At 44.6% G+C, this 144,179-nt stretch overlaps 2 protein-coding genes across 7 annotated transcripts; one reads left to right on the forward strand and one right to left on the reverse strand.

Annotated features, from left to right (window-relative positions):
• The first annotated feature begins 17,256 nt into the window (after nt 1–17,256).
• On the forward strand, nt 17,257–45,655 carry CCKAR (cholecystokinin A receptor). Its single transcript, XM_083458388.1, has 5 exons — nt 17,257–17,608; nt 20,846–21,091; nt 36,420–36,681; nt 41,037–41,164; nt 45,012–45,655. Exons 1-5 carry the CDS (start codon nt 17,500–17,502, stop codon nt 45,536–45,538), a joined length of 1,272 nt encoding a protein of 423 aa, XP_083314514.1. The 5' UTR covers nt 17,257–17,499; the 3' UTR covers nt 45,539–45,655.
• A 22,656-nt stretch (nt 45,656–68,311) lies between these two features.
• On the reverse strand, nt 68,312–112,808 carry RBPJ (recombination signal binding protein for immunoglobulin kappa J region). 6 transcript variants are annotated; one of them, XR_014515377.1, is made up of 12 exons: nt 105,649–105,765; nt 87,440–87,478; nt 84,583–84,678; nt 82,016–82,181; nt 80,723–80,897; nt 79,722–79,859; nt 79,503–79,615; nt 78,241–78,381; nt 76,619–76,774; nt 76,061–76,164; nt 70,711–74,134; nt 68,312–70,588 (listed from the first exon to the last, which is right to left on the reverse strand). XR_014515377.1 is itself a non-coding variant. In XM_083458372.1 (12 exons), the coding sequence occupies exons 4-12, from the start codon at nt 84,669–84,671 to the stop codon at nt 73,819–73,821; spliced, it is 1,398 nt and encodes a 465-aa protein (XP_083314498.1). In that variant the 5' UTR covers nt 84,672–84,678; nt 87,440–87,478; nt 101,309–101,351; nt 105,649–105,690; the 3' UTR covers nt 68,312–73,818. The 6 variants fall into 6 exon arrangements, 5 of the variants coding, with proteins under 5 accessions (XP_083314498.1, XP_083314499.1, XP_083314497.1 ...); XM_083458372.1 differs by adding an exon at nt 101,309–101,351 and having other exon boundaries at nt 68,312–74,134; nt 105,649–105,690; XM_083458373.1 differs by lacking the exon at nt 105,649–105,765 and adding exons at nt 101,309–101,351; nt 102,033–102,989 and having other exon boundaries at nt 68,312–74,134.
• Between the last annotated feature and the right edge of the window lie 31,371 nt (nt 112,809–144,179).

Genomic DNA, 144,179 nt, shown 5'->3' on the forward strand with positions numbered 1-144,179 from the left:
ACATTTCGTTCAAAGATTACCATAATAAAGGACAAAAGTGGTAAGGACCTAACAGAAGCAGAAGACATCAAGAAGAGGTGGCAAGAATACACAGAGGAATTATACCAGAAAGATATGGATGGCTCGTACACCCCAGGTAGTGTGGTTGCTGACCTTGAGCCAGACATCCTGGAGAGTGAAGTCAAATGGGCCTTAGAAAGCACTGCAAATAACAAGGCCAGTGGAAGTGATGGTATTCCAGCTGAGCTATTTAAAATTTTAAAAGATGGTGCTGTTAAGGTGCTACACTCAATATGCCAGCAAGTTTGGAAAACTCAGCAGTGGCCAGAGGATTGGAGAAGATCAGTCTACACCCCAATCCCAAAGAAGGGCAGTGGCAAAGAATGCTCCAACTACCGCACAATTGCACTCATTTCACACGCTAGCGAGGTTATGCTTAAAATTCTACAAGGAAGGCTCAAGCAGTATGTGGACCAAGAACCCCCAGAAGTGCAAGCTGGATTTAGAAGAGGCAGAGAACCAGAGACCAAATTGCAAACATGTGCTGGATTATGGAGAAAGCTAGAGAGTTCCAGAAAGACATCTACTTCTGCTTCCTTGACTATGCAAAGGCCTTTGACTGTGTCGACCACAGCAAACTATGGCAAGTTCTTAAAGAAATGGGAGTGCCTGATCACTTCATCTGTCTCCTAAGAAATCTCTACATGGGACGAGAAGCTACAGTTAGAACTGGATATGGAACAACTGATTGGTTCAAAATTGAGAAAGGAATACGGCAGGGGCTGTATATTGTCTCCCTGCTTATTTAACTTGTATGCAGAATTTATCATGCAAAAGGCTGTGCTGGATGAATCCCTAGCCGGAATTAAGATTGCCGGAAGAAATATCAACAACCTCAGATATGCAGATGACACAACCTTGATGGCAGAAAGTGAGGAGGAATTAAAGAACCTTTTATTGAGGGTGAAAGAGGAGAGCGCAAAATATGGTCTGAAGCTCAACATCAAAAAACTGAAGATCATGGCCACTGGTCCCATCACCTCCTGGCAAATAGAGGGCGAAGAAATGGAGGCAGTGAGAGACTTTCTTGGGCTCCATGATCACTGCAGATGGAGACAGCAGCCATGAAAGTAAAAGACACCTGCTTCTTGGGAGAAAAGCAATGACAAACCTAGACAGCATTTTAAAAGGTAGAGACATCACCTTGACAACAAAGGTCCGTATAGTAAAAGCTATGGTTTTCCCTGTAGTGATGTATGGAAGTGAGAGCTGGACCGTAAAGAAGGCTGATCGCCGAAGAATTGATGCTTTTGAATTATGGTGCTGGAGGAGACTCTTGAGAGTCCCATGGACTGCAAGAAGATCAAACCTCTCCATTCTGAAGGAAATCAGCCCTGAGTGCTCATTGGAAGTACAGATCCTGAGGCTCTAATACTTTGGCAACCTCATGAGAAGAGAAGACTCCCTGGAAAAGGCCCTGATGTTGAGAAAGATGGAGGGCACAAGGAGAAGGGGACGACAGAGGACGAGATGGTTGGATAGTGTTCTCGAAGCTACCAGCATGAGTTTGACCAAACTGCAGGAGGCAGTGGAAGACAGGAGTGCCTGGCGTGCTCTGGTCCATGGGGTCATGAAGAGTCGGACACGTCTAAACGACTAAACAACAACAACAACAAATCATATGTGGTGGACATGTAGGAAGATCAAAGTGTTCTGGGGCTTAATTTACAAGGAGTTGAAAAAATATACAATAATAAGAGTACATTCATTTGTAAAAAAGGAATATACAACGGGAGAGAAAGGAAGTCGAGTGTGTTGGTATGTATATGATTTGGGGGGGGGATTCGTTTTTGTTTTTTCTTTGTTCTTTCTTTTTTTCCATTTTCTTTCTAGGTATATAAAATTTGTATATAATTTTTGTATACATGTTGGAAATTATATTATAGTAAGTCCTGTAATGTAATATGAGAATGATTACTGATGTAATATAAGACTAGACTTGGGAGTCCTCTACTGCATTTCAAGGGATGTTGGGATTGTCTCCCTTTGGAAATGGGGCTGAATGAAGAAAGATCCGGTATAGAAACATGAGCTCCAAAAGAGAAGATTCACCTGCAGACGGAACAGCAGCTGCTTCCAAGTTCTGAAGAAACAATGGGGGGGGGGGAGTTGGGCCCAGGGTCAAGGTGGGTGGGTTGCCATGGTAACAATGGCCTGCCCTCCTTTGTGACATCACCTGCTTCTCCCTTAAAAGCCACCAACGACAGTTGTCCATTGTGGGTTTGTGAGGAGAGGCGGAGAGAGGTGTGTAGGTGCGGTTGGTGGTAAGAGTGAAAGCAGAGGATTTGGATTTTCTTCTGGTTTTGACTGCTTAAAGAGGAGGCGGAGCCAGCAGCAAGCATGCAGTCTGTTCCAGACCTTCAGGAAGAAGGAAAGTTCAGCAGATTAGTCCTTCGTGGAACAGAGTGGCTCAGGAGACTGAGAAGCCTAATGAAGCTTAAAAAGAACAACAAAGTGGCCCCGCTCCAGCCCAAGGACCAGTCTCCTCTGGCACCAGTTGTGCCAAAACTCTTCAAGTGCTATCGAGAGCTTGCGAAGGCAAAAGCCCGAAACCGGGCCCGTATTAGGCCAGCACCTGAAGAAGTGGACATAATTGTGGAAGATCTGGAATGAGTTGCCGGCGTGACGGGTCAAGACAAGGTGCTCTGCTTTGGAAGAGTTAAAAGGGAGTAAGAGAAGAACGAGGGCAATGAGATCAAGGTAACCCTCCAGCCTCTCCTGAGCTGCAGAGGCTCAGGGCAGAGAGGCGGAGGGAACTAAGTTCCCGCAGGATGAGTGCTTGCTTCCAGACCAGGAGAGGCGAGTCACCAGAGGATCGTGGCCCCCTATGCCTCGGGGCAGATAAAAGCCGGCCAGCCCCAGCCCCAAGTTGCGGGAGCAACATTGTTGGTTGCTAGTTCCTGCCTGAACCCTGTCCTGCTTTCCTGCCTGAGCTCCTGACCCGCCTGGTTCCCTGCTTGCAAGCCTGTTCCTGACTTCACCCGACTCCCTGCCCTGCACCCAGCTTCAGCTACTACGGACTGCCTCCACTTTGCACCTTTGGCCACGGACCGAACTTGGACCTCGCCTCTCGGGTAACCCACGGCACCAGCAAAACAAGGAAGGAGGGAGTGTTATGCACTGAAGTTCTCACCCTGAATAAAGAAGAGCTGTTTAAAGAAGAGCTGTGTCGTCTGACATGTTCGCCCACAACTTAACACTGGCGACGAAGGTGGGATCGATGGACATCAGAGCACAGCCAGATGCAGCCACCCTCTGAGCAGAGCTGAATCACTGAGCGAAATCACTGAACAGAACCATTTCAGAGCTGACTGTTCTGGCTAGAGCACGGTGTTCCATCCATCGCCCTCCACGCCGGCATCGGAATCATGGCTTCACTTCTGCCTCTACCGCCGTTTGCGCCAGCCTCTGAATCATGGGACTCCTACCTCGCTCGGTTCAACTGCTACCTCCAAGCCAACGAGCCGACAGAAGTATCAAAGGAGCGGAAGCGGGGCCTATACCTCAGCCTCTGTGGGCCTGAGGTGTTTGAGATGGCCCGAGCATTGGTTGCGCCTGAAGCAGTCCAGGCAACACCGTGGGACATGATCCAAGAGAAGCTCCGCAACCACTACGCACCAAAGCCATCCAAGATTGCTGCCCGCCATGCGTTTTACCACAGGAACCAGGCAGAGGGGGAGTCAATCAACAACTACACTACCGCCCTGCGACAGGCTGCAATGCACTGCGAGTTCCGAGACTTAGACGATGCCCTGATGGATCGAATTGTCTTCGGGGTCCGGGACATCCATCTGCAACGGCGTCTCCTCGCCAAGCCAGACCTCACGCTGCAGAAAGCCATTGAGGAGGCTGTGGCCTCGGAAGCTGCTGAATGCTCCGCCCAGGAGATCCGCAAGGCCAGCAGCCCGCGTCTTGCTAGGGAGCCAGTTCCAGTGCATCACGAAGAGGCCAGCAGTGATGAGGCATCCTCCAGTGAAGACGATGACGTGCACCAGACAAAGCGGGAGCGCAGGAATTTCCAAACGGAATGCGCAGACTGTGGAGGCAGCCATTCCCGTGCCAAGTGTCTATTCAGAGACGCCATCTGTCGGACGTGTTCCAGAAGGGGCCACATCGCTAAGGTCTGCCGATCGGCTCCGTCTGACACCCCCCCTTCACCGACTCGCAAGTCCAAGTCTTCACTCCAGTCTGCCAAGGAAAGCTGTTTCGCTCTCATCAACTGCTGCTGCCCGTCTGGAACCACGATTGGCCAAACCGACTCGCCTATGCGACGCAAGCTGAACCTCACGGTGCTCATTGAAGGAGCTCCATGTGACATGGAGATCGACACCGGGTCTGCCCTGTCCATCGTGTCTTGGAGCACCATCAAAAGACTGGTACCCAGAGTGTCCAAAAGGCAACTCGACTCTCACCGCGTACACCTGAGAGACTACCAGGGAAACGACATTCCCGTGGTAGGCGTTGGCCGGTTCCGGATCGCCTTCAAGGATTTTTCGGGCCTGCTCCGACTGGTGGTGGTCGAAGGTCAGCGGCCAAGCCTCCCAGGGCTAGACTGGTTTGATGCCCTCGGCCTGGAAGTCACCGACATCAACTGCATCTCTAATGCAGAGACTGAGAGTCTGGTCAAAGACTTTGCCGCGGTTTTTGACGGCACTTTGGGGCAATATACAGGTACGCCCATCTCCTTTAGCCTTGATCCACAAGTCGCCCCCATCAAGCTAAAGCCACACTGGGTTCCCTTTGCTCTCAAGACTAAGGTGGACGAACAACTGGACAAGCTGATCGCCCAAGGAGTTTTGGAGCCGGTTGACCACGCCAAGTGGGAAACCCCCATCGTCATGCCTGTCAAGCCAGACGGGTCGGTGAGAATCTGCTCTGACTACAAGTGCACGATCAACAAGGCACTTCAGCAGCACGCTTATCCAGTTCCTGTTGTCCAACACCTGCTGCATTCCCTGGGTGAGGGTAAGGTCTTTGCTAAGCTGGACCTTGCCCAGGCCTATCAACAACTGCCCGTCAATGATGCCACTGCTGAAGCCCAGACGATCGTCACCCACCCCACCGAGGGGCATTCCGTTGCCGCCGGTTGCAGTTTGGGTTGAGTGTGGCTCCTGGCATCTTCCACAGCCTTATGGAGCGTCTCCTGCAAGGGCTTCCGGGCATGGTACCATATTTTGATGACGTCTTGGTGTCCACAGACTCACACCAGCAGCTGTTCGAGCGCCTCTGTGCCGTGCTGACCAGGTTCCAAGAGGCCGGGCTCATGGTAAAGAGGGACAAGTGCCAGATCGCTGTTCCACAGGTGGAGTTCCTGGGCTATCTTATCGACGCCTCCGGCCTTCACCCGACCACATCCAAGATCCGCACTATCCAGCAGGCCCCCATCCCAAAGAACAAGACGGAGTTGCAGGCGTTCCTGGGGCTGCTGAACTTTTATAACATGTTCCTGCCCCACAAAGCCACGGTGGCTGAGCCACTTCACCGACTCCTCAGCACAAAGACGCCTTGGTCCTGGGGTCATCGGGAGACGGCGGCCTTCAATGCAGTCAAGGCTCTCCTTTCATCGGACAGTGTGCTGGTACAGTAAAGTGAAGCCAGGCCTCTGGTCCTTGCCTGCGACGCCTCACCTTTTGGCATCGGCGCTGTCCTTAGTCACCATTTTCCAGATGGAAGAGAAGCACCGCTCGCCTACTTTTCCAGGACGCTATCTCTGACTGAACGGAATTACAGCCAGCTCGACAAGGAGGCACTGGCACTTGTGGCTGGAGTGAAGAGGTTCCATGAATACCTCTATGGCAGGACTTTTGACCTCATCACTGACCACAAGCCGCTCCTGGGCCTCCTCGCCGGTGATCGTCCAACTCCACCGGTCCTCTCGCCGAGCATGCTGCGATGGACTGTTTTCCTGGCTGCGTACCACTACCGGCTCGTCCATTGCCCGGGGAAATCGATGGGCCATGCCGACGCCCTCAGCCGTTGCCCTCTTCCAGCGTTTGTGGAATACCCGGGTCCAGCTTCATCGCTCCTCCTGATTGAGGATCTTCTGGCAGTGCCTGTATCGGCTACCACTGTGGCCTCTGCATCTGCCCAGGATTGCACCATCAGCTGTGTGCTCAACTGGGTGTGGAGGGGGTGGCCACAAGGGCTTTTTGCATCGGAGTGCCAACCGTTCACAACTCTCGGCTCATCGCGGCTGTCTGCTGTGGGGAGACCGCGTCGTGATTCCCCAAAGACTCCGTCAACGCGTCCTGGAGGCTCTGCACGTTGGCCACCCGAGAATCGTCAAAATGAAGGCGTTGGCTCTGTGTTACGTCTGGTGGCCTAACATGGACGATGCAATCACTGCCTGGGTGTCCGCCTGTCAAGCGTGCCAAGAATCAAGGCCTGCACCACCGGCAGCTAAGGGACACACCTGGGAGATGCCAAAGACACCCTGGTCGAAGGTGCACATCGATCTGGCCGGCCCCTTTCACGGTCGGACCTTTATGGTGGTGGTGGATGCCTATTCCAAATGGCTGGAGGTGGCCCTGATGCCCTCCACCACTACCAAGGCCGCCATCCGGGTGCTGCAAGACCTGTTTGCGACGCATGGGTGTCCTGATGTCCTTGTCTCCGACAACGGACCGCAGTTCACGTCAGGCACTTTTGAGCAGTATCTTTTGGGACTGGGCATCCGCCATGCCCTAACGGCCCCATTTCATCCATCCCACAACGGGCAAGCGGAGAGAATGGTGCGCTCGGCAAAAGAGGCACTGGCGCGCCTGGATCGGGGAGACTGGCATGAGAGGGTCACCGAATACTTGTTCGTGCAACACATCACCCCTCATGCGGCCACAGGGCAGAGTCCTGCTGAACTACTTATAGGCCGCCGCCTCAGGTCACCGCTCGACCGGCTGCACCCGGACTTTGCCGTGGCCGGTCTTTGCCTGGAACTATGTGGGGGACATTCCTTGGGTGCCAGCCACAGTAGTGGGAGTCACTGGACCTCGCTCGTACCAGGTGGCACTCGAAGACGGACGCTTGTGGCGCCGGCACATAGACCAGCTTAGGCGCAGGGTTGGGGACTTGGACACTACCGTGGTGCCCCCAACTGCGCTCGTGGCTCCAGAAGAGACACTTACAGATGGCGAGGCTCCACCTACACCTCCCTCGCAAACTGCCAGCGTGGAGCCGAACCAAGCCACTTCAGAGGGTCTGCCAGACTTACCACAGGCTCAGACCACTCCACTTGCGGAGGCTCCACCCACAGCAGCGGATCCAGGGGATTTGGTTTCAACGCCACCTAGGGTCGCACCACAGCCTCAGCAAAAATTGTGTGCCCCCCCCCCGGACTTGGCTACCAGTCCCCGGCGGTCTGGCAGAGTTTCCAAGCGCCCAACTTATTTAAAGGACTATGTTGTTGGACATGTATCACTGTTGGTCTAAGTATGTGAAATGTAACCAATATGCTTTTGTGCCTAATTGAACCATTACGTGTAGTACTGTATATAAGGAAACGATTACGGTTGTAACTAACACCTTATCTTGGTGGGGAGGGGTGTTATGTACTGAAGTTCTCACCCTGGGCCAGCAGGGGGATACTGTAGATAGTTATGCAAATGAAGAATCGAAAAGTGACGTTCAGTGATTGGATAGTTTTGTATGCAAATGAAGGATCGAAAAGTGACGTTCAGTGATTGGATAGTTTAGAAAATGGCAACAGTTGCATTGTTCTGGAGCTCTATATAAGCAGGCTGACTGAGCTCCTCAGCCTAGTTCTGTTCTGGCATCTGAATAAAGAAGAGCTGTTAAAAGAATCGCTGTGTCGTCTGACATGTTCGCCCACAACTTAACAGTAGGTTTAAGTTAAGTCTGCTGCAACTGGATTTCTTATGGACAGTGCCAGTGCTTTTTTTTCTGGGGGGACGCATACCCCTAAACATTTTGTGAATCTAAATTTGGCCTCATTGAGGGGCAGTATTTCAATATGAGTAGGAAAATGAAAGTACCCCTAAACATTTCTTAAGATAAAAAAATCACTGGACAGTGTCAATCCTGATTGTATTGGATTTGTGACCATAATGCTGATTTGCCTTCAGTAGCAGTAAAGCTCTGCTGGATGAAATGCAATTGCCTCTGGTCTATTTTTGGGGAATCCTGCAAAGCGTGTTCTCCTTCATGGAGAGCACGTGTTGCGGTGGGTACCGCCAGGACACTCCAAAGTTGGGGGTGGGCTAATTGTTTGTTGGCCACTGATGCGATTGGGCTTCCCTTGTTGTTGGGAAGAAGTTAATGTTGCCATTTGTTGATTGACAGCCAGAAATACTAAAACTCCTTGGACGAGACTAGGGCTTCCTCTTTTCGACCGTGCATCGGATTGCCTGTCCCCCCCCCCATCCCTAGAATTAGGGTTGTTCGCTTTGACCTTGCTATGCCTGTCATGGGGTCGTCTGCTCTTGGAGCAGGGGCCCGGTAGGAATTTTGTCCATCTGGCTGATTGGCTGGGGCCATTTGGTTTTTTGCCTACTGCGTAGCAAATCGTCACAACTTGTAAGGTTGCGGTTAGGCATTGGTTTATGGTTTGGTTGGTTGAGGGGAAGTGGTTGAGTGCCTGCCCCTCTAATGCTGCTGCTGCAAGGGATTCCGTTAAAGGAATCAGGGGCTAACTATTGTTTGTCCACTCTGTCAAGGGGGCTCGGGCCACTGCAAGAGCTCCTGGCTGCATTTGGGGAGGACTGAGGGCAGGTTCCCTGCTCTGTCGCTAGCCCCAAGTGTTTTCCCCTTTTCTGACTTTTGCAGGCCTAAGCAACCACTCACATTTTTGTATTTTAATAAAGTTGTGGCCAAAATTATGCCAAAAACCTTAAACAAAAATCCTGTGTGATGTGAGTTATTGGGGTGGCCCTGGGGACCTCGACTTGCAACATGTTTAAGTTTTTACTCTGCTAACTATACATTGGAATCGCTCTGGATCAATATCAATGGTGAGGAAGAGAACCAAGTACGTCTCCTTGAGATCCTTGGAAGATAAATGGAATAAGTGAGTAAGTGAATAACCAGCCTTTAGCTGCAGTGTTCTGGGACGAGCTGCCGTTTCTGGATTGCCTTCAATGGCAGATCCACATCAACCTCTTTGCAGATCTGCAACTTAGAAACACCAGGACATAGATAACTGTGGCCAGACTAGCTCTGCCCAGGTCAGGGTTGTAGTCAGCATGTAAGTCAGCATGTAACTCTTGACAGACTGAAGATCCTTTGTGCCACCAAGACTAAAGGGACCCCTGACCATTAGGTCCAGTTGTGACCGACTCTGGGGTTGCGGCACTCATCTCGCTTTATTGGCCGAGGGAGCCGGCGTACAGCTTCCGGGTCATGTGGCCAGCATGACTAAGCCGCTTCTTTTTTTTTTTTTTTTTAAATAATATTTTATTGAGTTTTACAACAGAAACTTGAAACAACATTAAACCAACAACCTCAGAAAAACAACATAAAGAAAAAGAAAAGGAAAAAACAGAAAAGATAAGTATTACAACACACAAACACAAAACAGCAAAATACAACATAGAAAATAAAACATATTAAAAACAATTTTTGTCTCCTTGTATTCTTTACATTAACTTATTTCTCCGACTTCCCCAGGCCTTCCTTCTCTGTATTCCAAATCATATATTCTGTCTGCAAATTCTTGTCCTCTATCGTACTTTGATTTTCTAATACTCTTAAAGACTAATAGATAATTGCATTTCCTTAGTCTGACAAAATATTAAATCTTTCTCTGATCACTTTTTCCCAAATACCCATTCATCCTCAATCCGATGTCATCAAATGTTCGTTATCTTATAATGTTTCTGTAAATAATCCTTGAATTTCCTCCAATCTTCCTTCACCGTCTCTTCTCCCTGGTCTCTGATTCTGCCGGTCATTTCTGCCAATTGACTAAGCCGCTTCTGGCGAACCAGAGCAGCACACGGAAACGCCGTTTACCTTCCCACCGGAGTGGTACCTATTTATCTACTTGCACTTGGACGTGCTTTCGAACTGCTAGGGTGGCAGGAGCAGGGACCGAGCAACAGGAGCTCACCCTGTCGCAGGGATTCGAACCGCCGACCTTCTGATCAGCAAGTCCTAAGCTCTGTGGTTTAACCCACAACACCACCCGTGAGTTTTAATTCATAGTGATTAACCAAAATGCAGTCTCAGAATGAATACCCAGTCCTTTAGGGAAGTGCAGTGATCTCTGAAGCTGATTGCTCAAGCCTATTAGGACTCTCCAGGACCACTTCCACACTTCTTCTGCCTCACCTGACTTCGCTGGAAAGGACAGATAAGAGTGTTGACATTTCCAGTCCACCTTAAGGAGCAGACATGTGGAATTGTTGCGTGTCACATGTCTGTTTACATTCCAGCACAGCTTGTTGGGAACTTCCGCTGTGTATAGCTTTTGTTGTTGCTGTTCTCTCTGAGATGACATGAGAGCGATACGACATGTTTCTTTGTTCTGATTTATGTTTAATAAATCTGTAGCTGTAGCATGACTTCACAAGCCTCAGGCCTATTCTGTGTGCTGCTCAGTACACTCTGCTAATAGCGTGCCCTGGCTTTTGAAGTCCAGGTCACTGATTTACGTTGGAGCACGGGCCGATGGATGGAGACGGCACAGCTGGGGCTTGCCAGCTGGCCTCCTGGCCCTCTGCATGTCGACAACAAACAGTCATCATCATCATCAGTGTCATCTTCAGTGTATCAGCAGCAGTTTTTTAAACTAGCGTGAGTCTACAAAATGCGGCAGCGGCATGTCACTCTACCTGGAGGCACCAGTGTGCTAAACACCTCCATATCATCCAACATTTCTCTGATGAAAATAGGGACGTCCTATTTAATAATGGAACATGGGTGGCACTGTGGCCATGCTGGCCACATGACCCGGAAGCTGTACGCCGGCTCCCTCAGCCAATAAAGCAAGATGAGCGCCGCAACCCCAGAGTTGGGCACGACTGGACCTAATGGTCAGGGGTTACCTTTACCTTTTACCCTCTACCTCATTACCTCATTACCAAGTTCTTAATGAACCCGCCATGGTGATGGGGCAGTGGAAGGAGAGAGTGAGAAGAAAATGGGAGGTAATAGGGGCTATGGGGGGAGGGATGTGTGGTAAAGTTAGTTGAGGTTGGGGCAAATGTTTACCTGCCCCCTCAGCTTCAGTCTTACCTTCATGGCTCGATATTCAGGATGGAATTTTTCACTATTTCCAGGCCACCTCAGTGCATGTTCCCATGGATTGGGGGTGGGGGGAGAGAGAAATAAAATAAATCAGGCTAAATTATTTCCACGTAACATCATAATAGAATTTGATCCACCAGCTGTCAAGAACAAAAGTTTCCAGAGTCTCGCTATGGATTAATTTTGTAGATTACACTATCGGCCTCCACAGTAATGCTTTTGTCTATATTATTCTTAAGAAAATGCAGCCCTAGGTAATCTGGACTGTGCTCTGTGTTTATACAGTATTATATTGTGCAGGCAATAAGTAGGACCAGGAGGATGTAAATGTTATATTTGTTCCCATTAGCAAGCCTTCATTTATGTTTCGGCATTTTTTAAATAGCAGCCAAAGTGAGATGGACATTGGTCAGTGACAAGAGAAAAGCAGGGCTTAAGAACAAAGCAGACATTCTGCAGGGGACGACCCAAAGGATTGTTATAAATGGATCTTCCGTGTTTTGCTAGCCCAACAATGGAAAACGAGTGAGGTCCCAACCAAAGAAGAATGGCAACTTAAACCTATGGAATACGCACAGTTTGCAGATTTAACATATAGAATAAAAGAACAGGAAGAATACCGGTATATATTTAAAGAAGACCAGAAAATGTTTACTGATTATTTGGGTGAACATTGTGTAGATTTAAAAACGCTGGCGGCATTAAGCTAAATTCAACAGTGTAAATAAGTTTTGATGGGTGTAATAATGGAATGCTGAATGGTTTAGTTCATGTAAAATACACAGGAATGTACGGTATGCAAAATGAACCGCAGAAAGAGAAGAAGGGAAGTCACTGATTTAAGGTTGTCTAAATGAATATCTTGAAATGTAAATCAGAAAAAAATTATGAAAACTATAAAAAAGAACTTCTTGGGGACAACTGTTACAGAAGACAGAACTGTGTTTTGAAAGGCTTAGTCTTGCATTTGGAGGCATTTGATTTTAATAGAATTCTGGATGAAACCACAAAACAGACAAGAAGGGGTCTTCAAACTATCTATACATTGCCATTGTCATGTAAATTTGTGTCCTCATTTGTCCTGCTTTCTGGCGGCATGTTTCCTCTTTCTTGACGATGCGTAAGTGACCACCCTAAGAGCCAATTAATACATTTCTAAGGCTGTCCCAAAGTCTTTTAGTTGATTAGTCATCTGAATGAATTAAATTCAAATGTCCTTGCATGTTGCCAAATCTTTGATACAAGCGCTTTTTATCGACACCGAAGAATATGGGTGATAACATTTTGCATCACGAACAAAGACCTGTATCTCCTTGTTAGAAGAAAACACTGTCTGGTATTTTCTGTTAAAGCAAAATTAACATTTGACATAACAAACAAAGATCTGTATCTCCTTGTCAGACGCAAACACTGTCTAGCATTTTCATTTAGAGCAAAATGAACCATCTAGTTTTTTCCTCCAGTCTCAGCCACCCTAATTGCAATTTGCCTCCACGAAAGTTTTACAAGCTTAATCCACCAATTAAATTGATTAAAGCATTTGCAGCTTTGATCCAGTACAGACTTTACAGTTTTCTGCCCAGATGAAGATGGAGGAGCCACTTGCTGACTTAAACACTTGCCTTACAATCAGGTGATTTTAAATGAATGGTTTTTGGGTTATTATTACAAAAGAATAATAATCCTTATACACATAGCTCCCACTTTCTGAATACAATGTGTTCTCAGGGAATCATTCGTTAGGGGAGCCTGTTGCATAATGAGTTTGACGAATTTCATTGATTCCTGTAGGGAGATTCTAATGGATAGGCAAACTAAGACCCAGGGGTCGGATCCAGCCCAATCGCCTTCTAAATCCGGCCCGTGGATGGTCCAGGAATCAGCGTGTTTTTACATGAGTAGAATGTGTCCTTTTATTTAAAATGCATCTCTGGGTTATTTGTGGGGCCTGCCTGGTGTTTTTACATGAGTAGAATGTGTGCTTTTATTTAAAATGCATCTCTGGGTTATTTGTGGGGCATAGGAATTCATTCATATATTTTTTTCAAAATATAGTCCGGCCCCCCGCAAGGTCTGAGGGATAGTGGACCGGCCCCCTGCTGAAAAAGTTTGCTGACCCCTGTTCTAATGCATTCCTGATCATGAAATTTTGCCCCCAAAATGACACTCACACACACACAAAAGGAAGAAGCAACAAGACCTACTAAAACCTTACAAAAGGCAAACGAGAAAGGAAAACTATTATTATTCGTCCAGTCTCTCTCAGTACTACACACAGGTCTTGCAGTCTGGATATCTGAATTGGTGGTGGGTATAACAATGTTTGGATACTAATTCCTCATGTTTGGATAAGTGACTATTTCGTATGCCAAAAGTGTTAGGATAGTGGGACTGACATGTACTGTATGTGGTAAATTAATACACCCAGCAGAAAGACTGCATGCGGAACAGTGCAGTTCAGTATCTCATAAAGGTAACATTCTACATGTGACAGCATACAAACATATGATCAATGCTTTTGTGATTTTGTGAATCTTTGTACTTTTGTCCATTTACTGTATTTATTTCCCCCGATTTGGTGATTGTCTTGAGTCAAAATGAGAGTATCCCTGAACCAGTGGCGTAGCATGGGGGGTGCAGGGGGGGGGGGCGGCCGCACCGGGCGCAACATCTGGGGGGGGGGGCGCTCGCACTCGCAGCTCTCTGCCCCTACCTGGCTCACTCATTCTCTCTCACTGCAGTGCTGGCTGTGCAAATCCGATCCGAGTCGCCGGGTCGCCGCCCACTGTGGAGGGGAGGGTGCCAGGCGTGCGGTGCAGTGCAGAGAGAGAGAGAGGGACTATCTGGGGGAGGGACAGTGCAGCGGGGGGGGGGGCGCAAATTACTTGCCTTGCCCCGGGTGCTGACAACCCACGCTATGCCACTGCCCTGAACATATTTTTAGGAAAAAAGCACTGCATATGATCAACCCTCACCTGTAATCTGAAGTGATACAGTCCAATACTGGACATCAGTTTACCACCTTAGTTCTGTGTTTAATGTGAAGAACAGTTCTAAGAGTCAACTTGAATGTAATGCAGCAACAGTCTCCCTCCCTCTCTCTCTGAAAAGCAGGTAAAAAGGTGGGATAACTTCAACAGGTGAGAAGGAGGAACCACTTAATCCTATTTCACCAAATTCAAATGTTCCTTTGCTTTCTGCAGCAGACAAATGATAAAGGTAAAGGGACCCCTGACCATTAGGTCCAGTAGTGACCAACTCTGGGGTCGCGGCGCTCATCTCACTTTATTGGCTGAGGGAGCCAGCATACAGCTTCTGGGTCATGTGGCCAGCATGACTAAGCAGCTTCTGGCAAACCAGAGCAGCGCACAGAAACGCCGTTTACCTTCCCGCCGGAGCGGTACCTATTGATCTACTTGCACTTTGACGTGCTTTTGAACTGCTGGGTTGGCAGGAGCAGGGACCGAGCAACGGGAGCTCACCCCGTCACGGGGATTTGAACCGCCGACCTTCTGATTGGCAGGTCCTAGGCTCTGTGGTTTAACCCACAGCGCCACCCGTGTCCCTAGACAAATGATATATTTCCCTCTACAGGTGAGGAAGTGGCTTCTGGGTGGTGATTCTGAGCCGAAAACGACAGGAAAGGAGAGAATCACACAACTCTCCCTCCACCCGTGTCCTTTTACCTCCAACTGAAGCTTCCCACATTTGCTTTTGTTTAAAAGGAAAAAAAATACGATGGGAGCTTGTTAATGTGTATGATCCATAACATTTACTTTGGTGCTACGTCTCCATGGGATCAGAGCGAATCCTGAGGATGAAAAATGCTAGACTTAATGTACCTAGCACTCTCAGCCAGATTCCAACAGAGTATTAGGTGTTCCTAGGCTCTGTGTTTTAAAATTCTGGATTTAAACTGCCTCCGTAGCCTTTTTCCTAACCTCCTATCTAAGAGAAATACAGAAGTTATATGTGATTTAATAAGGGACTATACTTTAAAAAAAATATACTTTTCAAGTTTACACGTTTCACTATTATGAATTTCACTAATTTTACATTCATTTTGATATTTCAAAACTTGACTTCCCTCCCGCTCTTTCTGCTGTTCCTTAAATTTATTTTTAACATCTTCTGCATATCCAAATTAACTTAATTTACTCATTTATTCATCTTCTTTAATTATATACTCTTATGAAACTGCAGGTTATTACAATAATCCTGCCGACGTTTTTATCTGTTTATAGTTTATCTGTAAATATTCAATAAACCATTTCCATTATTTTATAAAAGGTTTGTTATCTTGATTTCTTATTCTTCTGGTAAGTTTTGCCATTTCTGCATATTCCATATTTTTTTTTGTATCCATTCTTCCTTTCCTGGGACTTCTGCTTCTTTCCATTTTGAGGCAAGTAATATTCTTGCCGCTGTAGTTGCATACATAAATAAGTTTCTATATAGTTTACGTAGTCTATCCCTATAATTAGGGGGACGCGGGTGGCGCTGTGGGTAAAAGCCTCAGCGCCTAGGGCTTGCTTCGAAAGGTCGGCGGTTCGAATTCCCGCAGCGGGGTGCGCTCCCGTTGTTCGGTCCCAGCGCCTGCCAACCTAGCAGTTCGAAAGCACTCCCGGGTGCAAGTAGATAAATAGGGACCGCTTACTAGCGGGAAGGTAAACGGCGTTTCCGTGTGCGGCTCTGGCTCGCCAGAGCAGCAATGTCACGCTGGCCACGTGACCCGAAAGTGTCTCCAGATAGCGCTGGCCCCCGGCCTCTTGAGTGAGATGGGCGCACAACCCTAGAGTCTGTCAAGACTGGCCCGTACGGGCAGGGGTACCTTTACCTTTACCTTTATCCCTATAATTCCCAAAAGAAAAGATTCTGGGGGTTTTTTGGGGGGGGGGGTTACAAAGGATGTTTTAAATATCCTTTTCATTTCAGTATATATCGTTTCCCAGTAAGCTTTAACCTTACTACAAGACCACCACCTCCTCCTCCTCCTCCTCCTCCTCCTCCTCCTCCTCCTCTTCTTCTTTGACGATCACTCGTAGCCAAGTAAGATGGTCTTTCATAAAAGCTGTTCACCAGTTGGAGAGCTCGCAGGCCAGTGTTTCCCATTTGTTAGTGTTTATACTACATTTTAACATTATACTACATGTTAGTGTTTATGATACGCGGGTGGTGCTGTGGGTTAAACCATGGAGCCTAAGACTTGCCGATCAGAAGGTTGCCGGTTCGAATCCCTGTGACGGGGTGAGCTCCCGTTGCTCGGTCCCTGCTCCTGCCAACCTAGCAGTTTGAAAGCACAGTGCAAGTAGATAAATAGGTACCGCTCTGGCGGGAAGGTAAACGGCGTTTCCGTGTGCTGCTCTGGTTCACCAGAAGCGGCTTAGTCATGCTGGCCACATGACCCGGAAGCTGTACACCGGCTCCCTCGGCCAATAAAGCAAGATGAGCGCCGCAGCCCCAGAGTCAGCCACGACTGGACCTAATGGTCAGGGGTCCCTTTACCTTTGTACTACTTTTTTTTTTAATTTGCCTTGAGGCAGTCTTTAAACCTCCTTTGTTGACCACCAGCATTATGCTTTCCATTTTTAAGTTCGGAATGGAGTAGTTGCTTTGGAAGACGATAATCAGGCATCCACACAAAGAACCCTCTTTCTATTCCCATTTCCAACACTTGGGACTGTCCTTTTTTTAACTAAGTGTAAAGCACTGTGGCCTTAGACTGCCATCCCATGCACAGTTTGGATCAAGTCCCGTTGAACTGAGTGGATCTATGCCTGAGCAAAGGTGCATAAGATAAGGCTGCGCAAATCTCATGTATTGACTCAAGTTTATAAATAACTGTGACCGGAGAAGTCTTGAGCATCTGCTGGCTGAGAGCAGTTGGGCAAGGGGTTAATTTTGCAATCATTCCACGGCATGGTTATATCCCAAAGCCACCTCCGTCCGTAAAAGAAAGGGGTGGATCCAGAAGGGAGGAATCGAGAGTGTTTGTGTGCATGCCTGCATTTCTCTCTGCGGCATTTAAGCTGCCTCACGCCGTCCTCAGAGCAAGCGTCCCCAATCTTCTTTGAATTGCACGGACTAAGCATTCCCGATGGGTGGCTGAAGAAGAATAACTCTGGACAGCGACTCTTGTCAAAGCCCACCGCTACAGGTTTCTTTTAGGCCTGAAATAATGGACTGGTAGTCCCCAAACTATGCTTGCTGCCTTAGAAACTAAACTCTGAAGAGTGAAGGATGGATCTAAGTAATGACAGCCTACTTGACAGCAATATTCCTGCTTTCCTGTGCGAGCTTGGCTTGGAAAATTACACCATTTTCTGCCCGAATCACTCTCAGCCTAAAGGTAGGGTACAGTTTATTTATATATCTGTAGCAATACATATGCATTTTTAACACCATCAGCTTCACCTGCAACTAGTTTAGGGTAAGCAGCTGATAAAGGGTTTTAAAGCAAAGCTCTGTGAAAACATTTGCTGATAATAATTAGTCATTTATATACCACATTTCACTTCCAAATGAATACCAAGGTAGTAAGACAACAGCAAAAAAAAGGCAGTAAGACAACAGCAAAATACAACAATTAAAACCATGACCATGAAACGAGAATAAAGCATCAGTATCAAATACATCACCCAGAACCTCCAAAAGCTGCTAATAATGGCCAGGGATTTTTTTTTTAATGAGAGTGGAAAGTCAAAATAAATGGTTTTACTTGGTAACTACGCCTACAAAGCAACATATATGTTTGCTGGAAAATTGAACAATTGCAACACAGGGCAGAAAATAATGCAAAGAGTAAGCTGAAACACTGGTGCAATTTTAAAAGTTTTTTTAATAAAACACACACACACACACACACACACACACACACACACACACCACTGCAGTTATTATGAACTGCATATAGAAGGACTTAGAACATTTGTGTGTGTGTTTTATACCAAAGGTGTCAAAACACAGTCATATATTATACTACCTGTTGTCTGATATATTCCTAAGTGGGTAAAAATAGGGATTTGCAAGCTGCATAATTTAGAAGGGTTATATTGTAAGAAGTACCAGATGCTGAATATGTTACGCTTTTGAGAAAAGGCATGAGATGTGTTCCGGATAGACCAGAACTGAGCTGCTTAGAGCTAAGCTTGAGAGCGCAGCAGAAGGAACGAGACCAACACAACCAGATCCCTGGTTTACACCAGCCTATCTAGAAGGGCTGGTTGCCACCCTTCTCACAGCAGTCAATATAGCACTGCCTCACATTTTAATTTATAGCTTCCGTCACATTTTAGGGCAGAACTACATGTCCTTCGGCAGCTGATACAGAAATCCAGCCCCATCTCCGTCTCTGATGTGCAAATCGGAGGCAGGGGAGGTATTTACAGGGGAGAAGCAACAGGCAGCAACTGTCTCCGCACAGTTGCTTTCACCCTGTAACTTTCCTGTATGTACCTGCCCTGCTCTCGCTGCGTTGACAGGCAAACACAGTCTCAGGACTCCGGCTGGGAGGAGAGCAACCAGAGATAGGGCTTGCTAGGGAGGCAGGTCCGTAGAGTAAAAGCCATGGTTTTCCTAGTAGTGATGTATGGAAGTGAGAGCTGGACCATAAAGAAAGCTGATCACCGAAGAATCGATGCTTTTGAATTATGGTGCTGGAGGAGACTCTTGAGAGTCCCATGGACGGCAAGAAGATCAAACCTATCCATTCTGAAGGAAATCAGCTCACTGGAAGGACAGATCGTGAAGCTGAGGCTCCAGTACTTTGGCCCCCTCATGAGAAGAGAAGACTCCCTGGAAAAGACCCTGATGTTGGGAAAGATGGAGGGCACAAGGAGAAGGGGACGACAGAGGACGAGATGGTTGGACAGTGTTCTCGAAGCTACCAGCATGAGTTTGACCAAGCTATGGGAGGCAGTGGAAGACAGGAGTGCCTGGCATGCTCTGGTCCATGGGGTCATGAAGAGTCAGACATGACTAAACGAGTAAACAACAACAACATCAACAATTTACTTGAGAGACCACTGTAAGTTGTAATGTAGAAGATATTGTGGACAAAATGGAGAGACATAAATTTTGGATGATGAAATAATAATAAGCAGTTGAAAAGGTTTATAATAGGACCCAAGGAGGGGAAGGTGGGAAGTCTAGAGATTCGGAGAAATCTCCAAATATGGATATGTATTTTGTATTGTTGTAACTCTATACTTGTAAAATCAAATAAAAACCCTGATGTTGGGAAAGATTGAGGGGAAGATAGAGGACGAGATGGTGGGACAGAGTTTGACCAAACTGTGGGAGACAGTGGAAGACAGGAGTGCCTGATGTGCTCTTGTCCATGGGGTCACGAAGAGTCGGACACGACTAAACAACTAAACAACAACAACAAGGGAGGCATAGACCCCTTGCACCCTATCCTCCCTCCTGCCTGACACTTGTCCCTTGCAAGCGCCTACTACATGCACACACACACCCCTTTGCATATCTGGGTGAACAGCTGCAAAGAAGAACAGGGCTCTTGGGCCTGCAAATGTCGTTTAGAAGAGGGCATTTGGGAAGTGGCAGCAGAAAGAAAGAGCAAGGTCTGAAAAATGCCAACCCTCCAAACTACCCCTAGGGGTTCGGCAGGCTTCGTGTGAGAAGGATGAGAGAGCTGTTGCCTGCTGAAATAACCTCTTTCCTGCACTAGGAAGGGTACAGAATCCCAGTCCATCTTACAGCCCCATCTGCACTGTGTGTTGAAAGCAACATCATTCCAGGGCTTCCCCCAAAGAATCTTGGGAAATGTAGTCTCTTAAGAGTGCTGAGGGTAGTTAGGAGACCCCCCTGCTCCCCTCACAGAACTACATTTCCCAGGCGGGTTCAACAATCAATCCCTTTTCCCAGGGAACTCTGGGAATGGTAGCTCTGGGAGGGGAACCGCGGTCTCCTAACAACTCTTAGCATCCTTAGCAAACTACATTTCCCAGGGTTCTTTGGGGGGAAGCCGGGACTGTTCAAAGTGGCATGAGACTGCTTTAAATGTCATTTTAGCCATTTCTGCATAGTCCATTAACTTGGCTAAAATGACTGGAAGAGTCAGAAATTTTAATAAGGAATGGGGGAAATTTATAACTTATCCTAAAGACCATTGTAAACAGTTAAAATCTTTAGTGGGAATGGAATATCACTTGCAGTTTAAGGTTAAATTCTGGACATAATGGAAGAGGTAAAGAGTTTAGATTATCATACAAAACGCTGGAGAAATTCATTAAAAATAGGACCCACAAAGGGGAGGATGGAAGTCCAGGATATTCCTTGGAATCTTGTTTTTATGTCGTACATTGAATATGTGATTGTAAAATTTTAAGTTGAAAAACCAAATAAATATTTTTTTTAAAAGACTGCTTTAAATTTTTAGGGCAGATAACAACAACAAGAACAACAAAGGGGCCTTAATCTCCAAGCTCAATGGAGTGATAGGAAAATCTGTCAGTTGAGTGACTATCTGTAAAATGCAGACAGAAAATAAATTCTGTACAACTTAGTGTGACTGCGCAGCCTCTTCAAATTATGACGACAGTGTGTTTTTTGCTTTTTGCTTTAGACCAAGCAGTTCGGATTCTTCTCTATTCTCTGATATTTCTGCTCAGTGTCTTGGGCAACACGCTGGTGATCGTGGTGCTGATCCGGAACAAGAGGATGAGAACGGTGACCAACATATTCCTGCTGTCGTTGGCCATCAGCGATCTCATGCTGTGCTTCTTCTGCATGCCCTTCACGCTCATTCCCAACCTCCTGGAAGATTTCATTTTCGGCATTGCTTTCTGCAAACTTACCAGCTACTTCATGGGTAAGTTGATGAACATCCACATTTTGGCTGCATATGCCAAGACGTTTTCAAAATCTCCGCTTTCAGAGACCACATCTTCCAAACCACTGGGAAGTTGACCACCCTCACAGCTATTCAACAGACTAGAAATATTATATTGTGGCTGCATAGGCTGGGATCAGTCCAGTTTTAGAGCCATGGATTTCTGGTTCATTTTAGACCTGTTGCATGCTCCCTATTCCTCACCCACCTATTTATTCTCAAGAAAGTTTCACACTTTGACCACTGGTGCATGGATGTAGCAAAGGCAGCTGCCCCCAAATCAATGAAAATCAATAAAAAAATACATAGATAACTGAGGTTTTGTCCCCCCAACAAAAAGTCTGCCCCCCTAACAAAAATCCTGACTATGCCCAGTGTGTGCAACTGCCACTGTGGTCTAAACCACGGAGCCTCTTTGGCTTGCCGATCAGAAGGTCGGCGGTTCGAATCCCCGTGATGTGGTGAGCTCCCATTGCTCTGTCCTAGCTCCTGCCAACCTAGCAGTTCAAAAGCACACCAGTGCAAGTAGATAAATAGGGACCACTGCAGCGGGAAGGTAAACGGCGTTTCTGTGCACTCTGGTTTCCGTCACAGTGTTCTGTTGTACCAGAAGTGGTTTAATCACGCTGGCCACATGACCTGGAAAGCTGTCTGTGGACAAATGCCAGCTCCCTTGGCCTGAAAGCGAGATGAGCGCCGCAACCCCATAGTCGCTTTTGACTGGACTTCACCGTCCAGGGGTCCTTTACCTTTACCTTTTTGTTACATATCAGAGATTAGGTTGTGGGGAGGGGCATTGCCTTCATGCTCCCCAGGGGCCACTGTTAGCTGTGATTGTTGACATCTGCCTGTCCCGAGACACAATGGAGTGAGTCTCTATGGGTGAAGCCAAACTGCTGGGGAATCACAGCGTCTGCTGTGGCTGCAGAGACCGCTAACTCATAACTGCTGCCTCCTGTGTTGTTTTTGCTGTGTTAGCAACACCAAAGTAACCTCTGCGGGGTCTAAGCCAGGGCAGTGTGCGTGGAGGTCCTGGGCTGCCCAGGAGACGAGACCCCCGCCTCCGCCTATCATATAAAACCATATTTTTATTTACCTCTGCTTCTTCAGCAAAGGTTCTAATTAAAATCTTCTCTTTGGGACCCATCAGTTCTACTTTGAACAAGAGGTTCAAGAATGGTCAAGGCACCATTGGTCCAATGGTACTTTGCTTGTTTGTTTTTAAGAGCTGGAATCATTACGTACCCAAAATGTTGATGAAAAGCCATAACAGTGACAGAATGTTGGGCTAGAGAAGTTTTTAGCCTTACCCACCAAGACACAATTCTTAGTTTTTGACTCATGCATTCTCTGGACAGTTGGGGGGTGGGGCTGGGGGTACCAGTCTCGCTTTGGGCTCCTGGGTTGTGGTGCTGGAAGGGCGTTGTTACACTCCTGGGATACATAGCACAGCAGTGAAATGGGAATAATAATAATATTTATTTATTTATACCCCAGGGATACAGGTGGCGCTGTGGGTTAAACCACAGAGCCTAGGACTTGCCGATCAGAAGGTCGGCGGTTCGAATCCCCGCAACGGGGTGAGCTCCCGTTGCTTGGTTCCAGCTCCTGCCCACCTAGCAGTTCGAAAGCACGTCAAAGTGCAAGTAGATAAATAGGCACTGCTCCGGCAGTAAGGTAAATGGCGTTTCCGTGTGCTGTTTTGGTTCGCCAGAAGCGGCTTAGTCCTGCTGGCCACATGACCCGGAAGCTGTACGCCGGCTCCCTCGGCCAATAAAGCAAGATGAGCGCCGCAACCCCAGAGTCGGACACAACTGGACCTTTACCTTACCCCAGCCACTCTGGGCAGGTCCCAACAGAATATTAAAAACACAATAAAACATCAACCATTAGAAACTTCCCTAAACAGGGCTGGCTTCAGATGTCTTCTAAAAGTCAGATAGTTGTCTTTTTCCTTGACATCTGATGGGAGGGCGGGTGCCACTACCAAGAAGGCCCTCTGCCTGGTTTGTGGTACAACTGGCACAAATGTCTAGAGCAGAGGCAGTTTGGTGCAGTGGCTGGAGGGGAAGGGGTGAAAGCAAGTCACTTATTCTCTCTCTCCCTTTAGCCCAACTCTCAGAGTTGTGCCAAGGCTGGGATGGTATTCAGAACTCAGAGGAAAGGCACAATACAAATGTAACAAATAAACACTGGGTGGGCATGCCGTTAGGTGCTTGAGAGACAAATGAGCCTTAAGGGATATAATTTGCTTTGATACCTGCCTGCCAACAATCAAGGCTGACTGAAAAGCCTTGCAGATTTGGGAAATTGCTTAGTTAGAAATAGCAGCAACAAGCTGTGTTCAGCCCAGGTAGAACGGATTCTGCAATTTTCTCAATTAACAACCAAAGTCAACAGACTGCTTTGCAGGGGGTTAGACTAGATGCCCTTGGTGTGCCTTCCAACTCTGCAATTCTATGATTCTGTTATTCCAGACTTAAGTCTCAAGCAAACCTAACAAGTGGTTCATTTTAGTGTCTCCTCCGGTTTTGCCTTAAATGAACAAAATATAATTTTCATCGACTTTTATATTGCTACGTAACTTCTAACTAAATATGCTAAGGATTACAGCTGAATAAGTAGGGCTATAAACCTAGCCCCACTTACTCGGAAGTAAGCCCCATTGAATTCAACAGGATCTACTTCTGAGTAGACAGGGTTGGGACGCGGGTGGCGTTGGGACGCGGGTGGCGCTGTGGGTAAAACCTCAGCGCCTAGGACTTGCCGATCGAAAGGTCGGCTGTTCGAATCCCCGCGGCGGGGTGCGCTCCCGTTGTTTGGTCCCAGCGTCTGCCAACCTAGCAGTTCGAAAGCACTCTCGGGTGCAAGTAGATAAATAGGGACCGCTTACCAGCGGCTCTGGCTCGCCAGATGCAGCTTAGTCACGCTGGCCACGTGACCCGGAAGTGTCTTCGGACAGCGCTGGCCCCCGGCCTCTTGAGTGAGATGGGCGCACAACCCTAGAGTCTGTCAAGACTGGCCCGTACGGGCAGGGGTACCTTTACCTTTACCTTTAGACAGGGTTAGGATTGTGCTGTCATCCCTCTTCCTTGGTAGAGAACTATATCCTATGTGTGTAGGAATAATGGATGTAATTCAACCAACTTCTACTCAAGAGTAGACCCATTGAAGTGAATGGCCATGTCTATTCATTTCAATGGGTCTACTCTAAGTAAAAGTTAGTTGAATGCTGCCCACTGTTTTTCTTTTCCTAAAGAAATAAAGCATTTCATCATGTCAGACAATATAAAGTTGAGACCAGAGTTAGTGAAACTTTAATGAGAACTTGCCTGAGGGAGGCAACTGAACACTCTCAGGGGTCAGAGTTGAGTGGGGACATCTTAAAATAAATGTTCAATTTTCTGTCATTTTTCCCTAGAGAAAAGGCAGGAAAATATTATTGTAGCCTATTATCTTGTTTTCATATGATATAGCTGACCCCTTTCTTTCTTGTAAATGCCAGCTTTAACATGTTGTTGTTGTTGTTGTTGTTGTTGTTGTTGTTGTTGTAATAATAATAATAATTTTACTTTTTATACCCCAGCCACTCTGGGCAGCTTTCAGCATATACAGAAGCATAATAAAACATCAAACATTAAAAACTTCCCCATCTATGCTCAAATAGTTACCGTGTATACGTATGTGTTTTTAAGGAAAGAGTAGGCTAGTTGGACTTTGAAATGGAAGTGACTCTGAAATCAGTAGGACTTTCTACTTCTAATTAATATGTTTCTGATCAGAATACAGATTTGACACAAAACTGTGTATTTTGTAAAGATCACCAAGCTTCTTGATGGGATTTCTAGGACTGTCGAAAAGGATTAGCTAATTTTTTACTATTATTCATAAACACAAGCATGTAATGAGAAACAGGAGATGGGTGTCTTTCTCTAGTAGAATTGCTAATTGTTTTGGTTTCCAGTTGTTAGCATAGGAAAGAAAATTGTCTCAAGCTGCAATATTATATATATTTACCTGCGAGAAAGCCTGATGAACTCAGTTGGATTTATTTCGGAGTAAGAAGGTGAAGGATTGTGAAGTCAAAAAAAATTGTTCCTCAGATAAGAGAATCTGTTGTCTTGGGCAGCCTACGTCCCAAAAACCTCCGCGAAAAACCCCCACAAAATAAAAACCTATAATAAAAATAAGAGACAAAGTTAATTTTTAAGAAACTGGGAAACACTTTTGATTAGACGATCAATAAAACAGTGAAACATAAAAAAAATGGCAGTCAACAAGTTAGAGTTAATTGCCGATATAAAATCTGAGAGATGGAAGTTTGCCCTTTTTCTTGGTAATTACCGCCATAAAGACATTTCAGGGGAATACATCACCACGACATTTACAACAGTATCAATAAATAGCCCTTGGGGGATTTATTATGTAAGAGATACCTTACACTTGCTAAAAGCTATAGTCACACACAGTATATTTTTGACTCCAAGACTTCGCTTATTATAGATACATTTTATGTCGTAAGATATAGGATGCCTTTTCTCAGATAAGTTTTACATTTGGTACCCAAACCTTTACATTAGTGAAATTACGATTTTTTTAAAAAAATCACAGGTATTGCAACGTTAAAATCAAGAGCCATGCTTTTGCTCGTTTATCAGTGTTGCGGAATAAGTGGGAGATGTTTTTGCACCGACAGGAGGAGACCCCCCAACCCTGGGCGACACCCGAGTGAAATAATGACTCAAGACCATGTGTTATGGGATTAAAATTTGGCCACAGGTTTGGAGGAGTCCCTGGTCCTGAATGGGGTAACTGTGCCCCTGAAGGACCAGGCGCACAGCCTGGGAGTCATTTTGGACTCACAGCTGTCCATGGAGGCACAGGTCAAAGCTGTGCCCAGGGCAGCTGTTTATCAGCTCCATCTGGTACATAGGCTGAGACCCTACCTGCCTGCGGACTGTCTCGCCAGAGTGGTGCATGCTCTAGTTATCTCCCGCTCTACGTGGGGCTTACCTTTGAAGGTGACCCAGAAACTACAACCAATCCAGAAAGCAGCAGCTAGACTGGTGACTGGGAGCGGCCGCCGAGACCATATAACACCGGTCTTGAAAGACCTACATTGGCTCCCAGTACGTTTCCAAGCACAATTCAAAGTTTTGGTGCTGACTTTTAAAGCCCTAAATGGCCTCATCCCAGTATACCTGAAGGAGCGTCTTCACCCCCATCGTTCTACCTAGACACTGAGGTCCAGCACTGAGGGCCTTCTGGCGGTTCCCTCACTGCGAGAAGCCAAGTTACAGGGAACCAGGCAGAGGGCCTTCTCGGTAGTGGCGCCCGCCCTGTGGAACGCCTTCCCACCAGATGTCAAAGAGAACAACAACTACCAGACTTTTAGAAGACATCTGAAGGCACTGGTCATGTGGTGCGGATGCCTGATGATCGTCTTCCAAAGCAACTACTCTATTCCAAAGTTAAAAATGGAAAGCGCAATGCTGGTGGTCAACAGAAGAGGTTTAAAGACTCTCCCAAGGCAAATCTAAAAAAAAAAAAGTAGTATAAACACCAACAACTGGGAAACACTGGCCTGCGAGCGCTCCAATTGGAGAACAGCCTTTACCAAAGGCACCATGGACTTTGAAGACGCTCAAACTCAGGATGAAAGGGAGAAATGTGCTAAGAGGAAGGCACGCTTGGCAAACCTTTCACCATGATCAACTCCCACCTGGAAACCTATGTCCCCACTGTGGAAGGATGTGTGGCTCCATAATTGGCCTCCACAGTCACTTATGGATGCACTGTTAAGACTGTGTCATGGAAGACAATCTTACTCGGCTATGAGGGATCACAGAAGAAGAAGAAGAAGAAGAAGAAGAAGAAGAAGAAGAGAGGTGCCTATGCAATGCATGGACCTGTTTCGTAGGAGTAATGCAAGAAGAGGGCCCATAGATGCTCCCTGGCAGAGTGTTTCCCCCGACACTATTTTGCAAACCACTGGGCCTCCTGAAGATATGCATTGAGTTCAGCATAAGTGACCTTCCTCACTGCAGACCTGGAGCAACAGGGAAGAGTGCAAGGTTGCATCTTTGACCGATAATCTAATTTTCTGCTCTGTTAGATACAGATTGTAGCTGAATTATACAGCCACGCGTCAAGAGTTACGGTTTTAAATCAGGCCAGCTGTCAGAACTATATTGACTCCTTTCCTATAAATGAAATGGAAAACTTTGTTTCATGTTGGAGGCCATTTCCTGAGTGTTAATGTGCAGTGTCAAAGGGTTATCCGTTCCGAGAATCAGGAACAAGAAATTATCCTTCCTTAATTAATTAGATACTCATAAAACTACAGGAACGAGTTACTAGTTCCAAATGTAATATTAAAAAGGTCTAAATGGCAAATGCTTTACAGATGGGCATCTTTGCTATTTGCTACATTGGTTTCAACAAACTGTGTTCTTGGTTTCTGAGCAGCCACCCCAAATTTTGCCAGTCTGCCCATAAAATATTTCTCCCAATTGGGCTGCAAATAAATAATGGTCCAGCTGTCTGCACTGGCTAGACCCACAGTTTCTCTATATGTTTATTTCTTTAATTCAGGTTATATTATACACTGAAGTACATTGTGTCACACAGTGCTTGAAGGGGGTCAGGGATGCAGTAGGGACCTGCCCTCCTCCTATAACCACCCTATAGCTTTTCAGGTAAATAGAACTGAATCTGGCCTAACCATCATTGAGTCAAGATGGCCCATGAAGGGTTTGCCACTTCTGGATCTGATTCTCTTGCTTGATCCGGTTCCCCAATCCTGCATTGGTGGCTTTGATAAAATGAATATTATATTGTGGGGGAAGGGGCATAGCTCAGTGGTAGAGCACTGCAAATGTAAAAAGGTAAAGGACCCCTAGGCGGTGATGTCCAGTCAAAGTGTGATGGCCTGGGATTCCGATTCGGAGGATGAAACAGAGGAATCCCGGCCTGCACAGGAGTCCCCGCCTCCAGGGCCGGCTGAACTGGGGCCAGGCCTAGATGCTGAAGAGCCTGCACCTGTGGCAGTGCATCAGGAGCTGGCCCCAGGTGAAGCCCTTCTGGCCCCAGAGAGGCTTGACGACTCAGTGGCCACAGGTGAGCCTCCTCCAGGGCCCAGTAACCCTTCGGCCTCTCCTGATCTGCAGAGGTTTAGAGCAGAGAGGCGAAGGGAACTGGTTGCCCCCAGGAGGAGTGCTCGCCTTAAGGCCAGAGGAGGCGGGGCTCCTGGGGGCCGGGACCGCCCCTGGCCTTAGAAGAGGATAAAAGCCCAGTCAGCCCGGCCCCAGGTTGCGGGAGCAACGTCGTTGTTGGCTTCGGACCTTCCTGCGTTCTTGATCCCTGCTCGGCCTCCTGTTCCTGACTATCCGGTACTCCTGCTCCCTGCTCGGCCTCCTGTTCCCGACCATCCGGCGTTCCTGTTCCCTGCACAGCCTCCTGTTCCAGCGTTCCTGTTCACCGCCCGGCACTCTGCCTCGGACCTTGCCCCTCTTCGTGTGGACTTTGCTACACCCAAGGTACCTTACCCCCGGGACCAGCACAGTTTGCTCCCGCCACCTCCCGCACTCCCCCTTCGTCGGGGTGCGTTCGGGAAGAGCCAGAGGCCATGGCTGAACAGGCGGCTGCACTGGTGGCTTTGGCCCAGGAGAACCAGGCCTTGTCTCACACCGTGCAGCAGCTCAGTGACGCGGTTGAGGCACTTCAGCAACGCTTGGAAGCCCTACCGGCTTCTGGGGCCGACGCCCCGGCTCCGGGCAAGTACCCAGTGGCTTTGCCTGAGAAATTTGATGGAGCCCCGGCCAGCTTTCCCATGTTCCTGGCCCAGGCCAAACTGTATATTCAGGGGCGAGCCCGGAACTTTCCTGACGACCGTACCAAGGTGCACTTTTTGATTAGCTTGTTAAAGGACCAGGCGGCCAAGTGGGCGTTGCCGCTACTCAGGCAAGACTCCCCCTTGCTGGCAGACTATACGGGGTTTTGCAATCGTTTGGAGGCCGCGTTCGGCAACCCCCAGAAAGAGAGTCAAGCCAACCGGGCGATTCGGCATTTGAAACAGGGCAAGTCCACGGTGGCCACATATACCACGGAGTTCCGGCTGTTGGCACAGGACTTGACCTGGAATGACTCGGCACTGCGGGACCAGTATCTCGAAGGGCTTTCGGACGAGGTACTGGACCAGTTGGCCACAATGGAACGCCCCACCACGCTGGACACTCTCATTCAACGGAGTCTACAAATAGGCGACCGGTTGGAGGATCGTCGTCAGGCCCGGGGTCGCCGACACTTCCAGTTCACGGCACCAGCTTTTTCCGGCAGCCCCACGGTCACAACTGATTTAACGGAGGAGCCTATGCAGCTCGGGGCAGTGCGGCCACGCCTTTCCCCCGCAGAGAAGGCGCGGCGTCGGGATGGAAATCTCTGTCTTTACTGTGGCGGAAGTGGACACTTCGCTCGGTCCTGCCCTGAGAAACGCCAGCCGCAGGGAAACCGCCAACCCCAGTAGCTGATGGCCCTAGCTACCGGGGGTCCCAAACCGTACAGAATGGGCCCGCACCAATGGACTTGCAACATCTTATGGTTTCGGTACGTTTATACCCTCCAGGTGGGCCCTGGATCCTCACCCATGCTTTGGTAGATTCAGGGGCAACCCGCTCCTATATGGACGCTGCTTTTGCCGCCCATCATCAGGTGCCACTTCGGAACAAGCCAGTACCGGTCCAGGTGGAAGCGATTGACGGACGACTTCTGCGTTCAGGTGCCGTTACTCAGGAGACCCAGCCTCTGGTCCTGTGTCTCCAGCAGCACCGGGAGTTGCGAACTTTGGACATTGCCTCTATGCCCCGCTTCCCCCTGGTGCTCGGGATGGACTGGCTGGAGGCCCACAACGTTCAGATTGACTGGGTCAAACGGACCGTGCACTTCCCAGACCCATGTTCCCATGCTCAATCCGGAACGCTGGCGGCCGCGCCCTCAGAGGAGGCAGCACCCACGCTCCCAGCCGTGTACCAGGACTACCAGGACGTGTTCGAGGAACGGGGGGCAGACCAGCTGCCGCCGCATCGGCCTTTTGACTGCGGCATAGACCTCCAACCCGGAGCGCCTTTACCAGTGAGTCGCTTATATTCCCTAACAGAGCCAGAGCGCGAGGCTTTGCAGGACTTCTTGCGCAAGAACCTGGAGCGTGGGTTCATTAGGCCTTCCACCTCGCCCACCGCGGCGCCGGTGCTTTTTGTTAAGAAGAAATGTGGGGAACTCCGCCCTTGCCATGATTACCGAGCCCTGAATAAAATTACCGTCCCAGACCGGTACCCCTTGCCCCTTATCTCGGAGCTGCTGGAGCGGGTGCAAGGGGCACAGGTGTTCACCAAGCTGGACCTCCGGGGGGCCTACAACTTGATTCGGATCCGAGCCGGGGATGAGTGGAAGACAGCGTTTGGGACCCGGTACGGGCAGTTCGAATATTTGGTTATGCCTTTCGGTTTGTGCAACGCGCCTGCTGTGTTTCAACGCTACATCAACCACGTGTTTCAGGACCTGTTGGACAAGTACGTGGTGGTGTATTTGGATGACATACTGATTTACTCCCGTGACCCGGCTCGCCATGAGGGACATGTCCGGACCGTGCTGCAGCGCTTGCGTGAGCACCGTTTGTACGCAAAGCTCAGCAAGTGCGAGTTCCATCAGCGGACTGTGGACTTCCTTGGTCACCGGCTCTCTCCAGATGGGGTGCAAATGGACCCGGGGAAGGTGACAGCGGTTCAAGAATGGGCGGCACCCCGGAACCGCAAGGACCTACAGCGTTTCCTGGGGTTCGCCAATTACTACCGGACCTTCATCGCTGATTATGCTCATCGCACCACCCCGTTGACCCGGCTACTGCGCCCAAAGACGCCGTTTTCCTGGGACAAGGAGGCAGAGGAGGCGTTTCAGGGGTTGAAGGCCTGTTTCCAGAGGGCACCAATCTTACAACATCCTGACCCCTCTCGACCCTTTGTGGTGGAGACCGACGCTTCCAGTACGGCTCTCGGTGCCGTCTTGTCTCAACAGATTGGTCCTGAAGCGCCACTCTTACCCTGTGCCTTCTATTCCCGCCAGCTCCTACCAGCGGAGCGTAACTATACTGTGTGGGAGCGGGAACTACTGGCCATCAAGGTAGCCTTTGAGGTCTGGCGCCACCATCTTGAGGGGGCACGACATCCGGTGGAGGTGAGAACCGACCACCGGAACCTGGAGTACCTCCAGACCACCCGCAAGCTGAACCAAAGACAGATCCGGTGGGCGTTGTTCTTTTCCCGGTTCCAGTTCCGGATCCGCTACATCCCTAGCTCTCAGAATCAGAAGGCGGATGCCCTGTCCCGGAAACCTGACGACAACGCAGACACGGTACAGAAAGCAGAACCCACCACGATCCTACCTCCGGCTGCATTCCTGGCCACCCAGGAGGCGCAGCCACTGCAGGTTCGGGTGCGGGAACAGCAGCGGGTCGACGCTTGGGCCCAGGAACGACTCCGGGAGCTGGCTGAAGGGTCCAGCCCACAGTATCCGGGGCTGGTCCTGCATCAGGGCCTTCTGATGCACCACGGTCGTTTGTACATCCCGCCAGGGCCACTACGGCTGGAGGTTCTCCGGATGGCCCATGATGCCCCAGCAGCGGGGCACTTTGGACGGTATCGGACCACCCATCTGGTCAGTCGAGAGTTTTGGTGGCCCCGCCTGAAGGCTGACGTGGCTCGCTACGTCGCTGGTTGTGATGTCTGCCGGCGCGCCAAGGGACCTACCGGGCGACCCCCCGGCCTACTTCAGCCATTGCCAGTTCCACCGCACCCTTGGCACACGGTTTCGTTGGACTTTGTAGTGGACTTACCCTCGTCTCGTGGCTGTACCTGCCTTCTGGTTTTCTCCGACCATTTCACCAAGATGGTGCACTGCGCTCCCTGTCCATCTGTACCCACAGCCAAGGAAACTGCTCAGCTGTACCTTCAGCATGTCTTCCGCCTGCATGGCCTACCTGAGCGCGTGGTGTCCGACCGGGGCGTTCAGTTCACATCCCGGTTCTGGCAAGCACTACACCAGACCCTCGGGACGGAGGTCTGCCTCTCGTCAGCCTACCACCCACAGACCGATGGCCAGACGGAACGGGCGAACGCGGTGCTGGAGCAGTACCTCCGGTGTTACTGCAGCTACCAGCAGGATGACTGGGTCGACCACCTGGCATTGGCGGAGTTCGCCTACAATAACGCGGTGAATGCGTCCACCCAGCAGACCCCGTTCCAGGCCAGTTATGGTTATCATCCACGGCTGTTTCCAGAGGTGCTGCCGACATCCGCAGTCCCGGCGGTGACGGAGTGGCTTCAAGAGCTCCAGTCCCAGCAACAGCTTTTGGTGGAGCAACTGCACCAGGCCAAGGAAGCGTACAAGGCCCAGGCCGACCGCCACCGCCAGGTGGGGCCGGAACTTCGCGTCGGTGACCTGGTTTGGCTCTCCACTCGCCACCTCCACCCCTCTCGACCTTCGCGGAAGTTGGACGCCCGCTTCACCGGCCCGTTCCCTATCGTAGACCAAGTCTCTCCTGTGGCATTTCGTCTCCGGTTACCCGCAACCCTGAAGGTGCACCCGGTCTTCCACAGGTCCCTTTTGAGTCCGGTGGCCCCACCCGACGAGTTCCACCCGAACCGTCCCCGACCGCAGCCAGTGTTGGTTCGGGGAGAGCCTGAGTACGAGGTGGAACGCATCCTGGACTCCCGATACCGCAGGGGGAAGCTGCAGTATCTCATTGACTGGAAGGGGTACGGACCGGAGGACCGTTCCTGGGAACCAGCGGCCAACGTCCACGCACCTGCCTGCCTCCGAGAGTTCCATGCGACGTACCCCGGCAAGCCGGGTCCGGACCCTCGGTTGAGGGGGGGGCCTGGGAGGGGGGATGGTGTGATGGCCTGGGATTCCGATTCGGAGGATGAAACAGAGGAATCCCGGCCTGCACAGGAGTCCCCGCCTCCAGGGCCGGCTGAACTGGGGCCAGGCCTAGATGCTGAAGAGCCTGCACCTGTGGCAGTGCATCAGGAGCTGGCCCCAGGTGAAGCCCTTCTGGCCCCAGAGAGGCTTGACGACTCAGTGGCCACAGGTGAGCCTCCTCCAGGGCCCAGTAACCCTTCGGCCTCTCCTGATCTGCAGAGGTTTAGAGCAGAGAGGCGAAGGGAACTGGTTGCCCCCAGGAGGAGTGCTCGCCTTAAGGCCAGAGGAGGCGGGGCTCCTGGGGGCCGGGACCGCCCCTGGCCTTAGAAGAGGATAAAAGCCCAGTCAGCCCGGCCCCAGGTTGCGGGAGCAACGTCGTTGTTGGCTTCGGACCTTCCTGCGTTCTTGATCCCTGCTCGGCCTCCTGTTCCTGACTATCCGGTACTCCTGCTCCCTGCTCGGCCTCCTGTTCCCGACCATCCGGCGTTCCTGTTCCCTGCACAGCCTCCTGTTCCAGCGTTCCTGTTCACCGCCCGGCACTCTGCCTCGGACCTTGCCCCTCTTCGTGTGGACTTTGCTACACCCAAGGTACCTTACCCCCGGGACCAGCACACAAAGGCAACTATAGGGTTGTGGCGCTCATCTCACTTTCAGGCTGAGGGAACTGGTGTTTGTCCACAAACAGCTTTCCGGGTCATGTGGCCAGCATGACTAAACCGCTTCTGGCGCAACAGGACACCATGATGGAAACCACAGCGCACGAAAACGCCGTTTACCTTCCCGCCACAGTGATACCTATTTATCTACTTGCACTGGTGTGCTTTCAAATTGGCAGAAGCTGGGACAGAGTGACAGGAGCTCACTCCATCGAGGGGATTTGAACTGCTGACCTTCCGATCAGCAAGCCCAAGAGGCTCAGTGGTTTAGACCACAGCGCCACCCGCATCCTGAACACTGCATGCATAGGGTCTGAGGCAAACAGTACCAGCCATATTCAGGTAAGACTGGGAAGGACTCTTCGCTGAAACCCTGGGTAGGATTTAAAAATAAGGGGGACCTACTAAAAAAACAGAAGCCTTTTTGCTTGGTATAGTGAGGGGTGAAATCCCCAAAAAGGATGTTACTTTTTTCTGTATGCCACAACAGCTGCGAGAACATTGTTAGCGAAGAATTGGAAGAAACAAGATTTACCAGCTATTGAAGAATGGCAGATGAAGATGATGGACTATATGGAACTTGCCAAACTGACCGAGAGACTCTGAGACCAGAGAGAAGAGATGGTGGAAGAAGACTGGAAGAAGTTTAAGGAATATTTGAAAAAATATGTTAATATTTAAACCTTAGAATAGCTTTGGAAGTAAATATAGGCTGTAGGGTTAGAAGTAGAAGATAGGGTATTTTAAAATAGTATTATTTGTAAGTGATAAAATGTGCAGTTATTTTAAGTATGATTAAAAAAAAAAGATGGTTAGAAATTATGATATATGTAAACTGCTAAAGATGAAGTAAAATGAAAATCAGATAGGTGGGACTTGGGGAAGCCAACTTAACAATGTTTAGAAAGGATATAACAAGAATTGGTTTGTATTGTTTGTCTTTTCTGTCTGGGTTTTTTATTTGTGTTATAAAATGATTAAAATAAAAATAAGGGGGACCATCCTAAGGGGTGCTCAGGATGTGCTGAGACGGACACCTCTCACCTCAGGTTACTGGAAGGATGCCAATCTCAGTGTTTGCCAAAACGGAGTTTTTATACACTGGGATTCTGCAGCAGGTATGCCAGGTTGCTGTATCAGGCTTCAGATCAGAAGCCTTATGTGTTTATGGCTCCTGACCCAATACCATGCCAACCCTGCTTACTTCAGCATATAGGCAATAAAAACTTCTCTGTTTTCACCTACAGCTGGGTCTTGAGCATTATTTATCCTCTATCTAGAAAGGGGGGGGGCCACAATTCGCTTGCCGCACAACTTGTTCAGTACCCTGCTCATCAAATGGCAACTTCTCATTGTAAATGGAGCAGTTCCCCAGTTTAGTTTCAGCAAAGTTGACATTTAGAAGTTCTCTGTTATGCAGTACCGTCCCATAACTTTTCCGCAGCCGTTGGAAAACTATTAGACGGCAGCAGAACAGTGTCGTCGGCGTAGAATTGCGTGTTTACTTTGCACAGGAAAAAAATTGTTATATTTGCTTTGTAAGGCCAAACTCATACGGGAAGATAAGTAGCGTTTTGTAATTCTGAAACCGAGTTGTTAAATAGAAAGAAGTGGCCTTCAGTTCCGCATTTGATTATTGAGTCTGTATGGAGTTTCTAATCAAGGCAAACAGTCATCTATCTGCTTTTGTGCTCTGTAATGTTGGCCACAGTTAATCTTCTGAGATGGTATTATTTGAAAAGTTCAGAGGAGATGCATTTTGTGAAAGAATTTTTTCTTTTGTCTTATTTCTTTTGTCTGTCTTGAATTTCACTGGATGACCTCCGGTATTAAGAGAGATGGTGAAAAGCATCTCTCTATCCATTTTCTCTACACCACACACAATTGTTTTAGACCTCTTTTGTAAATAGAAGACGTTGGAATATTCTAGAAGAAACTTGTAAATGGCCTTGAGCAAGTTGCTAGGCAACGAAAAACTTCCCCAGCAACGGTGCCCTTATCAGGGCATGTGATCAACTAAGTTGGGGTCAGTCTAAATGAGTATGTGAAGGAGTAAACTTTAGGTCTCTGGCCGGATGGCTAAAAAGAGAAAATGATTGTTTCTTTGTTGTTTTTCTTTATTAATGACCAGGTGTAAAGTGTTGTTAATAATAAAGACTCTTTATTCCTGTAATTGGAATTTCACTAAGAGATAGCTGGAATGCTGCTGCTGCTGCTGTAAGGAAGTAAAAGATGCAGGAAAAAATTCTGTAAAAAGAGCTCTGTTGCAGAAAGAAATGAAAACTCAATTGACTGGGAAATGCCCCGACACGCTGTTTCGGTATAACTTGTAAATGATTACAGGTAGCAAACGGTAGCAATATTTCAAATAACTGATCAATCAATACTTTTTTATTGTTTTTAAAAATCCTCATATATCTGAAATGCCCCATAATAGGGCAGGTTGGTTTTATTGATCGAAATGGAACATTATCCACAGAAGCCAGGTCTCTTGGGAACCGCTGAGTCCAGCCATAGAGGCCTGGAGATTGAATGGTTCTGCTGGCTGCTGGCAGATAGGTTATTGCTATTCTTCTGGTTATTACTGGTCTGATTCCCACCGCTTGCCAAAAGAAACAAGAGACAACCATTTACTCTCTCTACTCTCATTTTCCTCCCCCTTCCCCTCATGCGCTTAGGTGTCTCAGTCAGCGTTTCGACCTTCAGCCTGGTTGCAATATCCTTGGAGAGATATGGCGCTATTTGCAAGCCGTTGCAGTCTCGGGTTTGGCAGACAAAATCTCACGCTTTGAAGGTGATCGCTGCAACCTGGGGCCTGTCCTTTGCCATCATGACGCCGTATCCGATTTACAGCAAGCTGATACCGTTTGAAAGAATCAACAACAGCACAGCGAACATGTGTCGCCTGGGCTGGCCAAGCGCAGTAGTAGAGCAATCTTGGTAAGAACAGATTTAAATATATATCCATAGATGATAGATAGATAGATAGATAGATAGATAGACAGACAGATAGATAGATAGATAGATGATAGATAGATAGATAGATGATAGATAGATAGATAGATAGATATAGATATGGCATTTCTTGGGAGATGGTATTAGATGGCATTATTGTTCGTACAACTTAATATGCCAAATTATGGACAGCCAGTCCTTCAGCCTGTCAGTGGGGTAAAATAAGTGCAATGTTGAAGGGTTTGCTTCATCCTATTATAAACATGGCGATTGCATCATCCAGTTTGCCCGCTGCCTTGCTTCAGGAGAAGAAAAGGCTCAGGATTAAACCCTACACAAATCCAGAGTGGAGTCCCCAAGATAGCATCTTGTATGCCTCCCTCCGGCAACTCCAACAGCCAAGCTGGTGCCAAATGTATTGCTCTGCTTTCTATATTTCATCAGTGAGGCCTAGTGGGGGGGGACCTCCCTATGCACTGCCCAGGCTCACTCTCCAGAGAGAAGAAGAGTTTGGATTTGATATCCCGCTTTATCACTACCCTAAGGAGTCTCACAAGCAGCTAACAATCTCCTTTTCCTTTCCTCCCCCACAACAAACACTCTGTGAGGTGAGCGAGGCTGAGAGACTTCAGAGAAGTGTGACTAGCCCAAGGTCACCCAGCAGCTGCATGTGGAGGAGCGGGGAGGCGAACCCGGTTCACCAGATTACGGGTCTACCGCTCTTAACCACTACACCACACTGGAGAGGTCACTTCAGTGCTGCTAATGCAGCAGAAACAACGTGGGAGGCAGCAGTTATGAGCTCCATTGGTTTGCTTCCCCCCAGAGGCACACTCCATTGTCTTGTGAGACAGATGTAGGCCAGCAACCAACTTCCACCAACCATTGGCCATGTTAAATTAATTCCACTATCTGGAGCACTTTATTAGTTCAAATATTTTCAAACCTTCCTCCAGTGGATTCTAAGCAGTTTACTATAAACACCATCCAGCCCAGGTCTCAAAAGTTGCACATGTAGGAGAGAATCCATACAGGGGTCAACTGAGCTCTTCTCCCTCCCTGCCTCTTCCCACTGGACTGGCGCATGCACCTCAACACACCAGCCATTGCATCCCTCCCAATTGATCCTTTCCTCCCCAGGACCAAGTGAGCAGACTAATGGTCTAGCCGCACGTTGCCTCCATGCGCAGCTCTGTGAAGGAGCAGGCCCCCAGAAGTACGTATAGGAGATGTGCACAGACCTTCTGTGCATAGCTGTCAACCGTCCCTTATTTGGCGGGAAAGTCCCTTATCCCAGTGTCGTGTCCTGCTGCTGTCCCTTATTGATGATGTCCCTTAAATTTCCCAGGTTTCAAAGGAAGCAGCTCCTCTCCCTCCCTCCCTCCCTGCCAGCCAGGGAGGAGGGAGGCTCCAACTGTGTTGCTTGGCTGCATTGCTCACCCAATAAGGAGTCTAAGAACGACTGGGGGGGTGGAGCTTGCATGCCTTGTGCCAATCAAATCGGCTGCATTGCCTGGGGACTTGCCTTTGCTCAGCGCTTCCCAGTGGAGAGGTGACTGTGGTTTTCCTTGCTGCATCCCCTTTGCTGGGTTGCTGCACTGTGGGAACCACCGCTTGAGGCTTCGTTTGGCTGCTGGTTGACTAAAATCCCTTATTTTTGCTGCTGATCCCTTATTTTCGAGGCTGCTGGTCCCTTATTTTCAAACCTGTAAGTTGGCAGCTAGGCTTCTGTGGCAGATAAGTGACTGTGCAAGGGCTGTGGGTGAGGATGGAGGTAGATGATAAATTGCATGGCGATCCCCTTCCACATCACCTCTTAAAGGAGTTAATTGGGGGTGTGGATCTCATGCCCATAGTTGTTTTGCACCTATTAACAGGGGCGCCGCCTCAAGTTCCCATGGAGTGATGCAAAATTCAGAGCACGTTTCAAAGGCCAGGAGAGAATTTCAGAATTCAGACAATCAGAGTGATAATAAATTCCACAGAGGCAGCTGTGCTCATTTGTTTCAGGAAAGACAGAGAATAGTGACAACTCAAAGGCAAACCAATTCATTGCGGCTTGAGCATTCTCTCCCCCCCCCCCCCGCCCCCCATAATTTTTGATTATAGTATCTGTTTTACATTTTTTATTAGATTTTCTGTTTTACATTAATTCCAACAACCTTAAAATATCAATGACTTCCCTTCTTCTCTGTCCATGGTTCATTTTGCAAAACATAAATCCCTGCATATAAACTAAACCATTCAGTATTCCATCATTACATCCATCAAAACTTATTCACACTGTTGAATTTATCTTCATGCTGCCCACGTTTTCAAATAAACACCATTTTCCTCCATATATTCAACAAACATTTTCCAATCTTCTTTAAACGCATGTTCTTCTTGTTCTTTTACTCTATATATTAAGTCTGCAAGTTGTGCATATTCTGTTGACTTGAGTTGCTGTACTTCTTTGGTTGGGACCTCGCTCATTTTCCATTTCTGGGCTAAAAAACCACAGGCCGCAGGACTAGCATACATAAATAACCTCTTTTGACACCTGGGAATTTCCATCTGAATTATCCTCAACAAAAAGGACTCTGGGTTTAAAAGTACTTTTAAACATTTTTTTCCAATTCATTATGGATTATTTCCCAATACCCTTTTACAGGTCCACCACATATGAAAGAACGTCCCCTCAGTCTCATTGCATCTTCTAACACTTATCTGATTCAGTATTATATATCTTAGCAAGTCTACTTGGAGTTAGATACAATCTGTAAATCATTTTCAGGTAGTGGTCCTTCAAGGAATAACATTGTGGCTTGAGCATTCAAGGAGTGGAGCACGTATTTTTTCAACTCACTTAAAAGGGGGAATATAAGCAGAAAGGGGCTGTGGGCTGTACTTCTATGACCTTTATCCCAAACATCCACAAAGTTTCAGAGATGTCTCATGTAGGGAAGGCTACATATATCAATCCCTATGTACCTGGACTTCCTTGGATCATGGAACCTTCGAGTGGGATCCAGGACTCATTTGAGTAGGCTTGCTTCCTTAAATGCTGTCACACCTCGTCTGAAGCCAGGCACCGCAGCCATTTCTACCCAAATTGCCAAGCATGAACGGCGATTATGCCTACACCTATTTTCGAACATAAGGGACGCGGGTGGTGCTGTGGGTTAAACCACAGACCCTAGGACTTGCTGATTAGATCAGAAGGTCAGCGGTTCGAATCCCTGCAACGGGGTGAGCTCCCGTTGCTCAGTCCCTGCTCCTGCCAACCTAGCAGTTCGAAAGCACGTCAAAGTGCAAGTAGATAAATAGGTACCACTTCAGTGGGAAGGTAAATGGCGTTTCCGTGCGCTGCTCTGGTTCGCCAGAAGCGGCTTAGTCATGCTGGCCACATGACCCGGAAGCTGTACGCCAGCTCCCTCGGCCAATAAAGCGAGATGAGCGCCGCAACCCCAGAGTCAGTCACCACTGGACCTAATGGTCAGGGGTCCCTTTACCTTTTTATTTTCAAACACATAGTACTCAGGACATCTGACATATTACATTTTCAGTGGCACATCCAAGATGCAAACTGTCTGAGGGGGAGAGGGAGTGAATGTAGGACCATTCTACTTTTTTTTACAAAACTATCACTTGTCTCCGGTGTCACTGAGTTTGGGGAAGTTTTTAATGTTTGATGTTTTATCGTATTTTTAATATTCTGTTGGGAGCCACCCAGAGTGGCTGGGGAAACCCAGCCAGTTGGGCGGGGTATAAATAAAAAATTATTATTATATTTGTTATGTACCGAAGTTCTCACCCTGGGCCAGCAGGGGGATACTGTAGATAGTTCAGGTCCACATATGCAAATAAGGGATCGAAAGTGACGTTCAGTGATTGGATAGTTACAGAAAGTTGTTACTGTTACGTTGTACTGGAGCTCTATATAAGCAGGCTGGCTGAACCTTTCAGTTCAGTTCTGTTCTGGCCTGTGAATAAACAAGAGCTGTTTGAAGAATCGCTGTGTTGTCTGATATGTTCACCCACAACTTAACAATATTATTAGGAATTACTGATCTGCAAAGTGAGCTGAGCAACTAAAAGGGGTGCAACCCCCCCCCCCATAAACCTTTCCATGTTTCAGAACAAATACTGTGGGATATCTTTTGTCAACTCTGACAAGTCATGCTACTAACATTACACCCTTTTCAACTGTGAGCTATAATAATTACACTTGGTTTTAAAACAAGAGGAGGCAGTGCACCCAGAATCAGCTTTAGCCCATTTCAGAGATGAGAAAGAAGATGGTGAGAATATTTTAACTTTTTCTCTGCTGGTCTAAGCCTCTCTTCTTGTTTCTGCAGGTACATCTTCCAGCTCCTCATCCTTTTCCTTATCCCAGGGATCATAATGATCATTGCGTATGGCTTAATCTCCTTGGAGCTCTACCAAGGGATCAAATTTGATGTCAGTCAGAGGAAGTATTCACGAGGTAATCTTCATGACCAGTCCCATTCACCTTCTTTCACTCAGATGTGAAAATGTGATAAGCAGATGTAATGGTTCTAGGGGTTGCTCGTACGTAAGTTGCCGCCACTCCTGGCTAGGTTACCTGGTTGAACCCTTTCTGTCTGGACAGCCTCAAGTTTCGTGGCTGCCTCAGTCGCTGGCAGAATCCGTCAGTGGGCGTTTCTTGAACCTTTTCCAGCATAAAAGCTGTTTGATGCCCAGTCTCCTCCTACTCTCCTTAGGCGGAAGTCTTCTGCGCAGGGAGGGTGTGGGCAGCGGAGTACCCGTACTCTCTCCGCTGGTCTCCGGCGAGGAGTCCTGGAGCCACCTCTCCGATTCCCCCATCTGCCCCGCTTCTCCACTGGTGTTACGCTGATTTCCTTCCCCAGTGGATGGGCTGCCTCTCTCCCTACTGGGACCCTCTCCGGCATCCCTCTGGAGCCTTCTCTCCATCTCCAGCTCCGATGGCAGTTCCCTGACAGCAGACATTTTTTTTCCTGGTAAAAAAAATCTGCAACAGAGCAGTCTTGCAAATGTCTCTGAGTTACGAATCATAGCCAGGATTTTTTTAAAGCATTAATTATTCCGTGTGTGTGTGTGTGTGTGAATGTGTGTATTTGTGTATGTGTGCAATTGCGTTTCTTCCCCTCTGGTATTTTCATTCACTTTTAACAAGAATAGATAAATGATTATTTGCCACTGCTTCTACTAAAAAATAAAAATAAAAAGTGCCGTGTTGGGACTCAGTTCCATTCTAATCAGACATTAACTATCAGTAGCAAGGATTAAATAGAAAGAGCACCCCCTGGCTACAACCGCAAATCTGGGGGGGTTGGTTGGTTGGGGGGTACGGAGCTATTCGATAACTTGTGATATCAAAGCTTCACAAGAACCACATCTCTCCAGCTTCAGGTGAAATTGTCTCCTGACTAACTAATCTCACCAGAATCCCAGAGGCTCTGGCAAAAAAGATTTTTGATTGTGCAGAGGGGAAAGTGCCTTGTTTTTAACGTAGTCTATTACAAAACAGGCCTTTTGGAGAAAGAAATATTTACTAGTAAGCTACATGAGACTAGGTAGCTCAAAATTGCACTGGCATCGGGTCCAACGGTGCCAGCTGGTTAATGAGCCTAGTAGTGTACTATAATCATTGAGCGTGTTTTTTCTGAGGCTAGATGGTGTTATTATGCAATTAATCCTGATGGAAATGGAGGCCTCTGTTAACAGAACATTTTGTACAAAAAAAGTCACTTTCAGAGAATGATCAACTGCTATTATGCCATTAATTGCACCAAAATAGCACGAGCCTACCAGGCAATACCCTGAGATCAAAATAAATATGTGTCCGGGCATCCATAATTCCTGAAATTAGCAAAAGTTAGAATTAATAAAGGTTATAGGCTAAAATTGGGCCAAACATTGCTGGATTGAGTTTAGGATAACAAGCTGTGCCAGCTTGACATGGCTTGCTAGGGAGAAACCATTAGCGGACAAAGGCTTGAAATGGCCAGTCGTTAGTCCAACAGTGGGAGCCATGGCAAGACAGAAGACTCTGCAGAACAGAGAGGGTGAAGTTGCCAGGGTTACAGTGGGCAATGTTAACAGGAAAGGGGAGTCGTTTTTGGCAAGGATTTAGGGGGAGAAGGAGAAGAGGCTGTACCCAGAGACCAGGGAGCTGTTGCTCCAGACCCAAGCTTGCTGAAGAGAAACGACAAGAGACACTCTTGAGGTGTTACGCATGCCCTCCACTGAAAGATTCAGGTTGTAAATATGTGCAAATAAATCATATTTCACGGAGACACCATTGCCCTCCATTGTGCCTTAATTTTCTGAAGGAAACACAAGACCCCTGGAAACTTATGAACTGTTTGGGCAGAGATTGAGGCGACCTCAGTGGCGTAGCGTGGGTTGTCAGCACCCGGGGCAAGGCAAGTAATTTGCGCGCCCCCCCCGCTGCACTGTCCCTCCCTCAGATAGTCCCTCGCTCTCTCTCCGCACTGCACCGCACGCCTGGCACCCTCCAATCCACAGTGGGCGGCGACCCGGCGGCTCGGATCGGAATCGCACAGCCAGCACTGCAGTGAGAGTGAGTGAGTGAGCCAGGTAGGGGCAGAGAGCTGCGAATGCGAGCATGCCCCCCCCCCCCGATGTTGCACCCGGTGCGGCCGGCCCCCCCTGCACCCCCCACGCTACGCCACTGGGCGACCTGTAACAATATTGTATGTACTTTGAAGACTTTTCAGCTCACTTTGTCTGACTGACTGACTGACTGACTGATTGATTGATTGATTGATTATTTGGTTTTGAATATTTCTACCCTAACAACTAACCAATTAAATTTTAAGCTATTGAGGCAGGGACGCGGGTGGTGCTGTGGGTTAAACCACAGAGCCTAGGACTTGCCAATCAGAAGGGTGGTGGCTCAAATCCCTGCAACGGGGTGAGCTCCCGTTGCTCGGTCCCTGCTCCTGCCAACCTAGCAGTTCGAAAGCACGTCAAAGTGCAAGTAGATAAATAGGTCCCGCCTGGCGGGAAGGTAAATGGCATTTTCGTGTGCTGCTCTGGTTCACCAGAAGCGGCTTAGTCATGCTGGCCATATGACCTGGAAGCTGTACGCCGGCTCCCTCGGCCAATAAAGCGAGATGAGCGCCGCAACCCCAGAGTCGGCCACGACTGGACCTAATGGTCAGGGGTCTCTTTACCTTTAAATAATAATAATAATAATAATAATAATAACAACAACAATAACAACAACAATTATTATTATTATTATTATTATTATTATTATTATTATTATTATTATATACCCTGCCCATCTGGCTGGGTTTCCCCAGCCACTCTGGACGGCTTACAGCACATTAAAAATTGTAAAACATTGGACATTAAAAAATTTCTGATACGAGGTTGACTTTAGAAGACAGGTGTCTTCTGAAAGTCAGATAGATGTTTATTTCCTTGACATCTGATAGGAGGGCGTTCCACAGGGCGGGCGCCACTACCAAGAAGGCCCTCTGCCTGGTTCCCTGTAACCGCACTTCTCGCAGTGAGGGAACTGCCAGAAGGCCCTCCAAGCTGGATCTCAGTGTCCAGGCTGAACAATGGAGGTGGAGGTGCTCCTTCAGGTTGTTTAAGATATGATCAATAGGTAATAATTACCAGGAAGGAGAAAAGGTATACAGACCATTATATGTGGGGGCTCTGTTCCTGACCCCAACAAAGTGTGCATAAGGTTATTACACCCTGTTCCCCCCTGCCGTCATTGTGCCCCCTATTCTACCCCCCATTTTGCCCTCTTCTGAGTCCAAAAGGACCCACGTTTCAATGGTCACATGTCAATTGGACGTGTGCAAAACGGTTGCCCCTGTATATTAAGTTCCCATGCACCACACACACACCGTCCTCAGATATTCCAGCTGCCACACTGTTTCTGAATCACCCTGAGTCCCTAAATATAGTACCATCCGTATAGCACTGGTCCATATCAAGTCGCAGAGGAAATTACCTCAGTCCAGATATGGCTCAGACAGTACACCAGAAGGCGGGGGCCTGTCATATGAAGGTGGGTAATTCTCATTCTTACAGAACCCTTTCTAGATGCAAAGACTGAAGCATGCCTCTAATTTCAGTGGCCCAAAGTGTGTGCCTTGGCTTTCAGAAGTTGAAAAACATCCCCCCCTACACTCACACACACCTGATCTCACACACTGGCCTTCAAAAGATATTTATTTGCACATTTTGATGTGTATCTTTTGCCAGCTGTGTGGCGGGTTTTGTGCCCTCACATGTTGTGTGCTCTTGATAACGGGATCGCATTTGCTCTTCCCGTACAGAAAGTAAAACCAGCACCAGCAGCAAATTTGAAGATAGCGACGGGTGCTATCTGCAGAAAAGCAAGAAGAAGAAAAAGATGCCCCTTCAACAGTTTCCATCCAATAGGAGCATCTCCAAAATTGAGCGGCCTCGAAGCAATTGCTCCACCGCTAACTTGATGGCCAAGAAGCTGGTCATCCGAATGCTGATAGTGATAGTGATCTTGTTTTTCGTTTGCTGGATGCCGGTCTTCAGCGTCAACGCCTGGCGTGCGTTCGACAGGGTGTCGGCGCAACTGCTTCTCACGGGAGCCCCCATCTCCTTCATACACTTGCTCTCTTACACCTCCGCTTGTGTGAATCCCATTATCTACTGCTTCATGAACAAACGCTTCCGCATGGGTTTTCTTGCGACGTTTACCTGCTGTGCAAAGCAAAAGCTTCCAGTGGCCAGAGCAGAGATGGCAGAGGAGGAGGAAGGCAGAACCACAGGAGCAACCCTTTCCAGGTATTCTTACACCCACATGAATGCCTCTGCTCCTCCCTGAACATGCCCAAGGCGGCGAATCGGTTATTTTATCTCCTTCTGTGGTCTTGACTTGTGTTTAAACCATCTGCCATGCCTTTGTACGAACATGCTTCAGTAAAGTGTAGGAGAAAAATAATTTGCGAAAGGTCTCCCATCAGTCGGCAACACTTTTCGGCTTTGGGTCTCAAAAATAGATAGAAGTTACCTCAGGTAGAAAAGGTCAGTGACGATGGGGCACATTGGAGAGGCTGAGAAACTGTCATGGGCACCGCCATAAAACAACTCTCAGGCCAAAAAAAATGGCTGTCAGTGGGGACCTGCCTTGTCAGAAATGATTGATAAAATTACCAAGAAACAGAAGACAAGGCAGAAGTTGGGTTTGAGGCCAAACACTAAACCACCTATTTGCCCCCACCAAGAACAAGAAGAGATTCCATTTCAGAGATGGAAAATGGGTGCTGTGCGGCGAAACGTCCACCCACAAAAGGAAAAAAAATAAAGGGTGGCAAATGTCACCCATCCCCAAAAGCAACAGACTTTGCCAATAGGCTTTGACGTCACATTTTTAGTCCAGGCACTTCCACAAAGAATCACCGTTATTTTATCTGTGACAATTTCACACAATAGCTGGAGGTACGCATCAGATCTGGAAGAATCCCAAACCAACTAAATGAAGCCTTGATCTGATCTAGCAGAGTGCTTATTATGTTCCTAATTAGTGGGAATAACTATAAAACAAAGCAATCAGCAATCGGCAATCACTTGATCTGTCAATGTTTTGAACTGCAGCTATTAGAGGGTTGCCCTGACCTCAAGATTTGGTTCAGACGCCAATCCATTACTTCAGAAAACAACTTGATTTGGATTGAATCCCAATTTAGAAAAATAAAGCTATGGTCATTCCCCGTTTAGATTATAGGGAAATTGGGGGGGGGGGGGAGAGGGTTGCTAGCCATTTTTTCTTTTGATAGAAATGGATAGAATAGAATAGAATTTATTATTTATACTCCGCCCATCTGGCTGGGTTTCCCCAGCCACTCTGGGCAGCTTCCAACAAAGCTTCCCTAAAGAGGGCTGCCTTCAGATGTCTTCTAAAAATCTGGTAGTTGTTCTTCTTTTTGACATCTGGTGGGAGGGCATTCCACAGGGCAGGTGCCACTACCGAGAAGGCCCTCTGCCTGGTTCCCTGTAACTTGACTTCTCGCATTGAGGGAACCGCCAGAAGGCCATTGGCGCTGGACCTCAGCATCCAGGCAGAATGATGTGGGTGGGGATGCTCCTTCAGATATACTGGATTAAATTTGCAGGCAAAGTAGCAACTCCTGAGTGAATCAACCCTGTCAAATTACTAGGTCCAGGTTTTTTTGTACTAGGCCCCTTCAATCTGAATTGGGGAGAGGACCAAAGCAGAGTTAAGGTTTTGTGGGGAATTGTTTCAATATGAAAATGGCATACACTGTAAAGTTACTCTGACCTGCATCATTTCAGAGTGTTGTAGCTAGGCTAATCCAACAATGAGCACTTTGATCCAGCCAAGTCTCTACTTGCCTCACACCTGATGTCAGGTGTGGCATCAGATGTGAGGCAGGTGCATGGATTGGGGTGAGTAATGGCCTGGTGGGCCAAACAGATGGGCCAGAAGTTCCCTATCCCAGGAGAGAGAGAGTTATGATGAATGGGGGGGGTGTGGCTTCAGATTTCTGCCCAATTAGCACCAAAGGTCGCAGATCACATAAGCTAAGTGCAAAGCTCATTGGCACAGAGGGAGAAGGACTTAAATGTCCAGCATTTTCTTCCAAGCAATTACCACTAGCAGATCTAGCAAGGAGCAGAGGACAGCTAAGAACAAGGCATTATGTTCCTGCAACATTGCTTTCCCAAAATATTGTGATTGGAGAACCCTGGTAAAAAAACACCTGATTTTTAAGATCTTCCAAGGATACCCTGTTGGTCCTTCCACAACCAGAGGATTGTCACCAGAGGTGGGTGGAGGCCTTTTCAGCGATAGCAGCCATGCCATTCCTCAGGTGATTTGTGAGGCAGAGAGAGAAATAACCTTCAAACACCTCTTTAAATCATGTATATGCTTACCTTTCCTGGACTCCAACTCTTCATGTTTTTTGCTTTGTACATTGCTCAATTTATCTTGTGATGATACAGTTGTGTTTTGTTTTCATCTAATTTTAATCTAGTTTTTAGGGCAAAATGATTGAACGTTGTGTTTTCACTGTTCTTATGTAGACTGCTTAGAGATTTTTGTTATATTAAATGGTATACTAATGTTATAAATAAATAAAGTAAAATATAAAAATGGCACTAAGAACTAACTCACTGTTTAGATAGGTCATTTCCTGGTCACACTGATAATCTTTTTTTTTCTTTTTTCTTTAAATACCCCTGGGATGCAACTGTGGGCTGCCCATAATAATCAGTAGAGAAATCCAAGGTATGGGAGCTGGAATTAGCCATCAGTGATACTCCAATCCTTGTTTGATTCAAAAAAATAGCAGCAAAGAGGACAGCTCCATGCTGTTTCCCACTTTGTTCTTAAATAAACATCCTGCTAATTAAAGTTCCAAAGCAAAATTAAATTCATTGCTCCTGAAAGGAGGTGTGGCTGGAACAGCAGAGCTCTATGAGGTGCCTTCTTCTTCAGCAATAACTCATAGCCGAGTAAGATTGTCTACCATGAACACGGTCTTATCAGTGAGTCCATAAGTGATTGTGGAGGCCAATTCTGGATCCGCATGTCCTTCCACAGTGGGGACATGGGCTTCTGGGCAGGAGTTGATCACGGTGAGGGTTTGCCAAGCATGCCTTCCTCTTAGAGCGTTTCTCCCTTTTGTCCTGAGTTCGAGTGTCTTCAAAGGCCATGACACCTTCGGTAAAGGCTGTTCTCAGATTGGAGCGCTTGCAGGCCAGTGTTTTCCAGTTGTCGGTGTTTATACAACATTTTTTTAGATTTGCTTTGAGTGAGTCTTTGAACCTCTTTTGTTGACCACCAGCATTACACTTTCCATTTTAAAGTTCGGAATAGAGTAGTTGCTTTGGAAGACGATCATCAGGCATCCGCACCACATGACCAGTCCAACAAAGTTGATGTTGAAGAATCATTGCTTCGACACAGGTGATCTTTGCTTTGTTCAGTACACTGGCATTAATTCTTTCCAAGTTTCTTTCCAAGTGATGTGTAAAAATTTTCAGAGATGCTGTTGATGGAATCTTTCTAGGAGTTGGAGATGGTGTTTATAAGTGGTCCATGTTTCACAAGCATACAGTGAGGTTGGTAGTTCAATAGCTTTGTAAAGAAGCATTTTGGTTTCTCTGCGAATGTCCCGGTCCTCAAACACTTTGCACTTCAATTGGGAGAAAGCCACATTCACAGAGCTCAGGCGATGCTGGATTTTGGCATCAGTGTTGGCCCTTGTGGAAAGATAACTGTCCAGGTAGGAGTGTAGTTCATTCTGTATACTGCCAATTAGGCTCCGAGTGATTTCGTCTTGCAGGTAAGGCGTTGGGCTGAAATGGACAGAGTAGCTTACACTCAGTGCTTTTTTTCAGTCAGAACTCACCGGGACTCAGGTATCTTTGATGCTGACATTCATTTCTTCAACCCCCGCAAGCCATAGGATCAGGTAACACCCCCCCCCCAAGTATACATACCAATGCTTTGTGGTCTGAGGAATAAGAACTATGCAAGCAAATGTATGCAAGTGTAGAGGTGATGTACATAATAGAATCATAGAGTTGGAAGGGACCCAAGGGGCATCTAGTCCAACCCCTTGCAATGCAGAAATCTTTCACCCAATGTAGTGCTCGAACTCACAACCCTGGGATTCAGTCTCTCATGCTCTGCATACTGAGCTGTCCAGCTTTTGATTTATGCTCAACAAGGAATTTAACAAGGAATTTAACAGCCAGTGTGGTGTAGTGGTTAAGAGCAGTGGACTCGTAATCTGGTGAACCGGGTTCGCGTCCCCGCTCCTCCACATGCAGCTGCTGGGTGACCTTGGGCCAGTCACACTTCTTTGAAGTCTCTCAGCCCCACTCACCTCACAGAGTGTTTGTTGTGGGAGAGGAAGGGAAAGGAGATTGTTAGCTGCTTTGAGACTCCTTAAAGGGAGTGAAAGGCGGGGTATGAAGTCCAAACTCTTCTTCCTCTTCTTCTTTATTATGCCCTCCCCCGACCCAACCAAGGTTAAATGGATTTTATTTAAAATTATTTTTGGATTGGACTAGGAGTATGATGGAGCAATGCAGAGCAAGAAGAATGAACGGCTGCCGAATAAACAGTAAACAGCAGAAGGAATGGAATGTGACCTTGTCCCATCCAGATAAACACTGCAAAGAACTGAACAATGGAAGACAGTAATTAATTCTCCCCACACACCAGGTCTGAAACAACAATGCTTATAATAAATAATAATAATGATAAAATTTTATTTATATCCCGCCCTCCCCAGCCAAAGCCGGGCTCAGAGTGGCTAACAACAATAAAAGTAACACAGCATTCTAAAATCAATTCATTCTAAAATTAATGGCAACCATTGGGCTAGAGTTCTATGAGAATCACCAAAGGAGGGAGTCAGACTGTGCCTCAGCCAAAGGCCTGGTGGAACAGCTCTGTCTTGCAGGCCCTGCGGAAAGATGTCAAGACCCGCAGGGCCCTAGTCTCTTGTGACAGAGCGTTCCACCAGATCGGAGCCACAGCCAAAAAAGCCCTGGCTCTGGTTGAGGCCAGCCTAACCTCCCTGTGGCCCGGGACCTCCAAGATGTTTTTCTTTGCAGACCGTAAGGTCCTCCGTGGGACATAACAGGAGAGGCGGTCCCGTAGGTACGAGGGTCCTAGGCCGTATAGGGCTTTAAAGGTTAAAACCAGCCCCTTAAACCTGATCCTATACTCCACTGGAAGCCAGTGCAGCTGGTATAGCACCGGGTGAATGTGATCCAGTGGCGAGGACCCTGTAAGGAGTCTCGCTGCAGCATTCTGCACCTCCTGGAGTTTCTGGGTCAGTCTCAAGTGAAGGACTACACATGTGTAATGGATTTTATACTTATAAGATGTAACAGAGGCCCTACTTGTAAGGAGGCTCTGTTTGCAAGAATGATGTAACAAAGATTGACAGATGACAACTGAACACTACATAAGAAATGATGCAGCTATGGGAGGAAATGATCAACACATGTTTGCAACAAGAGCAGGAAACCTGATTTTAAGAAATTGTATTAAATTAAAGTAATTTGGTTGGATTTGTAATAATTTGGAAAATTAATAAAAATAATTGGAGAGAGTCTCATGCTCTAACGACTAAGCTATGATGTGCAAGGACCAATTCCTTATTAAGATTGGCTAACAGGGTTTCTTATCACCGAGGTTAGGAAGGGCAATCATGCAAACTTGGGACAACAGAAAGGTAATTCTGCCAATCCCTTCCGTAAAGGAAGTATTCAGGATAGAATAATTCCATCCAGGCATGCCAACCCTGTGTGCCTCTGCACCCCACCAATTTCATTTGTGTGATACTTGATTTCCTAAAGATTTGTCCATTACTTTCAGGGTGATTTCTGTGCAGCATAACTTCCTGGATACCACATGTATCCATTTAGATGCAAAGGTACACTTGAAATTGTTTCATGGTAGGATTGCCATATGTCCTCTTTTTCCAGGACATGTCCTCTTTTTCATGGGTCGTCACAGCGATCCATAGTTAAAAGGAGATGTCAGCAAATGTGTCCTCTTTTTTGTTCTTCAAAATATGGCAACCCTAATTTATGGGCAATGTCTGCTGAGATCTTAGCGGGGGGTGGGGGGGTGGAAGGTAGTAGGAAATTGGATGAATAAGAGCTTTAAAGTAACTGAAGGGTTCTGGTGCCCTGTTGAGTTCCTTGCCAGCAGCCCAGCAGAAATCCCAGGTAGAGCACTCAAAATGGAAGATCATGCAAAAATGCAATATGCCTGTGTCCGCAATTTATATATGTAACCCCCAAAATTCAGCATTTTGGTACAAAGTTGACTACATTTAGAATTTATTTTTTAAAAATAGTTTGGAGTACACAGAACATCAACTACATGAAAAGGCAAAATGCAATAGAAGTCATAAGCCATTTCTATGAGAGGTTTGGAATGCCCTGAATTTACATACAGGCTATAAAAATGTTTCCTCTTCTATTTTACTGCGTAGATGATTGATGTTTGTATATCTGTGTAAGTAATTTTACAGCCGAATCATGTAACTTCTCTTTGTGTTTTCCTAAGTGCTTATTTTAATCTGTCTTGATTATACTGTTTGGATGTGCTGGTTAGCTACAGGCCAAATTCTTCACTCTCCAGAACAAGAGACAAAAACGGGCATTACACAATTTATACTCAGTGTACGTATTTTCTTTTGTGAAAGCTTGTTCTGAACATCCACATAGAAAGCTATGTAATTTTAACACGCTGGCTTTCACACTAGTATGACTACAAATGCATCTGTTTAAAAAAGAAGTGTTGGTAAGATGGAGGATGGATGGCGGCTAACGGATTGAGGCTGGATCCTGACAAGACAGAAGTACTTTTTCTGGGGGACAGAGAGTGGGCAAGTGAGGGAGACTCCCTGGTCCCGAAAGGGGCAACTGTGCCCCTGAAAAACCAGGTGCACAGCCTGGGAGTCATTTTGGACTCACAGCTGTCCATGGAGACGCAGGTCAATTCTGTGTCCGGGGCAACTGTCTACCAGCTCCATCTGGTACTCAGGCTGAGACCCTACCTGTCCTCGGACTGTCTCTCCAGAGTGGTGCGTGCTCTGGTTATCTCCCACTTGGACTACTGCAATGCGTGGGGCTACGTGGGGCTACCTTTGACGGTGACCCGGAAACTAGAACTAATCCAGAATGTGGCAGCTAGACTGGTGACTGGGAGTGGCAGCCGAGACCATATCACACCTGTCCTGAAAGACTTACAGCGGCTCCCAGTACATTTCTGAGCACAATTCAAAGTGTTGGTGCTGACCTTTAAAGCCCTAAACGGCCTTGGTCCAGTATACCTGAAGGAGCATCTCCACCCCCATCATTCAGCCCGGACACTGAGGTCTAGCTCCCAGGGCCTTCTGGCGGTTTCCGCACTGCGAGAAGTGAGGTTACAGGGAATCAGGCAGAGGGCCTTCTTGGTAGTGGTGTCCACCGTGTGGAACGCCCTCCCATCAGATGTCAAGAAATAAACAACCACCTAACTTATTATTATTATTATTATTATTATTCATTCATACCTTGAAACCCCACATGACAGGGGTCTCAAATGCCTAGAGTATACCTATGCAATGTACGTGTGTATAATTCTTCCTGCTTAGTGTAGCAATGGAGGGAAAATTTGGAAACCTTTCATGTTCACATGCCATGATTTGTTGCTACCTGACACACACTGCTTTTGAAGCCATCAACATTTGCTTCAATGCCGAGAGAGCATTTCATTCCATAACGTGCAAACACAGCAACGAACACAAAGGAGAACATTTTAAAATATCCAGCTTTGCACCGCATTGTAAAAGGGTTATTTTGACTATTCAGCTCAGCATAATGAAGGGTTTCTTTCTGTCTTTTGCCCTGCAATAACGCAGGTGATCTCATAGCGCAGGGGGTGGTAAATTTATGTTTTTAACATAAGCAGAAATTTAATTAATGGTGATTTATACAGCATCATTAGTGTACGTACAGAACACTTTATATAATAATATAAGTTAAAAATACTTTCTTGCCTGGAAGAGCTTCCAGTGTAAAGTTATGTTGCCAGGTTTTCTTCACATTCTGTAACAAAGGAAACCCAGTCAAGTTTGCATGGAGGAGAGATTTGCTACATATACTTTCTTATCGCATATTAGTGAACTATCGACTGGTTTGGCACAGGCAAACATCAGGGAATAAGTTATGTGTGTGGATGAAGCAATGAAAATCTACTGGGTGTGTGCATGTTATTCTTTCATTTGTGGAATATGCTGCCAAGGAGTGTGGTGGAGTCTCCTTCTTTGGAGGTCTTTAAGCAGAGGCTTGACAACCATATGTCAGGAGTGCTCTGATGGTGTTTCCTGCTTGGCAGGGGGTTGGACTCAATGGCCCTTGTGGTCTCTTCCAACTCTATGATTCTATGATTCTATGATTCTATGATTTGTTATTATGCTGTATATTTTTGTGGTTTGATATTGTAAACCGCCCTGTGATCTTTGGATGAAAGGTGGTATAGAAATTTTAAAAAATAAAAATGAAAAAGTAATATTACTGCAGGCAGAATATCGGTATCACCTTAAAAGCAAGGCTTTTTGATGGAAGCAGTTTGTTCATCACACTTGCCCTCAAGTAAACAGATTTTCCAGGTTTCTGTACTGTTTAAAAACCTGCAAAACCTGCTTGACCAAAGGTGGCAAGGCAACAAAATAGATGCACACACCAGACAGCATCATGATGGGAGCCTTTTTCAAGCACTTTGTTTTCCTAAAATCTGTTAACGTCCATAGATATTTTGAGACCTGCATAATTTTAGCAGCAAAATATATGGTCATTTGTGAAGACCCATGGAACATAAAGAAGGCTGATCACCGAAGAATTGATGCTTTTGAATTATGGTGCTGGAGGAGACTCCTGAGAGTCCCATGGACTGCAAGAAGATCAAACCTATCCATTCTGAAGGAAATCAGCCCTGAGTGCTCACTGGAAGGACAGATCCTGAAGCCGAGACTCCAATACTCTGGCCACCTCATGAGAAGAGAAGACTCCCTGGAAAAGACCCTGATGTTGGGAAAGATGGAGGGCACAAGGAGAAGGGGACAACAGAGGACGAGATGGATGCATTGTGTTCTTGAAGCATGAGTTTGACCAAGCTGTGGGAGGCAGTGGAAGACAGGAGTGCCTGGCATGCTCTGGTCCATGGGGTCACGAAGAGTCGGACACGACTAAACGACTAAACAACAACAACATGAAACATAATAATCAGTATACATGCCTGTGTACTCGTGTGGTCGATGTGATACTGTATATTTGCCATGATATTTGTTGTAGGAGGGGCACATATGAAAAACACCAGATTCAATGCTAGACATACTAGGAAAAATATTGTTCTGCTAGTACACCTGGGGTCTGTAGCAGCAGAATGGAGGGAAGGAAAACAAAACAAGCTTCCATTTCACAGACAAAAGAGAAGTTCATGTTCACCTTAAGCTGTATCATCAACAAACATGCTTTTTAAATATTAAAAAAGGAGAAGAGGAAGTTACTGCAGAAGGATGAGAAAGGGAAGCGGCAGAGGGTTGAGCTGACAAACACCACGTAATTATCCTGAAAACTGAATTCACCTGCTCCTGCCAAGGATGATAATGATGAGGATAGATTTATTAAATTTATTAAATTTATACACTGCATCCATCTCTGTCTTGGGGATAATCTGTCCCTTTAATGTGAGACTTGGAAGATAAAAACCTATTGCCTCCAATAGGAGACTTTTTCCAAGCTCTGTCCCACCTCCTGCCAACCTGGCAGTTCGAAAGCACGCCAACGCAAGTAGATAAATAGGTACCCCAGCAGCAGGAAGGTAAACAGCGTTTCTGTGCGCTCTGGTCAGGTCAGGGCCAGATTTAGGTTTGATGAGGCCCTAAGCTCCTGAAGGTAATGGGACCCTTTATATGTCCAGCTGTCCTTTGTCAACAACAAATGGTTGCTGTTTTTTTTTGCGTTGAGTAAATGCTATATGGTGATTTATGGACCTAATAGGTATCTAAAGCCATTTGCACATAACAAAATATGTAGTTTGTCAAAGTACTTGTTAAACTGAAATACAATTAAGAAGAAGTATATTAATAGTGAAATAATTATTAAGCTCTAACTGTAAGCAGGTTTTATTTGTTTTTTATCTTATATTTTGGAACTGTACATCCAGGTTTTATCTCTTTAATTTGGGGGGGGGGGCAAGAGAGTGGGGGCCCTAAACTATAGCTTGTTCAGCTTATACGTAAATCCGGCACTGGCTCTGGTTTCCATCACAATGTTCCCTTGCACCTGAAGCGGTTCAATCCTGCTGGCCACATGACCCGGAAAGCTGTCTGTGAACAAATACTGGCTCCCTCAGCCTGAAAGCGAGATGAACACCAAAACCCCATAGTTGTCTTTGACTGGACTTCACTTCCAGGATTCCTTTACCTTTACTCTTCTTCTTTTTAACCTATCCTGGAGACTGCAGCAGGGGAAAGAAAGTTAACTCCTGCCTTCCCAGCTGTATTTACAAGGAAATCAACCCCTTCCCCAAATTGGAGGGAAGCGAATATTTCCACACACACCCCAAGCCTTATTGCTAGCAGAGGAGGAAAGTGAGTGTTAATAATAATAATAATAATAATAATAATAATAATTTATTATTTGTACGCCGCCCATCTGGCTGGGTTTCCCCAGTCACTCTGGGCGGCTTCCATAGAAACCAAAAATACACTAAAATATCACACATTAAAAACTTCCCTAAACAGGGCTGCCTTAAGATGTCTTCTGAATGTCAGGTTTATCGCTTTGACATCTGATGGGAGGGCGTTCCACAGGGCGGGCGCCACTACTGAGAAGGCCCTCTGCCTGGTTCCCTGTAGCTTTGCTTCTCGCAATGAGGGAACCGCCAGAAGGCCCTTGGCGCTGGACCTCAGCGTCCGGGCAGAACGATGGGGGTGGAGACGCTCCTTCAGGTATACTGGGCCGAGGCCGTTTAGGGCTTTAAAGGTCAACACCAGCACTTTGAATTGTGCTTGGAAACGTACTGGGAGCCAATGTAGGTCTTTCAAGACCGGTGTTATGTGGTCTCAGCGGCCGCCCCCAGTCACCAGTCTAGCTGCCGCATTCTGGATTAGTTGTAGTTTCCAAGTCACCTTCAAAGGTAGCCGCACGTAGAGCGCATTGCAGTAGTCCAAGTGGGAGATAACTAGAGCATGCACCACTCTGGCGAGACAGTCCGCGGGCAGTGTGTGGTTGTGTGCATAAGCATGCATGTGTGGTTGTGGTGCATGCATGGTGCCTACCGCAGCTTATTTCAGTTTGCAAATGTGTCCACGGGCCCTGCAAAACATGAAACGACACATTGCATGAAAGAGCAGGTAGTCTTGTTTGTGTAAGAGATTTTACTTGCAGTGCTGCTCTGCAGGATAGCAAGAGATTGCCCAGAGCCTCCCTATCAGGGAAGAAAGGGTGAATGGAGATGTACATCAGGAACAAGGGGGAGATAAAGACTGACATTGGGATTTGTTGCCCATGGATCCTGCCGCCTGAGGCAAGCACCTCCCCTTGCCTCATGGTTGGGTTGGCCCCGAGATGGCCTGATGATTATACCTGTGATGGCACCACTGAGCCTGCTCCAGGAATAAAGCTTACTGGGAAATGATTTACAATGAGTTTTTAAAAAATGTTTAAAATAACTTTTGTTAAAAAAAACCAGAAGCCTTTTTATTAGGAATTATAGGTGCAGAGAGGGACGCGGGTGGTGCTGTGGGTTAAACCACAGAGCCTAGGACCTGCCGATCAGAAGGTCGGCGGTTCCAATCCCCGCGATGGGGTGAGCTCCAGTTGCTCGGTCCCTGTTCCTGCCCACCTAGCAGTTCGAAAGCACGTCAAAAGTAGAAGTAGATAAATAGGTACCGCTCCGGCGGGAAGGTAAACGGTGTTTCCGTGCGCTGCTCTGGTTTGCCAGAAGCTGCTTAGTCATGCTGGCCACATGACCCGGAAGCTGTACGCCGGCTCCCTTGGCCAATAAAGCGAGATGAGCGCCGCAACCCCAGAGTCAGCCACGACTGGACCTAATGGTCAGGGATCCCTTTACCTTTACCTTTATAGGTGCAGAGATACCAAGGGAACAGAAAATACTTTTCATGTATGCGACAACGTTAGCCAGAGATGGAAGGAAGACAAGATTCCTACAAGAGAAGAGTGGACAATAAAATTGATCGACTATGCTGAGATGGCCAAATTGACTGGGAAAATCAGGAACCAGGATGAGGAAATCTTCAAAAATTTGTAACTTACTTGGGAGAAGACTGTAAGCAGATAAGCACATTGGCAGGAATACAATAACACTCGCAATGTGAAATGAACTATGGAGATAATTAGAGTTTTATGGACAAATAGAGAACGTTATGATATGCAGTGAAAAAGGGCTGTCGATGGAGGGAAGGAAGTCTGAGAATTTGGAGAATTCTTTATGCTTTGATTATATTTTTTGTATGGATTTAAAAGGAAATGGTAAAAAACCAATAATTTTTTCAGAAAAAAAGAAAAGAAAACTGCCTGCTCCGGGAGACAGATAATCCTCCACCCCAAATAAAAGAAACTCATTTGCTGATTCTAACCAAGAAAAATTGCAGCTCAGTATTGTTCTTTTAAAAGCTGAATGAAAAATGGTGCGGGCATCAGGCACGCCTTAGCAGCAGGATGGAATCCATGCAAAATAGCTTGTATTCCCAAGAGAATGATTTGCCAATTCCATTCTTAGCTTGTGCAATCCCGCAAAAGGTTTGGAAATCGGACAAAAACGCCTCTGAGATGACGCTTGTTATGTTTCACATTTGATTGTTTGCTGATGCACACAGGGCTTCCAGCAGAAAAACAGAACAGAAGAGGGGTGTTTTTTTTTTCTGGTCTAGCAAAGATAACCGCTGAATGAGGCTGACTTGTTGGTAAAGCAAATTCCTGCTGGGATGAGCTCTTTTTCTCGATCTTTTGTCTCCAGAGTGCATTTACTTCGTCAACCATTTCCTTCTGCTTCCAAAACACATTGGGGGCAGAAAGCACAATTCAAAGACACCACCTTGCTATATTTTAAAGGATGTGGGTTCCGTAAATCAGGTTTGCCTGAAATAAACAAGTCCCTAACTGTGTCATTGAATGTGCCCCTGAACAGGGGGTCACTTTCCTCAAAGACACCCCGCCCGTTTCGTGGGAGCAGCTAGAGTTTTAAAAGAAGCCCCGGAACATTCACTAAGCTACCAGTTCCCAGGATAAAGTTGGGGGAAGTTGCAATAGCTGAACTGATATATATAGGTGATAACTTTATAACACTGATATACCCTGCAAGTTCAACAAGATAATTGAACAAGGTGCCTAGCAGTTTTATTGACATTTACTACAGAGTTTCATTTCACCTGGTACTAACACCCTCCAGATCCTATCGATAATCATTTCACATGCATGCAGCTGTCAGGACTGCGTTGCAATCTCACCATTTTTCCTAACCAATACAGTTTTAGCCTAATGGTAGTGGCAAATTACCGCATTTTTCGCTCCATAAGACGCACTTTTTCCCTCCTAAAAAGTAAGGGAAAATGTGTGTGCGTCTTATGGAGCGAATGCAGGGGGGAGGCAGGCAGGAAAAGCCCCCTAGAGCCGCACACAAGCTCCACGTGGCTCTTGCAGGCTTTTCCCCAGGAGGGAGAAGGGACTGACGCAGCCAGTCAGTCCCTTCTCCCTCCTCAAAGAAAAGCCCGCAGGAGCCGCGAGCTCCTTAAAGGGCGTGTGGCTCCTGTGGGCTTTTGTGGGAGGTGGGGGAATTGCCATAGCCCCGTGCAGCCTCTCACGGCCGGAGAGGCTGTGCGCGGCTAAAGAAGCCAAGACAGTGAGCGGGATCCATCCCACTGGCTGTCTTGGCTTTTGCCATAGCCTCACGCAGCCTCTCCCAGCCGGAGGAGCTGTGCGTGGCTAAAGAGGAAGCCAAGACAGCCAGCGGGATGGATCCCGCTCACTGTCTTGGCTTCTTTGCTCTGGGGGGAATAATATTTTTTTTCTTGATTTCCCCGTCTAAAAACTAGGTGCATCTTGTGGTCCGGTGCGTCCTATAGAGTGAAAAATATGGTAACTGCTCTTGGAATAACACTGGAAAGCTCACCCAGCCGGGACACAGAAAGGATTGACAGAGTGACATCGCTTTCTCGATTCTGTGGGTGGGCGTTCTTAGCTGGTGGAGCGACTTGTCTGGTTAATTCCGATAACGAACGAGACTCTGGCATGCTAACTAGTTATGCGACCCCCCAGTGTTCCTTTTTAACCAGACTTTTGGTTGATTTGATTGACATCCTATGCCCTTTTAAAATGTGGTTCTTTTGGGAGGGAGGGGTGTTATTGGGTTTTGGTTTTTATTTTGATCATACAGTGGTACCTTGGTTCTCAAACGTAATCCATTTGACTTCCGAAACGTTCAAAAACCAAGGCGTGGCTTCCAATTGGCGCAGGTGCCCTGGAAACAATAGTCGACAACCGTATCGGATGTTCAGCTTCTGAAAAGCACAATTCAAAAACTGGAACACTTACTTTTTCAGCATTTGGGAGTCGAAATATTCGAGTACCAAGGCGTTCGAGAACCAAGGTTCCACTGTATATATTGTAGTTTTATATTTTGATTTTGTTCTGTGAACCGCCCTGAGACCTTCAGGTGTAGGGCAGTATATAAATTCAATTAATAATACAGTGGTACCTCAGGTTAAGAACTTAATTCGTTCTGGAGGTCTGTTCCTAACCTGAAACTGTTCTTAACCTGAAGCACCACTTTAGCTAATGGGGCCTCCCACTGCCGCTGCGCCGCTGCTGCACGATTTCTGTTCTCATCCTGAAGCAAAGTTCTTAACCTGAGGTAATACTTCTGGGTTAGCGGAGTCTGTAACCTGAAGCATCTGTAACCTGAAGCGTATTTAACCTGAGGTATAATAATAATAATAATAATAATAATAATAATAATAATAACCAGAACCCATACTCCGCATGCTTGCATTAATTTTGTCTAAGCTCTTGCCATAAAGGAAAAGCGGTATGGATAAAATGTTGCATTTCCACAGCTTCTTTGGCCAAAGCCTTCTGCCGGCTTCCTTCCAGCATCTGATTTCGAGCCAAAAATCTGCCCTGTTTGCTTTTGTTCGACCTTGGCATCTGGCACAACAGCATATGCATTTCGGTACTTTTTCAATGCCCCTCCAGGAGCTGTGAGATTCTCCACACCTGTGTGCACCTTTTATCTTTGATAGCGGCGAATACTTTGAAGGAGGTAGCAGGTTGGTCGAGACGATGCCTTTCTTCATCTTCTCTGTGGCAACATTTGTTTTCAAGTCACGCGGTGAAACCCATTTCTACTCTTTCTCTCCAAGCGCTTTCCCATGCCTTGCAAACAGATCAAAGTTTCCGGATGTTTCCAACTTTACCCTGGATCATCCCCCATTCAGCTGTTTTAAAGCTGTATTTCAATCAATTGTTTTTATATTTGGTGTTAGCCGCCCTGAACCAGGTCTTGGCTGGGGAGGGCGGGGTATAAATAAAATTTATTATTATTATTATTAGGCTCAAACTCATACATTATTATTTATTACATTTCTAGAGCATGTTTTCCTCAGAGGAGCTATCATCCCATCATTCACACTAATTATCATCTCCATCCTGTTCTTTTTTAAGTCACCGGCTAGGAATATAAGCATTTACTTAATTCTAACATACCTTCCAACTGTGATTCCCTGTCAGGGGAAAAAAACACACCAGGGTATAAAGAAATATATAACAACCACAACCAGTGCTGTTTTTTGCAGAAAAAGAGGTGCCAGGACTCACCATGAATACCTCTCTTGTTCAGTCAGAATGGCAATGGCGCCCACCTGAGGTTCCGGCAAGTTCCGGCTGAAAAAAAGCTCTGACAGCAACAACAGCAGCACCAGTCCGGTACCAACTTAAAAGAAAAAATGGTACTATTTTGATTATATGACAAACTATATTAAAACACACACACGATTTTCATATATATTATTAATATTTCAAATTATTCACACCAGCTGCTGTATGAAAAATGGCAGGCAGGGTGCTCCACTGTGACTTATATGCATTTATTTATTCATTTATTCATTCATTCCATTTATTGATTTATACTTTTCAAGTTTATACATTTTACTAATTTTAAACATTTCACTAATTTTATAATCATTTTGACATTCCAAAACTTGATTTCCTTCTCCCTCTTTCTGCGGTTCCTTAAATTTGTTTTTAATATCTTCTGCATGTTCAAATTAATTTGCTCATTTATTCATCTTCTTTAAATATATACTCTTATAAAATTGCAGGTTATTATAATAACTCTGCCAATGTTCTTATCTGTTTATAATTTATGTGTAAATATTCAATAAACCATTTGCATTCTTTAATATATATTGCATTCTTTAATATTATATATATATATATATATATATATATACACACACACACACACACACACACAGTGGTGCCCTGCAAGACGAATGCCTCGCAAGACGGAAAACCCGCTAGACGAAAGGGTTTTCCATTTTTCAATGTGCTTCGCAGGACGAATTTCCCTATGGGCTTGCTTCGCAAGACGAAAATGTCTTGCGAGTCTTGAGATTTTTTTTCGCTCCCCACCCCCTTTTTCTAAGCCGCTAAACCGCTAATAGCCTTTTAGCAGCTAATCCGCTAATCCCTTAAGCCTTTAATAGCCGCTAATAGCCGCTAAACCGCTAATAGCGCTAATCCGCTAATCCGCTAATAGGGTTGCTTCGCAAGACGAAAAAACCGCTAGATGAAGAGACTCATGGAACGAATTAATTTCGTCTTGCGAGGCACCACTGTATATGAATGTTATCTTGATTTCTTATTCTTCCGGTAAGTTTCGCCATTTCTGCATATTCCATAAGTTTTTGTATCCATTCTTCCTTTCCTGGGACTTCTGCTTCTTTCCGTTTTGGGGCAAGTAGCTTTCTTGCCGCTGTGGTAGCATACATGAATAAGTTTCTATACAGTTTAGGTAGTTCTGTCCCTGTAATTCCCAAAAGAAATGCTTCTGGTTTTGTTTTTTTTACAAAGGTTATTTTAAACATCCTTTTCATTTCCCAGTAAGCTTTTACCTTACTACAAGACCGCCCCATGGTGACTTATTTGGACAGCTAAACAGACACTTGAAGTTTTCACACAATGAAGATGGTCTTTTCCAGAAACTGACTTGGAATGGATAGGTCCCCTTGTTGAGTTCATTCCAGAGTCTCAGAACAACAACTAAGAACATCATTGCTCTTCCAATGATGAGACCATCTTGAAAGTAGTGCCCATGGGATAGAGCAGTAGAAGCACCCATTTCACCAACTAAAAGTGCATGCTTCTCTGTTTTGGCGGGACATGGGGTGGTCAGGTGTGGAGGACTCCCTGGTCCTGAATGGGGCAACTGTGCCCCTGAAGGACCAGGTGCGCAGCCTGGGAGTCATTTTGGACTCACAGCTGTCCATGGAGGTGCAGGTTAATTCAGTGTCCAGGGCAGCTGTCTACCAGCTCCATCTGGTATGCAGGCTGAGACCCTACCAGCCCACAGACTGTCTCTCCAGAGTGGTGCATGCTCTGGTTATCTCCCACTTGGACTACTGCAATGTGCTCTACATGGGGCTACCTTTGAAGGTGACCCGGAAACTGCAACTAATCCAGAATGCGGCAGCCAGACTGGTGACTGGGAGTGGCCACCAGGACCATATAACACCAGTCCTGAAAGACCTACAGTGGCTCCCAGTACGTTTCTGCGCACAGTTCAAAGTGTTGGTGCTGACCTTTAAAGCCCTAAATGGCCTTGGCCCAGTATACCTGAAGGAGCATCTCCACCCCCATCATTCTACCCAGACACTGAGGTCCAGCGCTGAGGGCCTTCTGGTGGTTCCCTCCCTGCAAGAAGTGAGGTTACAGGGAACCAGGCAGAGGGCCTTCTCGGTAGTGGCTCCCGCCCTGTGGAATGCCCTCCCATCAGATGTCAAGGAAATAAACAACTACCTGACTTTTAGAAGACATCTGAAGGCAGCCCTGCTTAGGGAAGTTTTTAATGTTTGATATTATTTATTATTATTATTATTCTGTTCGGAGCCACCCAGAGTGGCTGGGGAAACCCAGCCAGATGGGCGGGGTATAAATAATAAATGCTATTGTTCTTGTTGCTACAGCTCGCTTTTGGCACTTCTGGCGCAACGGGACACTGTGATGGAAACCAGGGCACACGGAAATGCCATTTACCTTCCCACCGCAGTGGTACCTATTTATCTACTTGCACTGGCATGCTTTCGAACTGCTAGGTTGGCAGGAGCTGGGGCAGAGCAACAGGAACTCACTCTGTTGTGAGGATTCGAACCGCCAATCTTCCGATCGGCAAGCCCAAGAGAATCAGTGGTTTAGACCACAGCGCCACCTGTGTCTAGCTTGCATTGTACAGTGGTACCTCAGGTTAAGTACTTAATTCTTTCCGGAGGTCCGTTCTTAACCTGAAACTGTTCTTAACCTGAAGCACCACTTTAGCTAAAGGAGCCTCCTGCTGCCGCTGCACCGCCGGAGCCCGATTTCTGTTCTTATCCTGAAGCAAAGTTCTTAACCTGAAGCACTATTTCTAGGTGAGTGGAGTGTGTAACCTGAAGCGTATGTAACCTGAAGTGTATGTAACCTGAAGCATATGTAACCCGAGGTACCACTGTATATAGACTATATGGGTCAGCCACTGTCTCAGCCTCACCTACTACACAGAAATGTTGTGAGTATAAAGTGATTTGGGAGAACCACATGCATAGCTACGAAATTCTTGGAGGTATGGACAAAAATAATGCAGTGAAGGCTTAGGATTTACTTTTAAATGGGCACGTATCAGGTGACATACTCTTTGACAGGGGTGGCTGGGTGGATGGAGAGAAAAGGGTGTTAAAAGCAACTGCAAAGCCATTGCTTGCAACACAAGGCATGTAATGATCTAGCTCTTCTCAGCTAATAAAGCCAGTAATATCGTGTGGTTACCTCGCAATAAGCCCATTATCACCATTTTATTCATTAACAATAATGGAAGCCTGCCATTCACGACCAAAATCGAGTTTCTCCCGCATAGCAGGGAAGGGAATAAATTATGAAATGAAAATAAAAGCAGTAACAATGACCCCAGAGTACTTTCGTGCACTTTGCACAAAACCTCGATTTTTGTTAAGCGCAACGGGGAAATAGTATGTTAAGATAGCTAATATTTGAGAAAGGCTACACTTTAGTTTCACAGAATTTTAAAAGGATAAAAGCCAGGATGATTTATGCAGCCAAACAGGATAAATACGCCTCCCTGCCTCCACGTTCCATAAAATGTCAGGCGCATTATTTTTTAGCATGAAAATGGCTTACCGTATTAGAGCTGGTGTAGTAAAGGGAGCATTTCGGGCTAGGAATCCTCCCAGAGTTTGCTCCAGCCACATAAGCGGCAAACAGGATAAAACAAGCTACTCTTGAAATAATACTGGCCTATATTTAAAGGTTATTAATATGATTAGTAAAGGTAAAGGGACCCCTGACCATTAGGTCCAGTCGCGGATGACTCTGGGGTTGCAGCGCTCATCTCGCTTTATTGGCTGAGGGAGCCTGCATACAGCTTCCTGGTCATGTGGCCAGCATGACTAAGCCGCTTCTGGCGAACCAGAGCAGCGCACGGAAACGTCATTTACCTTCCCGCCGGAGCGGTACCTATTTATCTACTTGCACCCGGGAGTGCTTTCAAACTGCTAGGTTGGCAGGAGCAGGGGAGCAACGGGAGCTCACCCCGTCGAGCAACGGGAGCTCACCCCGTCGTGGGGATTCGAACTGCCAGCCTTCTGATCGGCAAGTCCTAGGCTCTGTGCAATAATAGGATTACTAGGTGAAAAATACGTACGAAGTGCTTTGATCACTTTAAAGTACTCTATAAATGTGTGTTATTCTAACATCACATTCACTGACTTAGAATCATAGAATCATAAAGTTGGAAGAGACCACAAGGGCCATCGAGTCCAACCCCCTGCCAAGCAGGAAACACCATCAGAGCACTCCTGACATATGGTTGTCAAGCCTCTGCTTAAAGACCTCCAAAGAAGGAGACTCCACCACACTCCTTGGCAGCAAATTCCACTGTCGAACAGCTCTTACTGTCAGGAAGTTCTTCCTAATGTTTAGGTGGAATCTTCTTTCTTGTAGTTTGGATCCATTGCTCCGTGTCCGCTTCTCTGGGGCAGCAGAAAACAACCTTTCTCCCTCCTCTATGTGACATCCTTTTATATATTTGAACATGGCTATCATATCACCCCTTAACCTCCTCTTCTCCAGGCTAAACATGCCCAGCTCCCTTAGCCGTTCCTCTTCTCTGACCCTCCTTAGAAATATGAACATAGTGCCCTAAGATGCTGTTTAAAACATGTATATAACCAAGAAATCTTAAGTGTAACCGTAGTGTATCAAGAATTCATGATTACAATCACAGGCTGCTGGTGCCTATGTACTTTGTTGGCAAGACTATTACAAATGTGGCTTTGAATACATGAAATACCCACACGCTTTGAAATGTTTAAACCAGAAGATAAACCCCACTGCCTGACCATTGATGGTTCTGGCAAGAAAAGACCAAAGTACAGTGGTACCTCGGGTTACATACGCTTCAGGTTACATACGCTTCAGGTTACAGACTCCGCTAACCCAGAAATAGTACCTTGGGTTAAGAACTTTGCTTCAGCATGAGAACAGAAATTGTGCTCTGGCGGCGCGGCAGCAGCAGGAGACCCCATTAGCTAAAGTGGTGCTTCAGGTTAAGAACAGTTTCAGGTTAAGAATGGACCTCCAGAACGAATTAAGTACTTAACCCGAGGTACCACTGTATTAGCAATGGCCAATGTTCCTCAGCAGTATCTAAGGTACAAGATAGTTGTCATTTGCAGATGGAATTTGAATCATAAACTCTATTTAAACATTTTTAAAATGCTTAAAATAACTGTTTCTTTAAAAAAAAAAACCTAAGTCTTTCTTTTAGGAATTTTAGGTGCCAAAATCACAATGGAACAGAAAAGACTACAGTGGTGCCCCGCAAGATGAATGCCTCGCAAGACGGAAAACCCGCTAGACGAAAGGGTTTTCCGTTTTGGAGGTGCTTCGCAAAACGAATTTCCTATGGGCTTGCTTCGCAAGACGAAAATGTCTTGCAAGTTGCTGCGATTTTCCCCCCCTCCCCACCCCCTTTTTCTAAGGCACTAAGCTGCTAATAGCCTTTTAGCAGCTAATCCACTAATCCCTTAAGCCTTTAATAGCCGCTAATAGCCGCTAATAGGCTAATGGGGTTGCTTCGCAAGACGAAAAAACCGCTAGACGAAGAGACTCACGGAACGGATTCTTTTCGTCTTGCGAGGCACCACTGTATTTATGTATGTGACAACAGCTGCGCGGGTGTTATTGGCCCAGAGATGTAAAGAAGACAAAGTCCCGACCGGAGAAGAATGGCAGATTAAATTGATGGATTATGCCAAAATGGCAAAAATGACTTGAAGAATTTTAATTCTTCTTATTAAATTTTAATAAGGAATGGGGGAATTTTTATAATTTACCTTGACAACCATTGTAAACAGTTCAAATCGTTATTAGGATTGGAATAGCACTTGAGGTTTAATGGTGAGTTTTGGATATAATGGAGATGTAAAAGATTTGGATTAGTATAAAAGATTGAGGAGGAAATGACTAACAATAGGACACACGAAGGGGAGGAGGGAAGTTCAGGAGATTCTATAGAAGCTTGTTTTCTTGTTGTATGTGTGATTGTAAAATTCTAATTTGAAACACCAAATAAATAAATAAATACTCTTTAAAACATGGGTAGGCAAACTAAGGCCCGGGGGCCGCATTCGGCCCAATCGCCTTCTAAATCCGGCCCACGGATGGTCTGGGAATCAGCGTGTTTTTATATGAGTAGAATGTGTCCTTTTATTTAAAATGCACCTCTGGGTTATTTGTGGGTCCTGCCTGGTGTTTTTACATGAGGAGAATGTATCCTTTTATTTAAAATGCATCTCTGGGTTATTTGTGGGGCATAGGAATTCGTTCTTTTTTCCCCCTTTTCAAAATATAGTCCGCCACCCCCCCAAGGCCTGAGGGACAGTGGACTGGCCCCCTGCTGAAAAAGTTTGCTGACCCCTGCTTTAAACTCTATGAGCTAAAAGTGTACATTTACTCCTCCTATGCAAGCATACCTAGAAAAAAAAGGTGTGTGTCAGGTGCTGATGGCTCAATTCCATCTTCAAGCAATCAAGTCTGACAGGGAGCAAAGTGGAATGCAGTATTAATTGCATGTAAAAAGGTCAGGACCGACAGATTTCTGTATTATGTGCCCAAGTGATTCTGTATAAAACCCTAGAGGTCCCACAGTTCCTTTTCTAATTCCAGATCGTCATGCTGCCTTAGTTACAAATATGGACCTCCTCAAAAAATCAATAAATAAAAAGACAACTTCTTGAGAACAGGTTTTTGGGGTTTTAAAATCCCCCACAGAATGCAGACACAGCTGTTTGTATCACAGCCACATGTTCAGAAAAAAAAAGTTCCTTCAGGTTAATCATTGTACAGTGGTACCTCCAGTTAATGAACTTAATTTGTTCCAGAGGTCCGTTCTTAACCTGAAACTGTTTTTAACTAGAGGCATGATTTTGCTAATGGGGCCTCATGCTGCAGCTGCGCCGCCGGCGCACAATTTCCGTTCTCATCCTGGGGCAAAGTTCTCAATTCCAGGTAACTCTTCCAGGTTAGCGGAGCTTGTAACCTGAAGCATTTGTAACTCGAGGTACCACTGTATTCATTTTATAAATTACATTCCAAGGAGTTGATTAATTTCCCTTTCTGCATTATATCCGAAGCAGAAATTCAAATGCAGTTTTTTTTTAAAAGTTTAAAATCTAAACCCAAACCAGAATTAAACCCAAGTTTTCTATGTTTCAACTATCTAAACCCAACTTAATTAGCTATGAATTTAAATGAAATTAAACAGTTTGTTTTTTCCTTATTTAATAAATAATATCAAAAAGTGAACTAGTTCATATTTACAGTATTTGAATAAAAAAACAGTCTTGTCTAACTTCTGCAATTTTTTACAAGCTGTATGAAAAGAGATTCCATATCCAGTTTGAGTGGCGTCCAGAGTGCAGTTCCTCAAAGAGTTGACTTCTTGCATGGGTATGTTCTGCTCTTCTGGTTACACAGATGACTTCACTGTCAACCAATCCCTTGTGTGCAGAAGCACACCCAAATTTTAACAAGTTTGCAATCATCTCAGTGTCATACATCTTTTTTGATTAATTAGTCGCAGGAAGAGTAACAGAACATTAAATTTAATTTTGACACAGTTGAGTGAAACGTTGTAAAATCAAATATTGAACGAGCTAATTACACACTCTGTACATGTGACAACACACTTGATGTGGCATACATTTCACTTTTATTTATTCCTGGAAACTGCTGATTATTTGCAGGCTTGAAGTTTAACTGATGAATTATAAAATCTGAGCAGATTCGTTTTCCTACAAAAGGTATAGCAAAGACTTGATCAGCCTTCTATCTTATTGCTACCAAGTTTTACAGGTGCGCGGTTTGCAAAATAAAACCCTTTTGAGGACTGAATGGGCACATACACACATACGGATGAACATCACCACAAGAGGCCTGCCACCAATGTTTCGTCTCGTGAATTCCCCATTCCCTCAATCATATGCAATTTTACTCAATTTTATCAACAGGGGCTTTACTACCGATGCGTGCTTGCAGCCCAAACTGTTTACTTTAAGACTGCATTCCCCACCTAGGGAAAACTGTGCTCTTCCTGTCTACTGATGCATCTGGTCCTCAGCCGTACAAAAACTCTTAACAGCAGCCAACGTCAAGAGATTGCTGCCAGAACAAATGGCTTCTTAGCAGAGAGCCACAAACAAGCACCAGAGAAGTTCTGACATTCTACGCATAACGTTGAAAGAACATGAAGGGCATTGTGGGGAATGCACCGATGCCTTCAGCCAGAGGATGGAGGAGTTTGACACATGGAGTGTTTGGCTGCAGTGCAGGTCAGGAGGAAGCTGGGAGAGGGTTATCTCCGGGGCTTTGACTGAGGAAGGGTGCACAAAATGCCAATTTCATCCACAGCGAGAAGAAACTCCCAACTCACTTCTAAATGCACACGTGTATAAACAGATTTCCAAGTAGACATGAGCTGTGAACAAATCTCTCTCCTTCCAGGATGCTGAATGTCCTGTTTGTGGTGATGCTCTAATTCCAAAAGCACAATACAACATAAGAAGAGTAGCATATAAAGCTCCACAAAACAGAACAGAATATTGGGGGGGGGGGGGCACACATTCACGATGTTGGAACAGCTGCTCAGTACTGCAGTTTCCACAGAGAGAAAAAAACCTCAGTCCCAAAGGCGTTTAGGGAAACCCAAATTTTGCTTCTAACGCCAAGCTGCCACCCAACCCCACATTTACAGTGTTTGAAAACAAGTTAAAACACCTGGCACAGGAAAAGTACAGACGCTCTACACTCACATAAACCGGTTTTCTAAAGAAAAAAATAAATGCCATGATTCATAAGTTAAGTGTTTTGTTTCAGAATGGAAGCCGCTATGAAGCTATTTGGTCTGAAACGGGTTGCGCTAGTGTCGGAGGTGCAATCAAACACATTCTACTTAAGAGATGTATTTAGAAATTTGCAGACGACTTGTACAACCCCTCGAGACTGACCTGTAGAAAATATGTTCCGGAAGGTTTAACGGTGACCTAACATGTAACAGCAGCACTCAGCACTGAGCTGCTTTTTCCATACAAAACAGAGCATACTGCTTGCTCTCTCACATTGTTCGGAAAGCAATTTAAAGCAATTTTAAAAGTGGTCTGGATCAACTCAAAAATGCTACTTATCCTCCCCAAAGATGCAAGAATAAGGACCAGGTTAGAAAACCAAGTCATATTTCTGCGATGTTCCACTACAAGAGGGAAGGACTGCATGTCTGAATGCTGCCACAGAGGGTGGAGAACTCCTTGAATGCAGAAATTTAGTATGAGCATGGGAAAAAGCTGAACCCTCTCCCCTCCATAAGCTGGTTTTATAGGGACTTAAGGTATTTAAAAGCCATAACAGTCCCTCCCACCTATAGTAGTGCAGTCTCAGGTAAATTATATTCTGATTGTATAACATGGCCCTTAACAGGGTTCAAAGACTATAGCATAACACTCTTATGCCAGCTATGATCATTTTGACTGGTTATTCTGAGGTAGCCCTGTTTAGGCCAGTGACCTTATTCCGAAAGCATTTTGTAGACCGCAGTTTCATTCCACCCCCCCCCCCCAAGTACTGCACATTAGCAGGCAAATTTAGCTCACTACGTTATGGAAGTTGAACAGCCAAACCCATTTATGAAAAAATGAGGATCCATCCATCAGCGAAAGAGATTTAGAAAATAAAACGTACTCAGAGCAATGAAAGATTATTTCTAATTTTAGTCTGGAAGACTATTTCCAATACACCAATTTTCCTACCTGAAGATAACAGGACAGCTAGTCCAGAAAAAAAAAAGGTTACAAAAGCCAAGTGTCCTAAGGTTACAAGGTACTGCTTAAAAGTGAATTTATCTCTCCCCCCCAAAAAAACACTCTCTCACTATCCTGTAGTGTAGAGATAAAGGCAAAAAGTAGATATAATTCCTTCAGTTCAATTCCTTAAGAGATACAAATATTGGATATATGCCATTTGGGCAACGCAGGGCAAAGAGATTTAAAAGGATGAGATGCAGCTATATGCAAAAATGACGACACCCGGGGGTACTGTGAAAGCTGATAAGCTTGTAACAGTTATCAACTGTGTATGCAATTATTAGTTTTGATTTTTCTGAAAAGCTCAAACACTAGCATGTGTTGATCCCGAACACATTTAGCGAAAAGTCTGTGAGCGAACGTCGCTGCGTAAGTCAATACCTCTTCAGCACACACCATGAAGCAATTTGCACTACGTTACAACTGGGAGAAAATTAAGAACAGACAACATATACAGGCTTGCAAGTAAATGCCAGTAAACAGCCAGAGATAAGGCCACAGTGAATCCTGCCCTTGGTCACTAAAAAAAGAGAGAGAGAGATAGATGAGGAGAGGCAGTAACTGGCTAAGTATTAAGAACCAACGGCTTGCGACAATGTTGTTGGGGGCAAGTTACACAGTACGAAAAGACAACACAGCGCATTTCAAGACAGCGGCACCGATTTAACTGGATGGGTTTAGAAACTACAGCCTTGATGTGGGAAAAAATCTACTCAAAATATAAGTAACAGTGCTGATTAAACTTGAGGACTATGTGGAAGTCACTAACATTGCTTACTTGTGTAGCCAAACACTTCCCTTGTGTTTATGGAAGCATGTAGTTTGAGGGAGGATGAGAAATGCACGCCAGGACTATATCCTAGGAAGTGTAACGGTACTTCTGTGCGTGCAACAAATCAAAAGAGAAATCGCTTCAACTCAACCCGTCAAAGTGTGGGTGGGGTAGAGAGATAAGACACGACAACTTCCAAATTTAAGTACCACCAATATCCAACTAGTGCAACTCAAGATCAACCACTTCTCCGCTCCCTCTAGTGGGGCTTGGAAATCCAAGCCGTGGGCAGAAAGGCTTGTGACTGGGTCTACTATGTATTGGGTCTTCTTCGCCACCTCAGCCCAACAAACCTTCATCCAATAAACCTCAATCACAAGGATTCCCAGGCATATGATGGCAGGGGGAAACCCTGTGGCCATCTAAGCCTGGGGCTTTTCGTCCACTCCTTCCTGAGCAACTTTTGGTCCTCTCAAAAGCTGCTCCTAAAGGTCAGGACAGGCTCTGATGTGGCATGTTTGATGCAGACAGAAAGGGATACCCGCTGCCTCCCTATTGAGGGTGCAGAAATACTGCGCATGCACACTTTCCAGAGTGGTAGCCACGTTAGCCTATCTCAGCAAAGACAAGGATCCCTGTGGGACTCCATCTCCTGCTGCTTTCAACACATGAACAGGTATTTAAGATCCTGGCCCTGGTCACAAAAGTCCCTATGGAGCGTTCTACAAGAAGCTTTGGAAAAGGACTTTGGAGAGAAGAAATAGTGTCAATTGGCCCTCCATTAACGTGCAATCGGGGAAAGATATGAACCTTGCAGTAGATTATTGGCAACGGAGAAAAGGAAGGAAGAAGTGTAGTCCATATCAGTGCTTTTGCAATTAGCCATTTCTAAGTACTATCATTTAACTGTACAATGACTTCACACTCAAAGAAAGCAATATCATACAAAAGAAGAAGCTCATTAGCTTGGCCTGACGTCTGAGGATACAGCCATGCCGGTTTGTGATGGCTCCCAACTCGCAAGGAAGAGATGCACCGACCAATCCTGTTTGTGGCTAATGCTTCAAGGGGAGGGGGGGGGGAATGTTGCCATATGCCAAAGAGACAGACAAACATGCTGCCAAATGAAGTTATTGGGAACAGTTCACTTAAAAAAAAAAAGAATCACGCACACATTTAACTTACACTTAATAGCAAATTATGTACAAGATTAGCAAAAAATAAAAAAGCCAACCTGAATGCATGTATTGACCGTGAAAGGAAGAACCCTCCGAAACACCAACAGATGCCAGTAGCATGAGCAGTTAAGAAAAACTGCACGAGGCCACATTTGTAATGTAAAAAACCTCATGAATCAACACTATAAATACATAACAAAGGAACACATAGAAAGAGCTGTCCACAATGGCGGAAAGAGGAGCTCTAAAGTTAACATACATTGCATGTATTGCAGGCAAGGCAGAGGCATTTTTTTAAAGCTTTTGCACAAACTTCATATCGTCTTAAAAAAAATATGCTGGCCTTTACAAGGTTCTACTTGGTGAAAATAAAAAAAAAAATCAGTTCATAAAAAGTCACAAGACTTCAGTTTAAAAAAATGCAAGTTCCAGCCACAGACCAAAAATATATATATTTTTTAAAAACTGGAAGAGTATGGTGATTATACAAGAATGGTCAGGCTTGGAACCTGAGTATACTTCAGAGCAAACGCTCAGAGGAAAAAATAATAATATATAAACTATTTGGTAACAAAAGCATACTATATGTTGTGATACAAAAAGGTATGGTGAAAATGTACCTTTTATACTAAAGCGTTTCCTTGGTCCATAAAAACTATGTTATGTCCATGTTTTCGAGTTCAACTTGTATCCCAGCCACTTTTATTTTATTTTTTTTAGTTTCGAGCCCATTTTTACAAGAGACAACTAAAAATAGATTTTGAGTATGAATAGAAATGGGCCTTTCCTCCCCGCGATTTTTTAGCTGTGGCTTCTACTGAGATCAGCACTTGTAGGTGAAAGAAGTTCAGAGAGCAGTGAAGAGGTTTTTCCACCCCACCGGGAAACCACAAAAGTTGTTCAGTTTCATTGTTCGAAGCACTTAAGTTTTTTTTTTTTTTAGAAGTTCCACATAAAAGAGCAGTGGTTAGGAAACTACTGTTGCCGTGGACGATGTGACGTTGGTTGGATTTGTGCTGACGTTTGTGTAGTTTCCCTCGCTGTTTGTGTTTGTTTCGTTGGATGCCAGGAGACTGGAGTTGGCTCTGAGGATTGCTCCAGCGGCACTACAGTGGGGTCGGGGCCCTGGCTCTGGCGTGTAGGTAAATGTAAGGCTGGTAGAGTAGATGATGCCATCATTGCGCACCAAGGTGACTGGGACTTGGACCGGCTGGCGGACCCACCTCCAGCCTTCCCGGAAGGCGGAAATGTCGGGAACGACACACAGCATGCTCTCTGCACACCTGGGGAAGAGGGAAGAGACGTTAGCTGTCGGAATATGCAGAACTGGCAAATTCAGCTATGGAAATTAGGGATCGAGGAGAGGCAGCCTTTAAGGAGGATTGGAAAGCTTTTGTAGAATACAGTGGTACCTCAGGTTACATACGCTTCAGGTTACAGACTGCTGTGCATTCCATGCTGTTAACTCACATCAAGTTGCCTAGCAACTGATCAGCCCTCACCTCAAACTCAGATGCTCACATGAACTGCAGCCAGTTTTGGAGCCCTGAGAGAGCCCTGTGCCACCATCTCCCCATGAATGACCACCGATAAATCGATGCATTGTAACCATCAGCACAGCTATCACGTGGACGCAACCGAATGGTTGATTTTACAGTGGTACCTCGGGTTACATACGCTTCAGATTACAGACTCTGCTAACCCAGAAATAGTACCTCGGGTTAAGAACTTTGCTTCAGGATGAGAACAGAAATCGTGCTCCGGCGGCACGGCGGCAGCAGCAGGCCCCATTAGCTAAAGTGGTGCTTCAGGTAAAGAACAGTTTCAGGTTAAGAACGGACCTTCGGAACAAATTAAGTACTTAACCCAAGGTACCACTGTATTTAAAGAGTGCTTGTATACTTGTGGAAATTGCAAGTGGGATTTGAATGAAAAACAGCAGGAACTACGTGCCTGAAAATAAGCAGAAAGGATAGGGCATAGAAAAATCAAAATATGCAGCAGCATCAGAAATTATGGGGAAACCATTGAGGGCAAGTCAAATGGTAACTGAATATTAATAGGGAAGTGCGTATTTTGTATTAAATTTGTAATAATTATTGTTATTTTATTATTTATACCCTGCACATTTGGCTAGGTTTCCTCAGCCACTTTTAAAATTTATAAATAAATATTAAGAGAGAGTGAGAGAGAGCGCATTAGCTGACCAACACTTTTATTGCCAAGAAAGAATGTGCAAAGTTGTGGATACTCCATACGAAGTAAAAAATAATAATTCTGAACCCAGGCAATCTAAATTCTCCAACAGGAAAAAATTGATTCTGCAATCACCATACATACATACATTATACATAGCTAACAGATCTTTTTTTATTTCATTCTCTGTAAGAGAAATTGCAGGAGAAAAAGTTTCCCCCTTAATTTGTTCTGGCTTTGCTTGTACTGTGGAGCAAGGGACCGGAGTCAAACACCCCCCCCCCCCAAAAAAAAACACACCCTTAAAATAAAAATACCAGCAGTTGTTTCCAACACAGCTGCCAGTTGCTTCTCCAAACAAAAGTTATTCACCACTAACAAAGCCCTATGAGTCCAGAAAGTATCAGTTTTTTAACTGATATACCTTTCCCCAAACTGAATTAATTAATTAATTAATTAATTCAGTTTGGGGAAGGTGTATTTGCTGGGAAAACTTTGGTGGGTTGGCATGGCTGTACAGATCACCAATACGCATGGAAAAGGATGATCACTGAGGACCAATGGATTGTACTGTAAATTATCGGAAACACCACCATTCTTGCTATGAATATGAAGCTAACTTGTCTTTTTTAAGGGCCTTGAAAGGACTTTGTCAGAAAAGGCGGTATAAAAGTATTTCAAACAGATAAACGATGCTTTGGGCAAAATTTTAAGTGGCATGATGAAAGATAAAAGCGTTTTTGGTTCCCTGTTTGCTAGTGTAATGGGAAATGGAAAAGAATGTTGGAAAGATGGCCTCCTAAATTGTAATTTACTTCAAAAGCAGGCACCTATATTGAAGTTTTGGTAATATGCAAGTTAATTTAAAATTGATATATTATTCAAGGCTAAGTGGTTAATTAACTCTCACACTTACCTAGACAGATGACAGACTTATCTTTAGAGTCCACCAAAAAAAACCACATTCTGAACTTGATGTGTGAAAAGAAATATCGTTAAGTGTGATACCGCACCTGTACATTGTTTCCGCTTCCACATCTCCAAACCAGACGCGTAAATTTGGAGTGAAGTTCTGTCCAGTAAGTTCCAACATTGCTACATCCCCTCCTCCATTCAACTAGGGGTTGGGGTGGGGAAATGAGATATAAACTTATCAGATACTTGTGAGAAGTGCACAAATCACTCGAGAAATGCACAAAATGCAGCTACGTGCATTTTGAGGCAACGTTTTTGAGACCAAGTTAGCTGAAGTACCAATTAGACTTGTTAGATTAATGCAATAAAGAAGCAAGATGGTTACGCGTGATAACCAGTGGCGGCAGCCAAACTGTGCTAACCACCTTTCTATTCTGCTAGCCTTGCTTTTAGTGTAGCACCACAGCCCAAGCCAAGGGGCGTCTTGTACTTGCAAAAGACGCTGTGCAGCCCCTAGCACAACTACTGTTGTTATAATTTGCAAGCTACTCCCGTTCTACCACTCGCAGAAGGTCAACTCTTGAACTTAGCAAGCTAATGTCAGGTGGCACCTATGTGAACTAAATCCCAAGATGAGTGCAGGGACATCAACTCACCTGCAGACTTTCTACAACAGGCACAGGTGTTACTGGAGCGTGGACAGGTCCCATTCCCTCATAAAAGGTGTACTCTGCTTTATCTGTGCTAATGATTGTCCATGAAGCGCCATCATTAATCATCTCTTTATTTGGTTCTTTTGGACATGGAGTGGCCTTTAAAAAAAACAGAGAAGTAATCAGGTGGCCAAGAATGCTTCATGTTAAAACCAACCAACCAACAAACAAACAAAAAGCGGAGAATGAATCAACTGTAGCACATCAAGCCACCTTTGTGTGGGGTGGCTTCCCCCCACCCCCTGTTGCAAAAGCATCATTCACAAACTAGTTGTGTTCACTTGCATAATTTGTAAGCTAGGATCCTCAGGGAAGCCCCTCTACTGTAGTTCCTAATTGTTTAAATTAGGCTGCTTAGCACTGCACTATACTGAAGCCTAAGTTCAGTATAATGAATTTATTTATACCCTGCCCATCTGGCTGGGTTTCCCCAGCCACTCTGGACGGCTCCCAACAGAATATTAAAAAAACAATAAAACATAAAAAATTTCCCTAAACAGAGTTGCCTTCAGATGCCTTCTAAAAGTCCTGAAGATAGTTGTTTGTTTCCTTGATGGGAGGGCATTCCACAGGGCGGGTGCCACTACCGAGAAGGCCCTCTGCCTGTAACCTCACTTCTCGCAGGGAGGGAACTGCCAGAAGGCCCTCGGAGCTGGACCTTATTAGGCCAGATACACAGATGCTGCAGATAGCAAGTCTCTGGACATCTAGATATTATTGGACTCCGTCCACTGCAACCAGTATGGCCCAGTGGTCAGGGGTGGTGGCTGTTGTCGTCCAGCAACATTTGGAGGGTTATCCCACCACAGAAATCCATCTTCTCTTTGGTCCTTGCTTCTTTCTGCAAAGTTTTCCCCAGCCCTTTGCCTCTCCCTGCCCCCTTCAAGTGCCCAGCGCGAAGCCTCTTCAGGACAGTATTTTTTGCTCTATAAGACGCACTTTTCCCCTCTAAAAAAGTAAGGGGGAGCGCAGCACTCCCTCTTGCTGTTCTAGCTTCTGACTTAGCCGCACGAAGCCTCTTCAGGGCAGAGGGAGCCTTCATCCCACTGCCCTGAAGAGGCTTCGCGCGGCTCTCCCAGAAGCCAGAACAGCAAGAGGGATCGCTTGCTGTTCTGGCTTCTGGGATTCAGAATATTTTCCTCCTCCAAAAACTAGGTGCGTCTTATGGTCTGGTGCGTCTTGCAGAGCGAAAAATACGGTAGTTGCACCCATTTCAAGGCAGCTCTCCACCACACTCTGAGCTCCTAAAATCTGCTATGCTATGCATCAATCTGCAGCTCCATAGCTAGTTCTACAAATATTTTACAGGATGAGGCAAGCTTCTGAAACCTCAGCTAAACCTCAAAGGAAAGGTCTGATCTGCAACAAAGGTGTGCAGTGCTACATACAATCTTTACTGCTAGCAGCAAATCTGATCCAGGAATTGCTGAGCCCTGCCACCCCGCTCCTTTCAAGAGCTCCAGACCAGGAGCTCAAACTTTGTGTACTCTGTTCCCTTGGATTGGCACTGGTGCAGTATGAGATTAAGTCGACGTGTAATATTACCCGTTTGTCAACTAACTCACTTGAAATTGGATGATTCGCTCCTGGGAAAGGCACAAGTACATTCGTTCGGTATCTTTAAGGTAGAACGCACACTTATGGAGCTGTGACACTGGATCGTCTGCATCTAGCAATGCCGTCTGTTTGTCCACTTTTCGAATTATCTGTAGATAAAAAAGTGCACATAAGACACACTTGGACTCAAAATGCAACTTGTTTCTGGGCACTGAAAAGCGGCAGCAGTGAACTTGTATGTGAATAGATTTGGTATCAAAAGAGTGCTTGAGGGATTCTAACTGTGGGAGGGATTCATCAAGTATCAGGAGCCAGTTAAACACATCATCCGTGTTCATATGAAGCTTCTATAGTTCATCAAACCTAGGAAACTACAGGAGGCACTTTAATTTAAGCACTAAGCATATTGTAGTAAATTGACAATATGGATTTAGACTTTGAAACAGTGCCTTATACTGTTCTACATTGGTATACCTTGCACAGAACCAAATGTACCGTATTTTTCGCTCTATAGGACGCACCCGACCATAGGATGCACCTTGTTTTAGAGGGGGAGAACAAGAAAAAAAAATCTCCCCCTCTCTGCTCAGCGCCCCTTCAGCGAAGTGGCAGGAGAAACGGAGCCCCTTCCATTTCTCCTCCCGCTTTGCTGAAGGGGCACTGTGCAGCTCTCCCTCTCTGCTGAAGCCAGGAGAGTCTTGACCTCCTGGCTTCAGCAAAAGGAACCCGAAGCCTCCGGAGCACAGCGGGAGCGCTCCCTCTGCGCTTCGGAGGCTTCGCGTTGCTATCGCTGAAGCCAAGGAGCCTGCCTTCGCTCCATAGGACACACACACACATTTCCCCCTTAATTTTTGGAGGGGAAAAAGTGCATCCAATAGAGCCAAAAAGTACGGTATATCAAAACAGAGAATAGTTTACAACCATTAACAGCTATGTATAACCAGCCTGGTAGCTTTTAAAGACTGATTATTAGTTAAAAACTGTATTCTCAGTTCTCTATTCTTTAACAAGTATGTATATATATTATCAAAGGAGTGGAGATCCAGTGTGGCGTAGTGGTTAGTGTGTTGGCCCAGGATCCGAGACCAGGATTCATATCCCTACACAACCATGAAGCTCCCTGGGTGACCAGCCACTGTCTTAGCCTAAACTACCTCTTGGGGCTTTGTTGAGAGGATAAAATGAGGAGAGGGAGAACCGTGTACCTCTCTTTGGAAGTAAGGCGGGATATAAATATAATACTAGATCTAAAATTTAAAAACAAATATACCAGTCTTGGGAGTGCCATGCCAGTGACGGAACAAACAAGTTTAACCGTCTGCCCATAATGAATGTAGCCATCTCGAACTGTGAATTCTTCACCTTCCGATTCCTCATCATCCACTGCAGAGGAAAAGAAAAGGTTTTAGTATGCAAGGAGATCAACAGATTCCAAAAGCAATCACACAGCACAGACAAGTATGGGTTTTCAATCGCAAGCTTTACTTACAGAGGTGAATGTAAAATGCTCCCCACTGTTGCGAGCTGGCATGAAAGTTTCCTCCCTCCACGTGCAAGTATCTCGTGCTAACTGTTTGCGACCGAAGTCTATTGAATAGTGCCACTTTTGTCCCCGATGCAATGCACACTGCAAAAACAAACCAACAAGCCAGATATTTAAATATGTCAGTCTTTAGACTGTTAAGCAATAAAGATTTGCATGCAAAGACCACGCATGCAAAATTAATCTAGGCAGCAACTCTAATAATCTATTGCTACATATTCCTTCCAAAAGTACTTAAATGTTTTTGGTTGCAAAGCTAAAATCCAGAGAATGTGTGTATATAAGAAAGTGCATTCCTGATGGCAACCTACTTCAGAAATTTGGAAACTTTATTTTAAAAATATATAAAATTAAAATTCCTTAAATGTGGCCATAGTAACAGATTCACAAGCCAATTGCAACCGACTGTTTTTCTCCAAAGCAGCAAAAACAAAGCATTTCCTTCTAATTCCAGTGTTTGAAATCAATATGCCAGGTATTCCTTTCAACCATCCTTTGCAGGCCTTATTCCAAATCTTGGCACTGTTTCCCCTCCTCCTCCAAATACTAAAATTGTAAAATCAAGCGGCTTCTTTGTGTGCAGCTTTGCCTAGCCATTTTCTCAGAGTGTCTGGAACCAACCAAAATAGAGGTTAACATGGCCAATATTCTGCACCACACCACCATTCTAACACATCTGAGCACTAGCTTAGAATTTACTACATTTAGTGGGAAGCAGAAGGGTCCTTTCCAACTCTACAAGTCTATTATTCTATTATTCTATGATGTATTTGTTATAAAGGTTCATGCCCTTCTAAATTGCTAGATCAAGTTATCATATGGCAGCGCTGCTGTTCCTACATACACACCCAATGCACGATTAAGGGCATTTTCTCGTTTGAAAATTATGACATACAAATAAAGGTGGCATTGTGCTGTACAAAGCAGCTTGCAAAATCAATACTTACAATCTGCATTCTTCAGTGACTGTTTCTTTTTAGAGGGTTTGGAAATTACTTTGATTCGTTTACTGAGGAACACACCAATATCATCGCTATTGCCATAGAACATTTTTACCGATAACATGAAGTGCTTTCGCTTGTCGGAGTCAGATATGTACAAGGTTTTAGCTGTGCAATAGTTCTGTGGATAAGAACAGGAATCAATTCATTAGAAGTTTTAACTAGCAACAGAAGGACAAATTATGACTTCAAAGCATTACGTGCTAAGGCAATTTGTTAGCTGATCTGTTCAGAGTTCTGACTGGGCTTTGTGCCTTCTGAGTGGCTTGTACAAGACCGGGAGGACTGACTCCAAATGTCACGAGGTTTGTGGAGGGGAGGAAATGGTCAATCATGTTCTATGGGATTGTCTGAAGCATATGGGACATACAAGTCGCAGTAACAGGGCAGTAACAGTAAGAGAACTGGGCTGTGGTACCCATGATTAAAGGAAAGCATGGACGAGACTCATACTGGACTGAGGCATCTCCCTATAATGCAATCAATTAACAAACCCTAAGAAACAGGCAACTAACTACCTATAGGCACAGAACTCTGTTCATCCTTTTCTTCTCTCTGGTTGGTCAGGGAGTGAAATGCTCCTTCATAGAGAAAAGCTAGGACTATGATACTACAAGAGGCTTCAATGAATCCCCCTTGACATCTAGAGATGTAAGCAATTTCCCCAACATCCCAGGTTGCTGTAAATATACCAACATTTTTATGAACTATTTTCATAAGGTCTACGCATGCTGCTTTAAAAATCATACGAGGCTTTCCAAACACTGCAGGGAGCTGTATACTTCCTTAGCAAGCATCACAGATGTGTAGCTACTGAATTATGAGACATCCCGTTTTTATGGACCCAAGTACAGCATGCCTGGCTGCATTTTTGTTTGCACTAATAGCATTAGAAATGCTCATATGTGGAATCTTAACTTTAAACAGATCAGGTCTGTAAATGTTCAAATTGTGAAATCCGCCCCCGATCCAACAGGCTAGTGCCCCCTACTCCAGGCAATCCTTACAATAAGTTTACACATAGGATGAATTCTTGTACACAGTCAGTATCTACTCATTTTCCTGAGAACGAAAAGAGTGACCCAATCAATGACTTACTCCCAAGAAGGAGCACCACATTCTATGTTTTATCTTCTTAAGCTGGTTTATTGCCATAAAACACATACTGAAAAATGACTCAGAAGGCCTTCAATACATCAGTGAGCTAGCATATAAAATACAGATTTGTACTGATCCTACCTTTCCCTCCAGATTTAACTGCTGCATTTCTTGGTCACTATTACCTATCCCAATAAAGGCGCAGGGTTGAGACTCTTGTTCAGAGCAGCCATCCCGTTCCATCTGTTCTTTTTTTTTCTTCCACCCACTACCCATAAGATAGACACAGGGAGGGGGGCAAAAGAACCTGAAGATGAAAAACAGAGTGTTGGGTTCAAGCTCAATGCATTTGGTTAAAGCTGTGTGTATTCTGTACAAAATAAATACAATTCTGAACAAAATCTGAAGCAAGAGAAGCTGGGTTCTGTGGTGCACTTGTAAAAGTGCAAAAGAGTATTGGAAAATGATCCATAATGAATTGAAAAAAATGATTAAAAGTGCCTTCCAAAAAACAACAACAAAAGAGTCCTTTCTGCTGGGGATAATTCAGACTGAAATTCCCAGGTGTCAAAAAAGGTTATTTATGTATGCTACTACCGTGGCCCGTGTTTTGTTAGCCCAAAAATGGAAAACGAGCGAGGTGCCAACCAAAGAATGGCAACTTAAGCTGACAGAATATGCACAACTCACAGACTTAACATATAGAATAAGAGAACAAGAAGAACATACGTCTAGAGAAGATTGGAAAACGTTTATTGAATATATGGGAAATAATTGTGGACAGCTGAAAACGCTGGCAGCATTAAGATCAATTCAACAGTACAAATAAGTTTTGATGGGTGCAATAATGGAACACTGAATGGTATAGTTTTTTGTAAAATATGCAGGGATTTATGATGTGTAAAATGAACCATGGAAAGAGAAAAAGGGAAGTCACTGATATTTTAAGGATGCAAAAGGAGTATTTTAAATTGTAAAACAGAAAATTTAATAAAAATTATAGAAAGAGAGAGAGAGAAACTGGGTTCTGTGACCTACATAAATGATATGGCTTGCAGAGATTTACTAACTGTGCATAGTTTTATTTTGCTCCTGCTTAGCCATAAGGAACTAACTCTGCAGGACACTAAAACTCATTTCCTACTTTGCAAGGATTTACGAGGCATTTCTCACATTTTCCAATATACTGTGCCAGCTATCATTATAAGAATAACTATTCAAGAATCAATGTTCTGAGTTTGATTCCCCCCTCCCCCCGCCCGGCCACTTTCTCCCTGTCTGTTTTCCCTTGTGTGTCTTTTTTATTATTATTGTAAGCCTGAGGGAAGGGTTTTGGTTTTTTTATTGACTGTATATAGTCTTATGTTAATTGACTGGAAATAAGCCACTCTGGGGACACTTTTGGCTGAAGAGCTCTAAATGCTTTAAATAATGGTGATAATACTTTTTTCCAAGAGCAATCACTACAGTGGAATTACAGAGCAACACAGCCTTGGCTCCATAACAATATAATAGGTATCTACACTACTGCTTATTGCATGCTTCTAAGCCTGACTGATTTCTATTAGAGACATCAAACATGTACTTAAATTTCCCATTGAAGAAAGAGAAATGTAAGACAGGAGTGGGGAGTCTTTGCCATCCCCAGAACTGCATTTTCTTGGAGAAAATCAGCCAGGGGCAGCAGGTCCATAGGGGACGGGGCCAATGGCAAAAGTGGATCACTCCTCCCTCTCTCTAACATCCCAACTCCCACCAAAACCATATTACCTTGGAAGGTGGCAGACTCTCTTTCACTGGAGGGTTTTAAGCAGAGTCTGGATGGACCACCTATCAGGATGCTGTGATAGTGCTTTTCTAGCACTGGCAGGAAAAATATGAGATTTGATGTCCTTTCCAATTCTTATGATTCTATGATTCATTCATTCATTCCAGTCTCTCTCTTCCCCCTTTCACTTTATCACCTTCTCTCTCTTTCTCTCCTCTCCTTGTCTCCCTGTGCAGCAAATTTATGCTTTTTTTAAAAAAAAACCAGCTTCCATTGGGGATAATGCAAGCTGTTTAATTGATGCCAGGATGGAGGGTGGGGAGATTGGGATCACAACATAGAGCTGTAACACCTCCAATAATGATTTTTAAAAATCAACCCCAAAATCACAAAAAACACCTGCTTTTATTCTGTTTTGTTAGGCTGTTTTTGAGCCTAACTGCTGACTTTTATAGCTATAGGAACAAGGGGAAAACTGGAAAAAAATTCCAGAGAAGTTAAGATTCTATCTAAAATATCAACTGATACTAAAAGTATCCCCAGAATAATATCCACTCCAATTTTTCACTTCAGTATACTGAAAACATTTTTGTAAAAAAAACTAATATAGGTTTCATTAGCATTCCTCATTTGGCCAGTTGAAGAACGTCTAAACACCAGGCCAGCCTTTATGTGTACACTAGGTGGAGCTCCACCCAAAGCAAATTTCAGGATTTCGAAGAACCAAGGACACAAACTTACACTGTACAACAATTTTAAACAACCTGGAACCAAGCTTACACTGTATAATAGAGCTTTTGAAATGGCACTACCGAAATCTGGAGAAAAGATACTGTGGATGCCTGAAGTTCTTCTAGATCAGCCCAAGATTGTTTTGTGTATGACATTTCCCATAATGTTTCAAAATGGCACAATAGAGAGCACACAGCACAACACTAACCTCTTTTCATTTCCGTAAGATTTCTGTGCAACCTTTGCATGAAGGATTAGGACTGTTTGATCACCACGCTCCTTTAAATAGTTTCTCATTGCTTCCCTGAGAATTAAAAAGGCACAATAAAATTAATAGAAATACTCTTCATTAAAAAAACAAGCTGTATGGCAAAGGTAGTCTCCAGGCGTTGCAGCTGCCATTGTCCAGTGGCTATGCTGGCTGGGGCTGATGGGAGGTGGGAGTCCAAAAACTTAAGGAGGGCACCATGTTGGCTTTATGTTTTGATATTTAAAAATATTCCGGCAAAATAAGCAGCCCAAGTGCGTGGAGTACAAGGTATCTGCAAGCACATACCTTTATAACCTCAAGTGGCTCACTGGCGGTTCTTACAGAGTTGCCAAGGGGCGTGTAGGTGGCTTAATCTAGTTTCTGAATCCGTCCTCCTGCAGAAAGCACCTCCCTGTCCTCAGGCAACAGTTGTGCAGTGAAAGTCCAAGAGTTATCCACCACAAGGTTTATAATTAGTGGAATACTTGATTTAAAGAAGGACTTGGGATCTGGCCCTTAATTACTAGCAGAGTTGAAAAAGAAATCAGCCTGCCTTTGGACAGTGGTGGCTTTGGGGAGTAAACACTACTAAGATAGATGGATCAAGAGCCTAACACAGTTGAGGCACTTCCATTTGTTTTGTCTTCACAAGCAGTAGCCTATCTACAAAATCTAGCTCTACTCGGAAAGGATAAACAGCCTCTTTCAAGAGTCTAATAGAGTGGTACTTCTGGTTGCGGACGGGATCCGTTCCGGAGGTCCGGCTGGATCCCGACGTTTTCGCAACTGGAGAGATCGCTTCTGCGCACACATGCACAGCGGTAGAGTGCTTCTGCGCATGCGGCAAAATCCCAGAAATATACTTCCGGGTTTGCCGCTTATGTATCCCAAAGTTTATGTAACTGGAGGGATATGTAACCAGAGGTACGACTGTATTTTTAAACATTTATTTAAAATAGAAGAAAAATGTTAAATGGCTAAATTGTTCAGCCTCAAAGTATACTCTGGTTGGAATTACATGCCTTTTAATGGCTTAACTTCAGAGCAAGCAGGAACTCATTCCAAAATACATTCCTGGATGTATCCTTAATTCTGTATTTGCTAAAAAAATTTCTAAATGCACATGAACCAAAAGCAGCTAAGACAAACGTGTTAGGATGCTGACATCTGCCTATAGTTAGGGGATTTGCCGCTTAAGATTACCAGTACTTTCCCATTTCATTTCGAACAATATGCAGTTATCATAGGGCAGAACCTGTGGAAATGATTACTTTTCAAAGGCTTCCCTAGTAGGCTACCAAGAGAGGGGAAGAAGCAATAACATGCATGTTCCACTGTCTTTCTGAAAATTATGACTAGCATTCCACACTGGTGCTCCAGGGAGTGGGAACAGCTTCTGTTCACAGAACAAAAGGCTGCTTCCATTCACAATATTGAATGCCACCCCATTGTCACGAACTGTAAACTTTAGCTTTGTCCTTGGCTACTAGGAGAGAACCCGCATTGCAAATAATGCTAACATACAGATAAAATAGAACATTTGTCTGCAGGAGGACTGTTTGGAGAATACAAACTAAAGCAACAGGAAAAAAGGATTCAAAATCTAGTGTTTTGCCAAGGAAAAGGGTATGATTTAACACTGGAAAGACCAGACACAAAATGTACTAATAAAATTGTGAAAGTTACAACTTAAAAAAAGGGGTAGCTGAATATTTCAACAACAGTAAAAGGCATCAAGAAAGTATATATTGTCCAATGGTAAGAAATTCTCATCCAGTTCAAGCTCTTTAGCCCTTTATCAGTGAGTGGTCTAACCTAAGCATAATTAGGGGTACTTAGGCCACTCTGGAAGCTGTTTTGGATGAGGAGAAGGTCTACATAAATAACTAAATGCCTGGATTGTTGTGTGTTTAGAATTTCCATTATTTAAAAAGGTCAAAAAGGCAATCCACGGTGTGTAGGTGCATGCGTTTGTGTAATCCAGTTGTAGTCAGGTGATCCAGCCCAGATTAACATGCCGTCACTGAATTCAGAACTCCCCCAAAAGAGGCGTGCTTTTACTGTGCTGGCCTATTGACTTTGGAAAAACCTGCATTTAGACAGAAGGGCTGCAAGACATTTTGTTGTTGTTGCAAACATTTCATAATTTTAGTACTTTATGGGCTGTGAACTGCCTCGGGATCTTATGATGAAGGGTGGCATATAAACCTAATAAATAAATAGATAAATAAATATAAAAAATTATATGACTGCATCTTGTTGTGCTGTTTAATAGCACACTCACTTTGAAGGCTGAAAAAGATGTCTATAAATACTGAAAATTAAAAAATGTGGTACCTTTAGGTTGAAAACTGACCTAATAAAAGTCTAGAGGTGAAGAATTATTCCATAGCTGGATTGACTTGACTTCACCATTCTTTTTACAATACATTGCCATAAAATTTGTATTTTCAAGGTGGGACAAGAAAGGAATCCACTGTGTATTTAGGTCTAGTTCATTCCAATAACAGATGCAATAGTAAAACTGTTCTTAGAGTACCGGTATATCACTTCAAATGACAGGTAGGAATAGAGTTACATGGTCAAATGTAATTTCTCCTGGGGGGGGGGAGGACATACTTGCACAAACAAATTTAGCATATTGGGAAAAGGCTAAGCTACAACCTGTTTTTATGACAACTAGATCTTCATACATAGTTCAAAAAACCCATGAATTAACATCAGTGAACCATGCAATTGCCTGCCCAAAGTCTGAAGGAACTAAGACACTAATTGCATAAACTAGGATCTAGCAACACAAATAATTATGTCTTACCTGGTGAGCCGTTTAGGTTGAGGTCGCTCACCAAATTTCCTGTAAGCAGAAAAACACACAAAACAGTCATTTGTAACATTTCTTACTCAAAGGTATGGCTCACTGTGTTGAGTATATCTTCCTCCAAGGTATACATGTACAGATTGCAGTTTCAATCTGTCCACCTAGCAGAGTATATGAACTTTTAACTCGATCTGCAAGCCTAACAGAGCAGCACAATCCTGTTAAAGAAGTGTTTAAAATATGCAGTTCTTTACGCTTTCCTGGGTCTCTCCAAACTTTAAAGCCCTATTAAAAATGGCAGATCTAACTTTTTCCAGTTAAGCCATTCATTATAGCATGGACGTACTATGCAGCATAAGTTTTTTTTTAAAAGACATATGAAAATTCACATTGTTAATGATTTTTTTTTTTAAATTGTGCTTTCTCGATGAATAAAAGAAATAAAAATTTTATGCCTGTTAACATCAGTTAGCAGTTCAAAAAATAGTAACTGCAGTAGAAGAAAACCCAGGATTCAGCTACATTAGTAAAAAAAAGTGATTTGAATGCATTATAAACATGCAACACCAGATGACACCAGAGAGCACAAACCTTTCTATAGTGTTTTTACATAGGGTTTTTCTTTTCTTTTCTTTTGTTATAACGATTTAATTTCTGACTTATTTATAGCAGGGGTTTCCCCCCTGTGTGTAGAACCACCTCCAGATGCATGAATACTATCACACTATGGCAACAGAACAAACAAACCCCAAGACCAAATTTATACGAAAAATTATTGGGAAAACCTGTTTTCAGTACATAGAATAAATATAATTTACAGAAATTCCTTTGCATTAACAAATCCATATCAGAAAAGTAAAGAGCACGAGAAATAAAAGGAGAATATTTGCTTCACTCCGTAAGCAAGCAAACAAATGTATGGAACTGTCACTTTGTTCCTTCTTTCACATGAGCAGGCAAGTAACTCAGAAAGCCATGACCCATAGCTTTCCACTACGTCCAAACCACGAAAATGTGGTTAATGGCTGGCAGACATGGAGGCCCTGGCTCTTTTTATTTATAACCAGTGCTAGAAACTAAAGACATATAAGCTAGGTACAAAATTGCTCCTTAAAATAGGGTTAGTCACCAAAACGGATTGTTTATTTGCCATTTTTGAATGAGATGGCTCAAATATCAAATTTCTCAATACAAGGTTTGGGTTTCTGAAATTCATTCTGATTGTACAGATGAAACATAACAGGATTCTACAGGATGTGTTGCTAGTGTGTGAAAACAGTTAAGATTCAAGGATCCCCAGGCATGCACCTTCAAATGGTGGAGACTTCAGGCACCATCCTGGCCCCCAGGCATCTTCACTTGGTCACAAGTGTCTGAAAGCCAGGTGCAAAATGCACCTGTCACCTTTTGAACACTGTTTATAACTATTAACCAAGTTGACCATGCTTTGGCTAACAGAGGTTCCTGGCTTATTTGCTAGCTTGAGTGAAGGACGATGGTAAACAGGTGTGTGGTGTTGCAACCTGTTTATATCTTGGCTTCTAATATAAGATTTGATTGTCTGAATGCAGCCAATTATAGCCTCTGTTAAATCTTCAACTTTCCCTGTCATTAGGGGGTTTATTCGTCCTTATTGAGTGACTGCTGCTGCAGCCTGGGCTCTGTCAGTCTTAATATCCGTGAACTAATTCCTGTATGTCAGCTATAATCCAATCTTTCTTAAGAAAAGCCTGTAATTTAACAAAAAGAAGATTATGGGGAATATGAAACACTAGTCCTACTCAGAGCAGACCCACTGAAGTTAATGGACATGACTTAGGTTCATTAATTTCAATCTGTCTATTCTACATAAGACTTAATACAACCCTATGCCTCGAACATTTAATTCTCAATCTCACTGAATTTTCAGAGAACGAGTGTTCAGAAAGAGTTCTGGTGTAGATCTGGATAGATATGTTAATTTCTTACTCATAAAGGTTCACAGTTAAGGAAGCTTATGACTTATTATAGCTTAAATAATATATAATATATTATACCTTAATAAAATATATTATACCTTATGACTTATTATTGCTTAAACTGAATCCCAACATTTAAATATTAAGTGCATTCTACAACTATAGTCTGATCCAAATTTTAAATATCCTTTAAAAGGTGGTGTTCGTCTTATGGGATTCTTGTTAATTTTAAGATATATCCTGGATCAAAATGTATTTTCTCTTCCTTTCATTAATGCTTCTATAGTAGCATAGTTTTCATTCTTCAATCAGCTTTCTCTCTCCTTTCACTCAAGCAGTCTACCTTTGAGGCTGAAGATTGTGTTCAGCTTTTAATAGTTTGTTTCCTAGTCTTAAATTTGCTCAGATGAAGTTTTATTTTCTAATCCTCTCCCTTTCATCCAATTTCATTTGCTGCCTCCTTTCTCTCACACATAACTATTCTTCCACACCTTTTCTCTCTCTTCAACATCTTCCAAGGGGCTCTGGCCTTGGAAGCTTTTAATTTAATAATAATAAAATTGTACTCTGTTGAAAGTTTTCCCTTGATTATCCTCTTAGACAGTTATTTCTACCTTTTGGGTCATATTTCAATCACCTATTTGTCTCTGAGCTTTATATAGACATCGTTAATTCTAATAAATCAGTTCATAATTCAGATTTTTGACAACCAAGACAAATAATGCAGTTCTAATCAACTACATAAATTAAAACTAGAACTCTCTTAAATTAGCAATTTTAATGACTCCTCCATTTTCATGCATAATGAACTGATCAATTTCCTGACATTTTCTTAACCAAGTAAAAATTGGGAAAATAAAGTGTAAATTCAATTATCTTTATATAAATAATACGTATCCTACCAATTAATCTGTTACTCGTATCCTAGGATTCCTATGTACTTAAATACCACGAAGCTCCAAAAATTATCTGTGGTGAAATAATCTATATATGCATACAATATGCAGACATACACCAGCTCAACATATTGACAGAACTTACTTCTACAACTTGCAGTCCTGTGCTAGAGACCACCTGTGTTAAAACGTATTTCTATAACGTTTGTATTTTTGATAATTTCTTGCAAACAGTTCTGACTGACTGAGTTAAAAATCAGTCCAAATATTTTGGCTACCTCACCTACTCATTGTGACAAACAGATGACCTAAATAAATAAATAAATTTCCAGTTCACCAAAGCTTTCCAACTTGGTCGCCTGAAGGTAATACACAAGTAATCTGGAAAGTATCTTTGTCATCTCTAAACAGTGTACAAAAAAGAAGCAACAACAGACAATTTAAACAAAACATTATAAGAATACAGTTACATATTTTAAGTTACATTAATAAAAAGTTGCCAATATATAAAAATCAGTATCAATTCATTTTCCTTCTGATACAACCATCCCCCCCAGTTTTTACCAAGGGTCTAAACAAACTTTCAGCTCACCCACAAAGTCTCACAATGAGTAGAGTTCCTGGAAACAGCAGACATCACCCTAGTCTCTCACTCTAGACTTGCTTTTTACAGGCAGGCCCAAGGTGGGTGGCAGTTCCTTAGGCTGCCCACAACTGTGTCCTATTCAGCTGCACCCAGTTCTAGGTGCAGAAAGTTTGCTGAGATTCCCAAGGGGTCCAAAGGATGGAGAAAGGGGCTCTCTCCACTCACAGCTCTTTCTTCACCCTCTGCCTTTGCCTCCTCCTTTAGCTGCTTTGTGAAAAATAAATGAATGAAGAGTTGTATTTTGATGAACCCCGGTGCCTTTGTTTTTTGGATATTAAAAGCCAACACCAGGAAATTACACCCTCTGAATGGAAAGCTGCAAAACCTAGACGGCAAAATAATGACTGCATTGGAAAGATTCTTAGTAAAAAGATTCCAGAAATTATTGATTGATATTGTTTGCATATTCCACCGCAGGTCACTTCAAACAGGGCACTGCAAAGATGCATAGGACTGATTCACACAACCATACTTAAATGGTAACTGTATTATGCTCATTAACATGCCACGTTTCATATAGAGAGCATATGAAGTGTGGTAATGAGTTCAGATATCATGTAAATGCCTCCTACACGTATAACATCACATGTGACACAAGCATTTGCAAATATATACCAATGACAAAATATATTATTACAGGCGAGGTGAATATAACCAAAGTCTTACGTCATGCTTGACATGCAGTAGGCAAGCAAGAACAACCTGGACCCCATTTTTCACAGTATTTAAAAAACTTAAAACAGACATAGTTTCTGCATCTCAGGGAAATTTCAGGAATATTTTCATTCCCCTGTTCAGTTCCAATTGGGAACTATCCCTTCTTTCCCAGCTTGAAGCTTCCCCAAAATTTGTTGACCTCTTGAAAGGTTTCATATCCCACCCATACATATATTTTATATTTTATCTACATAAATCAGACTTGAACAATACGGATAAGCTAACCTGATCTTCCACCACTGCTATTTCAGCCCCAGAAAACAACAGGTTGCATACATAGACAGTTATGTTCAGTTTTGTGGGTTGAACATGTATATCTGAGACAAAATTTACAAGAATAATTCCAGGACTTGAAAAATATAACATCTACCCTAGTAGGCAGCCCTGTTTAGGGAAGCTTTTAATGTTTGACCTACTACCAACTATTTTAATATTTTGTTGGAAGCCACCCAGAGTGGCTGGGGAAACCCAGCCAGATGGGCGAGGTATAATTTTTTAAAATTATCATCATCATCATCATCACCTGTGGCTCCTAGAAGCTCTCAGTATGCAAGAGTAACTATACCCCAGGAAATGGCTCCAACTGGCCAGCTAAACCAGGTGAGGGTAACCAATGGGTCTCAAACCCTCAGATAGGATCTTTCACTGCATGTAAAGACAGACTCTGGTGAACTGAGCAGACAAGACCGAACAGTGGGTCCAATGGTCCAGAGGGCATTTTTTGAACGTGCTATAGAGGGAAGTGAGGGGCAGGTGGGGCTTGCCAGACTAGGAAGGTAGCCCATCTAGGAGATGGAAAGCTCTGATCCTAAACTTCCGCTGCCTTGCAGGATATCTTCCGAGAAAAGAAAAGGATAATAATAATAATTGTAAACCCTATTGTAAACATATTGATCTGCTTTCCTTTGGACCACATCAGCGAGGCCAGGACCTCCATACATACTGCCCAGGCTTGCACCCCGTGAAGGTCACTTCAGTGCTGCTAACGCAGCAATTTGACTTCACCCCTGAAGGTGCACTCCATTGCCTCTTGAGACAGAAGGATGCCAAGAACTTAAAAAAATTCATTTTTGCATTTTAATTTTCCACCCCTTATTTCATTTTCCATGTGTAAATCAAATAACCATAGAATGAATATAGCAGTTTGAACATTGTTAATATGAGAAAACAAGAGTGATGATCGACAGTAAGGCCTTTATTTCAAAAGGCATTTTTGTGCATGACTTGTAAAGATGTCTTTTCATCATTTCTTTGTGGTTTCAAGTGAAAGTCAAGAGTTCACTGTTGTGTGATATTAATCAAATACTACACATACTGAGAGAGAAAGCTCTCTGTCTCATTTAAACCACAAAAAATTTAAAAAATGGACTACATGCCCATGTCTATCATAAGATCCACTACCATTTCTATTAAACTGCACTAACCTTTCTATGACCATGTCACCTCAGTCATTTTAGAAGTTCATGGACAGGCAAAATGTCACATCACGGCACTATGTAAAGACAAAAGGACAACAACCGCCATGCCCCAGCAAACTTTTACTCTTACTACAAACAAGTTGAAAAGTCCAAGGCTCCATTTACGTAAATGGCTGCTGTTTTCCTGGAGAACATCAATGCAATAGTAGTGTGCTTTTCACCTTTATGTACGATGGTGTGTTTATTTTTTCTCCTATGGTCCAATTTATTTCTGATGCTACATATTCAAAGGCATTCACTCGTGCTTTAGAGAAGTCACTTATTCCTCTGCCTGGCATTTAGAAATTTGCCAAAGAGTTCACAACATGTGGTGGTAACGTCTAAAGTGCCCCAGTGGAATTGATCGTGCACCTGTGATCTTCTACAAAACTTAAATATTCTGCAGCAGGCATGGCAACATGGAAAAAGGTTAATCAAATGCAGAATAGTTTTTAAATTACTGCAAAAGGGAATGGAAAGATTAGCAATTGTCTTTTTGTCTTAACAAATGGTAACTAAAATTTCAAAATAAAAAAGTCTTACACATGCTTCCCTGTCTCAGAAAGGTGTATTACTTAAGGTTTTAGTAATATGCAGTGTACGCTTGAGCCCAAATGCCCCCCAAAGTTTGAAGTCCCATTCACTAGTGGTGAAATGGAGAAGCATTCCCCCAGGTTTTAAGAGATATACAGCAAAGTAACCGCCAATGAGAGAGGTGGGGTGTTTTTTTTTAACCTTTAACAGCTGCAGCAACTTTGTTGTTGTTTACATTATTTTACCATTGGCAGAGGTGGCAGGAATAGCCTAGCTCCAATCTCACTGTCTTACCACAATTGTCTTTTGCCTACTATACCCTGGACCACATTCACATCTGTATGTCTTACAAAATCAAAAGTCACCCAATAAAACTGAACTAGTTGGCCTAGATAACTGAGTTGATTGATCTGCAATAATATTGGCATCATGTCCAATGAATGTCCTCAAAGTGCCTAACAAACATGATGCAGTGTGCCTCCAAGGGATGTCCAGGTTGCAAAGGGCCCCAAAACACTTGGAAGTGCTTCACTAGTGGTGAACAAAAACTGCTTCTTCACCTCCTTCATGACACAGAATAGGCAGATAGACAGATAATGTGCTCTTGTTTTTGTTTGATTGAACTTATTAGTCCTTCTCCATCTGCATTCTTGCTGTCTCCCAAACTGCTTCCCTGCCCTCAGCTCAGGTGTATACTAAGGAGCTTAATGGGCTCTGCTCGTGGCAAAAGGGCACTTGGGAGCGATTATGCTAACTGCCCAAGTCCTCCATCTATATTCCAGAAAGTAATCAGGACTCTGACAAAAATACCAGCCACACTAGCTGAAAATCCCTCAGAATCCATTAGTCTCTGGGATTGACTATTCTAATAGGTTCCTCCAACCATGGAAGGGATAAAGCAACAAGCTAAACCTTCACAGAATGTGGTCCAGCCATAACAAGGGAGTCAATATAAAATCTACCTTCAGACCACCATCCTTCTGTCCAGGATGTGTTAGGCTGATGACATGTTATAACAGCCCCACAACTGTCACGGGACTCATGAATTTTTCAGCCACCACAGACAAGGCACTCAGCATGGGTGTTGAGGTCCCCCAGGGCAATCATCCCAGCAGTCCTCAACCCCAAATCTGAGACTATGACTCCCAGCTCAGCTAAAGAGACTGGTGAGCAGTGGAGTGGATGATACATTAGGATCCTAATGCTTTCTGAGTATGTAACATAATATACGAACACTCGAAACTGGCACTCAAAGCCAACAGGAAGACTGGAGAGGCAGAATTATTGTAGAAGACAGCAACTGCTTCTCCCCAACCCTCTAATCTATGCTGATTCTGAAACAAGCACCCAGAAGACCAGAACTGAGAGGGAGCAACTCCATTCAGCTCACTCACCCATATCTTGGTAAAACAGCAACAAAATCCAGCAGATGAAAAAGGAATTTAATCCTAGACAAAGCACCCAGTGAATCACTCTAATAACTACTTCAATTTTTTTTAAAGTGGCAGTAGGAGTTCCAGTGAACTCCAAAAGCTTTGCCACCTCATTCATGCTACAATTCAGCCCAAGGCAGAGAGCGCACACTGCTCCAACCAGAAACAATTACATTTTTTCAAGACAAAGCACCCAAGTTAATCAAATAATTCATCTACACTCAAGTCATGACCCAAAAAAGTAAATGAATGTTTGAATGAAATAATTAAAATTGGTCTGAACTGGTAGTACTTGTATAAGCAAACCAATACATCTGATAATAATTTCATGAATTTCTAATCCATGTTGTTCACCCAGATATTTTTAAATTCCAGAAATGTTTAAAATGACAATACTTATTTATTTTCCCATATTCAACTTTTGCTGTAGGTAACAGCCTTCAGCACATAAAGGTAAATGGGCCAATAATGACATGCCATGCTCAGTAATTCTAAATTCATTCAAAATATTGTGTAAAACAGTGGCAATATCAGAGCTCTTCTCTTTAGCTTCCCCCACCCCCACCTGTCAACGCACTTCCCGCAACTTTCCTGAATGCAGTATCATTCTAGGAATTTCGGGGGTGGGGTAGGGGGACAAGCTTTCACAAATAAGCAAGTGGCTAATGCATCCAGGACTTTCTGAAGAAGTAAACTAGCAGCCACCACCTGCCAGCTACTGAGAGGAGCTCCACTTGTAGCTGCAAAGTTTTTTTAAGCTAAAGAAAAAGGATCCACAGCAGCTGAAATGTTTCCACAAAATTCACCATTTTCTATGGAGCACAGAAATGGGGCGGCACTTGTGCTTAACCCTACCCTTCCCTCCCTGGGCGCAGTACACCATTCTGATCAGCTGTTAATCACCTGCTTCCTGCACCTTGTTGCTGTACCCAGCTGACTGGAAACCCAGGAATTGCATAGCAACAAGCAGTCACTAAGTGCAGCTGGAACAAGACAGCACATGTCTCTAGCTGAATGAGGGGTTAATGTCAAGCCAGACAGACAGGAAGGGGATAGGGGATTCCTGTCTAAAAACAAAACGCCAGCTGTCCAGGGATGTCTTAACACATGTTGCTGGCTGAAATTAATTGGAAATCAAAGAATCATACAATCATAGAGTTGGAAGGGATCCTCAGGACCATGTAGTCCAACCCCCTGCAGTGTAGTAACATACAGCTGTCCCATACAGGGATAAAACATGCAACCTTGGCATTACAGTATCAGTACCACTCTTTAACCAACTGAGCTATCCAGGCACAGGCCCCATTCTAGGACCAATACTTTAAACAAAAATTCTAAACCAGACAGACAGACACTAATTCCTGACTTCATCTACCTGCGACCTCCCCAGTACCACCTGAAGCAGGTCATTTAACCTTGCTGCATGACTAATCCAGCATTGGAGCAGCTCATCCTCTCACCCGAATCCAAATATTTCACTAAGCTCTTAAAAGTGCTTGGAAACCTAACAGGTTTCCTGTGGTCGTGGTGGTGCAGTAATGTAATATTATAGAAAGGAATTTGCTACCAACCACTGTCAGATGCAGAAAGCCAAGAAAAGTGCAATGTGTTGCCAGATGGGGGAGCTTAGACACCAAAGGAAGACAGAATATCAGCAAAAGCAAGCTCCAATAAAAACCAAAAATTATTTTAACCTAAGCCTGTTTAACTTATTCTTCAAGATCCCACAGAAATGATTAAATACTATATAATAGTATTTAAAAATAAATAAATTTATTGTTAGTCACTCCAAGGCCTCTTAAGACATGGAGACAGCAGCAATTTGAAAAAATTAAGTCCATTATGGCAAATAAAAGCCACCCAGGAACAACTTGAGAGTGGGTCTAAGGAGTGATTGATTCTCTATGATGAAGAGGGTGCAGCCAATTGCTCTGGAGATGGTGAGGCTCCTTCTCAGGAGGTCCTACATGGATATAGTGATATTAGGTAAGTACCACACAGTCAAAAATGTCCCTTATGGGAGCAAGATGATTGAGAAGGTAGTGATTAGTCAGTCCCAGGTGTGTCTGGATGAAGCAGATTATCTAGACCCATTTCATTCTGGCTTCAGGCCCAGGTTCAGCATGGAAATGGCCTCGGTCACCCCGATTGGTGACCTTTTTATCAGGAGAGTGAGACCGTGCTAGTTCTCCTTGACTTCTCATCAGCTTTTGCAAGAACCAACCATAATATTGACTGGCATGAGTTCTGTGGAGCTGGAGGCACAACAATACAGGGCTCTACTCTTCTTATCTGCAGGATCAGTACCAGACTGTAGCAGCTCAGCTCCCCAGCACTTGTGCTGTGGGGTTCCATAAGGTACTATTTTGTCCCCAATGCATTTTAAGGTTTGTCATCCCGGGTTCTGAAGTACTGTCATCAGTAAAAACATAAAGGTAAAGGACCCCTGGATGGTTAAGTCCAGTCAAAGGTGACTATGGGGTTGTGGCGCTCATCTCGTTTTCAGGCTGAGGGAACAGGCGTTTGTCCACAGACAGCTTTCCAGGTCATGTGGCCAGCAGGACTAAATCACTTCTGGCACGACGGAACACCATGACGGAAACCAGAGCACACGAAAATGCTGTTTACCTTCCCACTGCAGAGGTACCTATTTATCTACTTGCACTGGTGTGCTTTCAAACTGCTGGGTTGGTGGGAGCTGGGACAAAGAAACGGGAGCACACCCTGTCGCGGGGATTCGAACCACCAACTTTCTGATCAGCAATCCCAAGAGGCTCAGTGGTTTAGACCACAGCGCCACCCGCATCTGGAGTTGGGTAGAGTGCCCTTTCTGGATTGAGTTGTACTCACCCTGAAGGAGCAGGTAAATAGCTCTTGGCAAAACACTGCTATCACTTGAAGCCCAGATAGCGTCAAGGACTGCATATGTCCTTGAAGCCCAGATGGCAAGGACTGTGTATGTTCAGCTCTGACTTGTTCACCAGCTACAGTTGTTCCTGGACTTCGATAGCTCACCTATGTAAATACATGCTCTGGTAACCTCTCATTTAAGCTACTGCAATGTGCTATTTGTGAGACTTTCCTTGAAGTCTGTCCAAAAGCTGCAGGTGGTGCAGAAGAGGCTGCTGACTGCCTATTTGCTACCTGAACTACCGTATTTTTCGCCCTATAGGACGCATTTTTCGCCCTATAGGACGCACACAGAAGGGGAAATCTGTGTGCGTCCTATGGGGTGAATACAGGCTTTCGCTGAAGCTTGGAGAGCGAGAGGGGCCGGTGCGCACCGACCCCTCTCGCTCTCCAAGCTTCAGGAAGCTATCAGCAAGCCTGGGGAGCCCGCGGATAGCAGCCTGCCGCCGGGTGCGCGGGGCGCCCTGAAGCAGAGCACCCCTTGCGCCGGGCAGACATCCGCAGCCCCACAAGCTCGGGGGACAGCGGGGAGGCGCAGCGCTGCCATCCCGCTGTTCCCCGACCTGGTTTTGGGGGAGAAATAAAGGAAAACATTTTTTCCTTTATTCCCTCCCCCCCAAAAAAATAGGTGCGTCCTATGGGACGGAGCGTCCTATGGGACGAAAAATACGGTATTTGCTACCTGAACTGTCTGCCTATTTGCTACTGAGTCAAATTTAAGGTACTAACATTTGTCTATAAAATTCTATACAGCTCCCCTAGTACCTACCAACCAATGGCTTAAGATCTGGAAGAGACCCTACCCAATAGTTCTATTTACAGCTATTTTCTGCAGCGTAGTTATGAAGAGCAGGCCTTATCTGTTGTGGCACAAAAGGTATGGAATTCCTTCTCCATGGGGATAAGATTGTTCCTTATGCTAGCTGATTTTAGGCATCATATTGTGATGCATTAGTATTCTTAGGCTTATAGAAATGATTACTCAAAGAGCTAGGCTGTTGCTGAATTATTATATTTTTAGTAACCTCCCGATATTCTGATCCTTGTTCTATGCATATTTTTGGTTTTATGATTTTCTTGTATTAAAGTGTTATTTTAATGGATTGGTGTGTACCATCCCAGGTACACACCTGGAACCCTCTAATTTCTACAGCTTGTATTTAAAAACAGAGCAATGTAATAATCAGTAATTCAGAGTTGACATCCAGGTTCTAAGATCCAATTATGACCAAAATCCTAAGGTCTCTTAGCTCTTGCACATATTTCCACTCCTGCAACATAAAGTAATATCAATGTTGTACATATAATGGAATGTTTCAGGATCCCAATTAGCTAACACACTTCTTCAAAGACACACAACAGGCACGTTTTAAAGTGATGGTTTTAAATTAAAAAGCTCTAAATAGCTTGTGCACTTTATACTTATAAGCATACTTCTTGCCCCAGTGTATAAGAGTGATCACTACTTCAACATGGCACAAGGCAATACAGAAGAGTAATTTTTTTAAGGATTGCTTCACAATGGTGAATACATTTATTAGTACAAATTCTGAACAGTATATTAGAGAGAGCATGTTTCCTGCCGGTTTTATGTGGTGTAACCTGCCTGAACATTCCAGAAGCTATATAAGTCAAACACTGAAGAGCTTTCCATAGCAGGTTACAAAACCTAGTCTCTAGTCACCAACTAAGATTACCAATCCAAAGAACAAGACAAAAGAAATAATAGTTCATTATGACAACACCTGCCAATCTGAATCACCAATGACAACAATAACTAGAAGCAGCAGAACAGGCAAGGTGATGTTAATTGTGTTTATGAATTACCAATCCACTTTTAAGTGCCCGAGATGATGTGCAACAATACACAAGAATGTATATCACTTGAGTTCAAAAACTTTGTTCCAACAGCTGCCACCTTGCTTCTCAGATGCTAATGAAAAGCATACATATGGACTCTTGCCTGCTCCATTCATACCTGCTCTTTAATCAGGTAATCTAACAGTCTGTTCAGTTCTCTATTCCCTCAGGAAAGCTTTCCTTATAACGCTTCCTAGTTTTTACAGCATTTAATAAATATTAGTTCATAAAGAACTTTCTAAAAAGAATATCATGATAACCAGCATTCTAGGCACATTTTGCGACAAGGAATTTCATTAGCGTGAGCAGTTTCTGAGCTTTGGGCACAATACTGTGCCTAAGATTTCAGATTAAAACTGCAGAGTGGAAGGAAAGGAGGATCTTTTTCTGCTTCCCCACTTCCAGTCACTCTCTGAAGACTATAGAAGAGACCCTCTTAAGAATGTTAGTGGGGTGGACAGGGGAAGCATGGCTTTCTTTTTTGCAGTCTTCAGATCAGTACTAGAGCATGTGAAAAATGAATATTAAGATTTTAGCTGTTCATTCATTTTCAGCTTTGAATTCTTGTTGTAAAAGAAGTGTGCCTAGACATTCCATTGTTGCACCCATAACCTAGGTTTAAGGTGCCATTTAGCTGCTAGCTTTCATATCTCAGTCTCTAACACTGATGATAACCTGTAAGATGCATATAAAGGTTACCCAGCTTCAGTGGGGAACTGAATCTACTTCATTTGACAATAGTTCAGTTATTTTTTCTAAAGCCACACTAGATCAGCCACAAACCCATTCTTCCGCTTTTGCTAATTCCTCCCCATTCTGTACTGTTTAATAGAAAGTGGGGAGGGAAGCCTATACCAAATTAACTGTCAAAGCAATGGCTCGTGACTTATGCTACTGGGAAGAAGATTTAAGATCAAAATTTCAAAGGATTCTGTAAATATATTTTTGTTCACAAGGTTTTGTTCCAAATGCAGAAGCAAACAGGTAATACTATCATATTTTTCAGTGATAAAAATTATCTACATTTGAAGACAGAAAAGGTAAAAAGTTTGATAGTAAGTTTATACTGTGGATCTCACAACTACTGCTACTATCGAATCCACTCTCTTTAGCACATCATCTTATTTCATTCAATTTTTTTACTATTATTATATTCAAGAATATATTCAATAGCTGTACAGTGCCTAAACACAATAAGATACCAAGTAATCAACACTTGTAGTACTGTACAGCCAATTTCCTAACCATTCCCTTTGAGTGAAAAACAGAGGTGCTTATTTGTTTATTCACATTTTTAGCATGACCAACTACAAATCTCAGTGGGTAGCCAAACTTAATTCACAGTCAATTCAACTTGTAATGGGTTTTATAACAGAAAGTAAATACATGCAAATAAGCTCTGTGTTACCTAACCTCAACTATCAAATAGCAGACACAATAATGATGAAGACTTACTTAGTATTTCTGAAAAATCCTCAGTTTAGGCTCCAATAAATGTCTAGGAAGAAGAGATTCCTAGTTATGAGTCAAGCAATGAAACACTTTATAAACACCCTGATTCCACGGCACAAAATTAATTCAGTCAGTAAAATACTCTTGATAAATCTTGGTGTGCAAGACAGAACATAAGGAACGAGGACATTTCTTAGATACACTGGACACAAACCATTATATGCCCTAATAAAGGCTCGCAAACAACCCCACAAGAATTACAAGCCTACCTGCTTGCCTCCACATGGCAGTATAAGTAATCTGTGATGTATCAACAGCCTGAGAAAACACAGAACTACTGATCCAGATTATAGAAGCCTTCTTACCTCTTCACACAAAGGGAATTCATATTTGCCATGTAAGACTTTTTTTACAAATGTGGGACAATACTTGAAAGGCTACAAAGCACTATCTACTCTACAAACTTGGCAGTCTCTAAAAAAAACTATGAGACATTTTTGTATGAGTTTCATATAGATGTGATATGGATCAAGTGGCCTATAAATTAGTGAAATAAAAAAGAAGAAACCAATGCCTTTTTAAAAAAACTGAACCAAGTCAAGATTTATTTGGAGGGAAGTAAACCAATTCAATACAGTATTCTGATCAGAGAGGCAACTTTTACAAGCAACACATCACAAGTTTACAGCTATAATTTTTTGTTCTAAGCAGTCTCTTACAAGCTTACCAGTATCAAACTTCCCTCACTTGGGACATTTAGAAATCTGGTTACTCTTTCAGGTGTTAACTCTTCAAGCACAGTTGAGAGTCCAGTGCCCTTCATCTCTGTGTGCTGTCACCCCCTCTACCTGTATATATGCACAAGTTGTACTTTTATTTGGGGCAGGTAGTCAACTTGCCTGATGACAGATACAGGCAAGGAGAAGTAATACTTGCACTCTCATATTATTTCTTTGCTTCCAAATCCCCTTCCACTGAGGAAGCTGTTTCTTTGCTGATAAATGACTGGTGGGCCACTAGAAAAGGAACACAGAAGAGTCCATCCTCAAATATACCATGTCTTCAAATACTTTAGAGCAGGAGTGGACAGACTTGAGGTTTGTTGGGTCTACTTTGTTCTCTGCTAGTGCTGCAAGATCTACTCAAGAGAGACATAGGGTTGTTTTTCTAAAAAAATTGGGGGATGCTTCTGAACACATTCTAAACCTAGGAATTGGTTTTCAGTCAAAAACAAAACTGATATTTTAACCCTTTCCTGCAAAAATACATCCCTGGTTACTTTTATTTATTTCAGCAGTCTTGATTTAGCAAAGAAACTAATTTTTGGTGGTACTGTTAAACAACTGAAAGTACAAAACCCTGACAAACAGTCGAAGATCTACCAGTAGATCTTGATCTACCTTCAGCCCACCCTTGCTTTATAGGGTACAGTTGCCCTAGGAATATTTTGCCCTAGGAACCTCACATTGCAAAGCACTTTTCTAAGCTTCCATATGTCCCCCTTCTCTCTGCAACCTGTCCAAGTTCTTCACTGTTGTTTCCACAAGTTTACAGAAGGTACAGTATTCAAACAAACACTGATTAGAAAAAGGTAAAGGTAATGGGACCCCTGCCCGCTAGGTCCAGTCGCGGACGACTCTGGGGTTGTGGCGCTCATCTTGCTTTACTGGCCGAGGGAGCTGGTGTACAGCTTCCGGGTCACATGGCCAGCATAACTAAGCCACTTCTGTCAAACCAGAGCAGCGCACGGAAACACCATTTACCTTCCCACCGGAGCAGTACCTATTTATCTACTTGCACTTTGACATGCTTTCAAACGGCTAGGTTAGCAGGAGCAGGGACCGAGCAACAAGCTCACCCCGTTGTGGGGATTCGAACCGGCAACTTTCTGATCGGCAAGCCCTAGGCTCTGTGGTTTAGATCACAGTGCCACCCGCATCCCTATAAAAATGTGGTATCACCAAATTTAATCCTTGGATATGAATGCATGCTGTTCATCTTATAAAAGCATGGCAGTGACCCCTCCCCCATATTCCTGCTGGTGTCCTTCCTCCCTCTTAAGTGTGTATCTGCCATGCATTATTTTTCACCAGATGGAATTTCTCCTTAGATTTCAAAGTAAATTTCAAAGCCTCCCATCAATCAAATTTTCTCCAAATATGCTGCACTGCTGCTTAAGAAAATGATACCTATGTCTCTAATAATGGTCTCAGCATAGCATAGCATCTGCACAATGAAAGTGTTACATAAAATATTAAATTATGTATGACAAAGTGCCCAATAATATGTAAGTTATTTTTACAGTGATAAAGCAGCAATTAAGATCCAGCCAGAAGAGGCCCAAAGTGTGAAGAACAGGGTGGGAAAGGAGTTAAATTCTGTCTGCACAAAACAATAGCTCTCAATTAGAAAGGTACTACAAAATTGTAACTCCTCTTTTTATGGCTTTTCAATGTACTGACAGAAGAACATATTCCACAAGATTTTTGACGTTAACTTTGTGTCAGAAATAGATTAAGGAATATTAACATCATAATAATTAACTGTTCAGTGCAATACTCGATACTTATTCAAGCAGAGAACTAGATCCTGAGGAACACATTTACCTTGCCTTCACTTACAAGCAATTGGAATTTGTAACAATCTAAAGCTAGAAGGAACTACTTTTCAGTTCAGAATGTTAGCAGCAATTGATACTCAACAGTAAAAAAGCATACCCTGAATACAGGACCAGAATAAAAAGAATCTATAAACCACAGAAAAGCTGAATCAAATAGTCCAAGCCTATTTTCATCTTGACACCCCGACCCTAAAACCTTAAATAATTTGAAATTTGTAAGAAACAATTCCTGCTTTCTTTGGAGAGGAAGGGAGCAACATATTAGTTGCATACTGTGATACTAAAGTGTGTTAGAAAGTGACTTATTGAAGGACTTTTCTGATATTTTCAACCAAGCCATCAGCGCACTAATCTTAAAGACACTTTGTAGAAGTAAATTCCATAATTAATAGAGGTGGCATACTTTCACTTCACATATTATAGCGTAAAACTGCAGACACATTTGAAGTTTGGAACAGGAGATTGTTTCTGTAATGTCTGAACACCAGAAATCTCTATACAACAAATTCCTACCCAATCACCAAAAAGCATTTGCTTTCAATGAAATCATGTGACCTAAATGACACCGGCTACCTTGAAGGCTAACTCTAAGCCCCAATGGACTGATGCTGTTGCCAGAAGACAACCCATAACTTAAGTCAAGCACAAGCAGCAGCAACCTTTAACGAAGACTGGAGGGCCTCATGAAGCAACACAAAAAGGCATCATCAACTGCTGAGACAGAATCACAGAGTCCAACCCCCTGCAAGGCAGGAACCTTTGGCCCATTGTAGGGCTCAAAACCACAACCCTGAGAGTAAGAGTCAGGGCCCCTTCAAGGAAAACCGGAACATGCTCAGTGTGTCACTAAGACCCAAAGCTCAACTCACCTAGGGAGATGTTCCCATTAACCGCACACCACAAAGCAAAGATACGGAAGCATTTGCTTTCAATCCAACCAACTTCACGCAGCAACCTCAGGCACTGCAAGGAAGCTGGGGAAGTTAGTTATGCAATGCCACTCACAAGAGGACAGCTTAACCATGCAGGGCATGGGGGGGGGGGCTTGAAGTGACAGCTCTCACTGGGGGGGGGGGCTGCGCCTCATTCCAGGCACCACCAACACGAGCACCACGCAAGTGTCAAGGCAAGGCGATGGAATTCCTCCTTGCATAAGTCAGAAAGGCAGAGGACAAGATGCACCCCCCAAATAAAAGCAGTCAAGAGCGCGCAGACGTGCCAAGTTCCTCAGAGCCCCTGAAGTGACTTTTACTCCAGAGCGCTTATTACCCCCCTCTCCTTTTGGGGGGGGGTGTTAACACCACTGAGCCGGAGACACGCAGGACCAGGCAGTTTTCACGTGTGGGGGTGTCTTGCCTCTTCTCCCCACAGAAGCCCCCCGCTTCTCCCCACAGCGACGAGCTCCGCGCGTCGAGAAGCGCTTCCCCACAGCGACGAGGCGGGACTTTCCCGCCACCCGGACCCCCGGCCCGTCGAGGGCCCAGGCGACTCGGCCTCCCCACAACCACCATCACCGACCGACCACCACCGCCAGCACCGTTCCGGTTCCCCCGCAACCGGAGAAGCGGCAGCGGTCGTGAGGAGAAAGGAGACCCCACCCGAATCCGGAGCTCGAGGAACGGGCGGCGGAGGGGCGAGAGCCGGGCAGGCCGGCTGAGGGACGGGAAGGAAACGGGCCCCTGAGGAACTATGTCGAGAGAGCCACCCCCCCCCCCGCACTCACCCTGTCACAACAGGCGCCATCTTCCACAAACTCTCGCTAAAACTCCTACTCTCGCGAGAAGGGAGCCGAGGTAGCCGTCGCGCGCGCCTCCCCGCGGAAACCAGCAGCGCGCACGCGCGCGCGGGGGAGAGGACAAGCTTATCGCAACCGCAAAGGAGCGAAAGGGGGGCGGGGCGTGCCTAAATCCCCGCCCACTCGCTTACGTCACTTACACATACACTGACGGGGTCTCTGTCGCTCTCCCGTCTCAGAAGTCAGACACAACAGGCGTGGGAATGCGGCCCGAAGACTCGCGAGATCTCTTCGAGGGAAGCGGAGAAAGGATATCGCGAGAAGGGCGGTCATAGGAAGGAGGAGGGGCAGGAGGGGGATTCCCTTTACGCCTGACCGAGCGAGCGCAGAGGCTTCGGCGTGGGAGAGAACGGACCGAACCATTCGCTTAGGGCGGCGGGCGAGACCATTTCATTCATTCATTTAAAAAAAATTATATATACTTTTTAGGTTTATGGCATTTCACTGATTTTACAATCATTTTGACATTTCAAAACTTGACCTCCTTCCCCATCTTTCTGCTATTCCTTAATTTTATTTTTAATATCTACTGCTTATTCCAAATTAACTTAATTTACTCATTTATTCATCTTCTTTAAATATATACTCTTATGAAACTGCATGTTATTACAACAATCCTGCAAATGTTCTTCTCTGTTACAATTTATCTGTAAATATTCCATAAACCATTTCCATTCCTTTATATAAAAAAAATCTTTATTCTTCTTCTGCTAGGTTTGCCATTTCTGCATATTCCATAAGCTTTTGTATCCATTCTTTGCTGGGACTTCGGTTTTTTTCCATTTTGGGGCGAGTAGCATTCTTGACGCTGTTTTCGCATACATGAATAAGTTTTCACACAATTTTGGTAGTTCTGTCCCTATAATTTCCAAAAGAAAAGCTTCTGGGGCTGTTGTTTTTTACAAACATTATTTTAAACATCCATTTTATTATATATCATTTCCCAGTAAGCTTTAACCTTACTACAAGACCACGGCATATGATAAAAATAACCTTTTTTCTCTTTACATTTCCAACACTTGTTTGATTTAAATTTATACATTTTTGCCCATTTACTCAGTGTTAGATACCATCGATGTATCGTTTTCATATAATTTTCTCTTAGACCATAACATGCTGTAAGTTTTATATTCATGTTCCACAGTCGTTCACATGCTTCCATGTCTATATCGGACGGGACCATTTCAGACAACTTGAAGGGGGCGGGAAGGAGTGGATTCCGAATTGCGGACATGGAGGCAGTGGCGTGAGGTGTTTTAGGAGAGAAAAGGAAGCCAACAATGAATGAGGAGTTTAAATAAACAAAAGGCTCCTTTGTATGTGTTTCTTAAATGTGCATTTTGCATTCCTCAGGTTACCACAGACTACCCCGGTGCATTTTTAAAAATTGGATTAACTGGTTTTTAATTACATTTGGGTAAGCCTGAATGTGTTGTGCATCATTTGGGTCACTGATGAATTGTCTCTAAGTCAGCCTATGTTGGTGGCACTAGGAAGAGTGAGCTCAGTTGGGCGTGGGCAGCGATCCTCAATATCTTCTTCTTTGGCAATCACTCGTAGCCTAGTAAGATTGTCTTCCATGAACACAATCTTAACAATGAGTCCGTAAGTGACTGTGGAGGCCAATTCTGGATCCACACATCCTTCCACAGTGGGGAAATAGGTTTCCGGGTCGGAGTTGATCTTGGTGAGGGTTTGCTAAACGTGCCTTCCTCCTATCAAGTTTCTCCCTTTCGTCCTGAGTTTGAGTGTCTTCAAAGTCCATGACACCTTTGGTAAAGGCTGTTCTCCAATTGGAGCACTAGCAGCCAGTGGTTCCCAGTTGTCGGTGTTTATACTACATTATACTCTGGTCAGACCTCACCTGGAGTACTGTGTCCAGTTCTGGGCACCACAGTTCAAGAAGGACACTGACAAACTAGAACGTGTACAGAGGAGGGCAACCAAAATGGTCAAAGGCCTGGAAACAATGCCTTATGAGGATCGGCTAAGGGAGCTGGGCATGATTAGCCTGGAGAAGAGGAGGTTAAGGGGTGATATGATAGCCATGTTCAAATATATAAAAGGATGTCACATAGAGGAGGGAGAAAGGTTGTTTTCTGCTGCTCCAGAGAAGCGGACACGGAGCAATGGATACAAACTACAAGAAAGAAGATTCCACCTAAACATTAGGAAGAACTTCCTGACAGTAAGAGCTGTTCGACAGTGGAATTTGCTGCCAAGGAGTGTGGTGGAGTCTCCTTCTTTGGAGGTCTTTAAGCAGAGGCTTGACAACCATATGTCAGGAGTGCTCTGATGGTGTTTCCTGCTTGGCAGGGGGTTGGACTCGATGACCCTTGTGGTCTCTTCCAACTCTATGATTCTATGATTCTATGATTTTTTTAGATTTGCCTTGAGAGTCTTTAAACCTCTTTTGTTGACCACCAGCGTTACGCTTTCCATTTTTAAGTTCGGAATAGAGTAGTTGCTTTGGAAGATGATGATGAGGCATCCACACCACATGACCAGACCAACAAAGTAGATGTAGAAGAACCATTGCTTCTTCCAAAAACCCACCCCAAACCGCAAACTCACTCACTGGATCATCACCTTGTTGTGGTGAGTGGGCTTGCATGTTCCTATGACCCTTGGGAGTCTTGTACTCCCAGCAGGGTCACCCAAGGCGGTAAGGTCAAAGGGAAGGAGCTAGACAAAGAATGATCCAATAAGTCCTCAATTGCAAGATAGGTGGAATATACCATATTTTTCGCTCTATAGGACGCACCGGACCATGGGAGGGGGAGAACAGGATTTTTTTTTTTCTTGTTCTCCCCCTCTAAAACAAGGTGCATTCAAGAGCAGGTCGGGGAACAGTGCAAAGGCTGCACACAGCCTTGCTGCTGCCCCCTGAGCTTGTGGGGCTGGCGGTGGGGGGAAGCACTGCTTTCCCCCACCGCCAGCCTCAAAGATCCCGGGACCTCGCTCTGCGCTCCAAAGGCTTCGGGTTCCTTTCGCTGACCCAAAGCCTTTGGAGCGCAGTGCGAGTTCCCGCTGCACTCCAAAGGCTTGAGGCTTCAGGGATAGCCTTTGTAGCCTCTGCAGGGCAGCGGGGTGAAAGCACCCCGCTTCCCTGTGGAGGCTTTGCGCAGCCATCCCCGAGCTAGAACAGCGGGGACAGCCTTGCTCTTCAGGCTTCAGCGAAAGCAACGCGTAGCTTCCGGAGCGCGGCGGGAGCGCTCCCTCTGCGCTTTGGAGGCTTCGCGTTGCTTTCGCTGAAGCCAAGGAGCCTGCATTCGCTCCATAGGAAGCACAAACATTTCCCCTTCATTTTTGGAGGGGGAAAAGTGCGTCCTATAGAGGGAAAATGCGGTAACAAGTGGTATATTACAATGGCTGGTAAGGCAGATATAGGCTGCAGCAGATAAGAATCTACTAGTTGTCATGATACTCGTGCCATTGGACCCTCAATATAATTACCAGAGAGCAGGCTACACTTAAGGCGGAAGGACTTGACTTTCACTTTGCTATTACTATTATTTTTAGATTTCTTTGCCGCCCGTCATTTGAAAACCCTGGGGCGGTTCACAACAGAAAAATACAAAATGAGAACACAGGACACATCGTAAAACAAAAACAAACCAATAAGCTCCACAAACACATTAAAAAAGCCATAAATGTTCACCAGACAAACGTCTGGTTGAAGGGAAATATTTTAGCCTGGCACCTACAGATATATAACGAAGACACCAGGTGAGCCTCTCTGGGGAGAACTTTCCCCAAGCTTAAGAGCAGCAGAAAATAACTTTAATATTATTAATCGAGGAGAAAGTGAAAGGTGTGTGGGTTTGTGTTTAAATACATTTTTAAAAAAGGGGTTTTTTTGCATTCAAGTCTACTATCAATACACTTGTGTTTTTTTAAAAAAAAGACGCTAATTTGTGTAACGTCTGTGAAAAAAACTTGTATTTTTCCTATATATGTGAACTGTGCTAGAACCAATCCTATTTATGGCATTAAGTCAAGCTAACCAACCTCGATTTCCCCTCTGTTTTATTTTAAGGGTGAGGTGTAAATATATAAAATGAAGTTTTTCTCGCTCTTTGTCATATCTGCATTACTGAAGTTGGTTCCATTCAAGGAACATTTCCTGCATTCAATGGACTTTTGCAAATCCTCTATTTAAAGTTCATGAAACAATCCATAATCCTTTTAAGTTCTCTTTTTGAAAATAGGTATCCCTCCCTCTGGGCTCATGCTGCTTCAGTTCAGCTATGAATGGCTTCTGGATTTTTGCCATAAACTGTCTCTAGGTGATAATTTTAAGGGGCCTTTAATTTATGTGCCTTAAATCCAACTGAGAGGAAAACATGTTGGGGAAAAATAGGTCAGCCTTTAATACATTTCAAACATTACACACACACCCCAACACACAGACACACACAAAATACTAGCATTTGTTCATTTGAATGTTTGCTTGTAATTGAAAAAAGCATTTGCCCTGGAAGAATTTCTCAAACTGCAGGGCAAACAAAATAAATCTGATGCAAGCCCCAAGTCTTTGTCTGCCAAGGAAAGTTCCTGCTTCATCTATGCAGGATTCATTGCTCTTTACTCTTTGAATCAGCCTCAATGAGAAAAGAAGGTAGTAATTCTGCTGTATTGCAACGCTGGGTGTGATTGGATTGTCCAGTCACTCTCAGAGCAGGTGTGCAACCTGGTTACTTGCTTAAAGGTAAAGAACGCAGTTAGCGCTGTAGTCTAAACCACCGAGCCTATTGTGCTTGCCGATCGGAAGGTCAGCAATTTGAATCCCTGTGACGGGGTGAGCTCCTGTTGCTCTGCCCCAGCTCCTGCCAACCTAGCAGTTTGAAAGCATGCCAGTGCAAGTAGATAAATAGGTACCGCTGTAGCGGGAAGGTAAATGTCTTTTCTGTGCGCTCTGGTTTCTGTTGCTGTGTTTCCGTTGTGCCAGACGCGGTTTAGTCATTCTGGCCACATGACCCGGAAAGCTTTCTGTGGACAAACGCCAGCTCCCTTGGCCTGAAAGCAAGATGAGCACCGCACTCCATAGTTGCCTTTGACTGGACATAACCATCCAGGGGTCCTTTTAAAATACTCATTTTACATCCTTAAGATATCAATGACTCCCCTTCTTCTCTTTCCATGGTTCATTTTACATATCATAAATCCCTGCATATTTTACAAAAAACTATACCATTCAGTATTCCATTATTACATCCATCTAAACTTATTTACACTGTTGAATTTATCTTAATGCTGCCAAACGTTTCGCAACCTTCTTTAAACATATGTTCTTCTTATTCTCTTACTCTATATGTTAAGTCTTCGGGTTGTGCATATTCTGTCAACTTCAGTTGCCATTCTTCTTTGGTTGGGACCATTCTCCATTTTTGAGCTAACAAAACATGGGCCGCAGGAGTAGTATACATAAATAAACTTTTTGGACACCTAGGAATTTCAGCCTGAATTATCCCCAAAAGAAGGACTCTTGAGTTTTTTGGGAAGGTAAAGGTAAAGGGACCCCTGACCATTAGGTCCAGTCGTGACTGACTCTGGGGTTGCGGCGCTCATCTCACTTTATTGGCCGAGGGAGTCAGCATACAGCTTCCGGGTCATGTGGCCAGCATGACTAAGCCGCTTCTGGCGAACCAGAGCAGTGCACGGAAACGCCGTTTACCTTCCCGCCAGAGTGGTACCTATTTATCTACTTGCACCTTGACGTGCTTTCGAACTGCTAGGTTGGCAGGAGCAGGGACCGAGCCACGGGAGCTCACCCCATCGCGGGGATTCAAACTGCCAACCTTCTGATCGGCAAGTCCTAGGCTCTGTGGTTTAACCCACAGCGCCACCCACGTCCCTTTTTGAGAAGGTACTTTTAAACTTTTTTTTCAATTCATTATGGATCATTTCCCAATACTCTTACCCTTTTACAAGTCCCCCACATATGAAAGAATGTTTCCAATGGGTCTCAAACGTTTAGTGAGTCGGGGACTTCCCCTACATGCAAAGACATGAGTCGACAAGACCAAGAGTTTGTCCAACGGTCAAGAAGGTGGTTTCTGCATGTGCTGTAGGGGGAAGCAAGGGGCAGATGGAACTCATCAACCTGGAAAGGTCACTCATCTAGGAGAAGGAAAACTCTGCTCTTAAACCTCTGCTACCTTGTGGAGAAGAAAAGGCTAAGGAGTTAACGCTACACAAATCCAGAGTGGAGACCCTAAGACAGTTGGATGGTGCCTTAGAAGCCAGATGCCAGCATGGTGTAGTGGTTAAGAGTGGTGGACTCGTAATCTGGTGAACCGGGTTCGCTTCCCCGCTCCTCCACATGCAGCTGCTGGGTAACCTTGGGCTAGTCACACGTCTCTGAAGTCTCTCAGCCTCACTCACCTCACAGAGTGTTTGTTGTGGGGGAGGAAGGGAAAGGAGATTGTTAGCCGCTTTGAGACTCCTTAGGGTAGTGATAAAGCGGGTTATCAAATCCAAACTCTTCTTATTATACTTCTCCTTCCAGCAACTCCTGCAGCCAAGCTGGCGCCAAACATCTTGCTCTGCTTTCCTTTGGACCCCATCAGCAAGGCCAAGAGGGGATTCTTGTCTTCTGGGTAGCCCATGACCTCCATACAAACTGCCCAGGCTTGCACCTTGATGAGGTCACTGGTGCTGCTAACACAGCAGTTTGATTTCACGCCATTGTCTCTTGAGAACTATGGCAACCACTAGTGCTTACTAGTGCAGCACTGCTCAAAGTGGTGGTCTGCAGAATGGGTCTGCCAGTCCTCAGTGACCCCACCACAGCCCAGGTTGGGCGGGAGGCTTCAGGGACCAAATGTGGTATATTGGTCCTCTGCACATTGCAGGAGGGAAGATGGCTTCACTAGCCAGATAGTCTGAGAAGCACTGCGTTGAGGGGGAGAAGTTTAAAAAAGATTACTAGTTACCTCATTATGGTGCTGAATAAATTTTCCTGTAGCCAAGGGTGTTGTCAAATCTGTCACGCTCTGAGCACCCATTTGCAGTAATTATGGAGCCTTTGCTGCTGTCAACACACTTCCAATTCAAATGCCCTTCTCTTCTGTGGTCCCCAGATCCTTCTGTCAAACACAAACACACCAGCTGTCTAGAAAGAATCTGGAATTCACAGAGGTGCAGGTTTTTAACCTGGCATTTTATGGAATTGAACAATTGTAATTATTACATGTTATATTGCTACAGAACAACAGATCATTATTCGTGATCAGAATCTTGTGGAAATTTAAGGCAAATCTACGGCCAAGGCAGAGGACAGAGTTAGAGCAGATAGTCTGGAATGTTAATCTCAACACTGGTTAGCAGATCTACTGTATACATTTAAAGCATATTCAACACACATTTAAAGCACATGACTCCCCCCCCCCCCAAATGGGAAGTTTCCACCTCATGGAGCTACCATTTCCAGCATTCTCAACAAATTACAGTCCAGGGAGAGTTATGTGCTTTAAATGTGAGTCAACTATTCCTTAAAGCCTACTGAGGGTTATGTGTATATATTTTAATTCCACTGATGTTTAATCGTTTTTTTGATTATTGCTTTTTAAATATATGTTTTTAGTTGTTTCTATTTTAGTTGTAAGGCGCCTTGAGTCCTGCCGGGAAGTAAGGTGGGGAAACGACAACAACTGAAGTGAGATACGTATTGCTTTTCAAGAGACTCCTTCGTTTTTGCTTTTTGGCAGGACAGTAATGGATTCAGTGCCTCAGGCTTTTCAAATAACTTCCCAAAGAGAAAAGGCACAGCTAATGCTGAAACGGTTTATTGTGGTCTCCTAAAGCTGTGAAGAAATATTATGCAGGAAAGGGGAATGCGTGTGGTGGTTTTCATTTCTTTCTCCTTTTAACATCCGTCGGTTTGGACCTGAGTTGGGAAGCGACTCCCAGCCTCCTATCCCATCCCAGCTCAGTGTGAAGAACTGCAAGCATCCGCATCAAATTTGCTCAGGCGAGATTTTGACTGTCCAGGAGTTATTCTTAACGGCAGCGAAGACACCCCTGAAGTGACAGTTAGCATTTTGCCAGCTTTTGCCATGTATACAGCTGTTGTCACAGAAAGGAGGGCAACTCACAGCCCGGCTTCTTTTCAGAAACAAAAAGAGAAACAGCGCAGGCCATTAGTTCCAGCTCGATGGAGACCCTGTACCACCATCTGCTGGGGGTCTGAGCAGTTGTCCAGGTCAGCATCAGTCAGGCACAAACTTGATGGCTTCCGCTGAGCTGCACCCAGCAGTACAGATCTGCAAGAACAATAAAGCAAACCTGCTCTTGGGACACAAGCCGCACGTCTCCAACAAAGGAAACATAACCCCAAGTTAATATGCATCACAAAGGAGATGCTTGAAGCAGGGGAGGTAATTGTGGCCTGAATATTTCAGGCTCTAATGGGATGGAGAGAGGAGCCAAGTGTCAAGGTAGGGACGGAGAAGGGGGAAATGGTCCTCAGCTAGAAATTGGTGGTCGCAGCCATGTATACATATATAGGGTGTGAAAGGTGTCTTACCCCATCTAATGATAAGTAGGGCTCTGCAAAAAGAAAAGAAAAAAGGCTGGTTCTGCTGACACCCAGATTAGATGCCACTGGGAATGCACCCCCAATTTCAGCATATGAAGTTAACCCAAGACAGACATAACTGAAACTGCAAATATTCGAATGGCTGTTATTTCATGAGTCCCTATTGGGTTCTCTATACATTGCTGTTCAAATTCTCTTGTTGCTACCATGCACCTAATACAGTGGTACCTCAGGTTAAGTACTTAATTCATTCCGGAGGTCGGTTCTTAACCTGAAACTGTTCTTAACCTGAAGCACCACTTTAGCTAATGGGGCATCCTGCTGCCGCCGCGCCACCAGAGCATGATTTCTGTTCTCATCCTGAAGCAAAGTTCTTAACCTGAAGCACTATTTCTGGGTTAGCGGAGTCTGTAACCTGAAGCGTATGTAACCTGAGGTACCACTGTACTGTGTTTCCTTTTTTTGTGTAATGATTTTTATGTGATTTTACAAGTGTAGAGTTATAACAATACAAAATACATATCCACATTTACAGATTTCTAGAATCTCCGGACTTCCCACCATCACCTCCACGGGTCCTTTTGTCAACCTTTTCAACTGCACATTATTTCATAATCCATGTTTTATATCTCTCCATATTGTCCATGATAATTGCTACATTACAAGTTACAAACATTACTACTCATGTTTTCATCTGCTTACAGTGGTCTCCTTAATAAATTATAATTTTTTTCCCATTCTTTCTTGAAGTTTTGGTCTTCTTGGTTCCTGAGCTTTCCGGTCAGTTTTGCCATTTTGGCATAGTCCAATAGCTTAGTTTGCCACTCAGTCCAAATCTGAAGGTCCGCTTCCTGCCCCAAGTTCTTATCCTGTTCCCGAAGCTACACCCCCTGAATCAATTCCTGCTCCTGTGTCAAATCCAAAATCCCTAGCTTTCTTTTCCAAGAATCTTCTCTTTTCTTCAATTCACCTGATTCGATTTTTCCTTTGCTGGTATTTAAATGAAAGGCCTTGTGGAAATTCCCATTAAAAAAAAAGATGTTTTTTCTTCTCAAAGCACTTGTAAGATCTAAATAGTTATTCCTTTTTGCTAAGAAAATTTTTGGATTTTCTTTAAACAAAACAATTGAGTGTTGTTGTACTTCATAATTCTTCTTGTAATGCAATCCCAGAATTTTATCTCTTTGAGCCTTTGTTTGGAAGACTACCATGCAATCATTTAAAATTTTTGAGTCCTTTTTACCTCTAGGTCCAAATCTATAGGCCTTTACAATTGTAGATTCCACCTCTACACAAAGGACACAAATTCCTGGACCAAACACTCTTTCAAATCATAAAAAGTCTTTTCTACTCCTTTGGGATAACGGTACCTACAATTCCTAATAAAAAAAGCTTCTGGTTTATTTTAAACATTTTTAAAATTCATTATATATCATTTCCCAAAATGCTTTTATTGCCTTACATGTCCACCACATGTGGTAAAAGGTACCCTCTTTCTCTCTTTTTTTAAAATTAATTTTTATTAAGTACAAATTAGAAAACATACAGATTTACAACAAAAGAAAATACAAAATACATTTCCAGCAGGTATTTGTACCCCTAATACTGTGTTTCCTTACATCTACCCAGTATGTGTTGCCTTAGTAAAGAGCATCTGCCCAGTTTTCAAGTTCATTTGTTGCTCTTGCTGAGGCTGCTGCGAATTGCATAAATTATATTACCGATCGACTGTAATGATTTTCTCTGTCACGACCACCTGGCCACTTGGAAGGACTCTGAGAGAACAAAGAGTCCTATCTCAGAGGCTACTCAACAGACATAAGATGGTAATGACTTTCAGCCACTGTGCATTCTGGCCACATTAAGATCAGTGACCTAGAGGTGAAAGGCCCTTTATCCTATTACCAGTCCCCAGGGAGATTCCGTCTGCAAGGCTACCCCCCCTTCCCTGCTCCTGTTCAAAAGGAACTATCTAATTTCTTAATTTCCATTCAGAGCATCAGGCTATGCAGGGTAAAAACCTGGAGTTGACATCTTTCCATAAATTGACCTTTAAAACCCATTTCTACCTCTAAGGAAATTAATATTTACCACGCAGCTGTAGTAACTAACTGTAGAAACTATTGCATGCTTTAAAAAGGCACGCCAAGAAAATCCCAGGATATCTGGGCATCCATATAGTGCACAGTTCCATCTGAATGGTGCTCAGTCCCACTCCACCCGCTCGGTTATCAAAGAGAAGCTTGCCTTCTGTTATAATGCAACTTATACAGGGTAACTAAAAATACAGGCAGAATAAGGCCCATGTCTGTGGCATTACATCATTTCCTTGTATCTTCCCTAAGGGCAAAAGACTGGAGAATATGAGTCAGCCTACAGAAAAATAATAATATTGAGCTGAAAACAGCAAAATGCGCTTTTCTCTGCTCAGATAAAGTAAGGAAAGTCAGTCGAATCTTTATCCCAGAGAGCACAGATGTTACAAAATAATGTATTTTTGAAAATTACCATCCTCGGTTTCTATTATTATTTATTGCTGTTATTATACGTAATTTTTTAAAAAATGTAATAAACCACTGATGCAAAAAAGTGAATAAATGCATGCCACTGGGGTGTACGGGATGTTAAAGGAAGGATAGCACTTCTAGCGGGAGTCACAAAGTGCTCCCTCTGAGGTAGATTGTCCAGATTTGGTACCCATCCTGCACTCAGCAGCTCTCACCTGTGTCTCCTAGAAGCTGTCAGCATGCAGCAGGTCTCAACTTGTAGGTCAGGGGTCTGGTTTAACCAGTGGCATGCCGTGAATTTTTCTGCAGGAAAACAGTTAGGGTCAGAGGTGCCAACTTGAGAGGGCAATGGGGGGGAGTGCCACATCGCCTGCATGATGTCTTGCCAAAGAAGAGAAGAAGAAGATACGATATGAGCATAGTACCTCCTTCCGTCAGCTGGGCAGAAGCTTCCCGGGCTTTAGGAATGACTACTCCCCACATTGGACGCGGGTGGCGCTGTGGGTTAAACCACAGAGCCTAGGACTTGCCGATCAGAAGGTCGGCGGTTCAAATCCCCCTAACAGGGTGAGCTCCCGTTGCTTGGTCCCAGCTCCTGCCAACCTAGCAGTTCAAAAGCACATCAAAGTGCAAGTAGATAAATAGGTACCACTCCGGCGGGAAGGTAAATGGTGTTTCTGTGCGCTGCTCTGGTTCGCCAGAAGCGGCTTAGTCATGCTGGCCACATGACCCCGAAGCTGTACGCCGGGTCCCTTGGCCAATAAAGCGAGATGAGCGCCACAACCACAGAGTCGGCCACGACTGGACCTAACGGTCAGGGGTCCCTTTACCTTTACTATGCATTGTTAGATTTGACTGCAAATATCCCACTTCCATGTGTAGCATGGAACTTCCTCTTCCTTTCCTGATCCCCCCAGCACCATCAAAATCAGCTTTGGAGGGTTCCCTCCAGAGCAGACTGAGGACATGTGGTGAAGGAAGAGGAAATGTAAGTCCCACTGGGAAAACAGAACTCCACTCACGCAGCTTTGGATACAACCCAGCATATTTATTACTTCCAAGTTGAGCCAAGCCTTGCCAAACAAACTTTGAATAGCTCTCATTGTTTTTACAAGCATGGGACACAAAAATAGATTTTACAAATGCCGGAGCAAAAAAGCTAATGGCAATAGTCAAGGCTAGTGTGGGATCCTCATGCTAGATTAGGTGGGACGTCGGTCTGCTTCAACTGGATTCTTCTCATGTTCATCTGCTAGTTTCTTCCTGATTAAATAACCTCCAGTGGTTAATAGGAGGTCTCTCATTGGGTTTTAATTTTTTTGCTAGTTAGTGAGATTCCCACAGATGGTGAGAATGCTCATGGAAATGTGACTTGTGGATGGATGAGATCTTGTACATTTATCAAAATGTATGCCCTGCCCCTCAATGCTGCTTCCCAGGTAATAATAATAATAATAATAATAATAATAATAATAATAATAATAATTACAGTGGTGCCTCGGGTTACATATACTTCAGGTTACATATGCTTCAGGTTACAGACTCCGCTAACCCAGAAATAGTACCTTGGGTTAAGAACTTTGCTTCAGGATGAGAACAGAAATCGGGCTCTGGCAGCGTGGCAGCAGCGGGAGGCCCCATTAGCTAACCTGGTACCTCAGGTTAAGAACAGTTTCAGGTTAAGAACGGAGCTCCAGAATGAACTAAGTATGTAACCAGATGTACCACTGTATTATTATTATTATTATTATTATTATTAATTCAACTTATACACCACCCTGTACCCAGAGGTCTTAGGGCGGTTCACAACAAGACCGCAACATATAAAAGCAAGCCCAAAGCAGTAACCCAATAATGCCCCCCCCCCAAGCCACATTCTAAAAGGGTGTTGGATGTCAGTACAGTGGTACCTCGGGTTAAGTACTTAATTCGTTCCGGAGGTCCGTTCTTAACCTGAAACTCTTCTTAACCTGAAGCACCACTTTAGCTAATGGGGCCTCCCACTGCTGCTGCATCGCCAGAGCACGATTTGTGTTCTCATCCTGAAGCAAAGTTCTTAACCCAAGGTACTATTTCTGGGTTAGCGGAGTCTGTAATCTGAAGCGTATGTAACCCGAGGTACCACTGTAAGATCAACCATCCGGTTGCGTCCACGTGATAGCTGTGCTGATGGTTGCAATGCATCGATTTATCGGTGGTCATTCATGGGGAGATGGTGGCACAGGGCTCTCTCAGGGCTACAAAACTGGCTGCAGTTCATGTGAGCATCTAAGTTTGAGGTGAGGGCTGATCAGTCGCTAGGCAACTTGATGTGAGTTAGCAGCATGGAATGCGCAGCAGCTACCTGTCAAAGATCAAATAGGTGCAAAAAGAAGGAAAAGGCTGTCATGATGTCACCCTGGAGCGGTTTTCTGCTTGGTTGCTCCAAGTGGGAAGAAGAGGCTTTGTCATTGATGGAAAGTCGCAGGCAAACCAAACCCGGTTTATAAACCCCAACACGGAACTTCGCTGCCTAAGTCAGCAAACAGGTCAGGAGGAGAAGGTGGACAAACAAATTTACGAAAGTCGAATATCATATGGGAAGAAAGAGCCCCACCCACCTTGACTGGCTCAAGCTGAAAAAAATGGCTCAGGATGCAATCCTTCATCTAGCCAGACTATAATTATACAAAGCAGTACACACCCGGATTATCTGTATCCCAGCGGGACTAATATCGTTCTGGAGATTATGTATTTGTACCTCTCCCACAAGCTTATATAAGACAACAAATACAGTGGTACCTCAGGTTACATACCCTTCAGGTTACAGACTCCGCTAACCCAGAAATAGTGCTTCAGGTTAAGAACTTTGCTTCAGGATGAGAACAGAAATCGTGCTCCAGTGGCGTGGCGGCAGCAGGAGGCCCCATTAGCTAAAGTGGTGCTTCAGGTTAAGAACAGTTTCAGGTTAAGTACGGACCTCCGGAACGAATTAAGTACTTAACCCGATGTACCACTGTATAGAGCCTAAGTAAGATAGCAATCCTATACCATAGGAGCTTACCTGCCCCCACCCCAGTATCGTATTCAAGTTGGCACCCCATATGAATTAGAACGAATGAATTTGAAGAAACTTAACTCGGTCAAGGAACAAACTAGAAGCTTCTAGAAGTATTCAACACAACAGCTAGATCCATCTCAGGACAGGGATGTAACCATGATGTGAAGTACTCCCCTCTTTTATTTCTTGCTTTCTGAAAGAACTGTATACAACATGTTCCATCCTTGACGACCCATATTTACTTTCGAGTTCTGTTCTGTCTGTTCAGCTGCTCTATGCAAGAGAGGCTTAAGAATCAATGTCTTCTCTTGCCTCCCAGTCGAACCAAGTGTCAAATGTTTTTGTTTGACTCCATTAGCTAGAATGGCTCATGCTCAGAGGTGATGGGATTTGTAGTCCAAAACCATCTGGAGAGCCACAGGTTTCTCATCCTTGCTTTGGAACAGAGTTTTGTAAAAACGTACATACAGTGGTGCCTCGCAAGACGAAATTAATTCGTTCCGCGAGTCTCTTCGTCTAGTGGTTTTTTTGTCTTGCGAAGCAACCCTATTAGCCGCTTAGCGGATTAGCGCTATTAGCGGTTTAGCAGCTATTAGCGGCTATTAAAGGCTTAAGGGATTAGCGGATGAGCTGCTAAAAGGCTATTAGCGGCTTAGCGGCTTAGAAAAAGGGGGTGGGAAGCGGAAAAAAATCTCAAGAATCGCAAGACATTTTCATCTTGCGAAGCAAGCCCATAGGGAAATTCGTCCTGCAAAGCGCATTGAAAAACGGAAAACCCTTTCGTCTAGCGGGTTTTCCGTCTTGCGAGGCATTCGTCTTGCGGGGCACCACTGTATACATATTGGGATGCTGGTGGCGCTGTGTGTAAAACCTCAGTGCCTAGGACTTGCTGATCGAAAGGTTGGCGGTTCAAATCCCCACGGCGGGGTGAGCTCCAGTCATTCGGTCCCAGCTCCTGCCCACCTAGCAGTTCGAAAGCACCCTTAAAGTGCAAGTAGATAAATAGGTACCGCTTTATAGCAGGAAGGTAAACGGCGTTTCCGTGTGCTGCGCTGGTGCTGGCTTGCCAGCTGCAGCTTCGTCACACTGGCCACGTGACCCGGAAGTGTCTTTGGACAGTGCCGGCTCACGGCCTTTTGACCGAGATGAGCGCGCAACCCTAGAGTCGGACACGACTGGCCCGTACGGGCAGGGGTACCTTTACCTTTACCTTACAAATACATATACTCTTACTCTTTTAGGAACTCTCTATACCAGAAACTGCAGGCAGCGGGAGAAGATCTGGGTCTCCCACTGAACTCAGTGAAAATGATGACAACTGGTGAAATTTTGTGATAAAAATTAATATCATTCTAACAAATTTAAAACTAAGCAAATTCAGGTTATAGTATCGCGGAAGGCTTATCTATGAAATTTATACACTTTGTGATTGTTAAAAAAAAGAAAAACCCTCAAAAAGAAAAACCCTCAAAGCTATTTACAAAAAGAAAGACAACTATTTACAACATTAAACAAATTAAAATCAGTGATTAAAAAAACAGATTAAGACTTCAACATTCTACATAATAGGTGGGAAACAGAAAAAGAAGACATTTTGCTGATGCATCAAACATCTGTTTCAGAAAATTAAGAACTAAGGGGCTTCCAAATGCTTATTTATTGTGATTTGTTGCTGCTCATACGTGCAAGTTTTCCCCCAGCATCCACACACCATCATGGGCATCAAAATGCCATCCAGTATTTCCCACCGCCATTTAATCCAGATTTACCCATCTCTGCAGAAAACCCAGTGATTTTTTTTTAAAGAAAACTTCTTGCCAACTACTAGCTTCCAGTATTCAAATAACCCATTTGCAATATTAAGTCTTCATCAGGAGGCACACAAATTGTTTGACTAAAGGTGTAATCCTGATTTTTAAAAATGAGATTGTCTAACTGAAGTAGCATTTCAGGCAGACTGTAAAACACGAGAAGACCTTGGCTATGGATTAAATCAAGATGGGACAGGCAATGATGTCCAATGCAGTCAGGCAATCTATAGAATATTATATGCAATAGCATATAGTCTCATTGACTTCTATGAATACAAAGTACAACACACTTAGGCTAGATCCAACCTATTGTCCACCATTACTGATCTTCCTGATATACAGTAATGTTGGTCTCACTCAGTTTGCATGTAGAGATAGGTAGCCGCCAGAGTTGTAACCCACTAAAAGGGCGTGTGAACCCTGGAAGGCATTCCAGTGCTGTCTGCAATGGGCATGTGTTTCATATAACAAATTGCTATTAGGATTAAGACCAGGGATCTAAATTACATTGTTGCACTGGCCCATAGGGGTTTGTCCAACCTCCCCCCCCCACCCCCCGCAAAAAAACCCTCTTTCTCGAGTTATATTGTGCTAAGAATGCTGACACATCTAAAAACTAGATAAGAAATGGGAAAATTAATGCCAGCAACCATTAGATTGATTTACCGGAAAAGAATTTTGCCTAGAATGTTTGGGAATTGAAGAATGCAAGAACAAGCACAAAAGTAATGCTTTGGCCAAGAATGTCTGAGCAGCGTGGAAGAATCAGCCAAATGTCAGCATAGCGCATATTGTTTAAATGTCAGCTACAATATTAAAAAAATAAATAAATGCAGCCCTCGGCAAGAATGGACACTAAGTTTGTTAGTTTCCATGTCACCTACAGCTAGTTCTGAAAAATACGTCTGTAGGGAAGAGAGCGAAATTGATCAACAACAGATGGGTAAGGCTGAGCATTGTCTGAAGCAGTTTCCCAAAGGAGAAGGACTGATAGTCAGGGATTGGGGCCATTTTTCAGTGGTAAAGCACCAATTTTGCATGTTGAAGGTCACAGGTTCATTCCCTACCTGCATTTCTAGCATAGCTGTCAACCGTCCCTTATTTGGCGGGAAAGTCCCTTATCCTAGCACCGTGTCCCGCTGCTGTCCCTTATTGATGATGTCCCTTAAATTTCCCTGGTTTCAAAGGAAGCAGCTCCACTCCCTCCCTCCCTGCTGGCCAGGGAGGAGGGAGGCTCCAACTGTGTTGCTTGGATGCGTTGCTCACCCAATAAGGAGTCTAAGAACAACTGGGGGGTGGAGCTTGCATGCCTTGTGCCAATCAAATCAGCCGCATTGCCTGGGGACTCGCCTTTGCTCAGCGCTTCCTAGCGGAGAGGTGACTGTGGTTTTCATTGCTGCATCCCCTTTGCTGTGTTGCTGCGCTGTGGGAACCACCACTTGAGGCTTCGTTCGGCTGCTGGCTGGGCTTTCTGCCTTTGACTCAGAGGGGCTCAGAAGTCGAACATGCCTGTGCTCTGAAAATCCCTTATTTTGGCTGCTGATCCCTTGTTTTCGAGGCTGCTGGTCCCTTATTTTCAAATCTGTAAGTTGACAGCTATGGTCTCTAGAGTTAAAAGTGTTGCATAAACCAGGGGTGGAGAAAGATCCTCTGCCCAAGATCTTGGAGAGCCACTGCTTGTAAAAGGTAAAAAAAGGTAAGTGATCCCTGGTTGGTTAATTCCAGTCAAAGTCAACTATGGGGTTGCGGCGCTCATCTCGCTTTCAGGCCAAGAGAGACTGCGTTTGCCCACAGACAGCTTTCCGGGTCGTGTGGCCAGCATGACTAAATCGCTTCTGGCACAACAGAACACCATGACGGAAACCAGAGCGCACGGAAATGCCATTTACCTTCCCGTCACATCTATAATAATAATAATAATAATAATAATAATAATAATAATAATAATTTATTAATTATACCCCACCTATCTGGCTGAGTTTCCCCAGCCACTCTGGGCGGCTCCCAATCAAGTGTTAAAAACAGCACAGTGTTAAATATTAAAAACTTCCCTGAATAGGGCTGCCTTAAGATGTCTTCTGAATGTCAGGTAGTTGTTTATCTCTTTGACATCTGATGGGAGGGCGTTCCACAGGGCGGGCGCCACTACCAAGAAGGCCCTCTACCTGGTTCCCTGTAACCTCACTTCTCACAGTGAGGGAACTGCCAGAAGGCCCTTGGCGCTGGATCTCAGTGTCCGGGCTGAACGATGGGGGTGGAGACACTCCTTCAGGTATACAGGACCGAGGCCGTTTAGGGCTTTAAAGGTCAGCACCAACACTTTGAATTGTGCTCGGAAATCTACTTGCACTTTGACGTGCTTTCGAACTGCTAGGTTGGCAGGAGCTGGGACCGAGCAATGGGAGCTCACCCTGTCGCGGGGATTCAAACTGCGGACCTTCTGATCGGCAAGCCCAAGAGGCTCAGTGGTTTAGACCACAGCACCACCCGCATCCCTAAACCTTTGCCACTTTACCTTTGCCACTGCTAGTCACTCACAATAGACACCCCTGGGACAGATCAACCATTCGCAAGCTGAGTTTTGGAGCACATTAGTGTGACACGTAGAAGAACTGCTAGTATGCTGTGGGGGCAAAGAAGCTCCCTACAAATAACCCCACAGTCAATTATTTAAACACTTCTGCAAGTTGGCTGTGTACGCACACTAATATATTTTGCATCCAGTGAACTGGTTGTTTGGGAAGAATTGTGCTTATGCCATTAGCCACAATCCATAGCTTTCCTGCATCTTTCCTCTTTTTTCTTGAGAAATGCTGTGTTTTGATGCTTTCCCCCCCAACCCGTGAAAGCCTCTTGACTTTCCCCCCTTTTGCCCGCTGCTTCAACTGCCCAAAGGCTTTCATGGTTAAGAAAGGGCAGCGATAAGGCGGAAGCAAACATACAGCACAAACACAGGTTTCGCTTGCAACGTAAATGTGACGTGGGGGCTCTGAGACGACTGGCTCTCCCTGACAAATGCCTCCTGCTCCCTTCAGCAAACATGAGTTTAGGTCTGGGATCACGTGTTCATTGAAGCAATGTAGTTCTACCTTAGTACAAGCTTGTGGGGATTACGGTATATTTTTTAATGGAGTAATGGGAGTAACTTTAAGCAAAGCTGTACTACCATTCTGGCTCTTACAGCCCATTGACAGCTTGATAAACTACTGTAACAAAGGAGACAGCCATGCTGTCTTGTTTGCTATCATTATTATTATTATTATTATTATTATTAACAGAGATGGACACTTTAGTGATAAACCTAGATGTCTGGTCAGAATATCTAGACACTTATTTATTGGAGAGCTGAAAGGAGTTTGAAAAAGCCACTGATTCCTACAGCCGACAATTTCCTTTGTTTTATTCTTACTTATGGTTATGCTTATAGGGTTGTTGTTTTTTTGGGGGGATACAACAATCTGCAAATCCTTTTTAGGTGAAAGGAGGGGCTATCTTTCAAGCTGCCTTTAGTTCTTATGGGGGAATTTGTCTTCACGTATGCTGCTTTCAACCTGCTGCAACTGTATTTCTTTATGCTCTTTATCTTTTATTTTTGTTTGCTAGTAAAATAAAATTTATTTTAAAAATTGGTAAGTAAATAGATGACCTGGGTTCACTTCAGGAATAGCTTCCTACCATTTAGCTGCTTCCGGATAACGGGGGGGGGGGATTTGTGACTAACGATATCAAAGCGGAGGGTTGCTCTTGAAAAATTAGTTCTGCCAGGGTGGTTGTTTAGGGGGAAGAGGGAGGCAATTTCCATCCTATATGCCAGGGGTCAGCAAACTTTTTCAGCAGGGGGCCGGTCCACTGTCCCTCAGACCTTGTGGGGGGCCGGACTATATTTTGGAAAGAAAAAAATGAATGAATTCCTATGCCCCACAAATAACCCAGAGATGCATTTTAGATAAAAGCACACATTTTTTTACTCATGTAAAAACACGCTGATTCCTGGACCGTCTGCGGGCCGGATTTAGAAGGCGATTGGGCCGGATCTGGCCCCCAGGCCTTAGTTTGCCTACCTATGCTATATGCTTATAGCTGGTTCATTCTCCAAATGTGCGTCTTTTTGCCATCAAAACAGCACCATCTGTATGGAAGAGGGAGGAGGCACTGATGTGTGTTGGGCAATCCCATCGTTTGCAGCTGTAAAACAAATATTTAGAGGGGGGAAATGCTAATGGGGACTGTTATGTACTGAGCTTAGGTCTTAGATCAGTAGGCAAGTAGGATCCTAGAAGACAGCAACCTGATTGGCTTGCAGAAGCCACCCAATCAGGCTACAATAGGAAGTGAATCAGCCTATCACTAGAACAATAGGCAGGTAGGGTACGAACTAGAATGCTGCATCCAATTGGCCTGCAGGAGCAGCCCAATCACACTCCAGGAGGGGAGCAGAATCAACCAATCACATGGGACCCATTGTGTAAATAATGTATATAAAGCCAGAGGCTGGGGGCGGGGTTTAAATCACTGTTCCTATGAGCTGAAATAGGTAAAGGTAAAGGTACCCCTGACCGTTAGGTCCAGTCGCAGACGACTCTGGGGTTGCACACTCATCTCGCTCTATAGGCCGAGGAAGCCGGCGTTTGCCCACAGACAGCTTCCAGGTCATGTGGCCAGTGTTAAGTTGTGGGTGAACATATCAGACGACACAGCGATTCTTCAAACAGCTCTTGTTTATTCACAAGCCAGAACAGAACTGAACTGAAGGGTTCAGCCAGCCTGCTCATATAGAGCTCCACTACACCGCAACAGTAACCACTTTCTGTAACTATCCAATCACTGAACATCACTTTCAATCCCTTATTTGCATATGTGGACCTGAGTGAAAACTATCTACAGTATCCCCCTGCTGGCCCAGGGTGAGAACTTCAGTACACCCAGCATGACCAAGCCGCTTCTGGCGAACCAGAGCAGCGCACAGAAATGCCGTTTACCTTCCCGCCAGAGCAATACCTATTTATCTACTTGCACTTTGACTTGCTTTCGAACTGCTAGGTTGGCAGGAGCTGGGACCGAGCAACAGGAACTCACCCCGTCACAGGGATTCGAACCGCCGACCTTCTGATTGGCAAGCCCGAGGCTCTGTGGTTTAGAGCACAGTGTCACCCGCGTCTCATGATGAGCTGAAACAGAGAGCATGCAATCACTACTCAACTCTGAGTATATTTCAGGGACCCAGCAGCTACCACCACAAAAACCAGCCCAAGAGATGCTCTGTGACCACAGAATGCTGGTTGTTTGTTGGAGAGAACAGGGTAATGACAGCAGAAACCTGGAGTGGAGAAATGGAATGGTGTATCCTGGAAAAGGGGATGTCTGTCTGGCTAGAACTCTGAAACTGAGCACTCCACCCTGTTGCAAGCACCACTTATAGATGACAGCTAATTCGGTAACCGGGAGAGGGTGTGCCCATTGTCTCTCAGCTGCATTTGCTGCTGTGGCCTTGTCTGTTTCCAATTATCTCTGCATCGCGGGATAATTGGATCACGCAACAGAATTACCTGCTCTCAGAGGAGGAGGCTGCGTGTGGCATCACTGAATGAGTCACCGCTGTGAACTTGCTGCCTTCTAAATCAGGACAGACACATGCTCAGAACAGAGACTTGGGCAGAGAAAGAGGCAGTAGCCTTCTCCAAAGTCATACCTGAAAGCGAAATCGTCACTGGGTGCCAGAGTAACAGGCAGACCTAATTTTCATTTGGATAGAATGGCTCAGCTATCAGATATGCGGAGAGCAAAGTAATTCTGATTTATAATGAAAATGATCGTTCAAATATCAGCTGAATGCTATGTCAAAGGAAAGCATTGCCTCCCATTCAGGGATGGAAAAATCTGGCTATTTCTGTTTCTCTCAGTTCCTGTCCCAGCTCCCCCATCTTCAATTCAGAAACATTACACAGTTCACTATTGTTGTTGCTGTTGTTTGTTGTTGTTTAGTCATTTAGTTGTGTCCGACTCTTCGTGACCCCATGGACCAGAGCACGCCAGGCACTCCTGTCTTCCACTGCTTCCCGCAGTTTGGTCAAACTCATGCTGGTAGCTTCAAGAACACTGTCCAACCATCTCGTCCTCTGTCGTCCCCTTCTCCTTGTGCCCTCCATCTTTCCCAACATCAGGGTCTTTTCCAGGGAGTCTTCTCTTCTCATGAGGTGGCCAAAGTCTTGGAGCCTCAGCTTCAGGATCTGTGCTTCCAGTGAGCACTCAGGGCTTAAGAATGGATAGGTTTGATCTTCTTGCAGTCCATGGGACTCTCAAGAGTCTCCTTCAGCACCATAATTCAAAAGTACAGTGGTACCTCGCAAGACGAAATTAATTCGTTCTGCGAGCTCTTTCGTCTTGTGAATTTTTCGTCTTGCGAAGCACGGTTTCCCATAGGAAATGCATTGACGGTTTCCCATAGGAATGCATTGACGGTTTTAAGAAAAAGGTGCAAGACATACTCGTCTTGCGAAGCAAGCCCATAGGGAAATTCGTCTTGCGAAGCAACTAAAAAACCAAAAAACTCTTTTATCTTGTGAGTTTTTCGTCTTGCGAGGCATTCGTCTTGCGAGGTACCACTGTATCAATTCTTCGGCGATCAGCCTTCTTTATGGTCCAGCTCTCACTTCCATACATCACTACTGGGAAAACAGTTCACTATATTACATTAAAAAAAAAAAAACTCTTACAAAACATTTCTGAGCATTTTAGTTTTGTACTGGATTCACATTTCAATGCAATTTTGCTTAATGTATGTTATATTTACTAATCAATGCAGTTTTAGGTACACTTTCTACCCATCTTTGACTGGAGAACTTCACTGCAAAAGAGAAGTGTGAGTTTCAAAACTCAAATGTGCTTCAGTTTATATTATTTAGAAAAGTGCAAGAATCAAACTGATTTTCTCCTTCGATACTACACTGAATTGCAGATGCAGGAAATGTGAAAAGCAATGCAAACATAACGGGGTTGCATTCTGCTCAGTCCTGCTCAAAGTAGACCCATTGAAATAAATGAACATAAATGACTCGTATCTATTAACTTCAGTGGGTCTATTCTGATTACGACTACCATCCCATGTGAAGAAGCATACTAGTTTCAGGACAGCATCAGCTACACAGCAGCACCTTAATTCAGAACCATACAATTTCAGGACTCGATACAACTGTGGAGGAATATGAATGTATAGAACTGAAAAGGTTATCTGAATGTTTACTTGCAGTGACCTAGTGTTCCCGTTGCAACCAAAAGCGAGGCATGGTTTTTTCTGGAAAGCTAAATCCTCTCATTATTATAGTTTTGAAAATCCTTGGAGCTTTGCTTTGAACTTCAACCAAGAAAAACCCAGTCTTATAAATAATAGCGTTTGTTGATTGGATGAAGGACTGGGTCAATATTGGTTTTGGCAAGTGGTTCTGGCTGCATTTGCTTGGAGAAATATGTTGGTCACAGTGCTAAAAAGTTATGTCAGTATGTGCCTCTTTTCCTTGGAGCTCTGCAGCGAAGGGGGGCGGAAATAGTTTCCAAAGTAACTTCCAGAATTTAACCTAGTGTTTGGACACTCACACATATATATGAATGAGATGCCTTGGACAAAAGTAAGTTTTACAGGGGTGAGAGAGGAGAATTCAGTGCAGGATAGTCAGTTTTCAGAAGCAGTCCCATATTTATTCATGCTTGCTCTCCCTATTTTGCCTTTTGGAGAGACTTTGGAGTTGCCAGGCTAAGGAGCTCAAGGCTGTTGGTTAAAAAAACCCAACAACCTAAGTTACACATCATGGCAGGGAGGAAAGGACAGTGGTATAGCCCTCATCGAGGCTGGAGTCACAGGGAGGCAAGCTGTGCCCGGGCTGGGCCTTCGGTGCTCGGGTGGCAGCGGTGCCTCCTTCTCATGGTTGGCCAAAGGACATCTGCATGTGCCCTGATCCTGGGCTAGCTGAGAGGGAGGTAAATAACTCACATATTTATTAATTGGTGGAAGGAGGGAATGGAATAATATTAATAATTTATTTATACCCCACCCATCTGGCTGGGTTTCCCCAGCCACTCTGGGCGGCTTCCAACCAAATATTAAAATACAGTAATACATCAAACATTAAAAGCTTCCCTAAACAGGGCTGCCTTCAGATGTCTTCTAAAAGTTTGGTAGTTGTTCTCTTTTACATCTGATGGGAGGGCATTCCACAGGGCGGGCGCCACTACCGAGAAGGCCCTCTGCCTGGTTCCCTGTAACTTGGCTTTTCACAGTGAGGGAACCGCCAGAAGGCCCTCAGCGCTGGACCTCAGTGTCCGGGCAGAACGATGGAGGTGGAGACACTCCTTCAGGTATACTGAACTGAGGCCTTTAAAGGTTAGCACCAACACTTTGAATTGTGCTTGGAAACGTACTGGGAGCCAATGTAGGTCTTTCAAGACCGGTGTTATGTGGTCTCGGTGACCACTCCCAGTCACCAGTCTAGCTGCCGCATTCTGGATTAGTTGTAGTTTCCGGGTCACCTTCAAAGGAATGGAAGGGCTGTGACTACAGTTATACCTCAGGTTACAGACGCTTCAGGTTGCGCGTTTTCGGGTTGCGCACCATGCCGAACCCAGAAGTACCGGAACGGGTTACTCCCGGGTTTCGGCACGCGAGCATGCGCAGAAGTGCAGAATCACGACCCACGCAGGTGCGGCGCTGCAGGTTGCAAACATGCCTTCCGCATAGATCACGTTCGCAACCTGAGCGCCCACTGTACAGGCACAAAACCTTTCTGACTCTAAGTGCATCCCACCTTTGGTGTGGATAGGAAAAAGCACAATCATCCTCCTAAAAACAGTGACCAGTGGTGTGGATAATCCTATTCACTCCCAAAACATTACACTGGCCCCCTAGACTCCTTTTAGCACAGTCCTATGCCAAATAGGGCACATGCATGTTGCTTTCCCCCCTCCATGTTTAGTAAATCGGTAAGAACACAGGTATGATATCAGTGAAGGATCCAGTTGCAACTTTGGTAGGGCAACTGAAAGGATGTTCTCCAGGGAGTAAGAAGAGAATTGACTGGTAATTTATGGCTAGGGTGACTTTTGAGAAACAAGAACTGTGCCTGGAATGCAAGTTTGGCTAACATCTGGGAAAGCTCAATTATGCTAAACATTTCCAGTTATATAAGACTGAGTCAAAACTCACTGAGGGGAAGGAGAATTAGAAGCAAAATGGAAACCGTCCAGAGCTTCTTAAGTTTATGGCAGCGAAATGTAGGAAATGAGTTTAATATGTTCAAATTTAACGCTACTTTTAAATTTCTTAAGGTGAATAAGATGGGATCCAAGAAGCTACTTTATGTTGCTTACATCCTCCACAAACGCTCAGGGCACCATTTGTAGGTTTTGTCCTCATAACAACCCAGATTTGGATGACAGATAGCAAATAGCCCAAGGTCACCCTCTGTGCTTCATGGCTTAGTAAAGCCTGAACCCAGATCTGCTTTCAGTACTGTACTATTTTCCTCCGGCTTCACTTCCAGTCAGTGCATATCCCATAACATTCTGCTGAAATTCCATAATTTTTCAATACCACAAATATTCTGATTTATTTTGGTTCCACTTTTGTTGTGCTGGGCAGCAATAATGTGGTAGCTTTGGGAAGCATTTCACGATGAACTAAAGCAGAGTTAATCCACCACTCGTCCACCATTGCTGTCTCAAGAATTTACTTGTTGATCCGATAAAGTTAATTCTGCAGGTACAAACAGTACTGGAAGTGGGGTTGCGTGTGAGAAACCTAAAAAACATCAAGGAATAAGGCATTCAGGGGAAACGAACTGAAAAGCATTTTGGTACACAGAAGAATCCCAAACATAACATTTTAGGGAAAGTATAGTTGTTGTGTTGGTCACGGAGTGTTTATTTTCCTTGATCTGTGATGTTAACCTCTGGAGTGCTTTGAGGCCTGGCACAGGCTGAGAGAAAAGATATTTTTGAAAGCAATTGGCTTTCCGTGTGGAACGCTGCGCTTGGCTTCGACTCTTTACACCATAGTGAAGCACAGTACGCTCTGGTAACTAATTAGCATAGAAATCCAAATATTGTGACCATTCCTTAGGGCAAAACTACATGTCAACAGAAAACCATAGATTTCCTGGAGCTAAGTTATCCTCATAAGTCGAATGCTGTGGTGGGAATGCTTGCAGGGAAAATCACTAGGTAGGAACATGCAGGCCAATTCTGAGTCAGGCTCCCTTTGGCTATGCACACGTTAGCAGCTTAAAATGGAGCAAAGTCGTCGTCGTCACCCCCCCCCCCCGCATTTCAAGTCATATTGTTGTGTTGCTGTGCACACCAGGGAGAGGCTGAGGATGGCTTCACCCGATGTGCGTTACCTGCTCAGTAAGAAATATTCACTGTTATACATAAAACAGAATGCGCTTCCATGAAAAATGAGGAGCAAGGTGGCTGAACGAGGGTGTGCCAATGATGATGGTAGTGTTACAGACCCTCCAAGTGTCCCTATTTACCAGGGACAGCCCTGGATTTACAGAAGCCATCCCGGTTTCTGATTTGATCCTGGAATGCCCCACTTTTCCTTAGGCCGTCCCTCTTTTCATCAGAGAAATGTTGGATGGAATGGAGTTATGTGACCCCTGAGCCAAGGAGATGAGTATATAGCTTTTAAAGGTAAAGGGACCCCTGACCATTAGGTCCAGTCGTGGCCGACTCTGGGGTTGCGGCGCTCATCTTGCGTTATTGGCCAAGGGAGCCGACGTAAGCTTCCGGGTCATGTGGCCAGCATGACTAAGCCACTTCTAGCGAACCAGAGCAGTGCACAGAAACGTCGTTTACCTTCCCGCCGGAGTGGTACCTATTTATCTACTTGCACTTTGACGTGCTTTCAAACTGCTAGGTTGGCAGGAGCAGAGACCGAGCCATGGGAGCTCACCCCGTAGCGGGGATTTGAACCGCCGTCCTTCTGATCGGCAAGGACTGATCAGCTCAGTGGTTTAACCCACAGCGCCACCCACATCCCCTATCTTTTAAGAAGACATCTAAAGGCACCCCCTAGCTTTTAGAAAACATCTAAAGGCAGCCCTGTATAGGGAAGCTATTTAATGTTTTATTATGTTATTAAATATGTTGGAAGCTACCCAGAATGGCTGGGGCAACCCCATCAGCTTTATTGCTACTGAAGGCAAATGAGCATCATAGTCACAAATCCAATACATTCAGGACTGGCACTGTCCATAAGAAATCCAGTTGCAGCAGACTTAACTTAAACTTACAATAAGTCTAAACCTTAACTCTAAGCATATTATGTATAGCATGACCTTGACAGAAAGAGATAAGAGAACCAGTTTAATCCAGCTGTACTCAGCTTCTCTGAAGGAATAACCCAAACATCATGAACCTTCTGCTTGTTTCTTTCACACAGAGAAGCTTCCTGAACCCTCTTGAATTAATTAGAATAGGAAAGATCACATCGGAACAATACTTTCTGTACTAAGAAATGCAACTGGCATTTTCATCAGAGAAATGCTGGAGGGTATGGTTTGGCTTTTAAAGCGCTTTGCGGGTTTTGTTTCGCTTTGTTTACAACCAAGTCATATGCAAGTCATTTCGTATCCCCATACCTGCACCCACCCACTCCAAACTCTCAGTGTCGTCAATACATGAGTTGTTATTTGCATATGCACAATGGCTCTCTGGAATGTGCACACCTCAGCTGGAATACAAACTGAAAGTAGCTCAAATCGGATGGAAGCCAGTTTGAGGGGAAATACATTGAACGGCAGCATTTCTCAAGGAAGTACAGGCTAGATAGGGATTGTGGGTTGTGCCTATATGGCTTCAGACGCCAGCAGTGGCAGTGCACTGGAGCCAGAATAGATTGGTAATGTGCACACAGACTTGGTGTTTGCACAAGGTAATTAGGAGGATCCATTATGTTAGATTTCTGAAATTTTAGGCATCTTTTGCTAGACTGGAGACTTCAGTTACAAATATATTTTTAATGCCTTCGAAGTGCTTTTTTTTTTTTAAAAAAAAAAAGCTTTTGGGATTTGTGGAATTAGAGTACCTTAATAATAATGAGATGAAAGGATCTGTGAATTTGCACCCCTGAGCTGAATAATCTATTTTTATCTAGCAGAGAATTCTCTGCAGAGAATTCTGTAGAGAACATCAGGCACCAGAATGAAAGTTTTGAAAGCAATTTTCAAAAAATTATATTTGTTTATTTGAGCTGTGGATGTTCTCCAGGTAATTAGTTACACATGTTTTGGTTGTGCCCCAGGGTTAGTAAGTTCTTGGATGAGGTAATAAATAGATGGTGTGGCTTTGGAAACTGACAACCGCAATACCCCAAACATCCAGTAAGTAAGAACATTTGAATCTTTAAGAACTTTGAAATCCAAAGAAACCACAGAGGGGAAAAGGAAAATCCAGCCATCGCATTACATAGCTGTTCTGTGAAGGAGAAAAATACTATAAAAAAATGGAAATCAGAACCAAACATTCTTTCACCATCCTGAAGAGCTGAAAACAAGAAGGAGACTATTTGCCAGGGGCAATTTACCCCAGCATGTCTGCATAAATCATTGTGTGCAGCGATGACAGTTTGGTTCCTGCCTGGACTTTTGAGGGGTAGGGACTCAAAGGGTTCTCAAGGCTTAGCTAAGCTAGGCTGACTAGGTCTGTCCTGACGCAAATACCTTGGGGTGATCCAGGTCAGGGAGCTTCCCAGTGACAGCGAATCCATGATCATTAGAAAAGTACCCAGTTTCTACTCGCTGCCCGGGAGATGAGCTATGCACGTTGCACCTCCACATGAATTCTTAGCCATGGCATTGAGCAGAGGGCATAGATTGGCTCCTAATTCTTTCTCCCGCTTTGAGCCGGGCTCATAGCTGTCAACTTACAGATTTGAAAATAAGGGACCTGCAGCCTCGGAAATAAGGGATCAGCAGCCAAAATAAGGGATTTTAGTCAACCAGCAGCCAAACAAAGCCGCAAGCGGTGGTTCCCACAGCACAGCAACCCGGCAAAGGGGATGCAGCAAGGAAAACCACCGTCACCTCTCCGCTGGGAAGCGCTGAGCAAAGGCGAGTCCCCAGGCAATGCGGCTGATTTGATCGGCACAAAGCATACAAGCTCCACCCCCCAGTCATTCTTAGACTCCTTATTGGGAGCCAAGCAACACAGTTGGAGCCTCCCTGCTCCCTGGCCGGCAGGGAGGGAGGGAGAGGAGCTGCTTCCTTTGAAACCCGGGAAATTTAACGGACATCATCAATAAGGGACAGCAGCGGGACACGGCGCTGGGATAAGGGACTTTCCCGCCAAATAAGGGACGGTTGACAGCTATGGCCGGGCTGTGAGTGTCAGTTTGCATTTCTTAGTACAGAAAGTATTGATCTGATGTGTAGAGATCTTTCCTATTCTAATTAATTCAAGAGGGTTCAGGAAGCTTCTCTGTGTGAAAGAAACAAGCAGAAGGTTCATGGTGTTTGGGTTATACCTTCAGAGAAGCTGAGTACAGCTGGCTTAAACTGACTCTGTTATCTCTTTTTGTCAAGGTCATGCTGACTATAATAAGAGGCCAGAAGGAGCCAGGGTTTCACTTTTCTGTTTCTATCTCTTTTCCTTCTGGTGTGGTGTTCTGTACATAGTATGCTTAGTGTTAAAGTTTAGACTTATTATAAGTTATTGTAAGTTTAAGTTAAATGTGCTGCAACTGGTTTTCTTATGGACAGTGCCATTCCTGCGTGTATTGGATTTGTGGCCATGATGCTCATTTGCCTTCAGTAGCAATAAAGCTGTGCTGGATGAAATGCAATTGCCACTGGTCTGCTTTTTGGGAATCCTGCAACGTGTTTAAGTTTTTACTCTGCTAACTATACATTGGAATATGCTCTGGATCAATACTGAGTAGAATTCCATGATGGTGAGTTCACAGCATACTAAGCGAGGGTTAAAGGTAAAGGTAAAGGGACCCCTGACCATTAGGTCCAGTCATGACCAACTCTGGGGTTGCGGCGCTCATCTCACTTTATTGGCCAAGGGAGCCGACGTACAGCTTCCGGGTCATGTGGCCAGCATGACTAAGCCACTTCTGGTGAACCAGAGAAGCGCATGAAAACGCCGTTTACCTTCCCGCCGGAGCGGTACCTATTTATCTACTTGCACTTTGATGTGCTTTCAAACAGCTAGGTTGGCAGGAGCAGGGACTGAACAACGGGAGCTCACCCCATCGCGGGGATTCGAACCACTGACCTTCTGATCGGCAAGTCCTAGGCTCTGTGGTTTAACCCACAGCGCCAGTTGGGGGAAACTAATTTGCTTCTCAGAATCTCCTCTGCTGAACACTCAACCTTAAAGACATCCACATTTCATTGGATGTAAAACAAATTATTGTTTTAACGGGGATGGGGTTTTCAACTTGGGTGCGTGCTGTTTTGTTTGGAGGGTGGGGCTGTTTTAAATCGTTAAATGTTATAGGTTAATTTTGTACTTGTGTGCTGGAGTATTGTTTAGGGGCTTTTGTTATGCATGCATTGTTTATTAGCATGTATACATTAGTATTATTGTTTTGATTGTTTTGATTATTTTTATTAACTTGTGTGGAAGACTTGCAACGTATCAGCATGCAGCTAGGGTTTGCTATCCAACATAACTTTGACTAGCATGGATTTTTTGAAGTAAAATAACAGCACATAACTCTCAAGGGAAGAAACAAGACCTTTTAACTGCTATGATCACACCCATTTTATCGTGTCTTAACAGATCTTGCACAGAAAAGCGCCAAAAAATTAGTCACATTTAATAAACATAGTGCAAAGATGGAAGGGGTGTGCGTGAAATATCATTCTTTCCCCCTGGCTATATGCATATTCTTGCATAATTTGTACTGTACTGCTAAATGCCTAAATATTTGGGGGGAGGGGATTACCTCACACTAGAGGTCAAAGCAGCATTTCCCCAGCGAATTTTCCCATAACTCGCTGCTGTTCCTTCCCTCGCTTTTGCTGGAGTAATTTGCAGCTACTTCTATTCCCACATATGTGATGCGCTCCAATGTCTCTGCTAACCAAAGCCACCGATTCCCACTGATTCCCAGCATTCGAGGACACTTATTTGGTTAGTCAGTTTCATACAATTTATATACTGCTTGGTTGCAAAATAAAAACAAAAACCCATCAAGGCGTGAAGCAGAGTTATGACTGGAAAGCCATCACTCTTGTGCTTTCATTGCACTTCTCCAACTTTCCCTCCATTCAGGAATAACGACAGAAAAACTATGTCCCTTAAATTTACTTTTCCAGAGACCAGGCAACCAATGTTGGTGACCTTGGGCCAGACATGGCGCCAGAAGTTGAATGGAGACTGTCAAGAGGAGACACTATAATCCTATACCCCTACCCCATTACATTGCATAATATCCACTTCAAAGCCTACTGGTGCTCAGTGTTTCCTCTGTGAATTGGCCAGGAATTTCATTGGGATATATGGAAGAAGAGACAGAAGCTCACTAAGGTGCCAAAATCCCAAGGGAGAAGAAAAGACCACTTATGTATGTGACCACAGCTGCACAGATGTGATTGGCCCAGAGATGGAAAGAAGATAAAGTCCCTACCAGAGAAGAATGTCAGATCAAGTTGACAGATTATGCCGAAATGGCTCAAATGACCAGAAGAATCAGAAATCAGGAAGACCAAAATTGTAATAAGGAATGGGGAACATTTCTAACCTATCTTAAAAACCATTGTTAACAGTTAAAATCATTAGTAGGATTGGGATATCCTGAATTCTGGACACAACGGAAATGTAAAAGATGTGGATGATCATACAAGATGCAGGAGGAAAGGACTAACCATAGAACCCACAAAGGGGAGGAGGGAAGTCCTAGAGATTCTTTGGAATCTTGTTTCTATGTTGTATGTTCAATATGTGACTATAAGGTTTTAATCTTAAACGGGGGGGGGGGGGGGTAGAAGCTCAGTGAAGAAGGTAACTCCAACAATGGAGAACAGGTGGATTCACTTAACAGGGAGAAGCAGCAGCAGTACTTCAGAAACCTAACTACAACTGGAACAAGAACACCACTAAATACATCTGGACCAATGTCGTACCCCATCAATTGCTGCTATATGAGGATTGAACTGCATTGTGTTGTGTTGAGGAGATCATTAGATGTCGCAAAAGCTTCCTTTGTGGTTGAGGTCTGTCAGTATCTCGCCTTTCCAAGGCAGGTGAATATAAGCCATACAGAGAAGCGGGGAATCGGGTCTTTCAAGATCCATACCTAGATAGTCTCCAGTTGTCTGGCTGCCTAACAAAATAAACTTTCCCTCCCTGGGTGGGTCTTGAACAGGACGACTTTGTGAGTTTTCTCCAGGCATCCTGCCCACTGAGTTACGCAGGTGCCGTGTTGTATTGGCTCTATTGCTCTCCTGTATTGGGATTTGAACTCCTGGACATAGGGATGCCTTGGCACTGGCAATAGTGGGGCCACTAATATTTTCCTTGTCACTTCCATTTATCTTTCCATTTTCCTTTTATAAAGGTTTCTATGCAAAGCCAGATCTTTGGTCACCCTAGAACATAGGTAGGCAAACTAAGGCCCGGGGAATGGATCCAGCCCAATCGCCTTCTAAATCATAAGTAGAACATGTCCTTTCATTTAAAATGCATCTCTGGGTTATTTATGGGGCATAGGAATTCGTTCATTTCCCCCAAAAAAATATAGTCTGGCCCCCCACAAGGTCTGAGGGACAGTGGACCAGCCCCCTGCTGAAAAAGTTTGCTGACTCCTGCCCTAGAACATTAAAAAATATTTTTTGCTTTTTTCGGTTTAAAAATAATTGTTGGGACCACACTGATTCTCAGGCAAAGCAATAACATTGGGGTGCAGCGGGAAAACTTATTTTCAGATGGACATAACTGGGTGTGGCCTAATACAGTGGTACCTCAGTTGTTGAACGCAATCCATTCCAGAAGACCTTTCGACTTCCCAAACGTTCAAAAACCAAGCCGCAAAGGGCAGTCTGCAAATTCAGTGGCGAAAGGTGTGTGTGTGGGGGGGACTCAGCAAAAGCCATTCAACTTCCCAGGCATGTTAAAAAACGGAAGCATTTACTTCAGGGTTTTCGAAAACCAAAACATGTGGCTTCTGAGACGTTCAGCAACCGAGGTACCACTGTAATCCCCATTACACACACCTTGTGCTCTATAGAAGCATGTTTAGGGGATTGTGGAGTGAAATTCTTTAAAGACTGAGAGCCTTACGATGACAAACCACAGTCGTCTTCTTTTGTAGATTGGCATTAGCAGTGATTCTGACTAATATGCAATCACTCAACGAATGGTGAAAAGCCTTTGTTGAAACAAATGCAGCCAAATATTTCAACACAATGCACTTGCAAGCCACAGTTATGCAAGCATAGGCCACATGTGATATATTTTACAGAGCTTTACAGTGGAAGAATTCCTTGTTATGAATGTCAAAGTCAGTTGATTTTATTTTTTATTTTTGGAAAGGATTCCCGGCATTTCGTTCTGGCTTCAGACTTATTCTGTTTCAAAAATAAAATGGTTCCCAACCGATTCTATTGCTCAGGACCACAATACCTCAAAGACTGCCTCTCTCCATATGAATCTACCCAGACCATGAGTTCATCATCTGAGGCGCTTATTTGTTTGCCTAAATGTAAACAGAGAAACTAACCTGGTAATTGCCTAACTGTGGCTCCTTCCATGACAAGCCTTTGCAGTTTTATCCAAAGGGAATATAGCAGTGTCGTGTTAGCCATGTCATTCTCGTGTGAATACTGAAGAAGACATTTGACCCAGGTGCTCTGCAATGTCAGCTCCTCGTTGCTCAGCAGATCTTGCTTCCAGTAACATCACCTATTCTGCCATTCAGCATGCTAAGGTCTCTGGAAATGGACTTTCCTAACTGGTAGTTCTCATCGCTACCGCTGCCACTCTCAAAGTTCATTTCTTCTAGGCTTTCATGTCGACATCTGAAGTTAGGTGCTGGCATCATAGGGTTGTCAAGTCTGAGTTTTCAGGTTCTCCCAGTCCTCTAGGATATAGGTAAAGGACCCCTGGATGGTTAAGTCCAGTCAAAGGCAACTGTGGGGTTGCGGCGGTTCATCTCGCTTTCAGGCAAAGGGAGCCGGTGTTTGTCCACAGACACCTTTCTGGGTCATATGGCAGGCATGACTAAACTGCTTCTGGCGCAACGGGACACTGTGATGGAAACCAGAGCGCATGGAATCACCGTTTAGCTTCCTGCTGCAGCGGTACCTATTTATCTACTTGCACTGGTGTGCTTTCGAACTGCTAGGTTGGGAGAAGCTGGGACAGAGCAACGGAAGCTCACTCCGTCACGGGGATTCGAACCGCCAACCTTCTGATCAGCAAGCCCAAGAGGCTCAGTGGTTTAGACCACAGTGCCACAGGATATACAAGATATACAAGGAAATATAAGAACTACTTTGCCTCTCTCACGTCTTTCTGCATTTGAGATCTTCTCCAGTGAATGCATGCAGAAGAGGCTGCAAAGGAATTGCTTAGCCCTTCCACTTCCTCAGTCCTCATCCTGTATCATCTACAAAGTGGCAAAGGGGGTTTTGTGTGTCTGTGTGTCTGCATTAAGAAGAAGACACCCAGGTTCAGGACTGTGTCTGCTTTTTAATGCTGAGCAGTCAGGCTTAAGACTCACATTAGCTGCAGTTGATCAGCGGTAAGGGGGAAAGCGCCATGCACCTGCTTAAAATAGAAGAAGAAGAGTTTGGATTTGATATCCCACTTTATCACTACCCTAAGGAGTCTCAAAGCAGCTAACATTCTCCTTTCCCTTCCTCCCCCACAACAAACATTCTGTGAGGTGAGTGAGGCTGAGAGACTTCAGAGAAGTGTGACTGGCCCAAGGTCACCCAGCAGCTGCATGTGGAGGAGTGGGGAAGCAAACCCGGTTCACCAGATTACAAGACTACCACTCTTAACCACTACACCACACTGGCTCTCAAAATAATTCTCAAACGGCATTTCGTATCTGTTTCTGCCAATGAATAGCATGACTGCAAATAGAAGAGGCATACTTAAAGGAGGACAGGTGAGGCTACAAAGACTAAGAGCAAAAGCTGTGAGTTATTTCTGTTTTAAACTTACACAAATGTTTATATATACAGTATTTGCATTGCAGAGGTTTTAGCAATCTGGTCCTCTCAGTGCAAAGCAACGTATGTGTGTGTGTGCACGTGTGTGTGTGTTGTTGTTGTTGTTGTTGTTGTTGTTTAGACGTTTAGTCATCTCTGACTCTTCGTGACCCCATGGACCAGAGCATGCCAGGCACTCCTGTCTTCCACTGCCTCCCACAGTTTGGTCAAACTCATGCTGGTAGCTTCGAGAACACTGTCCAATCATCTCGACCTCTGTCGTCCCCTTCTCCTTGTGCCCTCCATCTTTCCCAACATCAGGGTCTTTTCCAGGGTCTTTTCCAGGGAGTCTTCTCTTCTCATGAGGTGGCCAAAGTATTGGAGTCTCAGCTTTAGGTACTTTCCTTCCAGTGAGCACTCAGGGCTGATTTCCTTAAGAATGGGTAGGTTTGATCTTCTTGCCGTCCATGGGACTCTCAAGTCTCCTCCAGCACCATAATTCAAAAGCATCAATTCTTCGGCGATCGGCCTTCTTTATGGTCCAGCTCTCACTTCCATACATCAGTAAACACTTAGCTATCTAAATAAGCTTGTGTGGTATAGTGAATGCTGAATTGGACTGGATCCAGGAAGATGTGAGTCTGCTTGTAATACCTGGTTAGAAAGATCATTATCTCTCATCTTAATGTACCTCAGTTGGTTGTTGGGAAGATACAACTAGGAACACTCCCGTGCTATGCTGTCCTGAACTCCCTGAAGGAAGGGTGGGTTGTAAGAAATCCTTACGGGGCTGCCATGAACTCTTCTTTTAAAACGACAGACTTCCAAGCTGTGTACCTGTTTTATATGGGATTTTCCCTATGGTTTTCCAAGTAAGCAGCCTCCCTATTAGTCATGATGTATGAACACGAGCCAAGCTGGAAGGAAGACTAAAATCAACTCATAAAAATAGGCTATTCCTTCCTGTCATTTATAATACTTTTAGTCATCAGGGGAAGAAATAGAAATGCAAATTATTTCCAAATGGGTAAATTCTCCAGTGAGCACTGCATAGGGCCCTTTAAATGAGCAATTGGATGTAAAGGCTATTAATCTATTAGCTGTTATTCCAAAAATAATAATGCATCACTCTAAACAAATTTATTCCACCAATTAATTCTGTTGCGCATGACTTGGAATCTGTTTGTCTAAATTCTTATTTACTGAGCTTCCTAAAGCGAGGTGGCCTAGTTTGTCCCCCTGGAAATAGGAAATATTTTAGGCTGTTGATACTAATGGGGGAGTATTTGATCTTTGAAACACAGTTTGGATTTCGGTTGGAACTGAGCCTTCTCCAAAATGCAGTGGGGTGGAATTCCAATAAAGGCAGAAAAAAATGTGAACTGTCATTGGATAAAAGGGTGGGTTCAGATTTTCCACAGCTGGTAAGGATATTTGGATCATGTGCTATAGCTCTGGTATTTCCATTTGGAACATAACTTTGAAATGAAAATCGCCACCCGTTGACTTTTTCATGCTCCCAATACTGCTTATTCCTAGACTTAAATGCAATGCCAATCGGTACACAATAGTTAGGAGGCGGGACAACAGAACTATCAGGGGACCCCTGAGCAAAGCCTTGTGATCTGTTTTAGTGAGAAGGACAAAATCATTGTATGAGTTGTGATAGTGCTCTATCATCTGGAAACTAATAAAACAGTTGCTCCCTAACAAGGGCTGTGATGTAAACTCTGTAACCCTTGTTATTGAAAATGGCTTTCCAAGGAAAACTGAGAACAATTTTACAGATGGTATTTATCACCACAAATCTCGCAGTGTTCATCCCCTTTTTCCAAGGTAACTCTCCAGTTAAAAATGGACTTTGTTCAGGACTTAACTGGTTGTTCTAAGATCTTAATTTAAAAGTGATGTCTCTGTGTGGTGTAGTGGTTCAGAGCGGTGGACTCGTAATCTGGCAGACCAGGTTCGCTTCCCCGCTCCTCCACATGCAGCTGCTGGATGACCTTGGGCTAGTCACACTTCTTTGAAGTCTCTCAGCCTCACCCACCTCACTGGAGATTGTTAGCCTCTTTGTGACGCCTTAGGGTAGTGATAAAGCAGGATATCAGATCCAAACAACAACAACTCCTCCTCCTCCTCCCCTTCTTCTTCTTTACTAAATACTGAGTACTCCCTTGGGATGCAGGTGGCGCTGTGGATTAAACCACAGAGCCTAGGACTTGCCAATCAGAAGGTCGGCGATTCGAATCCCTACGACAGGGTGAGCTCCCGTTGCTCGGTCTCTGCTCCTGCCAACCTAGCAGTTCAAAAGCACGTCAAAGTGCAAGTAGATAAAGCGTGTTCTCACTAAGGGAGAGCACGTGTTGCGGCTGGGACCAGACAAGCACCCTTTAATTGCCAGGCAGAATTGAAGGAGGGAGCCTGGCGTGGATTGGTGGTGATGTTGCTGGGGCAAATAGCATGTTGCCAATTTGGGGGTGGGATCAGAGCTTATTTAAGTCTGGCCCACAGCTAGCTGCTTTCTCTTTCGCTGTGGGCATCGGATCGAACACAGCTAAGGACTGGTTGTATAGAAACTTTCTCTCACCTTTCTCCTTTATTTTCCTTCCTTTTCGTCTCTTGAATTCTTCTTCTTAATCCCTCTACCTGTTATTTTATCATTTTGTTTGTCCCTGGTCACCTAGGCCTCCCACGCCTTCCCGGGGCTTCGAGGCCCTGTGGGCCCCCGGGCCGTAGCCGGCCGGTGAGCGGCCCGTTTCTGGCCCTAGCAGGCCTTGGGGGGGTGATTTGGTAGAGCCCGGGGACCGTTTATTTAATTTTATTTGTTTTTTCGTTATTTCCCAATATTTTCTCCCCTCAATTTCTTTATCTTACCTTTGCCGGTGGGGGGTTGATTTTCCCGCGTCGCAGCCTTATCGGGCGGCTGAGTCAGGCCGCGCAGGGCGTGGCGCCGAGCAGGCGCCTTTACCGGGCCCACTGGGCTTGATTTTTGGGGGAGGCCTGCTGTTTGTTCTGCCCCCCCCGTCATCTAAAGGGGGCTTGCTGGGTTGTAGGTGCTCGCCCCCCCCCGCGCACGCTTGTGGTGGCGCGTGCCTTTTAATTAGGTTGTTTTCGGCTGTGGGAGGCACTCCAGGACGGTGCGGTATTGAGTGGGCCGTGCTCAGCCGTGTCCTGCGGTTCGGGGCTAACTGAGGCCTACCCCGGCCTAATTTAGGACCTGTGAGACCTTGACCAGGGGGAGCCGCCATTTTATCAGTTTGGGCGGGAGCGCCATTTTGTTTTGCCTCCCTGAGAGTATTGGCCTCTGGTGGCCAGTTGCTGTAAGTGCGGCCTGGGCCTACCCGGCCTAATTTGGGGCCTGTGAGGCCTTAACCGGGTGGGGCTGGGGGAGCCGCCATTTTG

The sequence above is a fragment of the Podarcis tiliguerta genome (genome assembly GCF_965153285.1).
Source record: "Podarcis tiliguerta genome assembly, chromosome: 9".
Lineage (NCBI taxonomy): Eukaryota > Metazoa > Chordata > Lepidosauria > Squamata > Lacertidae > Podarcis > Podarcis tiliguerta.

Coding starts and splice junctions, on each gene's coding strand:
- CCKAR (XM_083458388.1), top strand. CDS start 17,500: ATGGATCTAAGTAATGACAGCCTACTTGACAGCAATATTCCTGCTTTC. Junction 36,682..41,036: donor GCAGTAGTAGAGCAATCTTG/GTAAGAACAGAT, acceptor TTGTTTCTGCAG/GTACATCTTCCAGCTCCTCA. Junction 41,165..45,011: donor TCAGAGGAAGTATTCACGAG/GTAATCTTCATG, acceptor CTTCCCGTACAG/AAAGTAAAACCAGCACCAGC.
- RBPJ (XM_083458370.1), bottom strand. CDS start 105,668: ATGGCGCCTGTTGTGACAGG. Junction 79,616..79,721: donor AGCATTTTACATTCACCTCT/GTAAGTAAAGCT, acceptor TTTCCTCTGCAG/TGGATGATGAGGAATCGGAA. Junction 78,382..79,502: donor GCATGGCACTCCCAAGACTG/GTATATTTGTTT, acceptor TTTTATCTACAG/ATAATTCGAAAAGTGGACAA.